The sequence below is a fragment of the Haliotis rubra genome, unplaced genomic scaffold (assembly GCF_003918875.1).
Source record: "Haliotis rubra isolate DU_JTF1 unplaced genomic scaffold, ASM391887v1 Scf549, whole genome shotgun sequence".
Classification (NCBI taxonomy): domain Eukaryota; kingdom Metazoa; phylum Mollusca; class Gastropoda; order Lepetellida; family Haliotidae; genus Haliotis; species Haliotis rubra.
In genome coordinates this window covers 485,198-629,376 of record NW_025767245.1, presented here as the reverse complement: position 1 = coordinate 629,376, position 144,179 = coordinate 485,198, and the positions used below count along the sequence as shown (strand labels likewise).

General features: G+C 40.0%; 2 protein-coding genes and 1 long non-coding RNA gene across 4 annotated transcripts; 1 reads left to right on the top strand and 2 right to left on the bottom strand.

Annotated features, from left to right (window-relative positions):
- The first annotated feature begins 70,379 nt into the window (after positions 1–70,379).
- LOC124253657 (VPS10 domain-containing receptor SorCS2-like) lies at positions 70,380–126,098 on the top strand. Its single transcript, XM_046687470.1, has 26 exons — positions 70,380–70,436; positions 71,422–71,486; positions 72,983–73,085; positions 84,033–84,188; positions 85,218–85,291; positions 85,555–85,616; positions 88,035–88,156; positions 89,045–89,134; positions 90,856–91,023; positions 91,145–91,279; positions 92,753–92,923; positions 93,088–93,188; positions 94,626–94,736; positions 101,944–102,061; positions 102,418–102,557; positions 109,115–109,225; positions 110,891–111,062; positions 111,399–111,582; positions 112,510–112,649; positions 114,613–114,751; positions 116,108–116,223; positions 117,060–117,173; positions 117,563–117,674; positions 119,685–119,802; positions 121,066–121,223; positions 124,570–126,098. The coding sequence occupies exons 1-26, from the start codon at positions 70,380–70,382 to the stop codon at positions 124,629–124,631; spliced, it is 3,099 nt and encodes a 1,032-aa protein (XP_046543426.1). The 3' UTR covers positions 124,632–126,098.
- Positions 126,099–132,755: 6,657 nt separating this feature from the next.
- Positions 132,756–142,937, bottom strand: LOC124253669 (60S ribosomal protein L26-like). Of its 2 annotated transcripts, none has more exons than XM_046687482.1 (4): positions 142,784–142,937; positions 141,856–142,043; positions 141,475–141,615; positions 132,756–132,901 (listed from the first exon to the last, which is right to left on the bottom strand). In XM_046687482.1, the coding sequence occupies exons 1-4, from the start codon at positions 142,845–142,847 to the stop codon at positions 132,776–132,778; spliced, it is 519 nt and encodes a 172-aa protein (XP_046543438.1). In that variant the 5' UTR covers positions 142,848–142,937; the 3' UTR covers positions 132,756–132,775. The 2 variants fall into 2 exon arrangements, with proteins under 2 accessions (XP_046543438.1, XP_046543440.1); XM_046687484.1 differs by lacking the exon at positions 142,784–142,937 and adding an exon at positions 142,355–142,400.
- LOC124253670 lies at positions 137,892–140,122 on the bottom strand. The gene is made up of 2 exons (XR_006892258.1): positions 139,788–140,122; positions 137,892–139,725 (listed from the first exon to the last, which is right to left on the bottom strand). It is a non-coding gene; the product is annotated as an uncharacterized LOC124253670 (long non-coding RNA).
- Positions 142,938–144,179: the final 1,242 nt, after the last annotated feature.

The following is a 144,179-nucleotide window of genomic DNA, read 5'->3' as shown; positions in this document are numbered from 1 at the left end:
ACACAAAGGCTAAAAGATATGTACAAAGTTATGTATTTTCAAAAGTGGCACTTTTCACTATGTTTACACAATAAGTTAAACCATTACTCGTGTTTTAAATCATTCATTCTCACAGAAAAATATCTTCTAGACATTAATGTTAAGAAATTCAGAACAGTACTAGCCCGTTTCAGATGTAGTTCCCATGATCTTCTAATAGAGAAAAGTAAGCATTTAGGGATACCACGGGAAAAACGATTGTGTAAATATTGTACTTATCAGGAGTTAGAAGATGAATATCATTTCTTGCTTGTTTGTCCATTGTATGCAAATTTCAGAAAAGAATACATAAAGAAATATTTCTACTTGAACCCCCGAATACACAAATGCTATACCCTCATGGCATCCCAAAATCAAACAGCCACAAAATACCTTGCAATGTATATATACCATGCCATGAATATGAGATCCTCTGCATTACAGATGTGATATTATTTACTATATATTCATTTATATTGCACCCTCTGCTACTGTATGTTAAATGTACTATAGGCCTACGGCCTCTTCAGTACTGTAAATAAAGATTGATTGATTGAACTGAGTAAGTTGTGATTTTTCTATCGTTTTAAGCAAGCTTCGAGCACAGGGTTTGTGTGGAAGCCTTGAGGTGTTTCACAAGAAATTGCATCAATCTTGGGATTCGAATACAAGTCTCAAAACTGCTGTCTCGCCAAGGTATGCGTGGTCAGATATATATGTCTGATCTGTATGTGTCTTCGTTGAACAAACTCAAATGACGGATTGGTCATACACGGTCAGCATCGGTCAGTGACACTGGACGTTGGCGGTAATGGTACCATCGGGTTCAGAGATGGTAAGACACTTTTATGGATGAGACATTCTTTATTCTGTTATGGTGCGACGCGCCGTTTAGGTATAGATTCTTATAACGTGGTGTATAATATTTCGAGACGTGGCATCATGACAGAATCAAGAATTCCTCATACGTTAGTATCTTGCCTATATTGTTACTTACAGACTTCTAACATGACAATCAGGGTTTTATGACGTCGCAAAAAAAAATTACAACCAATGTCACGTTAGAATTTCACGTGAAACCGAAACACCAGTGGGATTTGGCATTTGTCTTCTCGAACGCCAAGTGACACTGCTTATTAACAGTGACTGATTATTGCAACGCCCCCATAACAACCAAACTACTCCTGTGTCTTGCATGGCTCCTTCATAAAATCTCACAACACAAACCTCCGCGTTTGCCTAAAATAACTAAATATCTGCTCACACATATCGAAATAGAAAGAAATACATCCTTTGCACGCATTTTGTTATTACTGTATATGGATTGTCTGAAGGCGAATCGACCTAAAAAAATATGTGCATGCGATGGAAATGATTCAACGACCCAAATACATTAAGACGCCTATCATTATATCAGACTAAAAGGTCACTTTAATATAGGGTTTTATCGACCAAACAGGTGATAAAAGACGCTCTGACCTTTTAAATTGATATAATTGTCTTCAACTATTCAGTGGGTTTGTGAGCGATATGTATATTGGCACGTCCATCTTCTTAAGGCATATTGTGTGATGAGATCCTCTTTTGTGTCCATAGGATACGTATTATTGTATCGTTGAGGAGAGATTTAAGAAATAGTTGTCATTTATTGTTATCACTCATTTTAGCAATGTTTATTTATGTGATCATAAGGGGCATAGTTGTCAGCCATTTGTACATTTTTTATACATTTTATTCAAATATTCTGCAGCTTTAACATTTGACATTTCTAGCCCTGTGATGATCAGGGTTAGAAATAGTTTTCAACAATCCATGCTTGTCGGGTGGTCAGGCTCGTTGACGTGGTTGAAACATGTCATCGTATCCCAATTGCGTAGATCGATGCTCATGATGTTGATCACTGGATTATCTTGTCCACATTCGATTATTTACAGCTGGAATATTGCTGAGTGCGGCGTTAAACAACAAACCCCATGCTGTAATCGAGCGAGTGTTCCAGCTCTATTTCAGCTATTCGACGGCGTGACTTATATCGGATTCACACAATGACCTTTACCAGAGTGCCATTTTTAGGGCTCCTTACCTCTAGGCAGGAGACCTATTGTAATCTTTCGGATTATTATTATTATCTATTATTATTCCGCCGATTTTTGTACCAAACATAACTCCTAAACCAATGGACCGCCTCCGTGGTGTAGTGGTTAGAGCGTCCGCCCGGAGAGCGGAAGGTCACGGGTTCAATTCCCGACTGCGTCATACCAAAAGACGTTAAAATATGGTACTTGTTGGTCCCTGCCTGGCGCTCGGCATTAATGGGTACAACAAGCACTGGTCGGCTTGGAGTGAGTATAATGTGTCTGAGTGGGGTATTCATGCTTCACTGCGGCATAGTGTCTCAGTGGGCTAGCACTATAAAACCAGCTTCAGTCTGGGCTAGTACAAGCAGCCGCACATACACATTCACACGCATGCACATCCTCATATGAGCGAAATATTCTCCAGCGCGACGTTAAACCCAATTTCACCTCACCTCACCTCACCTAAACCAATGCTCCGAATCGCTTACAAAAAATCACACAGATGCGCACCGGGGTATAGATATTCCCCTTAAAAATCTCTAGGCTCTAAGCCCAATAGCAAAGGGGAGATAAATCAAAATTAATTCCAAAATTTCAAAGTTTGACATCAAATATCTCAAGAACTAATTGTTCCAACACTTCCAAATCTCTTGTACAGATGCACAATCGAATTCCCAACAATTTTGCCTGACGGGTCAAGTCGCTAAAACGTACCGTTTGGCAGTTATTTTTGTTTTCAGTTTTTGGCCATGTTTTTCAGCAGTTTTCTGAGTAGTTTGCTCCCAAAATGTGCATCTTCTGCACAGAAAGTGCTAGTATGATAGATGAAGTCTTGGCGATTCCAGAACACTGATTGTTTTGACCGTAGACCCAAGAACAACTGAGATACAGTCTATTAAAGAGGGAACTATTTCTTCTCCGGAACTTCTTAAAGGTACATGACCCCCGCGACCCCGGCTGTATTTGGAAGATCCGCTCGCCTGGCGAAAACGTGTTCTGGCTCCATTTTGGACGATGATTTCAAGCCCTCAAATACAATACATAGAACTAAAACCAAGGAGCCCTCATCGTTACCTGCAACTATATTCATTCTTTTAAAATTCTTTCTAAATTAACCTCTATCTTTACTTTCTGGCTAATGTAAAGGATAAAGAGCTGTATAGAAACATTCCCATGGGTATCAGAGGTAGAACAGGCCTTCAGCAACCAGGGCTTGTTTTAAGAGGCGACATATACGTGATACTTGGTATGAAGCAGGCCATCCAATGCCGTCTTAACAACATGATAGGCAAAGCAGTGCAGTATGGTATGGTTTTACTTATTGACAGCAGGTCTCAACATATGTACATAGATAAGCATGGATTCCATGGGTCCCATTGCAACTGCCGAGCGTGCCCATGCGATAAGACGGATCGTATCCCAATACGCAGATCTTACTCATGATGTAACGCAGATCTTACGCAGAATGTGGCGTTGACCAACATACAAACAGAGGCAGAAAGTATAGCAGTGTCTGTGATTCTCGCCCACCTTTCTCGCCCATCAACAGCTGTGAGCCGTGATGCAGCTGAACTACTGTTCAAAGATGCGTTACACCTAGTCATCCTCACAGCCCCTGAACCATATTGTATTCTCTGTCCAACCCTTACTGTAAAGGTAGTAAAGCTACAGCCCTAATTGAAGGAAGGTAATTTTCATAGCTTCAGGCTCGGTCTCCTGTCTCAGTGAAACTAACCCGTGAACATCCGGGTTAGAATTGATCTTCGGTGACCTATGATTGCCGCAAGAGGCGACTAACGGGATCGGGTGGTCAGGCTCGCTGACTTGGTTGACACATGTCATCGTATCCCATGCATCGATGCTCATGATGTTGATCACTGGATTATCTTGTCCACATTCGATTATTTACAGCTGGAATATTGCTGAGTGCGGCGTTAAACAACAAACCCCATGCTGTAATCGAGCGAGTGTTCCAGCTCTATTTCAGCTATTCGACGGCGTGACTTATATCGGATTCACACAATGACCTTTACCAGAGTGCCATTTTTAGGGCTCCTTACCTCTAGGCAGGAGACCTATTGTAATCTTTCGGATTATTATTATTATCTATTATTATTCCGCCGATTTTTGTACCAAACATAACTCCTAAACCAATGGACCGCCTCCGTGGTGTAGTGGTTAGAGCGTCCGCCCGGAGAGCGGAAGGTCACGGGTTCAATTCCCGACTGCGTCATACCAAAAAGACGTTAAAATATGGTACTTGTTGGTCCCTGCCTGGCGCTCGGCATTAATGGGTACAACAAGCACTGGTCGGCTTGGAGTGAGTATAATGTGTCTGAGTGGGGTATTCATGCTTCACTGCGGCATAGTGTCTCAGTGGGCTAGCACTATAAAACCAGCTTCAGTCTGGGCTAGTACAAGCAGCCGCACATACACATTCACACGCATGCACATCCTCATATGAGCGAAATATTCTCCAGCGCGACGTTAAACCCAATTTCACCTCACCTCACCTCACCTAAACCAATGCTCCGAATCGCTTACAAAAAATCACACAGATGCGCACCGGGGTATAGATATTCCCCTTAAAAATCTCTAGGCTCTAAGCCCAATAGCAAAGGGGAGATAAATCAAAATTAATTCCAAAATTTCAAAGTTTGACATCAAATATCTCAAGAACTAATTGTTCCAACACTTCCAAATCTCTTGTACAGATGCACAATCGAATTCCCAACAATTTTGCCTGACGGGTCAAGTCGCTAAAACGTACCGTTTGGCAGTTATTTTTTGTTTTCAGTTTTTGGCCATGTTTTTCAGCAGTTTTCTGAGTAGTTTGCTCCCAAAATGTGCATCTTCTGCACAGAAAGTGCTAGTATGATAGATGAAGTCTTGGCGATTCCAGAACACTGATTGTTTTGACCGTAGACCCAAGAACAACTGAGATACAGTCTATTAAAGAGGGAACTATTTCTTCTCCGGAACTTCTTAAAGGTACATGACCCCCGCGACCCCGGCTGTATTTGGAAGATCCGCTCGCCTGGCGAAAACGTGTTCTGGCTCCATTTTGGACGATGATTTCAAGCCCTCAAATACAATACATAGAACTAAAACCAAGGAGCCCTCATCGTTACCTGCAACTATATTCATTCTTTTAAAATTCTTTCTAAATTAACCTCTATCTTTACTTTCTGGCTAATGTAAAGGATAAAGAGCTGTATAGAAACATTCCCATGGGTATCAGAGGTAGAACAGGCCTTCAGCAACCAGGGCTTGTTTTAAGAGGCGACATATACGTGATACTTGGTATGAAGCAGGCCATCCAATGCCGTCTTAACAACATGATAGGCAAAGCAGTGCAGTATGGTATGGTTTTACTTATTGACAGCAGGTCTCAACATATGTACATAGATAAGCATGGATTCCATGGGTCCCATTGCAACTGCCGAGCGTGCCCATGCGATAAGACGGATCGTATCCCAATACGCAGATCTTACTCATGATGTAACGCAGATCTTACGCAGAATGTGGCGTTGACCAACATACAAACAGAGGCAGAAAGTATAGCAGTGTCTGTGATTCTCGCCCACCTTTCTCGCCCATCAACAGCTGTGAGCCGTGATGCAGCTGAACTACTGTTCAAAGATGCGTTACACCTAGTCATCCTCACAGCCCCTGAACCATATTGTATTCTCTGTCCAACCCTTACTGTAAAGGTAGTAAAGCTACAGCCCTAATTGAAGGAAGGTAATTTTCATAGCTTCAGGCTCGGTCTCCTGTCTCAGTGAAACTAACCCGTGAACATCCGGGTTAGAATTGATCTTCGGTGACCTATGATTGCCGCAAGAGGCGACTAACGGGATCGGGTGGTCAGGCTCGCTGACTTGGTTGACACATGTCATCGTATCCCATGCATCGATGCTCATGATGTTGATCACTGGATTGTGTGGTCCAGACTCGATTATTTACAGACCACCGCCATATAGCTGGAATACTGCTGAGTACGGCGTTAAACTAAACTCACTCACTCACACTCACTCAGTGAGGCTTGTTCAGTTTAGATGGAGTTGATTCTTTCTATAAATGAAACTAAACATTAGCCGAGATTAAATCATTCTCAATCAGTGACTCCGCCATTATCAATAGGCCAATGAGAAGACGAGCTGTTGAAATACAAACCTTCATATATCTGACATTTACAAACTATGTCCGTCTGTCCAAGTACAGGTTTAATTGTGGACCATTCAGCGTACTGTAACCTTACCGGCATCGTAGAATATGACCCTTTGAAATGACCATTGCGATTCCACGACATTTAAACATGATAATTAGGTCCAAGTTTAGAAGAAGGTCATCAATGGCCTTTGTATTATACATCACACAGTTCAAGGTAAAGTGTGCCTCTTGGACCCAAGAGAATACCATACAAGGAATCCAACGCAAGAATATTTAGCAAGTCTGAGCTAAAAGCCTAAGTAAGAACTGTTCTGGGTTTCATTTGGATTTTACCTTTTATTTTGTCGATGTGTATTTTATAAGTGATAACCTACTTGGAGTCAAGTCAAAGCACTTATTAACACGTTGTTAGTGTGTGAATGAATGCAGTAGTACATCGCAACTAGCAACTAGCACTATCTAATCTATTCATATTATCCTTTGATGTAACAGTATTTCAAACCGGCGTTCACCAGCATCAAGCTACACCAAGCTCTGAGAATCGCTTCTGGACCTAGTTCGCGTAGGTCTTGCATTCCGAGCATCGGCAATACATGTGATAGCCAACAAGTACATACACATATAGTGTCGCTTAAACCCTGCGGCATTTGATTCACTGAAGAGAGAGATAATGTGTCAAGGATAAAGAAAGGCCATATATTCGTAACTCGAGGTATAAATAAATCTCATGAATAAATTGCTATACTGTATGTAGTATGTATTGATGAATTATATATTAATCCGTAATAGGATCCGGCTTGAAGACATCAAAGGGTAATAGTTATTCTGCTTCAACGTAAATGGTTATCATTGTCTCAAAAGTGATTGTGTTACTCAGTGTGACATTCTCGTCATAAATAGTTTCAAGGTTGGAAGGAGAAATGTCTCCTGGTGTCAAGGTAATATCGTGATCGGATATAGTTTGAGTTGCATAGCTGTTGTTGACGCTGCACTCGGGAATATTGCAGGTTTATGACAGATCTCTGTGAATAGCTAAGTGATAGCATACTTTTACATGTACTCCTATACTTCCACATGTACTCTCATACTGCAACATACTCTCCCATATTGTAACGTGGACTCTCACACTCTTACGTGGACTCTATACTCTATGACAGAGCTCTGCGAAAAGCTTAGTGATCGCATACATTTACGTGTACTCACATACTTTAACATTTACTCCGAAACTTCAACATGCACCCCCATAGTGTAACACACTCCCCCACACTTTAACATGGACTGTTCTACTGTAGTAGACGCTCCTATACTTCAACATGGCCTGTCCTACTGTAGCAGACGCTCTCAAACTTCAACATGGCCTGTCCTACTGTAGTAGACACTCTCATACCTCAACAAGTCCTGTCCCACTGTAGTATACACTCTCATACTTCAACATGGACTGTCCTACTGTAGTAGACACTCTCATACCTCAACAAGTCCTGTCCTACTGTAGTAGACACTATCATACTTCAACATGGACTGTCCTACTGTAGTGACACTACCATACTTTAACGTGGACTGTCCTACTGTAGTAGACACTCTCATACTTCAAAATGCTCTGTCCCACTGTAGTATACACTCTCATACTTCAACATGGACTGTCCTACCGTAGTAGACACTACCATACTTCAACATGGCCTGTCCTACTGAAGTATACACCCTCATACTTCAACATGGACTGTCCTACTGAAGTATACACCCTCATACTTCAACATGGCCTGTCCTACTGTAGTATACACTCTCATACTTCAACATGGACTGTCCTACTGAAGTATTCACTACCATACTTCAACATGGCCTGTCCTACTGTAGTATACACTCTCATACTTCAAGATGGCCTGTCCTACTGAAGTATACACCCTCATACTTCAACATGGCCTGTCCTACTGTACTATATACTCTCATACTTCAACATGGAATGTCCTACCCTAGTATACACTCTCATACTTCAAGATGGAATGTCCTACTGTAGTATATACTCTCATACTTCAACATGGCCTGTCCTACTGTAGTATATACTCTCATACTTCAACATGGCCTGTCCTACTGTAGTATATACTCTCATACTTCAACATGGAATGTCCTACCCTAGTATACACTCTCATACTTCAAGATGGAATGTCCTACTGTAGTATATACATGTACTCTCATACTTCAACATGGCCTGTCCTACTGTAGTATATACTCTCATACTTCAACATTGCCTGTCCTACTGTAGTATACACTCTCATACTTCAACATGGCCTGTCCTACTGTTGTTCACACTCTCATTTTTCAACATGGACTGTCCTACTGTAGTATACACTCTAATACTTCAACATGGCCTGTCCTACTATAGTAGACACTCTCAAACTTCAACATGAAGTGTCCTGCTGTAGTTCACACTCTCATTTTTCAACATGGCCTGTCCTACTGTAGTATATACTCTCATACTTCAACATGGCCTGTCCTACTGTAGTATACACTGGCCTGTCCTGTAGTAGACACTACCATACTTCAACATGGCCTGTCCTACTGTAGTGCACACTCTCATACTTCAACATGGCCTGTCCTACTGTAGTTCACACTCTCATTTTTCAACATGGCCTGTCCTACTGTAGTATACAGTACCATACTTCAACATGGCCTGTCCTTCTGTAGTTCACACCCTCATACTTCAACATGGCCTGTCCTACTGTAGTATATACTCTCATACTTCAACATGGACTGTCCTACTGTAGTATATATTCTCATACTTCAACATGGCCTGTCCTACTCTAGTATACACTACCATACTTCAACATGGACTGTCCTACTGTAGTGTACACACTCATACTTCAACATGGACTGTTCTACTGTAGTAGACACTCTCATACTTCAACATGAACTGTCCTACTGTAGTATACACTCTCATACTTCAAAATCTTAAACTGTTATCAAAAGGTACATTGCAGGGGTTATTGATGGTTGTTTTCTAAAGTTAGATAATTTCAAAGCATCAAAAACTTTATGTATCAACCATCCGCAAACCATCATCCTTACATAACCCTTTTAACTTTTTTATATTTGTATCATTCCAAGTAAATTTAAAAACATATCGTTTGCAGGGACGTATTAAATGCTTTAGGACGAATTTCTGTACTGAAAGATAAACTCTCTGACGCCACACAAACAATAGGTGAATGTTTCTTTCCTCTTTGCTATGTGCGGACGAACGCAGCACATTGAAATGTGTCACTACATTTGCTTAAGATTGATCACACTGAAGAGAGTTCCTCGACAAACGGGTTCCAGAATTTAGATCGGAACGTGTTATCATTAAAGGATGAAAACCATTAAAACTCACCATCGCTCTGGTTTTCCGGGCTTATACGGCATGTTCAAAAGATTAACAGCTCAATAGGTCACATTCATCCGCGTAATCCAGCTTTTAAACATCGATTTTTCTTAAATGAAATGTTCAAACCCTTGCTTTTATAATTTATAACAGTTTCTTTTTCGTTTTTATCATACTGTTGAAATCCAGAACTACCAGAATCATTTTAATAAAAATAGTAAAATAACGTTTCTTCCACTTGTATATGCCTATAGACGACTGTTTTGAACATATTTTTTCACACTTTATTGCTGAAGATAAACATGTTATTTTCAAAAGGCGCTCTTTAGGATACATCAAGCTACAGAGATATAGCTGCATGATGTATGAATACATGTTTATTTTCAGGCAGGGAGGCAGGTCTTTAGTTTGATTTGATCTTGTCAAATAATGTCTTTTGTTGTTGTTTTTGCAAAATGATTAACAACAAACATAACTGGACTCATCTTGAACTCGGTTTATTCATACAATGTCAGTTTTATGGATGACGGATCGTGAGTATGATAGCTTGGTATGTCTATTATTGACAATGGAAATGACTGATGTCTTTGAGATAACGTCTATACTCCAGTGTGACGTTTTTTCACACAATCTTCCTGAGAAAAGGATGTCCACTAACCAGTATTAAAACCTCATCAAATCTAGACTGTGGTAGAGGCTTCTGGACAATCTTCCATCGGGGAAATGACTTATTCCGTCCTGCATAATTTCATTCCTCCTTAAAAAAGATAAAATGTTCATTATTAATAGTTGACTTGGTTGACATTTGAATGGTCTGACCGTTGATTCTAGATATATAGTATGACCAGACATTATTGAGAATTTTAGGAATATGTTTAATTGGATTTCTAATTTAGTTTTAACAACCTTGACCAGCTATGAAGTGTTTGGTTTCATTCAAGAGAGACAACTCCGCTTATCCTTTTTCATTAGTTTGTGAAGAGTTATCCCTCTTTGTTTACTTGCTAGCAGACGACATTTTCAGTGATCCTCAGTATGGATGATTTAGAGAAGAGGAAGTTGATTTTAGAGTATTATAACAAGGAAATCAGATCAGATATAGTGATTTCAAGTAGAACAGGCATCCCTTTGTCCACTGTTTATCGTGTTTTGAAAATATTGCAAATGGATATGGCATTGAGCACCAGGGAGGCGCAGGTAGGCCCAGAAAATTGACTGTCGGTGACAAGAGGCGGCTTGGTATTCTTGTTTCTAAAAACGAACGAAGGAGTTTAGAAAACTTAAGGCTGGATATGATTGATAGAGGAACTGTGGCTGTCTGTAAGGAGCCAATTAGAACTGAGCTGCATGCAATGGGTTGGAAGAAAAGTCGAGGAATTCCATCACCGATCATGAAACCTGAACAAAAGGAGCGAAGGTTGAACTGGTGCTTACAGCATAGAAATTTTAACTGGGACAATGTGATTTTCTCAGATGAAAGTTCTGGGTGGCTGTTTCCTAATACACTGAAATTCTGGACCAAACAAACTGAAAAACCTTTGTATCAGCGACCAAAGTACAGTCCGAAATTTAACGTGTGGGGTGGCATATCTGTGTTAGGGGCAACGCACCTCTGTGTATTTGAAGGGAATATGAACAGTGAGCGGTACACAGATATTCTCGAGGGACATTTACTTCCATCTGCTCACGTGTTCTATGCAAATTTTTGGATTTTCCAGCAGGACAACGACCCAAAACATCGTTGAAAGAATTCACAGGCCTGCTTTCGGACCCAAAATATGACATTATTAGATTGGCCAAGCTATAGCCCTGACCTAAATCCAAAAGAAAATGTTTGGGGACTTATGAAGGAAAGTGTCAATAAGAAAATCTGACAAATATTGCTGAAATGAAAGAAGAGGTGGTCCGATATGGGGACAGCATTGACCACGACTTTCTAACTTCTTTGATCAGTAGTATGCCCCGCCGCATTGAAGCCTGCATTACTGCCCATGGTGACTTGACAAAATGCTAACTGTTCACCTGTCTTTGAATCTGGAGTTATATTCTGCTAATATTCACATTTAATACGTGAGTAATGAGTGAAAACAATAAAAAAATTACAATCTTTAAATTCTCAATAATTTCTGGTTGTACTGTACATGTCCTGAGTAAGTGAGTGAGTTATTCCAATATTCCAGCAATATCAAGGCGGGGGACACCAGAAATGGACTTCACACATAGTAACTATGCGGGGAATCGAACCCGGATCTCTGACGAAAGAACGCTTTAACCACTGGGCTACCCCACGTCCCCTGAGTTTCAGTTTCAGTTTCATTATGATCCACAGATGTGTGAATATTTGTCAATATACAAGCAAGTGACTCTCTGTCATTTGATGGGATAACAAAGCAACTATTGGTTTTGTCTATGCATTCATAAAGCTAAAAAGCAAAACAAAACAAGAAAATAGGCTGTGAAGTTATTATTTAAAGAAATTTTCTCTCTATATTTTTTTAGTTTATGGTAAAATTAGCATAGCATCAATTTGCACACTTCGCGTAATCCCATTGCGCTTTGTATCAATTCGTTTCGCTTTGCATGATCATCCCTTTTGACGAAAATAATATTTAAAGGAGATTTTTTATGTTCATCACAAAAGAATAGCTACATAATACATGGTGAGCTGACCTCCTACTGACATACACCTCTAAGTACCTCGTATGAGAAAATCAAGTGATCGGTCCCCAAGACAATATCCTCTGCTTCTTCTAACACAGTTCTTATAACTCCGTCATACGTTCTTCAAACAAACCTCATCACTTCAAAGGTTTTCCTGATTTCAATAGGTCTTCCGCTCTTCACCTCTTGATCAATAATGTGTATTTTCATAAGACTCAATTTGTTGAAATTGTCTCATTTGCTGTGGTTACACCTAGTTAAAAAGCAAAAACATAAATTCAACAAATCAGAGTTTGGCTATACCATGTAAAAATAAAATTGTACGTAATGAGCCTATTTTCACGAAAAAAATATACAGTTTCGTCAAAGACAAATAAAAGTTATTTTAATAATCAAATACATCTTTTGCCAACTGATTGCTGACAATCAAAATGTTTTGTGCAAACTTTAGATTGCTGATGATTGTTACACTGGATTGCGAGGACATCTTGACTTCCTAAATTGAATGAACTTCTAGCTGATGATGGGCATCTGCCACAGCGTTTGATGTAGTGGTAGTCGTGGTGATTGATAAACGACTTGAATCCTAACGAATAGTACAGGGAACATTATTTTTCTTTGTAGATGTGTAACATGAAACGGCTTCCAGGAGATCAAGGAAGCCACTGAAAACAACATATTGAATAGGTAATGTTTTAAGTGCTAGAGAAATAATCTTTTGTTCTTTCGAGTACCTGTCTATTTAACACTACTAGTATGAAGTTGGTCTAGTGGGATTGAGGCAGGTAGTGATGGGTTTTGTTGTTGTTGTTTTGTTTTGTTGTGTGTGTGTGTGTGTGTGTGTGTGTGTGTGTGTGTGTGTGTGTGTGTCTGTGTGTGTGTGTGTGTCTATGTCTGTAAAAGTGTGTCTGTATGTGTATCTCTGTCCGCGACTATGCGTCTGTAGGTGGTTGTCTGTCTGTAAAAGTGTGTCTGTTTGTCTCGCTGTCTGTATGTGTGCCTTTGTATGCCATCCCGTGTCTATGCGTCTGTGTATGTGTCTATCTGTCTGTGTCGGTATGTGTCTGTGACTCTGTGTGTCGGTATCTGTCTGCGTCTGTATCTGTGTGTGTTTACTGGGGGTAAGTCGGTGTGGATGGGAAATTGATTATAGAACAGGGGCGGGGGGATAGGGTGAACTTGGTTATTTTGTAGTAGATGGTGTGTGTCAGTGAGGAGAGTTTGTGTTGTGTTATTTCCCTCTACGTGTGTAGTTTATAATACAGCGTCACATAACACATTATACCCATGGAATGTGTTATCTAGCTGTCTGGCTTATATTCATTGACATGTAATCTGTATACATGTATTCACATGTACCGGGAGAAATAATTGCTATCGCTTATAAATATATTCTTTCTAAGTGACCAGTTTTACCTGTACTGTTGTCTGGTCCTGAATCGTTGTTGATTGTTAATAGCTAGTCTGTTTAATGAATGAAGTGAGATGGGTGTGCTTGCGTGGGTCTCCAAATATGTTATCACCTGTTGATATATTTATATGATCCACAATATTTCTTGGTACGTCAGGTACTTACTTAAAAAAATGTTATGAAGGATTATTTTCTCAAAATAATTTGTAGTTGCTTTCTTCGAAGCAGTGGGTAGCCTAGTGGTACAACCATTGCTCGTCACGCCTTAGACCAGGGTTCGATTACTCCCTGGGTACGGAATATTGAGGCATAATATACTCTCCCAAAAAAGAAACGCATCATGAAAATAGCAATTTCATGTAGCAATGAATTAAAACGTGATTCATTTTACAAAAGGTTTTGCTCTGTTTATGAGTCCTATATTGTTTATGTTTTGAAACATCACAACAAAACGAATCATCCGTAAAATACCCGTATTTAACAGCATGATTTTCAATTTCGGCGAGTAGTGTCACAGAATACACAATTCACATGCAATGCACGTGAAAGTTGGGGATCAGATAGTCTCAATGACGGGTATAAAAGGTTGATCGCTGTCTGTCGATTATTCACTGTATTTGGAATATTGTTGACGAACGCAAATGTCACGTCTAAGTGAAGCCAACCGTCATATCGCCATTGGTTTGCTTGAAGCTGGCCAGTCTTAACGTGCAGTTGCCCGACGCATGAATGTTAACCAAAGTACCATTTCACGGCTCTGGGAGAGATATCTCCGGCAGAATGCGGTAGCAGATGCCCCTCGTAGTGGGCGACCTCGAGCGACCACTGCGGCGCAGGATCGCTACATCCGGGTACATCATCTGCGTCATCGAACAGCTACGGCGACCAGTACCGCTCGACAAATACCCGGATTGAGGAGGCTTTCTGCACAGACCGTCAGGAACAGGTTGAGAGAGGTTGGTTTACGTGCCAGAAGACTTTATTTTGGCCCTAAGCTTCGACAACAACATCGTCGACATCGAGTTCAATGGTACACCAACGTTCAGGCCTGGAACCTACCGAATTGGCGTAGAATCTGGTTCAATGATGAATCACGATTTCTGTTGGAACGACGGGATGGAAGAATGCGGGTGTACAGACGTCGACGTGAACGTTTCGCCGACGCTTGCCTTCCCCAGGTGGACAGATTCGGTCGGGGCAGTGTTATGATGCGGGGAGAGATCACCTGCCGTAGGAGAAGTGATTTGGTGATGATCCAGGGCAATCTGACAGCTCAACGGTACTGTGACGAAATCCTATGCCCACATCTCCTTCCAATCTCCTTCCAGAGGGAGTTGTTTCAACAGGACAATGCCAGGCCCCACACAGCACGTCACACTAGAGACTTCCTCCAGAACGACAACATCAATGTGCTCCCCTGGCCCTCAAGATCACCGGACTTAAACCCGATCGAACATCTGTGGGAAGCCCTGGACAGACGGGTGTGATGCCGTAACCCTCAGCCCCAGACACTTCAGCAACTCGCACAGGCACTACAGGCAGAGTGGGCTGCGATTGGGCAACACGAGATTCTGAGACTTATTCGTTCGATGCCGAGGCGATGCCGTGCAGTTCTGGATGCCCACGCCGGTCACACGAGGTATTGACTTCAGCGCCACCACACGTCTCCATGTGACACTCAAACTGACTTTCCTCGAGTTGGTGCCAAAGACAGATAAGTCTGCATTCCCAGTGTGCAATTTCGCTATATTTCATTCACTCATAAAGCCTACAAGATGTTTCAAAATAAACATAAAAATACAGTTGAAATTCCCATATGCGTTTCTTTTTTGGGAGAGTATATAATACTCGCATTTATTTGGTTCATGACGACGAATACAATACACTGCTAAACCGCTTTGTTGAACATGAACACTTTAAAACTTGTTTCGTGTTCTAAAATGCTGCGAACTGTGTTATTTACACATAAACACAAATACCTAAAAAGGTTTTCCCACTTTTTCGAAAATACCGTTAGTTTACAGGTGTTTTACATGAGGCATAATCATCAAATAAAAAAAAGGAAAAAAATATGTTAACTACTTTATTTGCGTTGTTAACTTGACAAGTTAACAGGTCTCTTTTCCTTCCAGTCTTTCATGGTAAGGCCTTGAACTTAATCGGCACATTACCGTAGACACTGTCATCATGTACGGCGGAAGATCGAAGCCGGGTCTCCGAACATCTAATAATCCCTATAGCTAATCGTCCCAATGATCAAGGATTGGTGTTTAAGATGAAACGATATCAGTAATCAATGATAACCAGCGTTCACGCCGCGTAAGAGACTTGTAGACAGGGCGGAGGTAAATTGTACCTATACTATTTCATATACATAGCGTGTTCTAAATAAGAGGTGTGAACAACATGCTAAAGAAAAAAATACTTTTGGTTTCGACCGTGGTGAGGTGAGGTGAAATTGGGTTTAACGTCGTGCTTGAGAATATTTCGCTCATATGACGACGTGCATGCGTGTGTATGTGTAGGTGGGTTGCTTGTACTAGCCCAAACTTAAGTTGGTTTTATAGTGCTAGCCCACTGAGATACCATGCCGCAGTGAAGCATGAATACCCCACTCAGACACATTATACTAACTCCGAGCCAACCAGTCCCTGTTGTACCCATTACTGCCGAGCGCCAGGTACGGACCAACAAGTACCATATTTTAACGTCTTTTAGTATGACGCGGCCGGGGATCGAACCCGCGACCTTTCGCTCTCCGGGCGGACGCTCTAACCACTACACCATGGAGGCGGTCGTCGACCGTGGTAGTGCCCCTTGACATCAACACGCTTGTTAATTCAGCTATCGTTCCATGCACAAAAACATTATATGTATGTTCTTCAAAGAATGACACCAATGCATTGCTGAAGATTCTTTGACTTGATCATCAACCTACTGACACTGTACCCAATAACATGTTCCCTTTGTTCCCAACCAGAGCATAAATAATGGTCCTTAACATAGTAATACACACAGAACGTGATGATAAACCACCATCTCCTCAAACCTGAGTTGTGTCTGTTTGGAGGAACTGTGCAGGTTTATCCTGTATTTAGTCAATGTAGCATATAGAACGCCATTCAAAAGAATTCCGTCTTGACTATCCTCAGAAAAAATCCTTTTGAGGTGAATAGGCGGTACAAATATGACCTGACGAACTGGTTTTAAAAATAGGAAAACGCCATAATTACCATAAAGAAATATATATGTCAACAGTTCTTGCAAACATCACAGAGCAGAGAAAGACTATAAATTATAATATTTTCTTATAAAGATCGAGATATGACGTTGTATTTAGGTCTGCCTTCAAAGAGGAAGGGAAGCAGTACCGTCATGTTGAGGATACACAGATCTGTACTTTATAAGGTGTATGCTTCTCCCGAGGGTAATACGGATTGATGTACGCCTCTTTGTAGCAGTGTCACCCGAGCCGGTAGGTTGATAAAATCATCATAGAATGAAACGATGAAATGATATCAACCCAGTCACAACGCTTGTTAAAATACCCGACAGTCGTGTGGTCCAGGGCAGCGCGTCTGAGCCGAATCCATGCACACAATTTCAGCTGAATGCATCGAGAGGTAAAATCAATGTGAAAAGGACAACGGGCGATGACATAAGTATCCTCAGGTGCTGACCATTTGACTTATAGATGGAATGTGTTGGTAGGGTATATGTTGTGACCACTGCCGTATTATCTCGTGTGACGAGGGTAGCCTAGTGGTTAAAGCGTTCGCTCGTCACGCCGAAGACCAGAGTTCGATTCCCCACATGGGTACAATGTGTGTAACCCATTTCAGGTGTCCCCTGTCGTGATATTGCTGGAATATTGCTAAAAAAAACAAACATGTAAAAAACGTAAAATCCAGCTCACTCACTCATAATATCTCACAGAGAGCCACGAGCATGGTGGACAGTGTACACTTCTTTAGTTATAATCAGGTCGAATCTTCCATTTCAGTCCTTGTGTCATTGTATCTATTGTCTTGTTGTGATGTGATCAAAAAAGATTGGTTTCACAGAAAGTGATGAGAAATGCCCACACCCATAATTTATCCAGCGTCAACTAAGATACTTGCATTGTCTAAGAACACGAATGGACAACATCATTAGAATGATCAATGAGCAAAACAAATGGAAGTATTGTGTTCAAAGTTGTTAGGGACAGTTGTCAATAATCGATCAATAAAGACTGAAATCAGCGCATGAAGACTTTAATCCTTGAGAATGTCACACTTGTCTGTCAGTGTCGCGTTTACCCACAACGATACACTGCCCAGCTCGACGATTAGCAGAAGATGTTTGACGTGTGATCACAATACCACACTACTGAAGGTCTGCGCTGGCTGAGCCGTGTTACAAGGGCGACTCGGGGCGGTGGGGTAGCCTAGTGGTTAAAGCGTTGACTCGTCACGCCGAAGACCCGGGTTCGATTCCCCACATGGGCACAATGTGTTAAGCCCATTTCGTGTCCCCGCCGTGCGAATATTGCTAAAAGCGGCGTAAAACTAAACTCAGTCAGTCAGTACAAGGGCGACTCGGTCCTGCTAGACATTGACGCTAAAACTCATCCCCCAAGTGGTCGAGAGGAGATATGTTTGGTCATTATGCTGACCAAGGCAAGACGTTATACGGGTATTTGGTTGCAAGATAATACAACGGGTAGAAGGTTGACGTAACGCTGTCCAGCTATGTTACGTTCCAAAATAACCACAATCGTGTTGACTTGGCTACAGAACCTACGCTTCAGATGGTGCATTGACAAGGATAATGATTCCGAACCAAACCACCTTTAAACGGGGCAGCATCCTGAACCTGACAACCTGACTTATCCCCAGCGTCCAGGATATACACAACTATTTGCGCTGAAAGCTGAAATCTTCTACCTTCAGTAAGCATGACTCTTTGCAATTTCTTTTGTACGACCGTTTCAGTGAGTGAGCCAATCGATGTCCTTGTTCCGGTTTCTATGCCACATCTGGTAAATGTTCCACCGCACTGACGCTGTTGTCTGGACGACTGTCCACGACGGGCAGGATGGATGTTCCAGCTGATGACGTCACTGTCATATTTCAATTCCTCAGACGGAGGATACCACGAAGCATTTCCCTGTGTGATGAGGGAAAGGTCTGGCATTTCTACACCTAATTCCTGTCTCCCAATCTGCCTGTAACAGGTCCAGCGCCTGGTGACTGTCTCCCAATCTGCCTGTAACAGGTCCAACGCCTGGTGGCTGTCATTCGACGCCAATCAAAACACATTGGCAGGTGGTGGCTTCTTGATGTGTTCTGTCCCTTGTAGCTTAAAGGTGTGTTCACACGGTGCGACTTGTAGTAACAACTTGTAGCATGCAACACAGTTGCAACGGGAGAACACCCAAATCGTAACGATTTGAAATCGCATACAACTAGTCGCAGCCGAGTTGTAAGACATAACACTTGTCCTAATTACTACTACAAGTCGCAAGCTCTCGACCAGTCAAATCGCTTAGATCTGTGTTCACCTCAGAGTGACGTCCCTTTTGTTTATGTTGACATCTTGTCGGAGACGCGACCGAAAAACATCGACCGTACCAGAGAGAAAACCGACCCACGCCGCTTTAGGCTTTCCCTTCTTCTTTTTCAGTGACTGCGATATACATTAACGCTAGCGGTTTTTTCGCTCGACGATGTCATACGTGAGTATCTCGCGAGATACGAGTTGTTATTCGACTTACAAAATACACAAGTAACAAAGTGGTTACGATCTTTGTTGTTGCTGGAAGTCTTAATATTATACGTCATGTTGTCACTGTCCAATGGTTCTGGAATGAACGAACTGTACATCGTTCCTCACATACCGATATGTTTGTAGGGTGCATTGCTACATGTGCAGTAACAGTTTCACTTCACTGTCATTGTTACATGTATAACCAAACTTGACCTGATCTCTACCCTGCATGTTGGACCCCATGTGCAACTGTAAAAATGGTATGAAAAATAAACAAATTATTCTAAAAAAAGTTTCACTTCAAACTTCTATTCCAGTGATAGGATAACCCGTAGTACGAGCCATATTCAGCGCACTGTTTTGGTTGTGTTTGGGCGATAGATTCTCAACCATCTTGTATCAGTATTCAGCGGCGTAGCTACCATTATGAAAACAAGCCCGGGCTTACATACGATTGTTGTTAAAAAGTTTGGGCAAGTCCTCAATACTATCTGGATATAAAGCTTTGCATACTACCGGGCTTACACGAAAAGATTGGTTTACTACGCGCCTGGTATTCGGCGTGTTGACCCCGTATGTTTAATATGGATACGGAAACACGATCAGGACTCAGCTCATCTCAATTATTGCATTACTCCAGCACCCGTGAGTACAAACATGTGAAGTTAACCACATTTCTGTCAACTGAAGAAAGATTCATACTGGGCTTTTGCAACAGATGGTGGTGCTGGAAACCAGGTACCCTTCGGTTCCACCATCGGCATAGAAGAAACACGAGTGATAAAGTACTATTTTGCTGTGTCGCCATTCCATGGCTGTAACTGTATATCAACATGAGACGTAATTCTGATGTTACTCTCGAAACAACTTTTGCCTATAAGTGACTCCAAAAACCTGAAGGACCCATCTTTTATTGGTTCCTAATAAATGAACGTATTAAGCTCCGAATACCTTTCACAACATTTCTTTACTAGTTATTCTTTTCAGGTTTTTGTTTTTGTACTCATTTTGATAGAAAACCTGTATTGATTGACTATGATACGTTGTCAGACAATACAACCAGAACGCACGTGCGTGCCGCACGCTTTCCGCGGGAATGTGTTCTGCAACACGAACATGTGGCAAGTTACAAGGCAGTGACATGATATGTCGTGTGTTGTGAATTTGTGCTTATTCTGTTACTTTCTGTGGATATATTTGTTCATTTGGGAAATGCCATGGACCACAAACTGTGAGCATCTGAGTTTATTACAAGCTATGTTTATGATTTGACTACCCGCTAGAAAACCTATATTGATAATTAACTATGATGTAAGACAATACAACCATAACTCATGTGGGTGCCGCACGCTTTCTACGGGAATATGTTCTGCTACGCGAACATGAGGCAAGTTGTGCTACAAGGCAGTGAAATGATATATCGTGTGAAGTGGATTTGTGCCGATTCTGTTTCCTTCTATCTATATATTTGTTCATTTGGAAATGTCATGGACCACCAACTGTGAATATCTGAGTTGATTACAACCAACCTTTATAATTTGACTACTAGTACCCGAGGGTTGGGGTCAGTAGAATCCACAGGATGATATTTTATGCGCTCATTTGATTTATTGTTACCATTTTTACTATGTTGAATACCAAAACGTTCTTATTGCACTCCAGCTATGCTCCATCAACACTTTATACAGCTATTGTTTATAGATACCACTTTGAAACCTTGAAACGATCCAATAATTGTTACCACCTTCAGTATCTTTCACAATGATCGATAAACTAAAGGTTACATCTCTGAACTGTAGAGGTATAAATGATAAATTGAAAAAGGTAGAAACCGTTTCTTATTTGCTTCCCAGTTACGTATAATTGGTTTTGTCCGGCAGCGTATATTCTGTATATAATCGAAGCCAACAACCCTACCCATTTATTCGCGACCTATTCTAAAATAAAAGTAGGCGAGATGGTAGCTACGCAGTTTAAGCGATCGATAAACGTAGTGAAACCTTGGGTTCGAATCCATGAGAACATTGTCAGCAGTTAACCCATCAAAACAAACGCCAGTCATTTACGAATGACCTTTTTCATCTTTGCAAAGGACAGTTTTAAACAGAAATGTTGAGGGGAGATCTTACTTTTTTTCTTGAGTGTAAAATAAATTTTCCGCATGAAAATGAGCGAAGACGTGTTTTTTATTGAATAGTAAGCAGTGTAGCGACGCTGCGATAATCGCCTTCTTTGAATAAATGCCGAAACTAATTAAACCCCACCAAAATATATGCCTCCGTCGCTCATTCTGAGATTTTCGATAATCGTAGGGGTATCAATCACAAGCAACAAAATACAAAGACTAGAAGCAGCGGCCGTGTTCACGTAAAATCTCGAAGAGAAAATGCTAATCTAAGAACGGCGGCGAGAATATGTACTTCCTTTGATGTTTATACCACAAGCAGCTGGGCGACCTCATCCGCCTGCAGTGAATTCAGCCTTCATTACGATTGTTTTTAAACACCAACGAGGGAGTGACACTGATGTATTTCTAGTCAGTTTAACCAAATTAATTATACAAACATTGTGTGGGCAAACTCTTTTTCTCCTAAACAAGGCTTTAAGGAATTACTAGTTTTCCGACTGAAATCGCCAAACCTTTAAGCACACGCAAGTAAGAATTGACAGAAAAAAACAAACCCAAAATAATGCACCAGCGCCCAAAATAAACAAGGCTATGTCTGAGAAGGGACACGCGAGTCTGACCCCTAACCGTGGGTTTATTTCCGAACGTCTTTGTCGATCTACGGCGACCTCAGCAGAGTACGACTTGGTTTGACAGACTACCCATCGTTGTCTTCTACAGCCCGATTCATCACCGCCGTCCTCCGGGACGGTTGTGACGTCATCAACCTCGCTAGACAAACACTGGCTCTTTGATTAGCACAAAAATAGGCGTTCGAAAAACAACTCATGATCGTTGAAATTTGAAAAGTTGATTGAGCTACAGATAGTCTTGCGTCTCGAAGGCAGTGTGACAAGGTTTTCAGGAAAATAATACAATTCCTGTTTCGTTTACTCGGGTAAGCAATGTGACGTCATTACTCATCGATTTCCGAAGTTTTGCTTGAAAGCCAATTGTTTCAAAGAATAATTAAATTCAAACAGGAAACAGTCGTGGGCGATTTTTTTCTCAAATAGTTCAAATAGTAAATTGGGCCTCAATTTAATAGACATTTTTCTTCTAAATAATATTTAAAGTTTAAGGATACCAGATGTGACCATAGAGATCAGAATAAATCAGTTTACTTTGCGTGCACACAACAACTGTTCGATAAGCATATTGACGTGTAGGAAGAATACAGTCATTCACAAACGCGTATGACCACTTTCGTCTGCCCGGAAAGTGACGTTGGGTGGTCCTATCCGCTGGCTGTGCAATACTACAAGCCATTGAAATATAATACTAGCTATTCCGGTGCCTCAACATTAAGGCGATGAAAGAAGTTTGTGTACAGGTACCCTCGGTGTCAGCATATATTGTTTGCGTAGCATATTTTGGACACATTCAGTCAGTGTTGACAAACATCTAGTAATAATAATGAGAATATTTATAACGCGCCTTTTCCAGGCTAGATATCCTGCTCAAAACGCACAATCTGATCCTTATTACCCCTGGATAACCCAAGCTGCCTGCAGTGAGGCGCTAGAAGGTTATTGTCTCATGACTTAAGTTCCCAATAAAATCTATGCACAGGACCACACGCCGCCACAAGGTTATCTGTTGTAATCTGTAAAGTGCGCACGCACGCACGCACGCACGCACGCACGCACATACGTAAACCCCAGGTGGATGAACCAGTCGTTTAACATACCACTGGGCAGTAGATACCTCTAGATGGTAGGTACCAATAGATGGAAGATACCACTAGGTAGTAGATATTTCTAGATGGTGGGTATTGAAAGATGGAATATACTACTTTTAAATGTAACAGCCGTGGAAATCTCCCTACACAGGCCATTCTAGTGCATGTAAAATATAAGGGTTCGGTTTTTAATTTTGCTTTGACGTGAAACTACAGGGACATGCAAAATGTCTGGCGAAAAAAGAAGTCTTAATGTGGCAAGAACATTCCAAGCTCCCAGAGAGCAATGAAAGACGCGACTTTGGACAGCACGTGCAAAGGTGTGGTAAGCCACATTTATCTTCGTCACACGGATTCGGTTGTGAGCAAACAGATACAACTTCTTGAAACCACACGCTCAAAGAAACATAAATGCGTTTAACCAAGAGTATTGATCATGCGAGGTTTTCAAGGTGTAGAACATTTACGTGAGAATGGTGTACTGCAGTCGGACTCACCTCAGAATGCAGTTGCCCAAACGCTCTCAATCGGGAGATTTGGGGGCTGACACCAACAAGCACAAAACATCGACAACTGTCTCCACTGTGGACGCTCAAGGGCAACAGTGGACGCTCAAAGGCAACAACTCCCGCCCAGGACACATTAGTTAGATGGATTGTCTCAAGAAATATGTTGCAAACTGCCACTCAGATAAGGAACCGGTTGCAACAGGTGCGGTGCGAAATTATCTTTGAGTGCAAGACGTCCACTGTCATGCATGACATTTGAATCGGAGGCATCAGTGGTGTAGGGGACGTCGTCAACGGGGATAATCGTCGTTGGGTTAAGTAGTGGCATTTGCGCAACTCGTTGAGCAACGTTTCATCTATAAAAGTTATAATGCACGTACTGATACTGCTAGGATTGTGACCCAATTTCCAACAGTGAAAATGCCATGTCATGCCATGGTCAACATTAAATCTTGACCTTTCCCCCACTTAACACGTCTGGGACGTCAGTAGTAAACGTCTACGTTTGCGTCAAAATCCACCCACGACTCTCAATGAACTCGTACTCCTCTCACTGATGAGTAGGACACCATGAATAAAATGGCATTGGTCGGCTCATCAACAGCATGCCTCAAGCAATTCGCGCATGTCTGGCCAAAAGATGTGGTTTTAGTCGATATTAGTGACGTTTTCAATACGTAACTTTTGAAATATTTCCCTGAACCTCTTTAACAACCTAATGCGCTGGCATATCATCTCATCAACTGATAAAAAGCGACTGGATCTGATCGCCTACTCCCCAATCATTTCCATTTGCCCATACCTTATGGATCAGAAGTTATGTCTATGTAGTGAACTGAATTTTACCATTTGAAATTTCAAAACATAACAATAACAGGTTCATACTGAATTAAAGCACAAGAAGTCGTCCAAACACAGCCATGCTCCATTCAAAACGTGATACACTCCACTCCCGACGCCAAACGTAAAATTGAGGGACTATACCTGATTGCCACTTTTTATTGTTTCGTGTTTCTTTATGTTTCCGATCGTCTGATACCCGCTAATGGTTGCTTGTACTAGATGTCAGCAGATACAACTGGATGGTTCAGGGTTAATACAATTTAAAGGTGGATGTTAGGTACTACTAGATAGTAGACGGTAGACACAAACAGTAGAAGACTGAAACAACGTCAACCACATTCATACAAATAGACAAAGTGAAAATCTATAAATTCTATTTCATTCATGTTTTAGAAGAATCAACCTCGTTTCGTGAAAGTATTCCATGTGCCGTTTTGATGAATGGTATTAACTCGAAGTTCTCTAAGAGCTGAAAGAGCACCAATACGAAACCATGCAGATGGAGAACATCCTCCAGTTTAGCCACATGGGTCGATGTCGTCATTGTGATCTACGGAACACCGAGAGGGACACATCCGAGTGTTTACCTCACAGCACGACATCTCTCAGCGCGCCATTGATTTCATTGTGACGATGCGATGCGACGCGACGATGTCCTCTCCAGCCGACCAGATCACTGAAGAAGTTCGGGATGAGTCATAGAAATCTATGTGCGATTTAGTTGGGATATAAAGAAGGAATACCTACTCTGGCAGCACATAACGCCACCACCTCGTGTGTGCAAGTACCAGACATTAAGAGCATGTGCAAATATCTGTCTGTTGCCATGTGACTTGATGATATTTGCCACTTGTGGCGAAAGACTGTTCTCGGAGTAAAACCTACTAAAATTTAATGAGTCCATTGATCACTTCACAGCCGTCTCTCTGAGATGAGTTCCTGTGTGTCAGAGGCAACTTCACCGCTGTGCGGATGGTAGACCAGGACGACAATTCCCAATGAGCAGCAATACGTTTAATACACTTAATAGTCAACGTGACAGAATGGTATAAAGAATAGCCGATTCGCTTTGTCGGGGTATATGGCAGAGGCGTTTCATATTCAGGTCTGATAATCACAGGGATGTAGGTCTGGTTTCTTTCAAAATGAACAAGGGCAGTATGTCGTTTTGTGGTGTGTGGAGACGTTGAGTCAATGATAGGCCAACGGCCATTTGATATCCTTGGGATTGGGAAGGGTGGGCAGGGGTGGAGTGGCTTGGGGTGGGCAGGGGTGGACTTGCTTGGGGTGGGATGTTGCTAGTGTTGCGGGAAGGTGGATTGATTGAGATTTTATCAACAAAATATACAAATTATTTCATGAAATGCTTGAAAAACAATAATGCTTGGAACTGTTAAAAAGAAATAACACAGCCTGCCAAGAAAAATGCATTTTACAATTCACAAAATGCAAAGTGTTGGCTCAATCAAGAAATGTCTTGAACAATTTTAGTTTACAATAATAACTGTAGCTGTAAAAACTGTAGAAAATCGACTGGTCAGTCCCTAAATGGCAAACGTTTTATTGTGTTGTAAGCCTTATACAAATACTAAATGACATACATCTTATCAATGCACACATTAAAACACACGCCACGCCACGCCACGCCACGCCACGCCACGCCACGCCACGCCACGCCACGCCACGCCACGCCTCGTCACGCCACGCCACGTGCCAACACAAAGCAAACACAGCACACAGTGGCGTAGAAACGGTTTTCGGAGGGGGGGAATTAATGAAAAGTATTGAAAATCAAAATGAAATTGTAGTTATGGTAAGGTAGATATGGTTTCGTCTTATGGTTCCTACGCCCCTGGCACAAGCACTCACAGGGGTACAAGGTGTGAAGCCCATGTCTGATGTCCCCCGCCGTCATATTGCTGGAATATTCCTAAAAGTGGCGCAAAACCATACTCATTCACGCACATCTCTGACACATCACACCACACTACACTAACACACTCACACATCTCTCGCCACTACACCACACTACACTAACACTCACACCATTCACACATCTCTCGCCACTACACCACACTACACTAACACTCACACCATTCACACATCTCTCGCCACTATACCACACTACACTAACACTCACACCATTCACACATCTCTCGCCACTATACCACACTACACTAACACACTCACATCATTCACACATCTCTCGCCACTACACCACACTACACTAACACTCACACCATTCACACATCTCTCGCCACTACACCACACTACACTAACACTCACACCATTCACACATCTCTCGCCACTACACCACACTACACTAACACTCACACCATTCACACATCTCTCGCCACTACACCACACTTCACTAACACACTCACACCATTCACACATCTCTCGCCACTACACCACACTACACTAACACTCACACACTCACACCATTCACACATCTCTCGCCACTACACCACAACTACACATGGCGCTACACACGCTATTCCGAATTCTGACGGTAACAGCCGAGATGAGCCTGCTGTCCTCGAGAGCATCCGTACATCAACACTCACCTCGATCATCTTCGCGGGCTGTCAGTGCCACGCTACTCCAGCGAGACATCAAATCCATTAGAAATGCATCATTCAAACTCTTTTTTAACGGGTTGAGAAGCTTTGAGCTTTGGGTTTGAAGTCACTCTGATTAAAGGAAATCAAATTCAATGGATTCTGGGTTCATTCAGCCCCGTGTGTCACTTCATGTGATTGTAGATGAGGGTCCTTGCGACATTAAATTATTGAACGCCTGGCATGCACATGAAATGTACATCATCAATGGAACTAGGAGTGAGTGAGTGAGTTTGGTTTTACGCCGCTTTTAGCAATATTCCAGCAATATCACGGCAGGGGACACCAGAAATGGGCTTCTCACTTTGTATCCATGTGGGGAATCGAACCCGGGTCTTTGGCGTGACAAGCTAACACTTTAACCACAAGGCTACCCAACCGCCCCAAAAACTGTCTGAGAGCAAATCCAACTGAGTAAGTGGTACGTGCGAGCGTGCGTTCATAATTGAACGAGTGAGCAACGTTGCGGCGACCACATGTCAACTGTAGTATATATCTCCGGACACTGCAGTCGCCGCGTGGTTGAAACATTGACTCAACCCGAGATCAATCGTTTATCCATGCGATGGGGTAGCCTAATGGTTAAAGCGTCCGCTCGTCACGCCGAAGGCCTGGGTTCGATTCCCAAAATGGGTACAATGTGTGAAGCCCATTTCTGGTGTTCCCCGCCGTGATATTGCTAGAATATTGCTAAAAACGGCGTTAGACCATACTCACTCACTCACGTTTTCCCATATGGGTGACGTCATTGCATTCTCCCTCACCAAGGCATTTAACCATCCAGTTGTAACAAATATACTGGAGCTATTCGCTGCCGTATCTTCGTTTTGGAAGTGATCCCATATCAATCAATCAACCAATCTTTATTCAACACTCAAAGGCCACAGGCCTGTAGTACAATACATGTGTGTAGTAGGAAAATGTAGAACAGTTTCACATATGATATTGATATTATATTTTAATACAATTATGACGCTCAAACGATGCTCGATGGTGAGTATTCTTTTCTGAGTTTCATAGCGTGATATATAAACATCGCAAGATTCTGAATCATATCATGGTTGTTGCAGTTAATATGGAATAAAATGTATCTATAGATGCATGGAGGTAATAACATTCTTTAAGGTACTTTCTACGTAGTTTATAATATAATGGACATACAAGAAAAAAATGATATTCATTTTCTAAGATATTTATATTGCATGGTTTACATGATCTATCTTCTCTTTTTATCTTAATAAATCTACCTGTTTTCAATCCACAGATCATGTGATCAGCAGCGAAAACGTGCTAAACTTTCTCTATTGTTTATCGTGACACATGATAGATAATACTAATAATGTAATAGAATGAATGTATGATTTAAAAGATAAATAGTAATCACATTTCGTAGAAAAGAAATTGTTTTCAAGCCAGGTTTGTTGGTATATATCTTTCAATCTTTGCGTAAATAAACTAATAAACGTTGAGGGGAACTCAACATTCTGTTCGTACCACATGTGATTAAAACCTGTTGTAAATAAAAGATTCTTTACATTCGTTACCCATTTCTATTATATAAAATCATCACTTCATAACATTTCTTTGTAACGATAAGAGGACACACTTAAAAGTCTTAGCCAATATTTGATTACTTTAACTTGTGAATTTATACTTGGAGGAAAGTACTCACCATAAATCATTACATTAGGTGTGCTCATCTTTACCCCAAGAAATTTCTGACATGCAAATAAATGAAATCTTTCTATTTGGTCAAAATATTGAGATCCCCAAATTTCCGCCCCGTATAACACAATCGGACTAACTTTAACATCAAATATTTTGAAAAAGAATGCTAACTTTAGGTTTCCAAGTATCTAAAACAAAATTCAGTATACCTGGCAACGCCTTTTTTGTGCTTGAATAGCTGCGTACTTTGCATGAGTTGACCAGGAAAGATGATTAGTAAAATATACACCTAAGTATTGTTATGAGGTTTTTGACCAAAAGACGTTCAAATATGGTACTTGTTGGTCCCTGCCTGGCGCTCGGCATTAATGGGTACAACAAGGACTGGTCGGCTCGGAGTCTGTATAATGTGTCTGTGTGGGGTATTCATGCTTCACTGTGGCATGGCATCTCAGTGGGCTAGCACTATAAAAACAGCTTAAGTCTGGGCTGGTACAAGCAGCCGCACATACACATACACACGCATGCACGTCGTCATATGAGCGAAATATTCTCAAGCACGACGTTAAACCCAATTTCACCTCACCTAACCTATGAGGTTTTTGATTCAGTCTGATTGCCTTTATATTTATATCATTTTCCATGTTGAGACAATTTACCTCCTTTCTTGAAAGTAAATATATTTGTTTTGCTCACTTTCACATTCAGTTTAGACTGTTCACAATAACTTTCTAATTAAATAATTTGCTTCTGGATACCAACAACTGTACATACTTGAAATATGAGCAATGTCATCTGCAAACAATAAAAGAACAATTTGGGACAGATCTGGATGTAACTGAATACCATTTTCAATTTGCATTGCTAATTCATTGATAAAGAAGGAGAATACAAAAGGACTGAGAACACAGCCTTGCCCAACACCAATCTGTACATCAAAAGATTCTGAGGCTTCGTTTTTATTCCTAACACAAGCTTTCACATTCTCATAAATGTTGCTCAATAAGTTTGTCATTTTACTACTCAAATCACCTGTTTTAAATAAATCCGATAGCTTATGTCTTTGAGCTTTAGACAAATCAACAAATAGTGTATAGAATGTACCCCCTTGAGTAATAAGATATATTTGTACGACTCTCTGTAGTATGAACATGTTATAGTAGTATATCCCGGTCTAAAGCCTGCCTATAATTCATTTAATTTATCCACCCCCACCACCCACCCCAAAACATAATAATAATAAATACATAAAAAATTAAAAATAAATACAAAATCAAATCAGCAGATTGCTTGAAGAATTCGGGAATTGTCTTATCTATGCCTAGATTTCTTGAGTTTGGGTTGAAGTTATCTATGCTCTCTATTATTTCTTTTCTTGATATTGGGGAATCAAGAATCTCTTGTGTAAGTTCATGATTTGGATCTGGAACAAAATGTGATGGGTTGTTACGATTGTCATTCTCAGTATTGCATTCATCATCAACTGCAAACAAAGTTCTAAAATGTTCAAACCAGTCTCTGGAAGGGATAATATTTTTCATATCTTTCTATTATTCAAACATTTTAGTTCATACCAAAACGTTTTAGAATTATCGATGTGATTTTCAATATTCGTTGACACTAATCAGTTTCTTTTTACAAACAGCATTGTATCTATTTCTTGAAATATTATACTGATCTAATGATTGCTTATCCTTCCGTTTTCGAAAATTGTGCAATGCTCTGCAACCATCAGTCTTAATTTTTTTGCATTCATAATCATTCCAATTATTAACATCATATGTCACGTTACTACAACTCTTTCATATCTGATGCAGCGAGACAAACAGCCTCTGCAATAAAATCGATACTTGTACCGAGACACGTAAAAGCGCTGTCCACAGATTTATCTAATATTTCCTGTACTGAATCTGGTAAAATGTTCTGCCGGAAAGTTTCTAATTTATCATAGTACCAAACAAACTTGAAACTGTTGTTACAATAATTGTTACCTGCTGGGGGTTCACGTACATGAAGCGCTCGTAATTTAACTGTGACTGGGAGATGTGATGATACTGATCGAGATGGTATCGAAAAGTCAAACAAGGTGCGAATGAAATAACGTAGCCTACAACGCTTGCACCGTTATAACCTAAAAAAGTAAAATCCACAATTTGCGAATCAGACCCACATAGCCCATTCATAATATGAATACTGGAAATAGAACCAAAGGTGTTTATCACTCCGTCGACGGAAAATGTTTAAGATTTGTAAAGTCTAACAAGAAATCCCAACAGGAGTTATCACGATTGTTTGTGAATTCAAATAATCCCATATTCTCCCTCTCTCAAATCATGAATACTGATTACGTACATGAGTGTGATCTGATCTACTATTCCTAGAATCCACTCAAACGATTTTATGGTAGAGAATGCGTCTATGTTTTATACTTTATACCGTGCATCTCTCAGTTTTAAACGGTCTGCATGTATTAATAAAACATTGCATTGTTGGAATTATTCACCTGCTATTCACTGTTCATCAATGTATCTCTGCACAAGTAATAATAATTATGATAACAATTTCTATAAAAATTGAAAATGTCCATCTCCTTGCATGTAAAAGGTTTTAAACGTCAGTGTACAGACACCAAATGCCATTGCATACGGTGAATGTGCCCGATATCCACTGTACATAAATGCACAGTGTCGATTTGTAAAATACTGGTTAAAACTATGTGTCAACATATCAAAGAAAGCTTAAGACATATTACTTTATTTTGATAACTGTGGATATACAACTTATATTTCTTCGTAATTTTCTATTTTCGCATGTTTTGGGGGTATCTTTGGTTGTTTAAAGGTGTTGGAGATATTTCAGATTTTATTCATATGTTAAAGAAGTTGCAGTTTACATGTATTTACAGTCATGGAATGGTATTATACAAGAAAGTTCTCGTTATAGTGTATATAGACAATATAAAAGCCTATTAGAACCAGAAAAGTATCTCACTCTATTAACAAATTAAAAAAACAACGAAATAGAATGAAAAGACTTAGATGTTGAATTTTAAAATAAAAAGTTAACGAGGGAAGATGGTTGGGAATTTAATTAAGTCAGCGATTATGTCAATTGTGAACACCGGAACTGAAGATGAGTATCATTTTATTCTTGTATGTAAATACTATAGGAATTTAAGTCAGCGTTATCTACCATGTATGTATCACCACAAAAATAATATTAAAGAATTTAGACAGCTAATGAATTCAAAGTGTAGTGATGTATTAAATGATTTATATAGATATATTTGTCAAAGTTTAATCTTAAGAGAACAATATGTTTGAAATCTGTAGCATATAGAACAGCAATGTGCATTGTATGTAATTCATGTTCGGTGTAAACGTATTATACTATGCCTATGACCTTCATACAAATAAACAACTTGACTTGAAGTAAACAAAGAAGACAACTCAAGAACCACCATTGGAAGGATTTATGTCTTCTCAGATGTCGTGAATGTCTATTATACAGGATACGTTCTTGTGAGATATTAAATTCCCTGCAAATCTATCAACAATACATGTATTCATTCAACAATAATATTCATAGCAAAAAGTAATATATAGGTGATTATGTTCGGTTTCACTACGATCCGGTAAACATACCTACTTAATGTGATCGTGCAACATGGGATAGTAAATTCAACCTGTTGATAATCATCAAATAAAACAAACTCAAATCCACAATTATTGATGTCACAAAATTCAAAACCATTCAGTTCCACCGTGGACGCTGCTCGTGACCGGTGCTCATTTAACGGTGTAGCATCCAGTAAGTAGGAGAATCCCATAATACCAGGTTTAGTACATGCGCAGTCGAGTCCACGAGTTCAAGGACAAATTCCGGTATTTAGTAAACAAGTATTAGAGACTCAAACACACTACAGTCCGTTTGATTTCACGTGAGACCGATGAATTGCTCACTTACACAAAATCGAATAGTGGCAACAAAACCAAATTTTGCACAGTCACATGAAATCGACAGTCCAACTCTGGTGATTTGTCTAATAATTTTAGACACCCGAATAAAAAAAGTTGTTTAACAAACGATCATTATTTTGTTGTCACTTTTCGCTATTTCTTACGAGGGGGAACCACTTGCTGGTAGAACAGCCAGGTGTGCGAGTTGTACCTGTGAAATTGAAATTTTACTGCACACACTTGTTGATAACCTGGCTGTTCTACCAGCAAGTGGTCCCCCCACGTAAGAAATAGCGAAAAGTGACAACAAAATAATGATCGTTTGTTAAACACTTTTATTCGGGAGTCCGACATTATGAGACAAATCACCAGAGTTGGTCTGTCGATGTCATGTGACTGTGCAAAGTTTGATTTTGTTGCATTTATTAGATTTTGTGTTAGTGAGCAATTCATCGGTCTCAAATGAAATCAAACGGACTATAGGCGAGTCTCCCCTGTCCAGTATCAGTCCCCAACCTTATGTTTTGAAATAGCGCTGCGAACAGTTCTTGTTTTTCAGGTTATCACAATGTGTCATCTGAATTTAGTAAGAAAGCCCGAAGTCATGCAGTTCTTAAATGTTTTTTTTCCACTTAAGTTAAACACAATGCTGACAAACGTGGACGCATAATCAGTTGGAATCTGTCATTCGAACCTATGGCCATATGTATCTGTAGGATGTAAGGGACATAACTCTATCATTCCTTTTACGATCGGGTCTAAATTGGGGGAAAATATACCCCGATAAATTCAAAACGTGTAACAGCAGACATCCAAGATGCTCACAGGGGCGGTGGGGTAGCCTAGTGGTTAAAGCGTTGGCTCGTCACACCTAAGACTGGTTCAATTCCCCACATGGGTACAATATGTGAAGCCTTTTTCTGGTGTCCCCCGCAATAATATTGCTGGAAAATTGCTGAAAGCGGCGTAAAACCATTCTCACTCACTACTCATTCTCACAGCCACTAGTTTGTCTATCCAAAGTTCGACCATGAACTATGACATAGCGCTGACACAAAACATAACTCACTCACACTGATAAAGACGAAGAGGTGGAACTGCCGGACCCACACAGACGGAATGTTATGTGGACCTAATAGACCTAACCAGACAACATATCGACATCTGGACAATCAATACATTAAGAAAAAGTGATCGGCTTGGATCTGAGACAAGGCAAGGATAAAGGTCAATAGCCGGGAATGGATCTACTGACTCACAACATGTTTGTCACCGTATGCCATGCTTAATGAACCAACGGTTGTTGTGCAGACATGCCACTCTGTAAGCAATCTACAAAGGGTTGTTCTACAGACTAACTATCTCAAATTACACGGTTTTTACGAGCTGTCATTAACTAAAAGACCCAAGGACGTTCGCGTTACAAAACCGACATAAATCTGGACTGGTACAAACAGAAACGCACACACGTGCATGTACGTCCACGTCCATGGGGTGATCAAGACGTCTCAACGTAAGCCCGTTTCACCACACTCCATACGCAATTATTGACATTGACGTCATCGAGTTTTCCAGTAGCCCGGGTAACCATAGAAGAAAATAATGAAGTGTCAGATTGACTTGAATTTTTTGGTACTTGGAATTTTTTGGCATCTTGGAAGAGAGTAACAAAACACAAAGGTCATTTTGCCTTGAGGACTAGGTAGCATATTTCTGTTAAATTAATTCCAACGCCGTCGAATAACATGAACATGTTTTCCATTCGCTTGGTGCACAAGTGGCACTGTGGTCTAAAGTGAAGCATTTCGTCGTACTTTAGCGTGAGATTAACTGATGTACCTGAGTTCGAATCCAAGACTGTAGCTGACCAAGATACATGCGTGTGTTTACGAGTTTCACAAACGTGAAACCGTCAAGACCTGAATCGTTATGGTCTTAACGTTAATATTATCAGCCGTCACATTACAAAGATTACATCGGATCAGCACAGGTCATCGGATCAGCACAGGTCATCGGAAGATCCGGGTTAGAATTGATCTTCAGTAACCCATACATGTACTTGTCGTAAGAGGCGACTAACGGGATCGGGTGGTCACTGCCTTGGTTGACATATCTCATCGTATCCCAATTGCTTAGATCGATGATCATGCTGTTGATCAGCTGTAGTGCAAATCCAGTTGCGCATTTTTGAGTACACTTTGGCACAAGGAGTCCAAAGATCAGACTATGAATTTAACCGGCTATTGCTTTACACAATATTGCAAAAAATATGTAAATTACATGTTAACTACTTCTAAATTACCCTTTTAAATGATACAAAGCAGGAAAACGATGCACCTTTGGAAATAATTATGGGATCCCATGAATGGAATGACAAATCACATCTGTTACAAGGCAGTTAAATGCTAATACCAATTGCGCCCCAGTGGATTGATCTTCCTTATGGTGAGTACTCTGATGACAGACCATTGGAGTCACAGTTCTTAAAGAACTGCAAAGAGTTGTTCCAAAATTAAAGCGCGCAAGTCCATCCCATAGATTAGAGTTATAGCTGGCGAAGGTAGTTCCCTGGTGTCAAATTCTTTAAAACATCCATTGACACACGAGCTCAACTATCGGTGGGCGGCATTCCGTAGAACTAAAACTTACAAGCAAAGGGTACAATATACCTCTGGCCTCAAGGTTTCATCGCAATAACGACCCACTGTGAGTCTTTCATCTAATCGGACCCAATCACATTCACGGAGTCACCACCATATCGTACGTTCCGTGTCAAAACACACTTATGGAAGCTCTTATGAACATATTTCCAAACACAATTAGGACATTCGAGAACGATTAAGTGACACTTATGGCAATATTCCACCAATATCCCGTTCTGAGGGCAAGCAAAGGCTGCATGTACATTGTACACATAGGAAACCGATCCCGGGGTTTGCCGTGACGAACGAACGCTTTAACCACCAGGCCACCCCACCGCCCCCAGTCGTTGATCAACTTCGGTAGGACAGTCCACCTGAAAACAGTGCAGAACGTGAAGAGCGTGAAAAATTCCTAATGGTGATCTGTATCTAGCCCTTAAGGTTGTGTCTTATCTCACTGTTCATGGTCTGTCACAGATTGAGCCAACTATGAAAATAAATCAATTTCACATCCCGTGTTTCTCTGGGTAAATTCTATAACCAGACAGTCACACCAACTGATAGGTTGAGATCAGCAGCAACCTGTTGTGATTAATTCCAGGACATTTTCTGCTATTGCTTGCCATTTTTGTTTCGCTCTAATGTCAAGCATGGTCTGCATGCCTCTCGTTATAACAAAGGACGAATTTCCTATCATTCTGCTCCGTCACACAGCGATGTGTGGATGAAAGGCAAGCGAGTACGTTGCTCATTCAACTGAGAAATATTCCTTGGGGATATATATGGAAATGACCGTTATATGAACTGTTCTAAATCACATTTGGTGACGTCAGTACATATACGCTGCGTTTATTGTACCACCAAAGCTTCCATATGTCACGTACTGGTGTTCCTGGGATGTTTTAAGAAGTGAGTTCAGTTTTACGCCGCACTCAGCAATATTCCAGCTATATGGCGGCCGTCTGTAAATAATCGAATCTGGACCAGACAACCCAGTGATCAACATAATGAGCATCGATCAACGCAATTGGGATACGATGACATGTGTTAACCAAGTCAGCGAGCCTGACCACCCGATCCCGTCAGTCGCCTCTTACGACAAGCATGGGTTACTGAAGATCGATTCTAATCCAGGGCCCAGTTCCTCAAAGCGGTCGTAGCTCTACGTTACGATCACCTTAGCTCTACGACTATCGTAAGTCTATGTTAAAGTATGGGAGTTACGATCACCTTAGCGCTACGACTGTCGTAAGTCTATGTTAAAGTATGGGAGTTACGATCACCTTAGCGCTACGACTGTCGTAAGTCTATGTTAAAGTATGGGAGTTACGATCGTCTTAGGGTTACGATCGCTTCGAGGAACGAGGCCCTGATCTTCACGGGTAATGTTTTAAGAAAAGTCTGACACTGTATGTTTCAGTACTCACTGCTGACATGCCTGATTGCTTCCGATCATAGAAAAGATGTTTAAAACACACGAATCAATTACGCCATTGTTATCTACCCTGAGTGGATTCTGAGTCAAAGTTGTTCAACTACTGTAAGCTTGCTGGCTGTAAGAGACGTCCTCTGGATCGTGGGTCATCGTAAGTCTCGATAATTTGTACATATTTTTCTGTTTCGTTACCAAAATTGACCGTTTGGATATATGAAGTAAATTTTAAACTAGAAAATTTCGTTTTTTTGTGAAGATTGTTCGGAAACCTAGGTATTCGGATATCTGAAGTTCGGATATACGAAGTCTGACTGTATAGTATTGTCAGGTGTAAATGCATATCTGTGTAGTAGATGCCGAAGTAAGGGAAGAAGCATGTAAATTTGTTCTATGCTAGACATACGAATAAACAGGGAATGTTACAGTTATTATTACATGAATTATTTATTTCTTACTAAACAAAGCATTTGATTACATTAAGATACATGGCACTATATTATTCATGAACGGGGTTTTTATCAGTGATGGCAAACGTAACTGTTGCAATGTTATATAATTGTTTGTTTGGGTATTATTATTTGTTTTAAATAGCTATCTCTCTACATCCTTGAACTTACAAACAAAGAGCAAATATAAATGCAGCATTATATTTTGCATGCTGATTGTTAGTGAGTTTCATCAGCTCTCTATGCCTTCGAAAATCTTGACTTTCTGTCAGGTTATGTATGGGCAATTATGTATGGGCAATCTATTGGAATGTGACAGATTAGGGGAAACACATCACTGATAAGATATGCCCTCAGAAGACCCAATGCCAGAAAGCTAAACCAATGCTGCTGAGGATAGCCATGTAAACAGCTTCACACTCTCGATTACGTTGCTGACTACAACTGAAAGCATAATTGCATAGTTTTTGAATTTGTGACGATTTATTAATAAGTTGGTGAAAACTAACAAGCATTACCAAACATTTGTACGAGAGCTATAGGTATCTCCTGATCAAATCAAAGACATTTCAATAGTTGGCACATAACAGACATTCAATGTATTTGTAAAATCAAGTCCAATTTTACTAGTTCATCGTGCACTGCGCCCCGAACATAAATACATGGATGGCATTGACATAATACTTCCTATGCACTTCTAGCCTGCCCATCTTTTTTCTTATCCAGATCAGACGTTTCACAGTATAGATTTTGTAAACATGATTTGTTATTCAGTGTCCTCAATGACAATGAACATTACATTTAATTTCTCTTCGTGAACAAGAGTCAGTTGTTCCCTTATTTCATCATGTATTATAGTATTATAGATCTCAAACCGTGGATCCAATCGCCTGGTACAGTGAACATTGAGATGGAAATATGTGTTTTGGAGATTAGTTGTTGTTTTCTTTTGTTTACTCCCGATGATTGTGTAAATACGATGATCATATCTCCTCCGAAGTTATGTCTTTATTGAATGGCTGTCCACGCCCTAACAAGGCCAGGCATAAACTGGGGTGAAATGGCTGAATTTGAGTGGATGTCGATGAAGGAGTAAGAGAATGCACTGACCACTGTATTGAAGTAGTTCAGACGATATGGACGAAAGGATAACAGGAGTCCCATCAACAAAATGTAAACGTGTATACAGGTTTTCTTGTTTGGTTTTATGTTTTGCATAACACACAACACAATTACAAACATTAAACCATCTACTCTTTCATGATTTGTATACTTGTATTTAGGTATTATCAAAGTGTCTTACACAATTTATTCAATACCATTACATGATCTTCCAACCTTAGGGTGACGGCTCTGAGGAACTGAGAGTGGGAGCGAAAGTGTCAAACTAGCTGTTAACAAAATGTAAATTTAAGTTTAAGTCGGCACAACACTGTGTCAGTTAGGTTAGTACAGGATGAGTATAGTCCAATTATTCTCAATCCAAAACTCCATTCACTCCAGTATACAATCGCCTGTCCTGCTGGTATCTTCCAATGCAAGTTCTCGAGGAACCAGTTCGATTTGTGCCCAGAGAAACTCTTAACTTTATCAGAAGTCAACACTGAAACTTCAGTATCCCTTCGTACTGCTGTTGGGGACGAGTCTTTATCAGGAGGCCAGGGTTTCGTAAAGTGTAACTGTGCTGGTATCAAGAGATGTGGAAATGCAAATGCTTTAAGAACAATCTTCTGTGCAACAGCCGGTGTCATTCAAGTCTCACTTGTCAAAACAAGTAAAGTAAAACTCTGTTGAAACCGGATAAAGAAAGGGTTCACTTATTTTTTTGTGTGTTTCATTTTATAACTTAAACGATTTAGTTACTTGGCCAAATGACTGGTCAAAAAGTTTAGTCATTTGGTCAAATGACGGAGAATTTTAGTCTTTTGACCAAATGACTGATCGTTTCAGTCATTTGACAGATTGACTGTAACATATACCTGTCAAACTGTTAACCTTCCCTAAAGAAATTCATTGCACAGCAGCTCACATGCAGAAAGAAATTAGTATGCATTTAAAAGATTAAATAATGGTATCCTGATTTGGATGTTAGAGTTGTCTACAAACACCAGCGGAGGGGCTACAGCCACACTAAATGTTGCCCAGTGTTTCCATCCTTTGTTTCAGTAACCAAAACGCTTCAGATAACAGATGTAACAGATAAGCATCAGTTTACAGGAGTGTTCAAGGTTGTTTAAATTAATCCCAAAGCTTTAATTCGGTTGTGCATTAGGGGTGTTGTTTCATTACAAACCCAAATGCTTGAAATTGAAACCATACTGATTTAGGTTTTACAAAGTTTTGACAAAGCCAAAGCGAAACAAAACGTATCACGCTGGATATATACTATCCAAACCAAGTAGGGGATATTGCAAACATGCAAATGATGAAGCCAAGGGGGAAACAGATGATGAAGAGAAATTAAGGGAAAATGTGACAATTTATTCCTGTCCTTTGGAAATGTTTCATCTGTATCAATATATATTACTTTTTCTCCTATGCATTGGCATTGGCTAGAGGTATGCTAACAAAATGGAATATCCCCTACTTTCTTGAATGGTATATAACGTGATTAGTGAATACAACTTCAAACTGTTATAGTGGTAATTGAATGAACCATTACAGATGAAGGGGGCACAGAGGAAGGAGAAAGAAGATTGAGTGGAAGACGAAAATCTTTCTGCTAAGGAGGAACCCTGTCTTTCCTTCAACTGCGGAATGTGGATTTCTCATCAGGAATGGATTTGGTAAGGTTTATGACATCACAAATCTTCCGCCAATGTATAGTTGAAACGGTTGTAGCATATATTTATAGTGTAGGTAAAAGGACACAAAAGCTTTTCCGAGTTGCAAGGCGATAATGATTTGATCTTATCACCAGTTAATTATTGTTTAGGATAATGACTCAATTGACAGAAAACAGCACTAGAGAATTTACATGTTGGATGCACTAATTACAATATGTTCTCATTTTACATTCTGGTTTCTTTTTCATATTTGTGTGTCTTAACCGTACGTGTTCTGGAAATTCATTGAGGATATTAGCTGAAGAATTTCGGTATTTGAGCAGAGATGTTTGGATAATGATACATTGTATTAGACAATGAAAGTACGTTTGTTTCAGAATCCAACGTCATAAGACTCCCAAGGAGTTGGATTCTGTGAAGACTGGAGGCCCGCATAATGTCTGTTTTGAAGAGTCCCACAACTCGAAACACAGGACAATCGATGGACTATGGTGGGCACTCCCACGGTTCAGTTCCGGACAATAGGTAATCCGAAATCTGAAGAAAAATACAATATTATTACCTACACTGACCACATAATTAACTTATCAATTAAGGTCGGTTACAAAGGTATCATAAAAAAACAGTGGACACGGGTCATGTGATCGAGTGCGCTTAAATGCACGACTTCACAATTGGAGACATCTGACAACACAAGACTCATTCATCGAATATGCATTTGAAACGTCATTTCACTAGCATATGTATGATTATTTGTAAAATGTCCAACATTATTTATCTACGGTTTCAGAACTGAAAGTGAAAACGACAGTGCGGGATCTTCTCAAGTTGCTGCACATCTTGATCATGGTGAGTACGAAAAATATCTTCTGCTTACAACATTCCTGAATCCTTCATCCGACATCGTTCAAATTATCAAATGGTCGAACATGCGCGCTATAATACTATTACTCTGCCAGATGTGTATAGTTATAGCATTCACTATAATTATCACTCTGCCATAGATAGACAGGTAGATACGTAGGTAGGTAGATAGATAGATAGATCTGCCATTTGCAAATGACCCGTGCAGATCCGGGGTAGAATAGGTCTTTAGCAACCCATGCTTGCCACAAAAGGGGACAATGCTTGTCGTGAGAGGTGACTAACGGGATCGGGTGGTCAGGCTCGCTGTCTTGGTTGACACATGTCATCGGTTCCCATTGCACAGATCGATGCTCATGCTGTTGATCACTGGATTGTCTGGTCCAGACTCGAATATTTACAGACCGCCGCCATAAAGCTGGAATATTGCTGAGTGTGGCATAAAACTAAACTCCCTCACTCACCCATTTCCAAATGTTAAAGCATTCAATAGATTTATCAATCTGACATATATATATATATATATATATATATATAGTTATAGCATTTACTAGAATTATCACTCTGCCATATATATATAGTTATAGCATTTACTAGAATTATCACTCTGCCATATATATATAGTTATAGCATTTACTAGAATTATCACTCTGCCATATGTAACTTTTATGGCATTCACTAGAATTATCACTCTGACATATATATATAGTTATAGCATTTACTAGAATTATCACTCTGCCATATGTAACTTTTATGGCATTCACTAGAATTATCACTCTGCCATATGTAAATATTATGGCATTCACGAGAATTATCACTCTGCCATAAGTAACTTTTATGGCATTCACGAGAATTATCACTCGGCCATATGTCACTTTTATGGCATTCACGAGAATTATCACTCGGCCATATGTCACTTTTATGGCATTCACTAGAATTAACACTCTATCATATGTAAATATTATGGCATTCACGAGAATTATCACTCGGCCATATGTAAATGTTATGGCATTCACTAGAATTATCACTCGGCCATATGTAACTTTTATGGCATTCACTAGAATTAACACTCGGCCATGTGGAAATATTATGGCATTCACTAGAATTATCACTCTACCATATGTAAATGTTATGGCATTCAGTAGAATTATCACTCGGCCATATGTAAATGTTATGGCATTCACTAGAATTAACACTCGGCCTTATGTAACTTTTATGGCTTTCACTAGAATTAACACTCTGTGTAGGAGAATGTCCGAAAACTCGCGATTAGTTTCGCACGTGAAGCAGGTTCAAGGCCATAGGCTGCCCGAACCATCTCAGGACTTCGCCGTATCCACCCCAACACAGTTGGACAACGTTTACGTCATCACGGGATCAGACCATGACGTCCCGCCATACGGCCTATCCTGACACAACGTCATCGACAAGCTCGCCGAATGTGGTGCCGAAATCATGTCCGCAGACCCTTGGTTGGTGGAGAAATGTTGTTTTTACGGTGGTGTCCAGGTTTAACATTTCCTATAGTGATGGACGTCAACGTGCCTATAGACGCGTGGGAGAACGTTATGCACAGGCCTGTGTCTTGGAGAGGAATCGCTTTGGTGGTGGTTCCGTGATGATTTGGAGTGGAATAACAGCACGCCAAAGAACTCCTTTGGTGATTGTTCCGGGCAACTTAACTGGTGTGGGCTACAGGGATCAGATTCCTCGACCTGTGGCAATTCCTTTTCTGCAACGTCATGGCCCTGGGTTAACATTCCAACAGGACAATGCCCGCCCTCATACTACAAGGGTTGCTATGGATTTCTTGCAACATCACAACGTTGACTTACTGCCTTGGCCTGCAAATTCACCGGATCTCTCCCCGAAAGCGCATGTTTGGGACGAGATGGATCGACGTCTAGGCCGTCTTCCTCATCCGCCAGATAACGTCCTTGACCTTGCAACAGAACTTGAGAGAATCTGGCGTGACATCCAACAAGCCTTCCTTGCACGTTTGATAGGCTCTATGCGTCGTCGATGCACTGCTGTTCTCAATACCGATGGTGGACATACCCGTTATTGAGCTTGTGACAAGGTCGTGTGACCCCTGTCCCGCTTGTGGACTCGTGACGTCATTGTGATTGCCTTTTCAATTGAAATTTTCCCGACTTGTTATGGTCTCATGATCCCTCCATTAAAGTTTATATGTACCTTTGACATTGTTATCGTACTTATCAACTGGGATAATATTTTGACAATGCACAGTTTCTTTATGTGGCTAGTCTAGTTATAGCATTCACTAGAATTATCACTCGGCCATATGTAAGTGTTATGGCATTCACTAGAATTATCACTCTGACATATATATTTATAGTTATAGCATTCACTAGAATCATCACTCGGCCATATGTAACTTTTATGGCATTCACTAGAATCATCACTCTGCCATATGTAAATGTTTTGGCATTCACTAGAATTATCACTCTGACATATGTAAATGTTATGGCATTCACTAGAATTAACACTCGGCCATATGTAACTTTTATGGCATTCACTAGAATTATCACTCTGCCATATGTAAATGTTATGGCATTCAGTAGAATTATCACTCGGCCATATGTAAATGTTATGGCATTCACTAGAATTAACACTCGGCCTTATGTAACTTTTATGGCTTTCACTAGAATTAACACTCTGTGTAGGAGAATGTCCGAAAACTCGCGATTAGTTTCGCACGTGAAGCAGGTTCAAGGCCATAGGCTGCCCGAACCATCTCAGGACTTCGCCGTATCCACCCCAACACAGTTCGACAACGTTTACGTCATCACGGGATCAGACCATGACGTCCCGCCATACGGCCTATCCTGACACAACGTCATCGACAAGCTCGCCGAATGTGGTGCCGAAATCATGTCCGCAGACCCTTGGTTGGTGGAGAAATGTTGTTTTACGGTGGTGTCCAGGTTTAACATTTCCTATAGTGATGGACGTCAACGTGCCTATAGACGCGTGGGAGAACGTTATGCACAGGCCTGTGTCTTGGAGAGGAATCGCTTTGGTGGTGGTTCCGTGATGATTTGGAGTGGAATAACAGCACGCCAAAGAACTCCTTTGGTGATTGTTCCGGGCAACTTAACTGGTGTGGGCTACAGGGATCAGATTCCTCGACCTGTGGCAATTCCTTTTTCTGCAACGTCATGGCCCTGGGTTAACATTCCAACAGGACAATGCCCGCCCTCATACTACAAGGGTTGCTATGGATTTCTTGCAACATCACAACGTTGACTTACTGCCTTGGCCTGCAAATTCACCGGATCTCTCCCCGAAAGCGCATGTTTGGGACGAGATGGATCGACGTCTAGGCCGTCTTCCTCATCCGCCAGATAACGTCCTTGACCTTGCAACAGAACTTGAGAGAATCTGGCGTGACATCCAACAAGCCTTCCTTGCACGTTTGATAGGCTCTATGCGTCGTCGATGCACTGCTGTTCTCAATACCGATGGTGGACATACCCGTTATTGAGCTTGTGACAAGGTCGTGTGACCCCTGTCCCGCTTGTGGACTCGTGACGTCATTGTGATTGCCTTTTCAATTGAAATTTTCCCGACTTGTTATGGTCTCATGATCCCTCCATTAAAGTTTATATGTACCTTTGACATTGTTATCGTACTTATCAACTGGGATAATATTTTGACAATGCACAGTTTCTTTATGTGGCTAGTCTAGTTATAGCATTCACTAGAATTATCACTCGGCCATATGTAAGTGTTATGGCATTCACTAGAATTATCACTCTGACATATATATTTATAGTTATAGCATTCACTAGAATCATCACTCGGCCATATGTAACTTTTATGGCATTCACTAGAATCATCACTCTGCCATATGTAAATGTTTTGGCATTCACTAGAATTATCACTCTGACATATGTAAATGTTATGGCATTCACTAGAATTAACACTCGGCCATATGTAACTTTTATGGCATTCACTAGAATTATCACTCTGCCATATGTAAATGTTATGGCATTCAGTAGAATTATCACTCGGCCATATGTAAATGTTATGGCATTCACTAGAATTAACACTCGGCCTTATGTAACTTTTATGGCTTTCACTAGAATTAACACTCTGTGTAGGAGAATGTCCGAAAACTCGCGATTAGTTTCGCACGTGAAGCAGGTTCAAGGCCATAGGCTGCCCGAACCATCTCAGGACTTCGCCGTATCCACCCCAACACAGTTCGACAACGTTTACGTCATCACGGGATCAGACCATGACGTCCCGCCATACGGCCTATCCTGACACAACGTCATCGACAAGCTCGCCGAATGTGGTGCCGAAATCATGTCCGCAGACCCTTGGTTGGTGGAGAAATGTTGTTTTTACGGTGGTGTCCAGGTTTAACATTTCCTATAGTGATGGACGTCAACGTGCCTATAGACGCGTGGGAGAACGTTATGCACAGGCCTGTGTCTTGGAGAGGAATCGCTTTGGTGGTGGTTCCGTGATGATTTGGAGTGGAATAACAGCACGCCAAAGAACTCCTTTGGTGATTGTTCCGGGCAACTTAACTGGTGTGGGCTACAGGGATCAGATTCCTCGACCTGTGGCAATTCCTTTTCTGCAACGTCATGGCCCTGGGTTAACATTCCAACAGGACAATGCCCGCCCTCATACTACAAGGGTTGCTATGGATTTCTTGCAACATCACAACGTTGACTTACTGCCTTGGCCTGCAAATTCACCGGATCTCTCCCCGAAAGCGCATGTTTGGGACGAGATGGATCGACGTCTAGGCCGTCTTCCTCATCCGCCAGATAACGTCCTTGACCTTGCAACAGAACTTGAGAGAATCTGGCGTGACATCCAACAAGCCTTCCTTGCACGTTTGATAGGCTCTATGCGTCGTCGATGCACTGCTGTTCTCAATACCGATGGTGGACATACCCGTTATTGAGCTTGTGACAAGGTCGTGTGACCCCTGTCCCGCTTGTGGACTCGTGACGTCATTGTGATTGCCTTTTCAATTGAAATTTTCCCGACTTGTTATGGTCTCATGATCCCTCCATTAAAGTTTATATGTACCTTTGACATTGTTATCGTACTTATCAACTGGGATAATATTTTGACAATGCACAGTTTCTTTATGTGGCTAGTCTAGTTATAGCATTCACTAGAATTATCACTGGCCATATGTAAGTGTTATGGCATTCATTAGAATTATCACTGCCATATGTAAATGTTATGGCATTCACTAGAATTATCACTCTGACATATATATTTATAGTTATAGCATTCACTAGAATCATCACTCGGCCATATGTAACTTTTATGGCATTCACTAGAATTATCACTCGGCCATATGTAAATGTTATAGCATTCACTAGAATCATCACTCTGCATGTAAATGTTTTGGCATTCACTAGAATTCACTCTGACATATGTAAATGTTATGGCATTCACTAGAATTAACACTCGGCCATATGTAACTTTTATGGCTTTCACTAGAATTATCACTCTGCCATATGTAAATGTTATGGCATTCAGTAGAATTATCACTCGGCCATATGTAAATGTTATGGCATTCACTAGAATTAACACTCGGCCTTATGTAACTTTTATGGCTTTCACTAGAATTAACACTCTGTGTAGGAGAATGTCCGAAAACTCGCGATTAGTTTCGCACGTGAAGCAGGTTCAAGGCCATAGGCTGCCCGAACCATCTCAGGACTTCGCCGTATCCACCCCAACACAGTTGAACAACGTTTACGTCATCACGGGATCAGACCACGACGTCCCGCCATACGGCCTATCCTGACACAACGTCATCGACAAGCTCGCCGAATGTGGTGCCGAAATCATGTCCGCAGACCCTTGGTTGGTGGAGAAATGTTGTTTTACGGTGGTGTCCAGGTTTAACATTTCCTATAGTGATGGACGTCAACGTGCCTATAGACGCGTGGGAGAACGTTATGCACAGGCCTGTGTCTTGGAGAGGAATCGCTTTGGTGGTGGTTCCGTGATGATTTGGAGTGGAATAACAGCACGCCAAAGAACTCCTTTGGTGATTGTTCCGGGCAACTTAACTGGTGTGGGCTACAGGGATCAGATTCCTCGACCTGTGGCAATTCCTTTTCTGCAACGTCATGGCCCTGGGTTAACATTCCAACAGGACAATGCCCGCCCTCATACTACAAGGGTTGCTATGGATTTCTTGCAACATCACAACGTTGACTTACTGCCTTGGCCTGCAAATTCACCGGATCTCTCCCCGAAAGCGCATGTTTGGGACGAGATGGATCGACGTCTAGGCCGTCTTCCTCATCCGCCAGATAACGTCCTTGACCTTGCAACAGAACTTGAGAACTTGAGAGAATCTGGCGTGACATCCAACAAGCCTTCCTTGCACGTTTGATAGGCTCTATGCGTCGTCGATGCACTGCTGTTCTCAATACCGATGGTGGACATACCCGTTATTGAGCTTGTGACAAGGTCGTGTGACCCCTGTCCCGCTTGTGGACTCGTGACGTCATTGTGATTGCCTTTTCAATTGAAATTTTCCCGACTTGTTATGGTCTCATGATCCCTCCATTAAAGTTTATATGTACCTTTGACATTGTTATCGTACTTATCAACTGGGATAATATTTTGACAATGCACAGTTTCTTTATGTGGCTAGTCTAGTTATAGCATTCACTAGAATTATCACTCGGCCATATGTAAGTGTTATGGCATTCATTAGAATAATCACTGCCATATGTAAACGTTATGGCATTCACTAGAATTATCACTCTGACATATATATTTATAGTTATAGCATTCACTAGAATCATCACTCTGCCATATGTAACTTTTATGGCATTCACTAGAATTATCACTCGGCCATATGTAAATGTTATAGCATTCACTAGAATCATCACTCTGCCATATGTAAATGTTTTGGCATTCACTAGAATTATCACTCTGCCATATGTAGATGTTATGGCATTCACTAGAAATATCACTATGCCATATGTAGATGTTATGACATACATTAGAATTATCACTCTGCCATATGTAGATGTTATGGCATTCACTAGAATTATCACTCTGTCATATGTAAATGTTATGACATGCACCAGTTAGTTAGTAAGGCAGTTAGCTAGTACGTTAGTTAGTTAGGCAGTTAGTTATGCTGTTAGTTATGCTGTTAGTGAGTTGGGCAGTTAGGCAGTTAGGTTTTTATTTCAATTAGTTAGGCACTTAGTTAGTAATACAGTTAGTAAGTTAGTTAGGCAGTTAGGCAGTTAGCTAAGCATGTAGTTAGTTAGGCAGTCGGTTAGTCAGGCAGCTAGGCAGTTGTTTGTTTGGTAGTTTTGTTGTTTATTTGTTTGTTTGTTTGTTGCTTATTTGTTGTTTGTTTGTTTGTTGCTTGTTTGTTGGTTGGTTGATTGTTAGTTCATTTCTGGTGTCCCGCGCCGTGATGTTGCTGGAATATTGCTGAAAGCTGCGTAAACCAAACTCAGTCAGTGGTTGTTAGTTACTTAGTTGTCAGTTAGTTGTTATTTAGTTGTTACTTAGTAAGCTAGGCAGTTAGTTAGTAAGTTAGTTTGTTTGGTTGGTTGTTACGTTGTTTGTTTGGTTGGTTGTTGTTTTTGTTGTTGTCTGTTGTCTGTTGTTGTTTGTTTGTTTGTTTTATTTTGTTGTTGTTTGGTAGTTTGGTTGGTTGGTTGGTTGGTTGGTTGGTTGTTTGTTTGTTTGTTTGTTTGTTTGTTTGTTGTTTCCTTGTTGCTTGTTTGTTTGTTGATTGGTTGGTTGTTAGTTAGTTAGTTGTTAGTTGGGCAGTTAGTTAGTAAGCTAGTTAGTTTGTTTCGTTGTTTGTTTGGTTGATTGGTTGTTTCTTTAGTTGTTTGTTTGGTTGTTGTTTTTGTTGTCGTCTGTTGTTGTTTGTTTGTTAATTGTTTGTTAGTTGTTAGTTAGGCAGCTAGTTAGTTAGTAAGGGTGTTAGTTTGTAAGGTAGTTAGTTAGTTAGGCAGTTAGTTAGTAAGGTAGTTAGTTAGGTAGTTAAGTAGTTTGGTAGTTAGTTGGCTATAGAATTCACTAGTATCATGACTCAGCCATACGTAAATTTAAAGGCAGAGAGAGTTAGTTAGGCAGTTAGGCACTTTGTTAGTTAGGTAGGTAGTTAGTTAGTCAGGCAGTTAGGCAGTTGTCTGTTTGGTAGTTTGGTTGTTTGTTGCTTGATTGTTTGTTTGTTGCTTTTTTGTTGTTTGTTGATTGGTAGGTAGTTAGTTACTTAGATGTCAGTTAGTTGTTAGTTAGTTGTTACTTAGTAAGCTAGGCAGTTCATTAGTAAGTTAGATAGTTTGTTTGTTCTTTTTGTTTTTGTTGTCTGTTGTTGTTTGTTTGCTGTTTGTTTGTTTGTTTGTTTGTTTGTTGTTTTTGTTGTATGTTTGTTTTGTTTGGTTAGTTGTTTGTTAGTTGTTTATTAGTTAGTTAGTTGTTAGTTAGTTGTTTATTAGGCAGAAAGTTAGTAAGGTAGTTAGTTAGGCAGTTAGTTAGTAAGGTAGTTAAGTAGTTAGTTAGGCTTTTAGTTAGTTAGGCAGTTAGTTAGTTAGTACGGTAGTTAAGTAGTAAGTTAAAGTAGTTAGTTGGTTATAGCATTCACTAGTGTAATGACTCTGCCATGCGGAAATTGAAAGACAGAGAGAGAGTTAGTTAGGCAGTTTAGTAGTAAGTTAAAGTAGTTAGGTAGTTAGTTTGTTATAGCATTCACTAGAATAATTACTTTGCCATACGTAAATGGAGAGAGTTAGTTGGCTAGTTTGTTTGGTTGTTTGTTTGGTTGTTTGTTTGTTGTTTGTTTGTTTTTTGTTTCGTTGTTAGTTGTTTGTTAGTTAGGCAGTAGGTTAGTTAGGCAGTTAGTTAGTAAGGTAGTTAGGCAGTTAGTTAGTAAAGTATTTAGTTAGTAAGTTATTTAGTTCGTTTGGTTGTTTTTTTTATTGTTTGGTTGTTTGTTGTTGTTTGTTTGTTAGTTGGTTGGTTGGTTGGTTGGTAGCTGTTTGTTAGTTAATTGTTAGATAGTTGTTAGTTAGGCAGTTAGTTAGTTAGTAAGGGTGTTAGTTTGTAAGGTAGTTAAGTAGTTAGTTAAAGTAGTTAGGAAGTTGGTTAGTTCACTATAGCATTCACTAGTATTATGCCTCTGCCATACGTAAATTGAAAGACAGTGATAGTTAGTTAGGTATTTAAGTAGTTAGTTAGATAGGTACTTAGTTAGTTAGGTAGGAGTAAGGTAGTTAATTGGTTAGTTAGGCAGTTAGGTAGTTAGGCAGTTAAAAATTAGTAAGTTAGGTAGTTATTTAAGCAGTCAGTTAGTTAGGCAGTAAGTTAGTTGGTTGGTTGGTTAGGCAGTAAGGCAGTTAGTTAGTCAGGCAGTTTAAGTAGTTAGGTAGTTAGTTTGTTGTAGCATTCACTAAAATAATGCCAGCGTAATATGGAAATGGAGAGACAGAGTTAGTTAGGTAGTTTGTTTGGCTTTTTTTGGTTGTTTGGTTGTTTGTTTGGTTGATTGGTTGTTTGTTTGTTGTTTGCTTGTTGTTTGTTTGTTAGTTGTTTGTAAGGTAGTTGTGTGTTAGTTGTTTGTAAGGTAGTTGATTGTTAGTTAGTTGTTAGTTAGGCAGTTGTTAGTTAGGCAGTTAGTAAGGTAGTTAGTTAGTAAGGCAGTTAGTTAGGCAGCTAGTTAGGCAGTTAGTTGGTGAGGTAGTTAGTGAAGTAGTTAGTTAAAGTAGTTAGGTAGTTAGTTGTTATAGCATTCACTAGTATAATGGCTCTGCCATACGTAAATTGAAAGACAGAGAGAAGTAGTTAGGTAGTTAGGCAGTTAATTAGTAAGGTAGTTCGTTAGCTAGTTAGTTAGGCAGTTAGTAAGGCAGTTAGTAAGGCTGTTAGGCAGTTAGTTAGTAAGGTAGTTAGTTAGTTGGGCATTTAAGTAGTTATTTAAAGTAGTTAGGTAGTTAGTTAGTTGGTTATAGCATTCACTGGTATAATGACTTTGCCATACGTAAATTGAAGGACAGAGAGGGAGGTAGTTAGGTAGTTAGGCAGTTAATGAGTTAGTTAGTTAGTTAGTTAGTTAGTTAGTTAGTTAGTTAGTTAGTTAGTTAGTTAGTTAGTTAGTTAGTTAGTTAGTTAGTTAGTTAGTTAGTTAGTTAGTTAAATGTTATGGCATTCAATAGAATTATTACTCTGCCCAATATATACATAATTAAACCATTTACTTGAATAATCACTCTGCCATATGTAAATGTTATGGCATTCACATCTCATCGAATTAAGTGTGCTGTATTTCTCTTTCAGGAGTTCCGTCGTGAAGTGACACAGTGTTTCAGGAACGAGTTGGTTTCCAATTTCAATTATGTAAGCTGAGCAGAAGGTCGATATGAAATTTTAATGTTAAACTGAATTAACGTATGCTGCAAAGTAGATACAGTTTGGGTGGGGTTTGAGTTCAAGTTGAATGAACTGATATAGCATACTTCAATGTTCAAGTTGCATTTTCTGAAATCCATATATCTTCTCAAAATGTGTTACAATTGTTCCACCATCTTGTACCATCAATACCATCTTGTAAAGAGTAGTTATTTAGAGAATAACCAACGAGGTACGAGTGATTACGGGAAATATGCACGAGTTGAAATAGTGTTCACAGCCTTTGCCAGGCACTGAACATTATTTTAACGAGGGCATATTTCCCGTAATCACTCGTACCGCGCTGGTTATTCTATTTATTACCCATAATGTAATTTAAAAAGAAGAATCACGAAATAAAAACCACCCGGAGACAGAACTTTTGACCTCAAACAGCTAATTCGAATTCATGCGCGTATTAAACCTAACTTTTCCAGCGGTAATAACATAACTACGCTATGGAAAATAGTACCTCGCTTTAAGATACAACAAAAATATTTTTTATGGAATAGTTTATTAACATTTGTTAATATGACTGACTGACTGACTGAGTTTGGTTTTACGCCGCTTTTAGCAATATTCCAGCAACATCACGGCGGGGGACACCAGAAATGGGCTTCGCACATTGTACCCATGTGGGGATTCGAACCCGGGTCTTCGGCGTGACGAGCCAACGCTTTAACCACTAGGCTACCCCACCACCCCTTGTTAATATGATACAAATGATCTTTTAAATGCAATATCATTGAACTCAATAACAGCTAAAACGTTATTTGATCAAGTCAGTGCGCCGGAACATTCATTCACGACTGACGTCTGTCTAGTGACGGGTGACAGTGCAGTGTTGAAATACACTTTGGCAAAAACCTGTCAAATTTTCGGAAAGTCAAAGATTAAAAGATGGGAAATCTAAAAGACAACCATCCCACCAATAGATCTTGAAAAAGTTTTCTGTCAAGAAACTCAACAAGTCTGAAGATTAAACAACATTTTATTCTGTGGAAGGCGTAGTCTGAATTTGAGTCAATGAGAAGAATACGTCTCTTTGGAGCAGATGGTCGACTGACTGTGACGTCATGGTGGCAGTCTGAGGCTGAGGATGAGTGGGCAGAGTGGTGGAGTTACAAAGATTGGACAACAATTTATTGATGGACTGCTGTTGTTTCTCATTAATTGAAGAGTAACTGTTTATTGATTGAACATTTTTGTGCCCGGAATAGTGTCCCTGGTTCTATGGCATGAACGCCGTGACAGACTCACTTGTCACACTTTCAGGTAACACCTTTAGTCGGTATGTTGCTGCTTCTCTTCCCCGAATTCAGTTGTAACAACAAACAGGTTGTAGGAATTCAAGGGCTGTAAAATTCTTATCACTCTTCCTATTAGGTCACCGTCTACTTTAACTAGGTCATTGACCATGATCGGGATTAGCCTAATGGCGGCCATGTTTGTTTACAAACAATGCAAACATTTGTTTTGGTTCTTTAAGGTTATTTATATTAAACAGACTACTATTTATAGCGCAATTTTATTGCAAAATAATAATGTCTGATAAAAAGAGTATTCTTTTTTAAATCTCGGAATGTGTGAGCACGTTCTAATTATCAATGAAACGGTAAAAGTTGTCAATGAACTTGGATCATGAAAAGTAGTTCCGTCAACCAATCATATTTCTTCTCTGCTTAGCTGACCAATCATCGTTGAGAATCACTTAAAAGGACGTGCGATTATCACAAAAATAATCACCTGTGTATCCTAGCCCGTATGGGTAATAAAGTGAGTATACTTTCATGTGCAGTAATGTTGTGAAGAAAACAATATTTTGCACCCTTGACATTTGTCAATCAAGATCAAAATCGCGAATTTGTCAAGTCATGCATGGTATAGTACGTAGCACAACGTCAGTGGGAAGCTATCCTTAGTCGAATCATCAAAAGTATGCACAGTAGAATTCATGCATGCCGGGCAAACAGGTGGTTTCATGCGGTATTCAGTGACTTTGGCGGAAAAAATGCCAATTTGGATTTTGACCCACAAACTTTTTAACGACCTAGTAAACTATATAACTGACTCAAGTTGACGTCAAACGCAATTTTGGCTTAACTATAACATTAAGTACTTAACTTTTACATTACAGTTCGTTCTGTAATCTTATCATATGAACTCATTTTACGGTATCAATTATATGGTTAAATAAGCAATGGTGTTTTATTGTCAATGAAAAGATAATGTGAATAGCGAAAAATAGACAACAATTAGTCAAAGATAATGATAAAGCATTGTCCCATAATACGGACACTTAGTTTCACACGTATCCACGTAGCATCACTCCTTTGCAGCTCTGTAAAGTGGTTTTGAACAGTTATCAGACATTTCAAATATTATATAAACAGTCCTACTAATTATATGACTGTGACGTGTAAATATATCTTACTTAAATGATCAATTACAGTATTCCCAGAATTTATTGAGAAATGTATTCTCGGCAAATATCTAATACATGTAATACATAGAAGTTTTACTTAAATGAATATGTTGAGATATGATTCTCTTACGGTCTGAGTGCCTTTCCAGTACTTTGTGAGACCTCCTGGCCCTGCAATACCCGGACTGAATGCGCCTTGGTACACTGTAAATGCAAAATTGCATGTTTCATCATTCCATAAAATTCTATGCGTTAACAATGTTTAAAGTTTAACTTAAACTAAAAATTTCACATTAAAATCCCTTAATACATTAGTCTAATGGTTAAGGATGTGACTTTGTAATTCAAAGGTTACAGGTTCAAAACCAACTTCCGCCAACTAAACTTTTGTAACTAATTTAACTAAAATACATAATGTATTTAAATTAGCCTCATTTCTAGCACTTGTTTATCACATGACGTCTCTGAAAAGCACATGGTTTAAAAAGGCATGCACATCAGTCTGTACCTGACCGCCATGCTGGAGAGTTGCTCCCCTCACTGCATGTCAAGGAACAAATGTACGTTACTTTCATATCATTTCTAACTTTATTGCTTCATTATCATTTGTATTAACAATGAATTATTGGTAAACAAGTTGATAACGGTTTCAATACGTTTTGTAAAGTTTATTAATGCCAAAAGTAAATAAGTTTAAATTTCATTAATGAGAAAAGATTATGGAATTGTTTTTTGCTTAAATTGTGGGTGTTTTTAACCAGAGCTCATCAGATCTCATCAATGCTCATTAGTTGTGAAACAGTTTTCATCAGACCTGATTCGTTGTACAAGTGTTCATCAGTCTATGTCAACCTTTCAAGGATGTGATGTGTCCAATCGATAAATTGTAACCGGACACAGATGTAATAAACTCTGATGCGAGTATCGGATCTTTTTGTTCTTGCATCTACAAACACTACCGATCGAAGTTTACAAGTAGGACATCGTGTGAAAGCGTATCCCAATATTCGAGCACTTCTTTCTTCATATCCTCAATATTTCTAGGTCTTTTTTGGTTTATTCTGTCCTTCATTAGTCCCCACACATTCTCAGTAGGGTTAAGATCTAGGCTGTAGATGGGCCAGTCTAAAACTTAAACAGTTTCGTACCCCGCAGTGTGTTTGGGTCGTTATCATGCTTGACGGTCCAATTATCTAGATAGGAGGTGATCATTTAAGATGTCAACATATCGTTCCTTCGTCAAATTTCCAGTGAAAATACACAACGGCGTCACTCTATACGTGGTGATATTCCACCCAGCATGTTAAATTTCAGGCTATGTTTTGGGCGTTGGTAGATAGGTTTCGCGGTATCTTTTGTGCAATTTTCACAGTTTGGAAGAACTTCCTCTAGTATTCATCACATTTCTGATCTTCTCAACGATTTTCAAATTTCACCTCCTCACAATATGACCAAGTGCCCGGCGATCCGCAGTACTGATCGTCCCTGGACTCCCTGTCCCTCTCTAGTGCTCAATCCCAACACCTGACGGAATATTCTTCAAAGTAACTGTAGACAGAGGAATGTCTACCTACCTGCTTACTCTTTTGCAGTAGTCACACCCCTTTCAACAAAGGACGCCGTCTGCTACACCAGAAGAGATAACTCTTGATGTAGTAAGGTTCATTCTGAAGCCAACAAGAGTTGCCTCTCAAATTGAGTACCTTACTACATATAATGTAACGCCTTTTTCAAAACATTTTATTAGTATTAGGAAACAAAGATTTTCTCAATTTCTGGAGAAAATGTACTGAAAATTAGTCGAGGATACGAGTATTTTCTGACCCTAATTCGAGACAGGATTTATAAAATGAATAAACCGTCAAAATCTCTCATACAAGCAATCAATATTTCCTTGTGTGAAATTTATCCAGTTGTATACGTCCCTAAGGTGACGATTTATTCATCTGTCAATTGCAGAGATGATTGACCAACATGCTCCATGTTGGTTGTGTGTGACTCCATACCAGTATCAAATCCATAAGTCTGAACGGCATCGACAATGCGGGTCACAAAAGGTTCATTCTCCACTACACTTGCACATTTAAGATTAAAAATGAACACACAAAAATCTTGGAATATATCAGTATTTATTAGACAAACTCAAACTTTGATAGGTGATGGTCATAAAACTAAAAGAAATGATCGCTAGGTTTGATATGTTCAAAGTTACCACATTACAAAGATGACCTCTCCCATTTGAGACCAACCAGATACGTTACCTAGTGATTTTGAAACATACCTTCTTGAAAATGTGAAACATACATGAAGTTGCTGTTGTTAAGTTTTCTTTAAAACTGTATACTCTAGTTTGTATGCCTTGGGCGGTGGGGTAGCCTAGTGGTTAAAGCGTTGGCTCGTCACGCCGAAGACCGGGTTCGAATCCCCACATGGGTACAATGTGCGAAGCCCATTTCTGGTGTCCCCCGCCGTGATGTTGCTGGAATATTGCTAAAAGCGGCGTAAAACCAAAACTCAGTCAGTCAGTCAGTTTGTATGCCATATGTAAATGTTATGGCATTCATGACAATTATCAGTCGGCCATATGTAACTGTTATGGCATTCACTAGAATTATCACTCTCACATATATATAGTTAAAGCATTCACTTGAACCATCACTCGGCCCTATGTAAATGTTATGGCATTCACTAGAATTATCACTGCCATTTGTAAATGTTATGGCATTCAATAGAATTATCACTCTCACATATATATAGTTATAGCATTCACTAGAATTATCACTCTGCCATATTTACATACATATAGTTATAGCAATCACTAGGATTAGTGCTCTGTCATATGTAAATGTTATGGCATGCACCAGTTAGTAAGGCAGTTATTTAGTACGTTAGTTAGTTAGGCAGTTAGTTATGCTGTTAGGTTTTAATTCAATTAGTTAGGCACTTAGTTAGTTAGTAAGACAGTTAGTAAGTTAGTTAGGCAGTTAGTTAGCTAAGCATTTAGTTAGTTAGGCAGTCATTTTGTCAGGCAGTTAGGCAGTTGTTTGTTGTTTGTTTGGTTGTTTGTTGGTTGGTTGGTTGTTAGTTACTTAGTTGTCAATTAGTTGTTAGTTGTTGGTTAGTTGTTATTTAGTTAGCTAGGCAGTTAGTTAGTAACTTAGTTTGTTGTTTATTTGGTTGGTTGGTTTGTTGTTTCTTTTTTGTTTTTGTTGTTGTTGTCTATAGTTGTTTGTTTAATGTTTTTGTTGTTGTTGTCTATAGTTGCTTGTTTGTTTGTTTGTTTGTTGTTTTTGTTGTTGTATGTTGTTGTTTGTTTGTTTGTTGTTTGTTTGATTGGTTGGTTGGTTGTTGTAAAGTAAGGTAGTTAGTTATGTAGTTAAGTAGTAAGTTAAAGTAGTTAGGTGGTTAGTCTTTATAGTATTCACTAGCATAATTACTTTGCCATACGTAAAAGGAGAGAGTTAGTTAGCTAGTTTGTTTGGTTGGTTGTGTGTTTGTTGTTTATTTGTTAGTTAGGCAGTTAGTTAGTAAGGTATTTAGTAAGTTAGGTAGTTAGGCAGTGAGTAAGGTATTTAGTTAGTAAGTTAGTTAGTTTGTTTTGTTGTTTGCTTGGTTGTTTGTTTGTTAGTTAGTAAGGTAGTTAGTTAGGTAGTTAGTTAAAGTAGGTAGGTAGTTGGTTAGTTCGCTATAGCATTCACTAGTATTATGCCTCTGCCATACGTAAATTGAAAGACAGAGATAGTAGTTAGTTAGGTAGGTAGTAAGGTAATTAATTGGTTAGTTAGGCAGTTAGGTAGTTAGGCAGTTAAAATTAGTAGGGGAGTTAGTTATGTAGTTATTTAAGCAGTCAGTTAGTTAGTTAGTTAGTTGGTTGGTTGGTTAGGCAGTAAGACAGTTAGTTAGGCAGTTTAAGTAGTTAGGTAGTTTGTTGTAGCATTCATTACAATAATGACAGCGTAATATGTAAGTGGAGAGACAGAGTTAGTTAGGTAGTTTGTTTGGGGTTGTTTTGGTTGTTTGATTCTTTGTTTGGTTGATTGTTTGTTTGCTTGTTGTTTTTGTTTTTGTTGTTTGCTTGTTGTTTGTTTGTTAGTTAGTTTGTTAGTTAGTTAGTTTGTTTGTTAGTTAGTTGTTAGTTGTTTGTTAGTTAGTTGCTTGTTAGTTAGTTGTTTGTTAGTTAGTTGCTTGTTAGTTAGTTGATTGTTAGTTAGTTGTTTGTTAGTTAGTTGATTGTTAGTTAGTTGATTGTTAGTTAGTTGCTTGTTAGTTAGTTGATTGTTAGTTAGGTAGTTGTTAGTTAGTTTGGTTGATTGTTTGTTTGTTAGTTGTTTGTTAGTTAGTTGTTTGTAAGGTGTTTGTTAGTTGATAGTTAGTTGTTAGTTAGGCAGTTAGTAAGGCAGTAAGGTAGGTAGTTAGGCAGCTAGTTAGGCAGTTAGTTAGTGAGGTAGTTAGGTAGGTAGTTAGTTAAAGTAGCTAGGTAGTTAGTTAGTTGGTTATAGCATTCACTGGTATGAGGACTCTGCCATGCGTAAATTGAAGGACAGAGAGGGAGGTAGTTAGGTAGTTAGGCAGTTAATTAGTAAGGTAGTTAGTTAGTTAAATGTTATGGCATTCAATAGAATTATTACTCTGCCCAATATATACATAATTAAACCATTTACTTGAATAATCACTCTGCCATATGTAATTGTTATGGCATTCACATCTCATCGAATTAAGTGTGCTGTATTTGTCTTTTCATGAGTTCCGTCGTGAAATGACAGTGTTTGAGGAACGAGTTGGTTTTCCAATTTTCAATTATGTAAGCTGAGCAGAAGGTGGATATGAAATTTTAATGTTAAACTGAATTAACGTATGCTGCAAAGTAGATACAGTTTGGGTGGGGGAGGGGTTTGAGTTCAAGTTAAATGAACTGATATAGCATACTTCAATGTTCAAGTTGCATTTTCTGAAATCCATATATCTTTCCAAAATGTGTTACAATTGTTCCACCATCTTGTACCATCAATACCATCTTGTAAAGAGTAGTTATTTAGAGAATAACCAACGAGGTACGAGTGATAACGGAAATATGCCCGAGTTGAAATAATGTTAACAGCCTTTGCCAGGCACTGAACATTATTTTAACGAGGGCATATTTCCCGTAATCACTCGTACCGCGCTGGTTATTCTATTTATTACCCATAATGTAATTTAAGAAGAAGAATAACGAAATAAAAACCACCCGGAGACAGGACTTTTGACCTCAAACAGCTGATTCGAATTCATGCGCGTATTAAACCTAACTTTTCCAGCGGTAATAACATAACTACTCTATGGAAAATAGTACCTCGTACATTCGCATTAAGACACAACAAAAATATTGTTTATGGAATAGTTTATTAGCATTTGTTATTATGATACAATTGATCTTTTAAATGCAATATCATTGAACTCAATAACAGCTAAAACGTTATTTGATCAAGTCGGTGCGCTGGAACATTCATTCACGACTGACGTGTGTCTAGTGACGGGTAACAGTGTAGTGTATACACTTTGGCAAAAACCTGTCAATTTTTCGGAAAGTCAAAGATTATAAGTTGGGAAATCTAAAAGACAACCATCCCACGAATACATCTTGAAAAAGTTTTCTGTCAAGAAACTCAACAAGTTTAAAGATTAAACAACATTTTGTTCTGTGGAAGGCGTAGTCAGAATTCGAGTCAATGGGAAGAATACGTCTCTTTTGAGCAGATGGTCCACTGACTGTGACGTCATGGTGGCAGTCTGAGGCTGAGGATCAGAAGGGCAGAGTGGGGGAGTTACAAGGGTTTGACACCAATTTATTGATGGACTGCTGTTGTGTCTCATTAATTGAAGAGTAACTGTTCATTGATTGAACATATTTGTGCATTGCATGGATTGCATATAGCTTCATTGTTGCTTTCAAAGGCTTGGTTCACATGTTGTCAATGATAGCTGATGCTTTTTCATAATCCCGTTCAAGTGAGTAAAAGTGATACTTTATTGACTTCTCGTTTTCTGAAGCCCATTCATAAACGGCAAGATTTGTGTGCTCGACCCCTCCTTCTGATTTGTGGTATATCACAACTGGGTGAATCCTTGCAGCTGTAGCATTCCAATATGCAGACTGGTTTTCATCATTTGATTGGCACAGGAATATAATAATACAATAGATATTAAAATGTTTATTTAGTTCTGGCTGATTGATAGCCTTTCATTTGATTCAACCAATCATGCCATAAAAAGATGATAGGTTAATATAAAAACCAGATAGCTTACCATAAAAACCAGAGACAGTATGTCTAACTAATTTCTGCACGTTCAAAACGTAATTGTTCTTTATTGATAGTGAAATCATTTCGAATTATTAGAATGTTTACATTAAAGTTGAAAGTTTTATTTTGCCAGATACGTTACTGTGAAAAAACCAAATGCATTACCTTCAAATTTGTAATAACGATCATATATACCTATGTCAATGTGATTGAAATCCATAATGTGTCGTATTACATTAAGGTATTTATCATTTTGATATGAAACATTATACTTTTTACGTTATTCTAACTCAACCAAATACGTTACAATATTTACCAGATACGTGACCAATAAAACCAGATACGTTATCGTTAGATTCCTTTCAACCGACTGCTATCGATTGTTTACAAACAAAATACACTAAATTACATTCAGAATTAACACAAAAGGTTAAAAAAGGGGGCTTTGTTGACCCTACTTATGATAAAATTTAATGATTTATTGAAGTTTTTTGTGATTTAAGTGGACATATAACAAACGATGACAAGACGGGTTCCTCTGCTCTCATGACAGCCGGAAGTGGACTAGCAGACAATGTTATCATCCAATCAAAATGCTCCTGAAGTTAGGCAGGCGCAGTAGTTACTTTTTCAAACATGGTAACGTATCTGGTTGTAACTTATCTGGTTAACTTAATTTTATAATTTATTTCATTCCAACTATTCATCAGGGCTGTCACATTATATTTTGTGCTCTCAATTGAGCGAAGGTCTAATGGGAGTAACTCATGTTGTCTTCTCACCTGGAACAGTCAGTTGAGGGGACTTATAATCGGTTACTTGGTAACGTATCTGGTCAAAATCTAAAGTGGCAAACGATGTTTCAAAAGATCTTAGCATGATTGTTACTTTCGTAATAAAGTGAAGTAATTGTGTCTTTGCGAACATGTAGCTGTTGTTTTGGCCAACCAAGAGCTTCAGAATTAACTGTCCTATTGCTGTTAAGAGGAGTTCTATGAACGCTTGAATGTGTGTAACGTATCTGGTGACATTTGAAGACATATGAGTTGGTGTAAAATACACAATACAACACAAACTCTGATGTTCAGGGTTACACATAAATGTTTATTAGAATGTTGTGCCAAATTAGAGCATTTCAGGCAGTTGTAAATAGACAAATTGATCATCAAGAGGTGTACTGACTGAAATACACACTGCCGAAGACAAAAGAAATATCACATAACCGCATAGCTCGGATCAGCATACATTTCTTGTACCCATCCTACCAAGTGATTGTGATATGTTTTATCTATATCCACCTTTGTTGTAGTTCCAATGTAAAAAAATGTTAAAAGATCGTTGAAATATTCTTATAACTTCACAAAGACGTCAGATAAAGTTAATGTTTAGTGGAGAATGACCCAAAAGTAGGTACATCGCCAAATATTTCTTCAACAGACGTGTGTCCTCAATTCGCATTGTTTAGGATACCATCAATCAATATTTGTTCAGGCGAACGGTTTCCTTCTGTTCTCGTTCTTTGACAGTTCCAACCACATCGAAAATATGCCAGTCGACAGTTTATTTCCGGAACATAAACGAAATGCAAAGCATAAATGTGCTGCCTGTTTATTACATCATGGATACCGTCACCCTCAAAGACATAAAACTCCTTGTAAAATGTTTCAGTCACCTGTTTCTGAACGTCACGCCATAGTCTCACTATTCTGATTGTGAACCGATCTCCCAGTAATGGGACTAGCTCTTTGGTGTTCTCTGATCAAATTCATGGCATATCCGACTTTGTTTTTAATTCCATGATCGCTCCTAACCCTTGATGGAAGACCATACTTATCTGAGGCTTGAACAAATATTCTCAACATTTCAACAGCCAGTGCTGTCATGTACCGGGAAAAACATCAATGCATCCATGGGTTACCATCTGAAATGTGTATTAAAAGATATGTTCATATCATAAGTGTAATGTAATAATTCAAAGATTCCATATTGGTAATAGCGAGTTTCATGTTGTGGAATATAATTAGTGACTTGAAACAGTCTGAAACTAAAATGTTCGGTCTTAACGCAAACCACACACACATGTTGAGTTTCATATGAGCATCCATGTGTCATAAACTGTTTGGGGGTAGAACAGAATTAGTACGCCCAGCTACTGTCCTCCCCCCATCGTTTAGCCGTACCAACTGGGTCGACTGTCGTCAGGGCTGCCCGGACTCTGGTGCGTCGGACGGAGACTCCATCAGAACGGAGATACCCATTCATCATCTGTGAAATATATGAAGTATTCTGTTCGTCGTTAAAATGTGTCATTATTAAAGTCTCTCATCACATCAAACCAAACTTAAAGTATCCATAAACCTCTGATTAAAACTCAAAAAGTAGTTAAATAAGGGCGCGATGAACCACCATTATGTATCAATGTTACTTCCTATGGCCGCAGCAACACTAACAACTTAAGTGATTCTACCTTACAAATACAATTATAAAAATACAGTTTTTAAAATATATAATACCCTTCGGATTCAACCGCCTCCGTGGTGTAGTGGTTTGGGCAGTCCTTGTTGTACCCATTAATGCCGAGCGCCAGACAGAGATCAACAAGTACCATATGTTAACGTCTTTTGGTATGACGCGACCGGGGATCGAACCTGCGACCTTCCGCTCTCCGGGCGGACGCTCTAACCACTACACCACGGAGGCGGTCAGAGATGATCGAGCTGAGTTTGTATTATACGTGATGTAATAGGCGAATAAGATAACCGACATAAGTGTAACGTGATTTTATAAACGTGAGTGAGTGAGTTTAGTTTTACGCTGCACTCAGAAATATTCCAGCTATATGGCGGCGGTCTGTAAATAATCGAGTCTGGACCAGACAATCCAGTGATCAACATCATGAGCATCGATGTGCGCAATGGTAAACCGATGACATGTGTCAACCAAGCCAGCGAGCCTGACCACCCGATCCCGTTAGTAGCATGGGTTACTGAAGGTTCATTCTAAACGGACCTTCACGGGTATGAAACAAATATTAAGCCACGTCCATCAATGCGGGCTGCTTCCACAACAACGCAATGTCGATGGATCCGAATTGCAGTCGAGGCAATGTGACACAGCCAAATCTGTGCAAGTGTCCAATGTCTGCAATGTGCAACACGGGTTGTCCATTGCATGTGGACAGTGACGTGTATGAGTTTTAAAATATTATTCACTGAAGCCAAAGGACAATGTGATTTTTCAAAGATACAACTCCTGTAAAACACAAATAAAATATGCAAGCAATGTGCAGTTGTACAGATGCACTACTCCGATGAAGCTAAAACACCTAATATTTATATAAAAACATTCATTACAACTTCAAGTAGGACATAGTTGTGATTTGGTTCACTTTCATTAATTTTTTTTGCTATGTAAAGAGGTTTAACTGCATTTTTCTCCACATAAATTATCCAAATAGATATGCAACTTGGACACAAGTACAAATTTTTTGAGAACTTTCGTGTTGTTTCAGATACTTTTTGCAATTTTTTCCTTCTAACTTCTGAGTAACATTGTGGAAATTGAGCTTCGGAATATGCCAGGAAAAGAATACGTTACTGGAATGGGAGTGTCATACGTGGCCTGGTGAGGTGGAGACAGCTTGCAGCACTCTAGCTAGACGCCAGGGAGAGAGGATAGAGCTTGACAAGAGAACCGTCATTTAATCATTCACCTGATGGTAGTGGAATGTAATGTTTAGCTGATAATGGTCCCAGCATCAATAGCCCTGGGCTAACGCTTAGTCTCCGAATATATATTATTTTGATTGTAACAAATAAACCCATTGAAATTGAAAAGGAGCCCAAAGGAAGACCAGAGATTCAGAACCTGTGTACTCTAGATTTGCTTCATTTAGGGCGTTAGAATTGAAGGGAGGGCTAGGCTGTAGGGAAAATAATACGGTTCAGGGACTATGAGACAGACTAGGAGGGCTAGGCTGTAGGGAAAATAATACAGTTTAGGGAGTGTGAGACAGACTAGGAGGGCTAGGCTGTATGGAAAATACTACGGTTCAGGGACTGCTAGAATAGCCCGATGCCAGATGGTGTTAGTCTCTGAATCTCCCTTCTCACTGGGACTTCTTTTCAATTTAAAAGAATGTATTAAAGATATATATTCATATTCAGACACTTGGAGCTCGTCACGCCGAAGACCCGGGTTCGATTCCCCACATGGGTACAATGTATGAAGCTCATTTCTGGTGTACCCCGCCGTGATATTGCTGGAATATTGCTAAAAGCGACGTAAAACCAAACTCAGAGACTAGGTATAAGACTTGTGAAGGGCGTATGTAGGCCTGTGTTTCACAAATTTCATGTCTTTGATTTTTGTCGCTTTTTTTCAACTGTTCAGGTTCTCGGGAAATCTTCCCTGCCATATTTGTTCCGGTTTGTTACAGTCTGTGTGTTGTTTCTCATCGCATCGTGTCTTTAGTCACAGGTGACATGTCCCCGGATGGGACTCAAGCCAACAAAAGTACAAGAATTTGTACTTTACTAAGAAAGTGTAGATGTTTGATGGGCATTTAGAAGTTGGGTATTTGGTGCGGTGGATCCAGATGGTCTCCAGATGTACTCTGTACATCTCAATCAAAACACATGACTTAATCTTCTTTATCTCTGTACATCTCAATCTGTAATACTATCTCACGGGCTTCCTGTACATTCTATATATTTGTTTGTAATCATATTCTGTTATTCACCTGATGAAAGGGCAAGAAGTAACTCAGAAGCGTCGTGTTGTAAATATTAAGAAGTTGTAAATCCATACCATACGTTGTTATTTAAGAAAGTGTAATCCCAAATATAGCATATGTTACAGGTGACATGAACGTTGTTTTGATGCTGCTCCCCACTGATTGGCTTGTCTCGAAGAAGGGCATGCATTTTACTAAATATTAATTAATTCTTACACAAGATCGGGTTTCCTTTCCCATTAAACTGAGAAATACTATCCAGTGTATTCATACATTTTTTGACGACTATAATATGTGTAAAGGATGCAGAAACGTAATATATAAGCACATATATTTATTTTTCTAACAGATATACAAATAAATTTAGTGAAAAACTAGCAACAAACTCACGAATCACACTTTAGCTATATCCTAGTGCTCTCATGGAATTTAAGCACTGGACACGAATTCTTTGATTGTTGGTCATACTTGTTGCATTTGAAAGGGGATCCTCAACTTCTAATTTCTCGCCCAAAGTGAGCAGCTGCTAGGTTGGCTGTCTGACGGACAAGTACTTCGCATTACCACTTGAAGGCGATAAACCATGTAAATTGGATAAAGCAGTCTGGAGGAGTTGTTTAGCTGACGAAACATTGACACTTTCAGTCAACAAACGCTGTATGTCACCCATTGTGGAATGAATACGACCAAGAACCTAATCGTCAGCACCGCCCGCCATTTTATACTCAAAGTACTTTACAGAACCGGAAGCATTTACGGGAATGCAGCCGGAAGTGTTTGAAGATATCTTGAAATTGTATTTGAATATCTCTATTCAAGATATCTTTAATTCATTTCAAGATATCTCCAATTCAGTTAACGATATCTTTAAAACAAAATACGATATCAGTAATTTCTCAATACATTATCTCAGTTTGAGATATCATTAATTCATTTCATGACATCTCTAATTCATTTCAAGATACTTCTAATTCAATTCAAGATATCAGCAATTCTTTTCAAGATATCATTAATATGCTTCAACATATCCTGAATTGATTTTGCGATATCATGAATTTTATTGGAGATATCTATAATTGTCTCTATTCGCGACATCTTCAGTTCAGTTCAAGATATCTTTAATTTAGTTCAAGATATTTGTAAAACAATTGAAGATATCACTATTTCTTAATAAATATGAAACCGGCCTGCCATAATCGGGTTACGAAAATATATTTTAAGGTCATATTTTGTTTGTAAGTAGTGTGACAAATCGATCATTATATATATATATTCTGTGTGAACTGAATTTATGTTTCAGTACTAACTGCTATCTCAACATGCTGAAAGTGATATTTATAACAATGATCATGATTCTGAATCCGACAAGCCAGTGATCAATATTATGTGCTCTGTCCCATACTGCCGAGTAACTTGTATCATTGAAACTGACCAACCCATCCATATAAGCTGCTGTAGACATGTTCTCAGTGCAAAATATCCGTGCCACAGTTAGGTAACTGAATAATCCATGTAAATGATGACTATGAACCAGTGCTAATGAGGAAGTTGACATTTAAGAAGGAAATAGTTGGCTCTCAAGGTTTACTAGGATTATATTTCAAACATGTTTTGATAGCATGACTTGACCGGCTAGTGTATAGTAGATAATACTTTCAGTAATAAGAATTACACTTGCATATTTCCCATGACACGAACATGATAACAGTATATCATGTAATTTTTACTGTAGTAAAAAAAATGTTGAAAGTTTTCTCATAATTTCTGCACTTAGCTCTGTTGGCATTACAGCAGCTGAAAGTAACCATGTTGATGGTCATGATGATGGAGACAACTTCAGTTATGCTGAGCGGTATCTTTATAGAGGTCATGTATTATAAAACTGACACACAATAGAAAATGTCCAGTTACCATGGTTACCAGTTAATTGTTTGCGATGTGAAGGAAATTCCTGATGTAACACTTCTATGATAATGCCATGGTTTAAAATTATCATGTCTACTGGTCTGAGAAAAAATGATTTTAAAGCAAATATTTTGTTGAACCCAGATTTAGCATAAGCCATATGACTTTGATACTTGCAGGGTTTTACATGACGCGTGATTCCTGTGTATTTGACGCAACAATTTTGTTAACGACTCTCAAAATACTATCATACGAGTCAAGCTTGACGCAAGTTTTATAGGTGGCCCTCACAATTCAGTTCAATAAAATCGATTTGATAAGCAAAAAATGATATTGTTCGATGATAGTTTGACTTTTACAGAGCTGTCAGATTGTTCCAGAGAACTCAGAGGAGACCATAATCCTGGCTGTTTGAATTGAACAATGCTGTAGTTTCATTTGGTCGTGTGGCATACACAGTTACATACTGAGAATGATAAACACAAAGAAATATTAAATTTTCATGACTCTCAAATATTGAAAATGACTCCCAAAAATAAATATTGTGAATCACCATGATTCCCATTTTTAAAATCCCTAAGTTTGTCACTAAATACGTAATGACAATAAGAACACTTATATGGTGCTGAACTCCACGCCATACAGGGCATGCTTTGAAGCGCATACAAATATAAAGATGAAAAATTGTCAGTGATTATTAAACAGATGGGTCTTAAGGCCAGATTTAAAGATAGTCAGGGATTGACCGCATCTAACGTGAACATGGTGAAGGGGAAGAGAGACATAGATATTTCCTTTTGTTACAGGTTTTTTGATGCTGAAGAACATCTATGGTTTTCTTGATCATCACCTGAACAATTGTAAAACATGTCATTAACTTATGAACATAATCAAATACAACAAATCTTAATCACAAGCCTTCATCTAAGTATTTACAATGTCTGTGTGGTGCAACTCCATTTTATATTATAGTGAGAATAAATGATGCCGCAAATAACATGTGAACTCTGAAACCATATAATCTGGCGATACATTAATCATGACTGTGGCTAACCTGATTAAAATACTAAAATAGTGAATGCATGTGTCATGGTTTGCTCACGCAGTGTTTTCACTTTTCCTTTTGGCCATCTTGAACAACTTTCACACCTTTCCCCTCTCCAAAATCCTAATTTTATATTGCCAAAGTGCTTAAAAGGGGTGTCATGTCACGTTTTCTTTATCACTGTTTTTTCATATCAAACATTCAGTGTGCAAAATAGTTTCCAAATTTTGCTAGCCAGTCAGGCTAGCTATGCCTGAAAGTTACCAGCCCACAAAATCATTCACTAATTTGAATGTAGACACGGGTTTCATCATTAACATTATTAAGCTGTTAATAATATGATGAACATTTTTTTCAGGCCATAATCTTGCATGATTTAAAAATGTATTAACTTAACAAGTTTGAGAAATTGATGCATTTACAAAAATACACCATGACAATTCACTAGCCAGTCAGGCCTGTGACTGTGAAGATTTACTGGCCCGACTTGATTTTTACTAGCCACGGGCTAGCAGGCCAGTGGTTATTCACACACTTCAAACAATATGGTTATCAGTTTGTTTCATACCATGATGGGGCGGTGGGGTAGCCCAGTGGTTATCATAGCGTTCGTTCATCACGCCGATGACCCCAAATGGGTACAATGTGCGAAGTCCATTTCTGGTGTCCCCACTGAGATATTGCTGAAAGTGGTTTTAAACACATGTTAAACCAGACTCACTCACTCACTCACTTCATACCATGTCATAATCATTGCCACTCAAAACTTTCATAGAAATGTTTTTAAGGGGAGGTGATACATGGATTTTCCAGATATTTTGAAATTGTCACCACATAAAAGTTATTAAAACTGAACTTTGACCGGATTTTGACGACAAGCATTAGACAATGTTGAACTCCTTCTATCTCAAACCAGAAAGAATATACCCTTCAGGTACAAGATAACATGTGCTTTGACATACAGATAGAGAGCAAAACCAAATTTATTACTCTCACCTTTCTCCTGTGGCATCTTTACAGCACATAATGACAACTGAGCACCAATTTACATGTCATATGATCAATGATACTGTACATTTAAAAAAAAAATGGAGTTCAGAAATGGAAACGCCATTGATCAAAATCCTTTAAGACCTTCTAAAGCCTTTTTTCTTTCAGTCATATCCTTTGACTGTATTATACCATCACCATAGGTCTTGTAATGAGAGTCCTTGCATTCCATTAGATATGGTTCAGCCGACCTTGACAGCTTGCACTCTGTTTACCTTGGATTTGTCTTTTCTTAGAATCGACCTTTTGATAAACCCACGCCTGTCAATTGTGAAAACGTGGTTACATTTCACAAGGACAGATTATTTTGTTGAATTGTTGAAACTTATCATATACTGCTTGACCAGATATATCAAACAACAAAGACAGGTTGTTTTTTATGGTTAAAAATGTTTAGAGGTACAGATAAGCTACGTATCTGTGTAAATTACGCAGATATTTATGTGAAAACTCTAGTCTATTATGTACAAGAATTTTTGTTAATACTCTCTGTCAATATATTTGACCTTACATGCGTACACACAAAAATGTCAAAAAATCTCAGCTTGCGTACTTACAATTAATGGAAAATGGGAAAATACCCAATTGGGTTTGAGTGAGGTGTGTACAATTTAAAAAGTTAACTGTAGCTCTGAATGTTTGAATGTAAACTCATTATCAGTATGCTTTAACCAGGGTTTTACCTCGACTCACAAGCATGGGTGTCCAGGGGACCCCCAATTATTAGTCTTAAGGGTCCTTGCAGGGGCGCGGTGGGCGAACTGGCTAAAGCGTCAGGCTAGTGATCCAGCGAGCTAGAGGTGACGGGATCGAGCCCACCTGTGACCGGGTGTAAAAACCTTTGAGTCAACTAGTGTACAGTACACAACCCTGTGCACTTAAAAGAACCCTCGAATCCGTTGGTATATGACCAGATGGTGGCCCCATGAATATGTGCAAACACCTAGTTGCGGGTACAGCAACGTGCAGTAAACTTGGACACAGTATGTGACTATGTGTCCCAGTCCACCGAGCTGTGAATGGGTACCTCGTAAGGATGGGAAAGCCACACTATCTCGGCGCTCCTAGTGGCTGCAAGAGTTGTATGATCCCCAGGGAGTTGAGATTGATAATACGACGTGCCGTTGAGATTGACATCCAGTGATTGAGGGAACAAACTAAGCGCCTTTGAGCAGCTGAGCTGGATATCAGCGCTATACAAATGTTAGTATGTATGTATGTAATATGAGGGTCCTGTGAAGTAACAGTGTAGAGAGCTGTATGTTGTGATACAACCTTTAGAGCCTGGAATGAATCATTGATCATGTGGACTGAGGGATGAAATGATGCACGTAACTGCTCTGAAAGAAACAGCCAAACACTTAGCAAAATATATTTTGTGGGTACAGCGAAGAATATTGTGCCTCCCTCTTTTTGAGATAGGCATACCATCTGAGATGGAAAGGTTTGAAATATTCATGACATTTGGGAAGGAGAAGTTCAGGATTGAGCAAGTCTATTTTTTCTCTTTCATGATATTTTGGTATGTTTATGTCAGATTTAAGCCTTAGCTTTATGTTATCAGTATTTGTGTAAGTCTATATAATTGGAAGACAAGTATTTACCATGTTGAAAGTCACTTCTGTTGTACAAATGTTAAACATGTGCCTTTATTGATTTTTTTAATATGGTTGATTGGTTGGTTTGTTGTTTAACGCTGCATACAGCAATATTCCAGCTATATTGCGGCGGTCTGTAAATAATCAAGTCTGCAGAGGATCAATTCTAACCCGGATCTTCATGGGTTATTTTAATATGTGTAAACTGTAGGCTGTGTATCCTTGATCCAGGTGAGCTACTTGACCTTGCCACTATGATTTTGTTTTATTTGTGAGAAAAACATACTGAAACTTACTACCATTCTAGTCATGCTGATACTAGCCCTTGATCCTGGTACTATTAATCATCATTATATTTGTTGTCATCATGTTTTAACCTTTGACATGTTTTGGACTTGCGTCATTCAGTATTTACTAGTGTTGGGAATTGGTTAAAATCTCATAATTGATGATTGGTTCATTACTACCGATCAATCATCGAAAATAATTGGTTAGCGTCATTTATGAAATTTGTTAATGCACATTAAAATAAGGGGAAAAAATGTAGTTCTTCTGGTTTTTTTGTGTAAAATTTCACATCTTTAAAGGATGACTAGTATGTTAGGAACATAAATTTCTTGGAATCTTTAAGATAAATTAAATCATGACTTGAAACGAGCTTGTAGTGCTTACAAAATGTAACAGACAAAACCAACCATGTGAAAAATATTGTTAATGAAAACAAGTGTTCCAGAATTGTTTGTGTTTGATTATGAGAAAACATGATCGATTGCTTGGTCTTTGATTATTTCAATTAATCGGACAACCACTTGTATTTTTTCATCACAAGTCATGCTCAAACAGCTGAACATGCTCCACATTATTCAACTTTCTTTTTCAGGTAATTTTCATTCTCACTCGACAGAGAGCGCTATCAGGAGAGGTAGCCAGCAGTAAACTTTGGCAGTAGGTATTATTTTGTATTTTGAATTACCTTTTTGAATATATCCTAGCATTGTGTAATTTTAATTACAGTTTTTATGTAAAATATATATAATCAACACTAAGGTTATACGGACCCTCATGAACGTGGTAAGCAGAAGTTGTCGCACATGGAATGGGGTAAAATACGGAAGCCATTTAAATTCACACATTTTTACCGATGTTACTGTAAACTAGCAGTCAATGGAAAACGAGGCGGTAATCAGTTCGTGATTGTTGAATGGGGTAAAATAAGCAAGCCAGTTTGTTGCTACAATAAATATGATATTTAGAGAAGCAAAATATATTATGCATTTTCTGTCAACTGCACTTCGTTTCGATCCGTGAGTAGACACAATATAAATGACTGTGAATTCTTTGAATAATGTGGACCAAAGTTATAATTATTGGTAACTGCCAGTTGTCTGTGGTCTGTGTTTGCCGCGATTAGGACCCCATCGCGGGGGATCGACTTATGCACGAAACATACCATTTTGACACTGATTTTAAGGGTCAAGTTTGGGGGTCGTCTTATCCATGGGGTCGTCTTATAGACGTTCATATACGGTAAGTAAGTTTGATATCACTGGGAGTAAGTTGAGATTTAATGTCATTATTTTTTCATGTCCTGTTTCTATATTTCTCCATATGTTGTTATTTCTCTCATTATTATGGGGTCAGTGGGGTAGCCTCATGGTTGAAGCGTTCACTCATCACTCTGAAGACTCAGGTTCAATTCCCCACGTGGGTACAATGTGTGAAGCCCATTTCTGGTGTCCCCAACATCATATTATAGGAATATTGCTAAATGCAGTGTAAAACTAAGCTGGCTTGCTTGCTCACTCTCTCACTGTTATGTTAAAGAACAAATAAACTTTGTTTTTGTGTACTCTTTTAACTATTACATATGAAAGATTTGTGGTTAGTCTTATGCGGAACACCAAATTCATTCTTAAAATGCATGTTCATTGTCTCACCAGCATGGTGAACATCCCTGAACAACATTGTTTTGATCTTGCCTCCACAATATGCAGCACAAGCTGTCATGCCTTGATAGACAGATAATAGAGCTCTGGTTCCTCTCCCAGTGTCTCACAGCGATATAACACCAACCATCATTGCAAGTGAATCACGGAAATGAATCAAATAGCTAAGATCATGGATGAAAATGTGACCATATCGTATTGTTACACTGAGAACTGCTAATGTTACAAACACTTGGAGGTTGGTGCTTGCTATCGAACTCTATGAATGTAAGTATAGGATATGATCCAAAAGTCATATTTATATGTAGGACTGGTACAAGGCCATTTGACAGAGAATCGGCCCCCAAATGTAAAATTAATCGTGACTTTGAAGACCCTATCGGGATGGAGCATTGGAAGCAAAGTCCCAGACCTTAAAGGCAAAACTGTATTATTAGGTATCAAAGTTTTAAATACATCTGTGTAACATACTTTTCACAAGTGTTTGTACTCCAGGTCCCAGGACTATGGATCCACATACAAGAAAGTTTCTCTCGGCCACCCAGGAAAAGAGGCTCTCATTACCTTCTTCTATGTCTCCCCCGCCAACTCCAGCCGAGTAAGGAAACCACCACATTGTCAGAATTGTGAAACAAATCTGTGAAAATTTTGTTTGTATAATTATGAATGCTGGTATTTTTGAAAATAATAGTGGCAGAAATTGTGTTTGGGAGCTCAGTAATGTGTTAGCATATTAAATAGGGATATTTTGTGTATTGGGTTGTGATATTAATATTTTGTGCTATATTTTGTTAACACCAGAGTATAAGGAAACAATGTTATGACATGCAAATGTTTTACTATGGTGGGGATATATTGTCCTTTGTAGGATAGTCCTGTATTTATTCATGCTTTTACGATTCACTCGTGTATTCGGTTATGATGAGAACAAATTGAAATACTGACATTTTGCCATGAGGACATTTTGTGAGCACTGGCAATTGTTTTCTTTTAGTAACTCTTGTGATATTGAACTTTTTAAAGTCTGTTGATTCTGAAAGGAAGCCTTCACCTTCCATCCCTCCACATCACAGACACCTTCCCCTGCATGTCCCGGTTGCTAACCCGTTAACATTGGAATTAATATCTGATTTATTGCAGAGACAAATGGATTCGGTCCACTCCCTCGTGTCTGACGCGATGGCTGGTCTCCGTCAGGAGATTGGCGTCCGGCCAGGTAGGGGGGTGCCGGATCAATGGCGGGCAGTACTCCCAACCTTAGCTTAGGCTCTGGTGTGGGGGTTTCTGTCGGGGGGGTGTCGGCTCCGAGTCTCGTCTCGGTTGCTGGCCACCCCTCCGCTGTAGTAACTACTACCAGCCCAAGCCTTGGCTTTGGGACTGGGTCAGTAGTTCGGGCCAGTTTTGCAGGCTCAGTCCCTGTAGTTTCTGCTACATCGCATTTGGTCCCCCCGCTTGCGCCGGCTTTGCCGGGCCATTGGTGAGGATCATTTTGCTTGCTCTGCTCGAGCCTTTGTCCCTCTCTGTAGACCCCTCGGATGATCCCTCAGAGCTCTCTCTGGTAGATACAGAGACCTCACTCATTGAGGATCGATTCGAGGAGGCTATGGAGGAGGATGAGGGTCGGGGGGAGTTGGGTACGCCTTTGGTTTCACTCAGTCGTCCCACAGAGGCAGGATGCACGGGGCGTCTTGCCTCTGTCCTGCCCCAGGTAGTGGTCAGTTCTGGGCACCCGACCCTCAGGAGTTTAAGCCTCCCAGGGGAGGCTTTTGCTCCCACCAAGGTGGGGGACACAAGGCTGCGTATACCACCCTCAGTTTTGTCTGAGGTTATCAACCCCTCCTCTGTGGTACCAGGTCAAGGTTGATTTGCCAGAACTGGACCGTCGGGTACCTCATGGATGGGAGGCTTGCCTTTATAATCCCCAGTGGTTGGCGATTGTGTTTATGCATCCATCCAGCCCTGGGGGTTCGTCGAGTAATTCTATGGCCGGCCAAGCAAGGTCGTCGGCTTCGCCCGTTCCACGACTAGCGCCACAGCAGCTTATATCCGCCCTATCGTTCCTTTGAAGAGCAATACCGCAATGCGGTTCAGTGCCTTAAGGTTCACGATCCATTTCCGCCTACATCTACGGTGTTGCAGAGGCAACTACTGGATGTGGGTGGGGTGGAGAAGATTCGTCTCCCTCCACCTTGGCTAAGCAATTAGCGGAGGTACAGTCACATCTGGTCGCGATTCTATCAGGTAGTTGCCAAATGATAATGCGGTGATGGGCCTCCGTAAGCCTGTGGCTTTCGTGGCGAGGTATTTGCCTGCCGCGGAAACAGGCTCTGCTGGCGCTGCCATTCGGATGGGTTCTACCCTGTTCCCGGGGCAGCTACAGTAGTTCGGGAGGAGGCGGAGGCTGTCTCAACCTTCAAGGACTCTAAGCCCTTGCTGGAACAGCCTCACATGTCTCGTCGCGCGGCCCCGGCTCTCACCTCCATATCCTTCTGCTGCGGCGAAGGAATCTGTTAAATGGGCTCAGCCCTTGCAGTGTGGAGGGTAAGGGCAGAGGCAGGGGGCAAGGAGCAGAGGCAGCTCCACCAGCCTCTTCAGAGGAAGGGGAAGTCAGCCCGGCTTCCTAGCTATAATTCCTCCGGGCCCTTGTTGGTACCAGACCAAGCAGTGAATTACTGCGAAGTCCGGTATTCAATGTCTCATGCCACATATCCCTGTGGGTGGTGGAGCTTTCCCTCTTCCTGCCGGAATGGGAAAAAGTCACTTCAATCCCTGGGTCCTGTCCACGCTCAGGGGCGGCCACATGCCACGGTGGAAGCGAAACCCACCCCTTCTCGGGATCCGTTGCACTCCAGTGCGGCTGCCCTAGAGAAGGCGGAGGTGCTCCGTGCGAGGTCAGTCGTTGCTGGACAAGGCAGCCATAGAGATAGTTCCTGTGGGACAAAGAAATGGTGGGTTATTACTCAACTTATTTCCTTGTCACCCAAAAGATGGAGGTTCAGACCTATTCTAAACCTCAAAGGTCTGAGCGACATGTTAGAAGGTACCGTCCTGCAAGATGGAAACACTGCGTTCGGTGATTTCGTCTGTGGAGAAGGGAGATTGGCTCACGTCAATCGACCTCAAAGACGCGTACTTCCATGTCCCTATGCACCCCGAGTTCAGGAAATACCTACGGTTTTCCTTTGACGGGAGGTGCTATCAGTTTCGGGTACTCCCCTTTGGCATCTCCACAGCGCCACGGGTGTTCACCAAACTCATGCTAATTCCAGCGCAGGTAGCCAGGTCACAGGGCAGGTGCTGTCACCCGTACCTAGACGATTGGCTCCTTCGTGCGCTTGCCACTCACTTGAGTCGAGTTGCGACACTTTCTGTGATGAGTATACTCACCAAGTTGGGTTGGATTATCAACCTCAAGAAGTCAGAACTGGTTCCCACCCAGGATCTGGTGTTCTTGGGAGCGAGATTCGAGACAGTGGGAGGGATAGTCTCCCTGTCTCCGGACCGCGTCACCAAAGTCCAGAGAGTTGTGTTACAATTTCTCGAGTCCCCCAGGGCCTCAGCTCGGACTTGGCTCCAGTTGCTAGGCAACATGGCGGCAGCGGTGGACATCGTTTGGCGGTTGAGGATCGCGACCCATTCAGCAGGCTCTAGCTTCGAATGTGGGTCCACACCGGGGTTCTGAGTTGATTCTCCACACTCCAGGGTGGCTAATTCCTCATTCACGGTGGCTGGGCGCTGGCAGGGAATTTATCCAGGGGCTCCTTTGGACATCCCATCGCCAAATCTCTCAATTCAGACAGGCGCTTCACTCACAGGGTGAAGTGCTGGGCGCCCTGTCAGTCTCAGGCCTGTGGTCACAGAAGCGAGCAGCTGCACATCAATGTGCTAGAATTGAGAGCAGTCAGGTTGGTGTTCGAACGACTTCGGTAGCAGGTTTAAGGCCGTGTGGTCCGTCTCGAGACAACCAGGCGGCGATGACCTATATCCTGAAGCAGAGGCGGTACAGTCTCCCGTCTCTTCTGCAGGCGTGGCAGTTTCTGCTCTGAATGCGTCGGTTCGACATACGGGTAATGCCTGTTTATCTCCTGGGGGCGGACAGCGTTGAGCAGATGCACTCTCGTCATTATCCTGGCCCTTGCAGTGGATGCTCCATCGGGAGATATTCGGGGCTATCTCCCAGTTGTTCGGATCGTTCCAGGTGGATCTGTTTGCCTCTGGGGGCGAACCAGATTCGGTGTTTTGCTCTCGGATACGGATCCGAGAGCCATCGCCCAGGGCGCTTTCCAGCTCGATTGGACCGGACAGGGTTCTGTGGGCGTTCCGCCACTACCCTGATTCCCAAAGTCCTCTCGCAGCTTGCCACCCAACCAGCTCGACTTCTTGTGCTCCTTGCACCTTTGGTCGGCTCAAAGCTGGTTTCGGTACTACTCAGGTTTCTGGCTCTGCCTCCTGTACTATTACCCTTTCGACCCGGACCTACTATCCCAGAATGGGCGCCGCACCGAATCCAGGATTCAGTGGGTGGCCTGGCCTCTGTCGGAATCGCCTCCGCAGCGAGCGAATTCCTGCACCAGTTGCAGACACAATTCTGGCCGGCGGAGGATTCGACAAGCGTTCAGTATGAGGATAGATGGGCCTGTTATCTGGCTGCTGGTGTCGGCAGACAGAGGATTCTTGATCCCTTTTCTTCAACTGTAATTGAAGTACTGGAGTTCTTACACTCGGTTAGAAGCCCGGCTTAGCGTCTACTATCGGGGCTACTCCACGGCAATCTCTGCCTTCCATATCCCTGCGGCGGTGCTCTCTTGGGGCAGCACCCTCTAGTGCAGCGCTTTTTAGCGAAGGCGTGGACAGAATCCGTCCGACTGTCGGCGGATTAGTCCCCGTGGGACTTGTCAATCGTTCTTGATTGGATGTCGGTCCTCTCTTTCCACGATCTGTCGTCTCTTTCCTCCAGCTGTTAAGTTGGAAGGCTGCCTTTCTTGTGGCGGTAGCGTCTGGTAGGCGGGTGGCGATATCCATCGCGATGTCAGTGGATCCTGCTCTGACTGTCTTTCACAAAGACAGAGTCAGTATTCGGTTGCCAGACTCTTACCGTCCTAAGGTTCGTAAGCCTTTCATGTAGCGGCGCCTATTGAACTGCCAGCTTTCACTCAGCCTCCATCGTCCGGTACCTCTCTTGGCGTGCTCCCGTCTTAGATGTCCGTAAGACTCTCAAGGCTTATATCAAGCGGGACGGCTGCTATCAGGAAAGATAAGCAGCTGTTCTGTTGTTATGGCGGTGGTAAGGCTGGTCTTCAGCGAACAAGCAGACCATATCTAGGTGGCTTGTCTCTGCCATTTGTATGAGTTACTCTTACAAAGGGTTAACTATCCCAGGGTTAAAGGCTCATTCGATTAGGGCAGTGGCGACGCCGAAGGCATGCGCCGTGGCACTGCCCATTGAGGAGATCTGCTCAGCGGCTATCTGGAGCCGACCCGAATCACGTTCATCCGCCATTATCAGCTGGACAAACACTCGCGGGAGCGTGCTCGGTTTGGCCAGACAGTTCTCACCAGTGGGCAGTGTCGTGATTCTCTAGCCGAATGAGCCTTAGAAATCACGTTTGCTTTTCTCATGGTGTAGGTGTTATAAAATTCCTCAATTTTTATCGGTGGTGGTATCACATTGGTGGTGGTTTTTACCGTATGTAGCGATTATCACTCGCTATAGTCACTGTTTTCATCCCTGCACCACGCTTCGCTGGTTTGGGTTGCTGAGGGATATATATTGGACTTCGCCCATACATTTCCCTCCCATTTTGATGGTGGGGGTGGGACTTGCGTCCGTCTTTACAAATTCCACCAATAGCCTATCGGCTGGGCTCCTCCTTTCCCCGCCTTGCCCGCGCCCCGCCTGATTGACATCGGTCAGGTGACTAGGTGAGTGTACTTTCTCTCTCTGTCGGCGGCCGGCTGTGCCTTCGACTGAACTAGGGGATATGTTAGGCAGACAGAATGCAGCTCCCGACTCAACATCGTTGGGAGTCTGTCTTATGCTTATATGTACCCCAAGGAGGACTTCTTCTGAAAAGAATTATACAAACCTGTAGGGTTATGAATTCTTTGAAGAAAGTCCTCCAGAAGTCTGGTCCGCCCACCTCCCCTCATTCTGTCTGACCGTTCAGCATGAAAAGTGAGTCACGAGGTACACAGCCAGAGTTACCTGCTCTTGGCTGTAGGGGCCCTCTCGCGGGGGCCCTGTAGGGCTAGTCTCACCAGACTTAGCGAGTTTTGTTGGGTAAAATATTTTATTGAAATATTGTTACAACTGTTGTAGGCTTTTAAAATGGACATTTTAATGCTTATATGTACCCCAAGGAGGACTTTCTTCAAAGAATTCATAACCTCTACAGGTTTGTATAAATTTCATTGGTCAAAGACACTTTAACAAGACAGTGACAACTGGAAAAAATATTACCTGCTGCCATGGTAACCGCCAAACTCTCCGCCCAGAAGCTGTATTGCTAACAATCGTATGACATCATAATATGACACATGCAGTGCATGGAGTTCAAAAACCGTTTGATTAGCTGTTTTTGAGGTCACTATGTACACATTTATTTACTGACTTTCACTGCATTTTTTAAAAGTATTTTATACATTGCATCGTTTGCACACTCAACTAACCTATTTTTTAGCAGTTTTTAGCTCATCTGAATATGTTTCACTGATTTTTAAAATCCAGTCTAGAGGCAGACGTCATTTTTTTTACATGTCATATAGTCGGTAGCTAGCTTATCGATTTTCAAAATAAAAGAAAATGATATTTTGTACATTTAACATGGTGGTAAGATAAACACGTAAACTTCTCCCTCGGGTAATTAGGTCTGATGTCGCGCATCTTTGTAACAATGTTAACTCTAGCATACTGGCTCGGATGACACGGCTACAAAGAGGTACATCAGACCGTATTACCGAGGGAGAAGCATACACCTTATAATGGTATGTCAATTGACTTATACTATTAAAGAAAACACATTTGATTTTTGGGCTGTAAACTACTTGTTTACAGCCCATTATGTTTCATTTTGCTATTGCTATAATTGAAAATCTGCTTAGGCCAGACCAGTTTTATTTCTTGTTTCACGGATCTGCGGTCATATTTTTCAAGAGTAAAGAAAATTAATTTTCCTGCTCAAAAAATAAAATCCTAATGTCTTTATTGGCCAAAAATGTAAACTTACAAAAAAAACCATTTCTGATTGTTTTTAGCCCCATATACACTTCATAAATTGTCAAAAGTAAAACACTTTTAGTGTTTAAAAGGAATATTACGTCGACTGGCGATTTTATTTATTTATTTTTCCCTCCTGCCTTTAGGTTTTCTGAGGACAAAAATCTGTAAAACAAGAAATAACATTTGTCTGGCCTTAGATTAATATGTATATATAATTATTAACTTTAGCACACAGCAAATGTGTGCACATGTTATTCTGCAACAATAAAGTTCTGTTAGGTATCAGATTTCATCAAGCGACCTTTTAGGCAACTAAACTGCATACAATACAACAATTACTACTCCCTTGTCATCCCGCGTTTGTGGTGGTCTGGACCTACACCTGTTTTCTTGTCATCATTCACTTGATGCTCATGCTGTTGATCACTGGATTGTCTGGTCCAGACCTGATTATTTTCAGACCGCCGCCATATAGCTGGAATATTGCTGTGTGCAGCGTAAAACTAAACTCACTCACTCACTCATCCATGTTTGTGGTGGTCTGGACCTACATCTGTTTTCTTGTCATCATTCACTTGATGCTCAGTTAATGAATTTATAACAGGTACAATTAGCAGTAACTCCACTCAGATGACCTGACATTTCCCATTTGGCGTTTCTTGCATCTGATTTAATTATTCAAAATAAAAGTTGTCCGATGTAGCAAATGTGTTACATGTTATGTAATATGCATGTGGAAGCACACAGGGTCATCAGTCGATTGTGGAGCCGCCTCGTGCAGATGTTGGTGGTATCATCAGTTAAGTTTGATTAGCTGTTTTGAGGTCACTATGTACACATTTATTTACTGACTTTCACTGCATTTTTTAAAAGTATTTTATACATTGCATCGTTTGCACACTCAACTAACCTTTTTTTTTAGCAGTTTTAGCTCATCTGAATATGTTTCACTTATTTTTAAAATCCAGTCTAGAGGCAGACGTCATTTTTTTTACATGTCATATAGTCGGTAGCTAGCTCATCGATTTTCAAAATAAAAGAAAATGATATTTTGTACATTTAACATGGTGGTAAGATAAACACGTAAACTTCTCCCTCGGGTAATTCGGTCTGATGTACGCATCTTTGTAACAATGTTAACTCTCGCATACTGGCTCGGGTGACACTGCTACAAAGAGGCGTACATCAGACCGTATTACCCGAGGGAGAAGCATACACCTTATAATGGTATGTCAATTGACTTATACTATTAAGAAAACACATTTGATTTTTTTAGGCTGTAAACTACTTGTTTACAGCCCATTAACCCCATTTTGCTATTGCTATAATTGAAAATCTGCTTAGGCCAGACCAGTTTTATTTCTTGTTTTACGGATCTGCCGGTCATATTTTTTCAAGAGTAAGAAAATTAATTTTCCCTGCTCAAAAAATAAAATCCTAATGTCTTTATTGGCCAAAAATGTAAACTTACAAAAAAAACCATTTCTGATTGTTTTTAGCCCCATATACACTTCATAAATTGTCAAAAGTAAAACACTTTTAGTGTTTAAAAGGAATATTACTTCGACTGGCGATTTTATTTATTTATTTTTCCCTCCTGCCTTTAGGTTTTCTGAGGACAAAAATCTGTAAAACAAGAAATAACATTTGTCTGGCCTTAGATTAATATGTATATATAATTATTAACTTTAGCACACAGCAAATGTGTGCACATGTTATTTCTGCAACAATAAAGTTCTGTTCATATCAGATTTCATCAACGACCTTTTAGGCAACTAAACTGCATACAATACAACAATTACTACTCCCTTGTCATCCACGTTTGTTGTGGTCTGGACCTACACCTGTTTTCTTGTCATCATTCACTTGATGCTCATGCTGTTGATCACTGGATTGTCTGGTCCAGACCTGATTATTTTCAGACCGCCGCCATATAGCTGGAATATTGCTGTGTGCAGCGTAAAACTAAACTCACTCACTCACTCATCCATGTTTGTGGTGGTCTGGACCTACATCTGTTTTCTTGTCATCATTCACTTGATGCTCAGTTAATGAATTTATAACAGGTACAATTAGCAGTAACTCCACTCAGATGACCTGACATTTCCCATTTGGCGTTTCTTGCATCTGATTTAATTATTCAAAAATAAAAGTTGTCCGATGTAGCAAATGTGTTACATGTTATGTAATATGCATGTGGAAGCACAGGGTCATCGAGGGGAGTCGGTGTGGAGCCACCTCGTGCAGATGTTGGTGGTATCATCAGTTAAGTTAAAAAACAATACAGGTGAAACTGTAATATGTCGATTGATTAATCACTGCTGTCATACATATTGGACTTGCTGAAAATTAAGTTTATGTATGCATGTTTACTTACTCAGATGGAATATCTGAGGGAAACAAATAAAGGGACACCACTTCGTGGCAGTGATCCTGTATTTATTCTCAGATTTCCTTCCACAGCGCTATTCAATGCTGGAGATGAAAACTGGAAAACATAAAGGGAACGCTTGAATTTTCCAGTAATCCTTTATTTGTTTCTCTCAGTATATTATAATAAGTCATCTTCTATAGCGTAAACACCAAGCGATTGCTTGCGGTGCTTGTTGTAAAGTACTTGTGTTAAAACATCTTTTGTTCAAGAATTAACTGATAATGCTTTGATTGATTGTTCATTGTCTGAAACAGTGAATGTTTTTGTAAAGAGCCGTGGACATCATGATAATATCTTGTCTGACCAATGTAACTTTACACTAATGTGAGGCACCTGAAACACAGTTATGTCACCAGTTTAGAAACTATCACAAGTTATAATATTCCCAAATATAATATAGATTTTACAATATTACATTGCTAAAAGACACGTGACATGGAACAGCTGCAGCTGGGTGGAGTATTGTTCCTTTATGTATATATTGATGGATACATTCCTCAACACGGTTCTGCATCATATTATTGACGTAAGTTTGTCAGTTATAATTTACAATATTTGCATTTTTTTTCATACATTTGTTGTGGCATTGAACAGAATCATTCCACTTCAGTTACATTATGGTTGGGAAAATTTCTTGGAAGACAGACAATACTAAATCATCCTTTTAAAAAGTCTTTTCATTTAACCCATTTTCTAACTTGATATATATCTTATCTTACTTTCATGTAAAATACTTTAATTTCATTGGTCAAAGACACTTTTTTTTTTCTTTTTTAACAAGACAGTGACAACTGGAAAATATATTACCCGCTGCCATGGTAACCACCAAACTCCGCCGAGAAGCTGTATCGCTAACAACCGTATGACGTCATAATATGACGCATGGAATTTCTTTGATGAAGACAGACAATACTAAATCATCCTTTTAAAAAGTCTTTTCATTGTGGTGCTGTTAGTGTCAAATAACACTCACTTAGGCAATTTATGTACATTCACTGAAAAAACAGATTGACTGAAATATTTTTATGAAGTTCCAAACTGCATGAAAATGTAATAATAGAGTAAGTTATGCAAGGTTTATAAGCCAAAAATGTAAAGACAGAATGTCATACTGACTTGCATTTCTTTCAATCCTAACACTTTTAATCAACTGGAGATGACATTAAACTTCAAAATGTTTGGAATTGTAGCCATTAAAATACACATGTATATCTCAAATAATAAGGGGTCACTACATTTCCCAATTATTTCTGAGATGGAAACTGTGTGTCATCTTTGTTGATCAACATGAGAAAATAGACCTTATAGCTCTCATGGGCCATGCAACAGCAGTCATGAACCAGTCTCAAATTCTGGGATATCATCCAGATACTCACAAAAAAGCTATAACAAAAACAACAACCTGTCCTGGGGAATTGCTATAGATTAGTGATTAGTGTCCTCTGTAATGATGTTCAACGTCATGTTTCATGTTCTCTAGAGAAATGCGGCTGAGGTACAAACATATCGCTCTGTGTATCATGTTTATGTGTTTGGTCATTTAGATTCATACCCGTGAAGACATGGGTTAGAATTGATGTTCAGTAACCCATGCTTGTCATAAGAGGCGACTAACGGGATCGGGGGGTTGGGTGGTCAGTCTCACTGACTCGGTTGACACATGTCATCATGTCCCAATTGTGTAGAGGGATGCTTATGATGTTGATCACTGGATTGTCAAGTCCAGACTCGATTATTTATAGACTGCCGCCATATAGTTGGAATATTGCTGAGTGTGGCGAAAAAACTAAACTCTCTCCGTCCCCCACTCATTTGGATTCAAGTGACAGTTAAAAGGAAGTAGTAATACTAGTATGCACAACAATAACCTGATTGTTGCATTTTCTCAACAGCTGATCTTTGCCGACACAGCAAATAAGACGTTGTATATCACATATAATGAGCTGAGGAATGTGAAGACAGTGAGCACCCCCTTCGTCCCTGACAGACTGATGCCCCACCCCACCGTGGCTGACTATGTTCTGGGATACACGCTTGCACAGAGGAAGGTGAGTGACCAGTGTGTGCCATGACGCAGAAAACCTGCGTATTTGACATAAATTATCTCATATGCAGTGAATTTAGAAGCTTGCGTCATTGTTGACGCAATGCTTCTGGGCCCTTAGTTCAGATAATCTAAACTTCTAAAACTAAATGTTTGCCAGTTAACTGCTCAGTGCTGATTAAATACCTGACCTTCCTTACCTTGTTTTTTGTCATTATTATACAATCACAGTTGATGTCTTGATGAAAGTTCCAAACTGAAGTTGACTCCTAGACCTAAAAACATATCCATAACTCCCTCTCATGACACCAGCGAGTCATGATGACTCCTAAGTTTGTATGCCTTGGGCAAACACTGAGTGACACGGGTCGAACAGTGTATCTTTGCATAAGTCTGATACAGAACCTACTATTCTACAATACAGTTCCTATCCATCTGATTAATATGGAGATGATGTAGCTATAGTAATTCAAAAGTATGTCTCAGGAGTGATATGCTGCATTGATTATTTTCAAAAGTGTCTTCATCCCCGCTGTGATATTGCTGGAATATTGCTAAAAGCGGCATTAAACCATACTCAGTCAGTCAGTCAGTCAAAAGTGACTTCAAAGAGTAAAAATAGGTTTCAGAGTTAGATTATTTTAAGGAATACAGTATATGATAAAGAGTGAGTATTGTTTTATGCTGCTTGTAGCCAAATTTCAGCAATATCACTGGGGAGGGCATCAGAAATGGGCCTCACACATGGTACCCGCTTGGAGAATCAATCCCAGTATATTCGTATTGCAGGAGAACTCTCGAACAACTAGGCTACCTCCCCTCCCCAGATAAGGAATAGATTATTGTAGCATTCAAGTCATGCATTATATTTTCAACTCAATCAAGGATACAAAATATGTATTATGCTTGGCATATTTTCTTAAATGATAATTAATGATATTGTGTTAAGGAAAAACACATGGCTAAAAGTCTCAATTCATAGGTATTGTTGATACTTTGTCAGTGTTTTATGTTACTCTGAACCTCTTTACAGCTGTATGTGTCAATGGACTTTGGTGAAACCTGGCAAGACATGAAGCAGGAGGGTGTCACTCCACGAGTGTTTTGGTAAGTATTGTGTTCTTGTTGATGTTTACATGTTGCTCATGATATCGACCACTGGTTCCTTTGGCCAGGATTAGTTCATTCACAGGCTGCCGTGTTGTTGTTTGAATGTAACTGAATGTGACACAACATCACTCACTTAGCGTAGACTATTGAGCTATTTCCATGGCCACATGGATCATCACGGATATGGTAGTACAAGTACACTATTAAGTAGCCAGTTCCATGTGTTTGTTTAGTGCAGCATGGTCTGATGTTTGTTTCAGGGCTGATGCCAAGCATGACAAGAATGAGGTGTTTGTGCATATGGAAGTTCAGACCCCCAGTGGTAAGACTATTACATGTATGCTTCATAGCCCAGTTCACACATCTCCCACACTTGAGCAGGGATAGACTGAGTTGGTTCAAGTCCAATTTGAAGAGTATTTCTGTAATATTGTAGATTCTCAGTTTACTGCATCAGAAAATATGTTTGAACTAAAGCACCGTTAGATCGCAGGGAAACTTAATATATGCTTAATGATGGGTACATATTGCAGGTGATTGTGATTTTGATCATAGAACCACAGGCCGTCATGTCTTTGCGAGGATTAAAGATTAAATTAAATTTGGGGGGGGATGACTCCCGACTCAAAATGCTTCACAGCACAATAAATCATGACAAGGCTGGAAACTTCGGTGTACCCCACCCGCCTGTTTTGCCGATCGCTACGCTACCACAGCATGCAATTGCTTAAAATTCAATGTAAACATATTCATGGATGATTGGCCTATCGATCACCACTCATGACACCTACCAATTCTTTAGTGTTATTTCTGCAAGTCGATTGAAAGCTTATTTTGACCCTCAACTAAACGATCTGGTCTCAAATGGTTATTTGTATAACTAGGAATAAATACAAGGCAAGATTGTCCATGTTCAGAATTTAACATGATATTCACACTGAGCACAAAGCTAACAATACTAGCAAACAATACACTTGTTAGAGAAACCAGATTGGGGAAAGTAAGTCATGATTAATAGATTGTTATGTGTTAATTCCTAAGTTGAAACCAAAAAGTTAACTGGGAATCAGTCCATAAACAAACAAGGTTTGAACCTAACAATCAAGGAAATGTGATGTAATTAACAATTCTATTCTTCAATTGACAAAGTTCACAACTCATTCTACCATGACTTCAGTAAACACTGGATTGTGATTGGTTAATTAAAGTCATTCAGAGGTATATAATCACGTTATACAGGTCTCTGTTTTCCGTGCGCAATCATACATGGTTTACGGTAATGCACTATTTTTGTCTGCCCACTAACATGGCGGACACCAAACAACCTACCGATGCATCGATAAATTACGGCGATTTTACTGTCGGAAATTACACATTTGTCTTTAAAGATGGATTTAGCGATGGCGGGCTCGACTCACTACTTTGCGTAAATCACAGCAATAGGTGTTTATACATACAAAAGTACTTGAAAGCATGGAAACAAATATTCAGTCGAACAAGATCAAAACATCGTCTGCTTTCGAATAAAATTCAGCAAAAACAAATATGTTTCACGTTTATTCTATGTTATGTCAGAATAGATCCAGCAATAGACTGCTACATAATTTCCGTGTTAAATTTATTATCAGCTTTCGTAAACGATATCGCCACTGATCTTGATCCCGTAACGGAGGATGCATTAACATCGAAGCGCCCGAAGAAATTTTAATGCCTTCCGTCCACATAAATAAACAGTTGGGTTATCAATTCAAACAAAATGATATTTTGAAATTTGTACTGTTTCAAATTTAGAGGTAGTAAAACACAATAACAGAATCTGCAAACCCGTTCTGTTTAGCCCAACATATTTTTTTCTAAAAGTATATAATATCGTTGAAAAGTTATTTAGCTTAGTCATGATCCTCTTATCCATTACATTGCTTGATCTAAAGTAGTCTATTAAAGTATAATTAATTACCTTACCGTGTTTATGCCAGAGGTACACCCTCATGTCCTGATCCATCCTTTCGGAAATATCACCACAAAAGTCACTACAAAGGTATCTGTATGGCTGTACAAAATAGTGGCAGTATGAAAAATGACAGTATGTGACAAATTCAGAGGTAGGATGATACAAGAGTAGTGATTATGGTGAGTAAGTGGGTTTAGTTTTACGCCACACTCAGCAATATTCCAGCTATATGGCGGCGGTCTGTAAATAATCGAGTCTGTGATTGTACAAGAGATATGGTTTAAGAGTCACGCAAATGCAATTATATGACCAGTACACTTATCAAAACTATTAATATGTAATAAAAAGAAGGAGATACAAATGTTATTAGTATTTTTTAGTACATCACGAAAATTACCGATCATGGTCACGGAAACTGCCGATCGTATTGGGCGAACCGGCTCTCAAAACATATACCGCTATATATCGTATTGTGAAGTTCGAATTGCAATATACTAGTTAACCGGTTTTATCGCCCACCCCTAATGATCACCACACACAATACTAGTCTTCTTGTTCATTGAGGGCGGTGGGGTTAGCCTGGAGGTTAAAGTGTTCGCTCGTCACGCCGAAGACCCGGGTTCGATTCCCCACATGGGTACAATGTGTGAAGCCCATTTCATGTACAGTGTATTACACTTGGAACATAGTTACATAATGAATAACACTGCCATATGACAAAATAATCTCAAAACTTTGTGTCAGTAAAATTACCTTTTTAAACCACTATATTTTGTATGTTTTCAACAGGTTTAGCTCGTTACAAGAAATGCAGCATTGTCAGCAAGTGTGATGCTGTGAAGTTTGAGAGCAGCGTTGGAAGCTTTGATGCATTCAGTATGCTGGTCATCAACGAGTACATCTTTGTACAGGTAGGATACTTGTTCATCAACGAGTACACCTTTGTGCAGGTAGGATGCTTGTCATCAACGAGTACACCTTTGTGCAGGTAACATGCTTGTTCACCAACTGGTACACCTTTGTACAGATTGGGTGCGGGTCATGAACGAGTACACCTTTGTACAGGTAGGATACTTATTCATCAACGAGTACATCTTTGTACAGATAGGATACTTGTTCATCAACGAGTACATCTTTGTGCAGGTAGGATACTTGTTTATCAACGAGTACACCTTTGTACAGGTAGGATACTTGTTCATCAACGAGTACACCTTTGTACAGGTAGGATACTTGTTCATCAAATAGTACACCTTTGTGCAGGTAGGATACTTGTTCATCAGCGAGTACACCTTTGTACAGGTAGGATACTTGTTCATCGAGTACACCTTTGTACATGTAGGATATATTTGTTCATCGAGTACACCTTTGTACAGATAAGATACTTGTTCATCAACGAGTACATCTTTGTGCAGGTAGGATACTTGTTCATCAACGAGTACACCTTTGTACAGGTAGGATACTTGTTCATCAACAAGTACATCTTTGTGCAGGTTGGATACTTGTTCACCAACAGGTACACCTTTGTGCAGGTAGTAAACTTGTTCATCAACGAGTACAACTTTGTACATGTAGGATACTTGTTCATCAACAAGTACATCTTTGTACAGATAGGATACTTGTTCACCAACAGGTACACCTTTGTACAGATTGGGTGCGGGTCATGAAAGGGTATACCTTTATTTAGAGGGGATTCTTGTAATCAAAGAAACCATGTTTGTGCAGGTAGGATACTTGTCATCAATGAGAACATCTTTGTGCAGGTAGGAGTGAGTGAGGTACATGTACCTGTCTTGTTTCAGAAAAACGATATTGATGAGAGCGTCATGCATGTTTCCTACAAGGGTGGAGACTTCAAGAGAGCCTACTTTCCCCCTGAGGCCAACTCTAAGGTAATCACATAGTCACTTCTACATGATTGTTTGTTCAAATCTTATGTCCCCCTGATTGTGTTTGTCAGCAACATACCCTTGCTTTTGGGTTCAACGACAATAATAAACATCTAATGCTCATATTTTTATCCCATGTTAAAATGCTGTTCAAATCAAACTTTAAACACATTTACTCTAACGAGTGATCTCATCTGCTACTGTATTTCAACAAGGAAAACATTAGGCCAGACCAATTTTATTTCTTGTTTTACTGATTTTTGTCCTGAGAAAACCTAAAGACAGGAGGGGAAAAAATTAAAATTAAAAAAGTAATATTCCTTTTAAATCCTAAAGGTATTTTACTGTTGGCAATTTATGAAGTGTATATGGGACAAAAAAAAACAATCTAAAAAACTTTTTTTCAAAGTTTATATTTTTGGCCAATAAAACATTAGGATTTTATTTTTTGAGCTGGGAAAATTAATTTTTATTTTTTTCTCTTAGTCTTGAAAAAACACGACCGGCGGATCTGTAAAACAAGAAATAGTGTTGGTCTGGCCTTACTAAGGGATTCTGTTATATTGACATGAAAAACATCAAATCTAACAATCCTTTTTATCTCACTTTTTATGATTGAACAGAACCATACCATAAAATATAGTTCTAGAAATACCATGTCTACAAACATGCAGTTAATTATTCCACTTACTATGTTAATATTTTATTCCAAAACATGTGGTATCTGCAGTCTTAGCATTTTAATCTATTCTGCTCATTGTATTAATAATTTCATATATTATTGGACTTTATTTCATAAGATCACATTTGTTTCTGAAACAGTACTGACTATTATATTCAAGTATACATTATATTCCATAGCATGTATAGAGTATAAAATGAGACGTTGCCATTTTTCATATTCAGTTTTCTAAAAAGTCTTTTCGAAATATAGTATTACTTGTCAGCTAACTGGTAATAGTACCTGCACTATTATCAAAAACGATCTGTTTCCCCTGGGATGGCATAAACTGATTGATCCGGGTTAGAATTCAGTAAGATCAATTGATCATCAAGATTGTAAGAGGCGACTAGCAGGATCGGGTGGACTTGTTGACACATCATCGTATCCCAACTGCAGAGGTACAGATAAGCTGCGTATCTGCGTAAATTACGCAAACATTTATGTGAAAACTCAATTCTTACCAAGCCTGTTGCGTACAAGTACGCTTGATTTTTTGTAAATACTCAATATATTTGATCTTACATGCGTACACACAAAAATGTCAAATCTTTGTTTGCGTACAGGTGCATAGATAAAATAACTGAGGTACATTGAGAGGTTCTATTTCAACACATGAACTTGGCAACTTGCAGTCTTTCTTATAGTTTCTCATATTACAGATCCAATATAAATAACATTTAAACGTCATTATATTTTTACAATTAATGGAAAATGACGAAATACCCAATTGAGTTTGAATGAGGTGGGTACAATTTATTTGGTTACTCAAATTAAAATTAGGATACCCAATTGAGATGAGCACAAGCGAGTACATAACTCAATGACCCAAAATGTTATCTGTAGCTCTGCAACTGTGTAGATCAATGCTGATCCTGTTGATCACTGGATTGTCTGGTCCAGACTTGATTATTTACAGACCACCGCCATATAGATGGAATATTCCTGAGTGTGGCGTAAAACTAAACTCACTCACTCACTCATAAACTGATTGGTCTTCCAGGACTTCCTAATCGTGAATGCAGACGAGGGACAGGTATTCATTGCTGTTAATCACCTGACCAACGCAAACCTCTACCTGTCTGATGCCACTGGACAGTACTATGTATTGACCATCGCTAACTGTGTATTCAAACCTCAAGCAAGCTGGTTCAGCGTTGACATATACGAGGTGAGTTAGATTTACAAACAGTAGCGATTTGATAGTTGGCCTGTTTATTTTATCATTGCATAATCAGTATTATACAATAAAACATTGAATATTGTATTTCTGCTCTGTTTTTTCTCAATAGGTGAAAGGCATATCCGGGACTTACATCGTCAACCAGGTGGCTGAGGATGGCAGTTTCCATACCAAAATCTCTTTTGACAAGGGAGGTAACTGGAATGACATTCCAACTCCCAAATCAGCAAAGACAAAATGTAATGTGAGTTGCCTAAGAATTAATCTTGCTTTGATTTGTTTCATGTACTGTGTTATGTATTCTTTAATCATGTGATCATATTATTGAATATTAGTTACCAACCATTTCATTTTCTACTGGGGCCAGGGCCAAGGACTTTTGTTCCATGTTTGTTTGTGATCACTGCTTCAAGCAATGTATGTATTTCTTTGACAAAAGCAAATGAACGAATGTTTTTCACGGTACTATTTTAGGGGGACACCTGGAGTGTTCAGCGAACAATGTTCAGAGTAGAAAACCTAAGGTGAAAGTTATTTTCAGTATGTTCTTTTTCAAACGTTGTTTTTGAAAAACATCCCAGATCTTCCCCACGGAATATGACGAGATTAGTGCACATGATGTTATTGTTCATTTTATTCATATATGAGAGCTGAGGTGAGGTTAGGTGAAATGGAGTTTAGCACAGCAGATTGTTTGATTGTTAATTATTGGAGGATAATTCAATATGGATTTGTTGACACTATTCCCAATGACTGATCTCGACGAAAAGATGAGCGACGGTTTGGGGTCAGCTTATCTATGGTACATACCACTTTGATACTGATTTGAAGGGTCAAGTTAGGGGGTGTGCTTATCTGTGAGATCAGATTATCTACGGTAATGTATCATACTGTATGGTATGTCATAAAAATGACAAAGTTATCTTGAAATATTTGTGTCTGAAATTAACCAAAAATAAATTATAGTATCCTTTTGACATTTATGATATTGAGTCTCTAGACATTGGTAAGATTAATATTCACACAATGTTTCCTATTTCAACATACTAATGCCATTGTTATACTGACATATTATTCAGTAAGAAATTAAACAGACAGTATTTGAGCAGCAGTGATTTCCTTAACAAAGAGGTTTAGTAAGGATACCTTGCAAGAGTTGTGTCCCCAAGCATCATCAGGATCTGCTGATAATAGGTTCCACGACAGATTCATGCTATGATACCTGGTTGCACCCCACCCCAGGGTTCCTTGCACAATGTGCAGCCTGTGTTACACTGGTCTGTGTTAGGCTGTGATATAAGGAAATACCTGTTCAAAGTGGGGTAGCCTAGTGGTTAAAGGGGGCAGTGGGGTAGCCTAATGGTTAAAGCGTTGGCTCGTCACGCCGAAGACCCGGGTTCGAATCCCCACATGGGTACAATGTGTGAAGCCCATTTCTGGTGTCCCCCGCCGTGATGTTGCTGGAATATTGCTAAAAGCGGCCTAAAACCAAACTCAGTCAGTCAGTCAGTAGTGGTTAAAGAGCCTGCTCTTCACGCCACATGGGTACAATGTGTGAAGCCCATTTCTGGTGTCCCCCGCATGATATTGCTAAAAGGGGCGTAAAACCATACTCACTCACTCACTGTTCTAAGTACTTTTGAGCATAGCTTACCCTGTGTCATTTCTTCAGTAGCATCTGTTTAACATTAACACCATCCATGACTCTCTGTCTCAGACCAGCGACTGCTCAATCCACTTGATGGTCCACAGTCTCTTTGTGATCAGCATCCTGGCAGAGGCCAAGGCACCAGGCATCCTGATGGCTCACGGCAACATTGGCACCAGGCTCCAGGATGGACCAAAATCCGTCTTTGTCAGTCGTGATGGGGGCTGGACCTGGATGCTGGTAAGTGTGGCATGGACAACATTAACTTCACTCTGTATGGGGGGTATTGGCGAGCCTTACTAACATTTTTTGGCTTGTTTTGTATAATGTTAATATTTTCAAGACAGTTGAAAATCACTAATAGTAATAATCATGATGATGATGTCTGTTTCCCTTTGATCCAGACTACACTGGATGCAGGTCAGTACAAGTTCAACATCCTTGACCAGGGCAGTGTACTGACTGCCATAGAAGATGCGTCCATCAACCAGACAGACAACGTGCAGTAAGTCTAAGACATGCTTGTTGCTTTTGGAAGTTTTACATCAGTATTTAGTGTGGTCTGCATCTGCCCAATAATCGGCATGCAAATTTAGCAAGACACATTCTCATAACCACCTGCGGATTGTAAGAGTTAATTAAGAGTTCATTGGGTGGTCAAGATGGCTGCTGAGTAATAATAGTGGAAGGATGGCCATATACTATGGATGATTTTTGTTATCATGGTTATTGTGTGCCTTTGTTTATTCTATCAACTGCTGGGTTATTGGCTATGTCTTCATTACTTAGTCCTTTGTAATAATGATGAACATTGCTGTAACATTGTTGAACATTGTGTAACATTGCTGAATATGGTTTAACATTGCTGTGATATTGCTGCACATTGCTGTAACTTTGTTGAACATGGTGCACATGAAAATGATTTAACATTGCTGAACATCACAGTAGCATTGTGTAACATTGCTGAGCATCGCAGTAACATTGTTTAACATTGTGTAACATTGCTGAGCATCGAGTAACATTGTGTAACATTGCTGTAACTTTGCTGAACATGATTTAACATTGCTGCACATCACAGTAACATTGTGTAACATTGCTGAGCATCGCAGTAACATTGTTTAACATTGTGTAACATTGCTGTAGCTTTGCTGAACATGATTTAACATTGCTGCACATTACAGTAACATTGTGTAACATTGCTGAGCATCGCAGTAACATTGAGTAACATTGTGTAACATTGCTGAGCATCGCAGTAACATTGTTTAACATTGTGTAACATTGCTGTAGCTTTGCTGAACATGATTTAACATTGCTGAACATCGCAGTAACATTGTTTAACATTGTGTAACATTGCTGAGCATCGCAGTAACATTGTGTAACATTGCTGAATATGGTTTAACATTGCTGAACATCGCAGTAGCATTGTTTAACATTGTGTAACATTGCTGAGCATCGCAGTAACATTGCTGTAACATTGCTGAATATGGTTTAACATTGCTGAACACCACAGTAGCATTGATTAACATTGTGTAACATTGCTGAGCATCGCAGTAACATTGTTTAACATTGTGTAACATTGCTGAGCATCGCAGTAACATTGTTTATCATTGTGTAACATTGCTGTAACTTTGCTGAACATGATTTAACATTGCTGCACATTGCAGTAACATTGTTTAACATTGTGTAACATTGCTGAGCATCGCTGTAACATTGCTGTAACATTGCTGAATTATATGTATATATATACATATGGTTTAACGTTGCTGAACATCGAACAGTAACATTGTTGAACATGGTGTAACATTGCTGTGACATTGCTGAACATGGTGTAACATTGCTGTGCCATTGCTGAACATGGTGTAACATTGCTGTGCCATTACTGAACATTGCTGTGATAACTGATGTTGCTGAAATAGTGTAAAGCCTCATTCAATGGTTGCAGCTACTCTCTTGATGAGGGCAAGACATGGCAGACTGAGAAGTTCCTGTCGGGGAAGAAGATCCGAGTTGATGGGGTTCTTAATGAGCCAGGCATCACCTCTCTCATTGCAAGGTTGGGAGACATAGGAATCATAATCATGTACTTAAAATTCCAATAGAAGTGACACTGGAATTTGCTTTGTATTCAATGCCCTATCTATATTCATATTCAATCTAAATATTCCTCATAATTAGATAACATTGTGGAAAATAATCACACACATATACAGTTTCCATTGTTTCAGTCTTGTGATGTTATTTAAGACATACAGTTCGCTCTACCACCATGAAGTACCATGTAATAAAGCACACATTTCTTCTTATTCTGACTCATGATCTTCTGCTTATCTCCCTTTCCCTTGCGAATGGTAGTGGAACACTTGAATCCCTTGAAGTTCCCGAAGCGGACATAAAAATACACTCACCAACGAGTTACCTCCCTTTTCCCGCATAAACAGTCATGTGACCAGCCTTACTTGTCTCTCTCTCCCTTTTGGCCCAAGTGGATGGTTGGGCGAGCACTGGAGTCCCGTATACGGCATTATATCCTTTTTATTTAGGTCCTATTCTTCAAAATTACGCTGTGTATGGATTTGGCAATAACTACTATGTATTATATGTAAAAAAATTGTAAAAATTATTTGTATTTGTGTCATAATTTCATCGTTATGTAACTTTGTTTACATTTCATGAAATCTTGCAGCGTTTGCAGTGTTATCAAATCTACAATTTAATCAGTATTCGTCTTATATCTATAGACGTGCCATGGATTGGGTGAGGAAGTCATCTCAAGTCACGGCTGATAAAACAGGAGATCAGCCTGCAAACCGTATGTTGCTTGCTACTGCTGAAATTCATAATACTGGTGCTATGTTGAGTACGTTGCAGGGGCAGTCTGCTGGTACAGTTGTTGCTGATAAAAGTCGGTATGAGTACCTGTCCCTTGCGATGCTACACTGGAGCCAGCCTTGCTATAAATAGACAACGCTTAGATGTATGCTGATCAACACAGATCATCTGCGTATATAAGGGGAAGAATGATGTATCATCACTGCAATCAGAGGTTAGCACTTCCAATGAAACGTCCTATCGTTTGGAATATCGTCGGCTCTATGATTATTCATACGAATAACCAAGCGTATCGGCACCTATCTGCAGCATCGAGGTCTACGCAGAGCCGGTTATCTGGACGACAGCATACAGGTTCTTCAAAGTGCCAATCAACTCAGACAGCAGCTGAACTTCACAATTAAGTTGCTCACGCAACTAGGATGGCTAGTGAACCTGATGAAGTTGGAGTTAGAATCAAACAAGATCTTCAATTGCTGGGAATAAGAATTATCACAACACAGAATCGAATTGTGGTCCCAGAAGATCATTGGGTCAAGATACAAGCCATGATTCCACAAGCAGTAATCTCTCCGTTAACACTACGAACAAGGCAATGTCTACTCGGTCTACTAACCTTGGCGCAGGACTTGACTCGCACAGGAAGGTTACAACTAAGGCCACTGCAACGGTTCCTGACAAAACATCTGGACAGCGTCGACCCTATCTTGCTGCCAGACAATCTTAAGAGGTACCTACTTTGGTGGACCCACAGGTCGAACGTCTGCGGAGGGACCTATTTACAAGAGCCGGCCTTCGACACACATCTCTACGTAGACGCATCGATACAAGGTTGGGGTGCACATCTCAACAATCAAGTTGCATCAAGGAAGTGGTCCAAAACAGAGCAGCATCTTCACATCAATCTGCTGGAGATAAAAAAGCTGTGATCAGCGACTTACAACTATGGTCGAGCTTGCTGATCAACAGAATGCTGATGGTCCACACGGACAACTCTACAGTGGCATTCTCCATATATTGGCAAGGATCTACAAGATCACCAAGCCTACTACAGCTCACATTCCAGTTGTTTGACATCACGGAGGAGGCAAACATCTGGATAAAGGCGTGTCACATACCTGGAGCCAAGAACGTGCTTGCAGATGCTCTCTCCCGACCACTGCACCCGTCACCTATGGAATGGATGCTCCATCCAGAAGCATTTCGGCTCATCATAAGGGAAATAGGATCCCCATGCTTAGACCTGTTTACCACAAGGTTCAACAAACAACTACAGACGTTTGTCTTACCAGTTCCAGATCCTCAAGCCTGGGCAACAGATGCACTGAACATATCCTGGGAAGGACTAAACGCTTATGCGTTTCCACCACTGATAATTACTACCGAAAGTACTGTTGAAGATCAAACAGACACAGGCACTACAACTGACCTTGGTCGCGCCATACTGGCCAGCGAGAGTATGGTTCCTAGACCTAATAGAAGATCTCGGAAGTCCAACAATCAAGTTACCAGATTGGCCGAACCTACTCATACATCCGCACACCAAGCAAGTCCACTGGAATTCAACACTGTTCCAGTTACACATGTGGACCGTATCAAAACATGTTTGAAGAATATAGTTGCAGGCAACGATGAGGTCTCCTTGGCTTTACTTTCTAGCTATTGTATCTGAGGGCTAGATATCATCGTCCAAACCGGAGCCAGAACACGTGTTTTGACAGGCGAACGGATCTTCCAAATACAGCCGGTGTCACGGGGGTCATGTACCTTTTAAGAAGTTCCGGAGAAGAAATAGTTCCCTCTTTAAAAGGCTGTATCTCAGTTGTGCTTGGGTCTACGTTCAAAACAATTAGTGTTCTGGAATCACCAGGACATCATCTACCTTACTGGCACTTTTTGGTGCAGAATTTGCACATTTTGGGAGCAAACTACTCAGAAAAGTGCCGAAAAACATGGCCAAAAACTGAAAACAAAAATAATCGCCAAACGGTACGTTTTAGCGACTTGACCGGTCCAGGCAAAATTGTTGGGAATTCGATTGTGCATCTGTACAAGAAATTTGGAAGTGTTGGAACAATTAGTTCTTGAGATATTTGCTGTCAAAGGTTGAAATTTTGGAATTAATTTTGAATTATCTCCCCTTTGCTATTGGGCCAAGAGCCTAGAGATTTTTAAGAGGAATATCTGCACCTCGGTGCTGATCTGTATGATTTTATGTAAGCGATTCGGAGCATTGGTTTAGGAGTTATGTTTGGTACAAAAATCGGCGGAATAATAAATAATAATAATAATAATCCGAACGATTAAAATAGGTCTCCTGCCTAGAGACAAGGAGCCCTAAAAGAGGATACTCCGCCAGATCTACTCGTAACCTGTATGATGACAAGTGGCTGAAGTTTGAGACTTATGCAAGGTGGAAAGGCTTCATTGCTATGAAAGCTACTCATCCTCAAGTGGCGGAATACCTGTGTCATCTCAGACAGACTAGACATCTGAAAGGTTCGACATTATCTACATACCTCGCTGCCATCATTACAGTGATTGCCATGAAAACAGGCATCAAGTTGACGAAAGTACCAGAATTACTTGCTCTGCTGAGATCTTTTAAACTGGAGGACCAGCAAAAGAAGTTCTGAGCTCCGGCCTGGGATCTGAATGTAATTCTATGTATCTTACAAGTGATGCCTACGAACCTCTAGATCAGACTACCTTCGAGCTGCTGACACAGAAGACTCTGTTCCTGCTTGAGCTAGCCATGGCAGCTCGGATATCAGAGATACATACGCTGGACTTTGGTTGAACCAGATTTGACACGGGGCAACATGCTGCAGTTCATCTAGGACTTAGGTGGGACTTCATTGCCAAGAACCAACTACCTGGTCAGCCAGATACAGTTCCATGTACCAGCGCTATCTACAATCCTCGGACTAGAGGATATAGAGAACCTATCCTTGTGTCCGGTCAGAGCCCTGAAGATATATCTTCAAAAGACTAAGACAAGGAGACGAAAATTCAAGCGCCTGTTCATCCCATTATCCACAGAGACATCAGTAGAAGTCTCAAGAACGACCATATCGTTCTGGATGAGAGCCGTCATATTGAGAGCCTATAAAGCAGCAGGACTAAAACCTCCTAGAGCTTCCAACCCACACGAAGTCAGAGCACTGGCGTCAACATTGGCTTTGCACGGAAATTGCTCAGCAATTATGGAGGGCTGCTTTTGGAAGTCTGATACTGAGTTGGAAAATCTCACCCTTTATCACGTTGACTTGTTGATAACTTTTACTAAGGAAAAGTATTAGTTTGAAAGTCCATGCACACAGTCTAGGACAGACTAGCATGAGTACGGGTAAAGATCTTACCTGTACGTGAAGGGGTAGCAACTCATTTATGATAAAGATCTTATCATAATCTATGGGTTGTTATAAGATATCTAGTAATAAGAAGATACTAGTTTATCTGAAGCCATATGAATCAAGATGATTCAACTTGTCTGAGATGGAAGTAAGACAAGAAGTGGTCCCCCCGAGTTATAATGGAAGTTGGAAGAATAGGATCTCAGAAATGCCGCTACGCAGTTCCCATGGGGGGGATACAGGGCGCATCGAAGGACAGCTGATGAATCCAGGAAGTGGCCTGACCCACCACCAATCTGCAGGATTCTATAAGCAAAAGATCGTGAGTCAGGATAAGAAAAAATATGTAATTCTTCAAGTAAAATTGATATTTTGATACTTATCCTGACTCATGAGGTCAAGCCCTCCCGACCTCCCCGCTGGATACACTTCGGATTGCACAGCAGATCCAAGTGCTTGGGCAGAAAAATCAGGAGAGAGTGACAAGTAATGCTGGTCACATGACTGTTTACGCGGGAAAAGGGAGGTAACTTGTGGGTGAGTGTATTTTTACATCCGCTTCGGGAACTTCAAGGGATTCAAGTGTTCCACTACCATTCGCAAGGGAAAGGAAGATAAGCAAAACATCATGGGTCAGGATAAGTATAAAAATATCAGTTTTACTTGAAAAATTACATTTTCGCCCTGAACATTATAATAGTTCAGGGAGAAAGTGTGCTTTCTTACACTATACATGGTGGCAGAGCGATCTGTATTTCTTTTCTAAGATTCCAAGTTTAATACTTTCTAAGGATAATTACAATTAATCTAAGGCAGAAAACAAACGACAGTGTTGGTGACCTAAATTAAGAATCCTTGCACAGGGCTAACTGACGCGCTGTTCTATTGGCATGTCTGCCCCCTATGTTAAGACGAACGTTACCAGCAAAACAAATGATAAACAGTTTGATGACGGTTTACGTCAGGGTAAATATATTTTCTAAATTATTATAATAATGTATATAGCGTTCATTCTGTCCGTCCGTCCCGAAACTTTGTCCGGACCATATCTCTTAAAGTTTACATGCTAGGTTCACCAAACTTCACACACATAGTAATCATTACCCATTTATGTGCCTTTTGCTATTTTAATTTTTTTTCAGAATTTAGTTTTTTTGCTGTTTCCATGGAAACATGATTTAGGCTGTGACTATGAGGATGTCATCTTGTCCGAGCAGATCTTCCAAACTATACATGCTAGCTTCATCAAACTTGGTACACATATCAAGCATGATCCCTAGATGTGCCTTTTGGGGTAGATCCAGATATGAATTGTATTTTTGCTGTTTCCATGGAAACACCGACTTAGTGCCAAATATGTTCGATTATTTTGTCCAGAGCATATCTCTTAAAGTTTACATGCTAGGTTCACCAAACTTCACACACATGTTAATCATTACCCATTGATGTGCCTTTTGCTATTTCAAAGTTTTTCAGAATTTAGTTTTTGCTGTTTCCATGGAAACACGACTTAGGCTGTGACTATGAAGATGTCATCTTGTCCGAGCAGATCTTCCAAACCATACATGCTAGCTTCATCAAACTTGTACATATATCAAGCATGATCCCTAGATGTGCCTTTGGGGTTTACATCCAGATATGAATTGTATTTTTGCTGTTTCCATGGAAACACTAATTTTAGTGCCAAATGTGTTTGATTATTTTGTCCAGAGCATATCTCTTAAAGTTTACATGCTAGGTTCATGCTAGGTACATGCAAAATGTATTTGATGGTGACCTGACCACGGCATATCATCGCAACTATACATGCTAGGTTCACCAAACTTAATACACAAGTTAATCATGACCCACAGATATGCCATGTGCTAAAAAATAGCAATCTTCATCTACGTCCATTGTGTGCAACATGACACACTCAAGTTCAATTACATGTCAGGTTTCCACAGAAAACACAAAAAAATCTAGTTTCCATAAATTATTACCGTAATCAGTACATGCCAAAACTATTATCTAACATTTATATAAAGTTTAGTAGAGTCAAAGAGAAAGTCTTGTGAGCTGCTGATCCTTGTCACATTATATATATCAATATCAGTCATTTCCATGTCCCAAAGTGGGAAGCGGGGGTATGTGAGCTTTGCTCACTTCTACACTTGTTTTATTTGCATCTGTGATTAACGTAAACCATATGGGGCAATATGAACGTTGCATTTCTACTACCAACGTAAGTTTAGATCAGTACATCCAGATGAAGCTGACTTGTCAGGCGACATTCCACGATTGCATTGTGGGAATGTAAACATTGCGAACTTTACCATGTCACTGTAAATTGTGAGTCAAACTGAGTCATACTGACATGTATCGTGACGTCGGTTACATTGTGAGGTAATGGAAATCTGTTTGTTTACGAGGGGGCAGACTAGAATGGGGCAGTGACGCCAATTCATTGTGACGTAGTTCACAAAGTGCACATTATCGTCTGATAAAGTACTGTCGGTGCCTTTGATCTTTCACCGAAGCATCTTAGAATGTCTATTATTTAAATTTAAGATGATGTAAATCACCGATCTGTAACTAATCTCACACGTCGGGTACTCAGTATTCAAATTTGTACTTATTATCAGTTGTATGTATGCATGTGAACTTATATCTAAGATGAAATTATTCATTGATCCGTACCAGAAGTTGTCCCTGTTTCCATCCACATTAGGTACGGTGAGGTAGCCTAGTGGTTTAAGTGTTCGCTCGTCACGCCGAAGGCCCGGGTTCAGTTCCCCACATGGGTACAATGTGTGAAGCCCATTTCTGGTGTCCTATATTGCTGAATATTGCTAAAAGTGGTGTAAAGCTAAACTCACTCACTCCGTCTCCCTTATGACTAGCTTAGCACACAATTTCTGCACTTCTTGAAAACAGAATTGTGGTGCCAGTTTTTGCTGTTGTTACATTAATAGTGTTGCTATGGTTACATATTTGTTGTTGTAATTGTTACAGTGTTATGTTGCAATTTTAATGATATACAGTGGCGGAGATTTTGATGTTGTGGCTACTGTTTATCTGTTGCTATGGTTACAGTGTATATGGCCATGAGAACAGAAGCAGTGTCTGGACAGTGGTCAAGCTCAACTTCTCATCGGTGTTGACCCAAAAATGTGTGAAGGATAACTACACAACCTGGAGCCCGGCTGACCAGGTGAGGAGGTCATCAAACGGAGTGGCATTCTGAAGGATAGTCAGCTAACCATTCCAGCACTATTGAGCATACAATAGAATGAGAATTGGTTTTCTATGAGTTGTTCATTGGCCAACTTATAGAGAGAGTAGTGTATTCGATGATGTATCATGTTCATATTAAGGTCAAATGACTGCATGCACACTATAGTATTTTTTAATCATTTGCTTGAGTTGTTTAAATGAGGATAGTATAAAACAGATTGTCCACTACTTATTTGCTGGTACAAGGTTCTAGTCAATGATACATTATTGCGATGCAATTTACTATTGACATTATCACTTGAAAATTTACCAAAAATTACTTCTATTTCACAGATGGATACTCAAAAGTGCACTTTGGGGCGCAAAATTGTCTATGAGCGCAGAAAGCAAGATTCTCTGTGTTACAATGGAGCTGATTACAGAAGACCCACAAACACTACGATTTGTCGATGTGAAGATGAGGACTTTGAATGGTAGGTTTCCAATCAGATATCTCACTGCTGTGATGTGATTGACAGTAATTGACAAATAGTATGTATTTTTCCTTATCCTGACTCATGCTAAATGCTCTCTCCTTCTTCATGCGAATGATGGTGGAACACTTGAAATCCCTTGAAGTTCCCTTCCAAATCATCCCTTACCCACGAGTAGTCTCCCTTGCCTCCTTTGGCGCCCGTTTTTGGTCACACGACCAGCTATGTTTGTCACTCTCTCCTTCGCCCTTGAGGGCAGTTGTGAGAGCACCTGGGTCCCTATACGTCACATATCCTTTTCTATTTTGGACCTTTTACATCTAAATGGCAGCTGTATACGGTTTTTGGATTGTATATTATCAAATGTTTTGATATTATGTCTAAATTATACGTTGTTTGCCATGTTTTTCATCTGGTTTACAATTGATGAAAACTTGTATTCGTTGTAGGTACCGGCTGTCTGTGGCTGACCCGCATATATTATGTCCTGATTGCACGACTACATGTTCTTCCAGCTCTCGCTGTAAACATTGTCAGAAACTAACTACTTTTGAATTTAATAACTACCTTTTATCTCTTCATAGACGTGCAAAGGACTGGGTAAGAAGGTATTCACAAGTCAGGTCTGGTAAATCGAGTGATTGCGCTGATAACCGTGTGTTAACTACTGCTGCCGATGTTCATAATTCCAGTGAATTGCTGAGCGTTTTATGAGGGCAGGTTGCTGTTCCAGTGATGAACTCCGTCTCGAATAAGTAGAGATTGTCGTCAACGGAGCTGTCCTCATCAGAAGAAGAGTCTACAGCTCCTATGACTTTGTCGAAGTCTCTTCACAGCTCAACGCAGAAGATGAGATCCTTCACTGCCTATATTGTACCACCGGAAGAAGCAGACGTGTATGATGATCCCCCCGTCAGCAAGAAGACGAAGCCTGCTTCAACAGCTACATCGGCAACTATATCAGCGCAGACATTGACAGAAGACCTTTTATCAACGCAGACATCGGCTACCAGAGATAGCAGCAGCGTCAACTCTTCACAAGTGCAGCGTACCTTAGAAGAGGCCTCAGAAGCATCATCAACCCTGCAGCAGTCTCAACATATGTCGCAGAACTTCAACCCGGGGCTGTTTATGCAACAGTTTACAGATCAGATGATGTCGATGATGGAATGTCGCTTCACGCAGGATGAAGCTGCTACGAAGACCACTACGACGACTACAAGCCTGCGCGAAGGTTCAGCTGCCTCTCCAACGCACCTGGATGAAGAGGAAAGCCTGCGCGAAGGCCCACGCACCTGACGATCTTCAACGTCTGAAGCTAGAAGTCTGGACAACGCTACCAACATCAGCTCAGCCTTAGACGTCCCCAAAGGAGCCTCTAACATTCTCCACACAGAAGCAGATTGAAGCGATCTCCAGAACCCTACAGACGCCGCAGATATGGATCGTAATCACCGTCGGACTTAGACTCACATCGGGAACCTGCGCGCAGGCACTCCACATCACACAGAGGGGAGATTACGTCAATCAGCCTTCATGGAGGCCTAGAGAGATATCGCAAGACTCCAGGAGGAATACATGGTCACACCGGGACCGTTCACCTGCACGCAGATCTACATACAGATCTACATACAGAGACTCACGTCATTATGGATCTTCAGATAGGGAAATGTCCAACTTCACTGTCTGAAGTTAGAAGTCTGGAGAACTCTACTAACGTCAGCTCAGCATAGAAGACCCCTGCGATGACAGTCGCCTTGCGTGAAGGAATATTAGTTATGCAAGCTCTCTTGGATGAAGGCCTGCACGAACGGTTACGTTCGCGAAGATCTTTACCGTCAGAAGTATAAGCAGTTAGAAGCCTGGAGGATTCAACGAATGCCAGCTTAGCGTTAGCAGTTCACGATGGAGCCTCCACGCAGTTTCAGCGTCTCAGCAGGAAAGATTCTAACACAGAAGTAGATCCAGTCGTTCTCCAGGATTCTACAGACTACGCAGATATGGATCTTCCAACTTGGACCTTCATCAACCTGCGCGCAGGCACTCACGGGGAGGATTCTAATCAGAGTCAGCATGTCCCACCGTTCAATGATAGCAGATTTCATACGGAGCCCTTCATGATACATCAGGGTTTGAGATTACAAGATCATCAGTGAATCCCGTAATAGATCTTCAAGATGGAAGATAAGAAGATAACGCAACTGGACACTACAACTAGATGTTGGCTATGTTGGATCAATGCGTGGCTGAAGGAATAGACGCACACCTGAACTAATGATGTCAAATAACATCCGATGAAACACTGAAGATGAATTTTCATCACATGGGCTTACAAGATATCAAGGGGACTGTTAACAGCATTGTCGCAGTTCCTCAGCGAGACATCGGTTACAGTCAACTTTACAGAACACCTGTATAAGATGACAACTGCAGTAAAGTTGAAGAATACAGTCATAACAGACAGGGAACAGTCTGCTTACATCAGTACTACGTGGCGAAGTTTTCTCGCGCTTCCACTCAGCCATCTAGACACGTGTTCACTCGTGTAACTCCAGCACAAGCCGAACAGAGAGGTTACGGACAAGGCCGAGTGTTGAAGAAGAAATCAACGACAGCTGAAGATTCTACGAGGATCATTTACCTGCAACACCGGTGACGTCACATCTGAAATCTGATTGGTCCATGAGAGATAACGCCCTGCGCAGAACTCGGTCACAGTCACATGCCAGGAAGTCGTCTACAGTTGTAAACAACTCTTTCAACGTGGGAAAGGCTCCATTTACAGTCCAGTTACAGCGTGGTTCGACTATCTTCACGGATCATAGAGGACTTCCCCTGTCAGCAGATTTAATATTGGTTATCTGGGGACTTGCAGCGACAAGCATGAGACGGTTTCTGTTCACTGCAGCCAGTCGACTATAAATAGACTTCACATCGATGGCAGTCCCAGTACATCATAGATTTTTGCTGATCTTGAGATGACGTATTATGCATCATCGCTGCACATTGTTCGGATTTTGGTGACAACATCTTCATTACATATTACCGGAAGATTGATGAGACAAGCTTCAAGCCATGATTCCAGAATCAATCATCTCTCTGCTTCCATGACGGAACCAAAACAGGATCTTCAATTCAGGGAATATGGCTCATCACATCACAGGATCACACGGTCGTCCCAGAGGATCGTTGGGTCAAGATACAACATATGATATCTCAAGCAATGCTCTCTCCGTTGACACTACGTGCTTGGCAGCAAAGCATGCTCAGTCTACTCACCTCAGCTCAAGACATGACTCTCCGAGGGAGATTACAGCTGCACCCACTACAAATATTTGTGAACGCCCATCTCGACAGTCTGGATCCGCTACCGGGCAGCCTGAAACCATACCTCCTATGGTGGATTCAGAAGTCGAATATTTGCAGAGGAACCTTTTTGTCAGAGCCGGTTTGCAACACTCATCTCTATGTGGATGCATCACTACAAGGATGGGGTGATCACCTCGACAACGAAGTGGCAGCAGGGAAGTGGTCAAGTCGGGATCAGAGTCTGCACATCAACCTGTTGGAGATGAAAGCAGTGATCAACGCTTTACAACACTGGTCCAGCGTACTAAGGAAAGCAAGGCTCACGGTCAACACGGACAACTCCACAGTAGCGTTCTACATCAACAAACAAGGATCAACAAGATCAACAAGTCTGCTACAACTCAGCTTTCTCCTGTTCAGCATCGTCGACGACCTGAACATCTACATGAAGGCAGGCCACATTCCAGGAGCAAAGAATGTCATAGCAGATGCCCTATCTCGTCCACTACAACCATCCCCGACAGAATGGATGTTACATCCAGAAGTGTTCCGGTTCGTCATACAGACAATAGGATCTCCACTGATAGACCTGTTTGCAACAAAGTTCAACAAACAACTACCAACATTCGTCTCACCGATTCCGGATCCTCAGGCATGGGCAACAGATGCTTTAAGCTTCTCATGGGAAGGACTAAACGCTTATGCGTTTCCACCTTCAGCACTATTACCACAAGTAATACAGAAAATCAAGTAGACGACAACGCTGCAACTGATTTGGGTCGCGCCCTATTGGCCAGCATGGGTATGGTTTCTCTTCCTCATACAAGAACTCGGAAGTCCAACCCTGAAACTACCAGAGTGGTCGAACCTGCTCATCCATCCACACACCAAACAAGCTCACGGGAATCTGGCATTGTTCCAGCTACACGCATGGAGCGTATCCAAGCTTGCCTGAAGACAAGAGGGTACTCCGCCAGAGCAGCGAAAGCAGTAACAGTAGCTCTACGCAGATCAACTCACAACTTGTACGACGACAAGTGGCAGAGATTTGAACAGTATGCAACGAGTAAAGGCTTTACAGCGGTGAAAGCAACCCATCCTTAAGTGGCGGAATACTTGTGTCATTTGCGACAGACACTTAAAAGGTTCAACACTCCCAACGTACCTGGCTGCTTTCAGCACAGTTATACACCATGAAGACGGGTGTCAAGTTGACCAAAGTACCAGAGATACTGGCACTACTACGCTCGTTCAAGTTGGAAGACCAACAAAAGAAATTCAAGGCTCTGCCTGGGATCTCAACGTAGTTCTACAACGTCTCACCAGTGATGCATACGAGCCTCTAGAACGGACATCCTTTGAACTACTGACACAGGAAATGCTGTTTCTGATCGCCCTAGCAACAGCAGCACGGATGTCAGAAATACATGCTCTGGACTTTGAACGAACACAAATTGAAGCAAGACATCGTGACATTGTACACCTTGTACTGAGATGGGACTTTATTGCCAAGAACCAACTGCCCAGCCAGCCTGACAGACAGTTCCACATCCCAGCACTTTCTACAGTCCTTGGGCCACAGGATACACAGGATTTATCCTTATGCCATGTCAGAGCACTGAAAGTCTACCTACAAAGGACAAAAATAAGGAAAATATGAAAAAAAGCTCCCATTCATCCCCTTATCCAATGAGACGCCCATGGAAGTGTCACGGACAACTATATCAGTTTGGATGAGAGCCGTCATACTAAGGGCCTACAAAGCAGCAGGACTTGAGCCTCCACGAGCCTCCAATCCCCACGAAGTCAGAGCCTTGGCATCAACACTTGCTCTGCATGGAATCTGCTCGATTACAACAATAACCGAGGGCTGCTTTTGGAAATCAGACACAGTGTTTGCCAAGCACTACCTCAGAGACATTGCCACCGAAGACTTTCCAACCACTACCTCAGAGACATTGCCACCGAAGACGTCTCAGGCATTCACCAGTTTGGGCCACTTGTTGTAGCACAACAACTAATGGTTCCACAAAGGCGCTGAGAAAAATCTCACCCTTTTATCACGTGACTTGTGAAAACCAACGCTCTGGAGAGCAAATGGTTAAAGTCCATGCACACGTCTAGGACAGACTAGCATGAGTGATAGACCCTGTACTTGTATAGGACTTACTCGTACATGAAGAAGGGTCGCATCTCCACTTGATGCGCTCATCCAGAGATGGAGTTGCAATAGATAAATAATGGAATATTAGTATATCTAAAATCCACACGAAAATGTCAGGAGAAGTTTCGGAAGAAATCTGACAAGTTGTGGTTCCCCCCAGACTCATCAGATGGAAGTTGGCCTGACCCACCACCGATTCCGACGGATTCTGCAAGCATTTAGCATGAGTCAGGATAAGGAAAAATGTGTAATTTTCTGACTAAAATTGATACTTATCCTGACTCATGAGGTCAGCCCTCCCAACCTCCCCTCTCAGGGCACTCTGGATTTCCCTGTAAATCCGGGTTTCGGGCGTACAAACGGAGAGAGTGACAAACATTGCTGGTCATGTGACCAAAAAGGGAGCCAAAGGAGGCAAGGGAGACTACTCGTGGGTGAGTGATGATTTTACGTCCGCTTTTTAGAAGGGAACTTCAAGGAATTTCAAGTGTTCCACTATCATTCGCAAGAAGAAGGAGACAATCATTTAGCATGAGTCAGGATAAGTATAAAATATCAGTTTTAGTCAGAAAGTTCAGGTCATACTGCTGAGGATTTTGAAAGTTTCTAAGTGCTAGACAAACTACTATTATTATTCAGGGAGTCTTTTCAAAGGTGGAAGGACCCTGTATTCTTGTAGGCATATAGAATAGGTTCCCAGTAAGGAGATAACTCCAGTCCTGGTGGTCTAACTTTGTTGATTGTGTTACATCAGACCCAAAAGCAGGGGATTTTGCTTACAACATCAACCACCAGTTTGTCTTGTCCACAATTGGTTGTTTACCTGGAATATCTTATCCATAAAGGAATGCTCTGCATAGAATTTCACACAAATGTAATCCGCAAGACAACCATGTCTGTCTAACCTTATGCTGCCTTGTCATGCCTGTTGCTATACAATGGTCATTGATGTGCTCATTTTTTACACCACCTTGTTAATATTTTTGTTTGTCAAGATCCAAATCGAATCTAACGTGAGGTAATACATAGATGACTCTGTGAGGAGAGGTTTGAAGTGAGTAAGCATGTGGTGTTTGTTCTCCAGTGACTATGGATACACCCGAAGCAAAGGCAACTGCATTAAGGCGGGATGGTTTACCGAGGAAAGCATCATCAACGAGTGCGAGGAAGGAAAGAAGTTTGACCGCAGTAAAGGGTAAACATTGTGCAGTCCTTACTTAGTGTCACTGCCTCTGTGGTGTAGTGGTTAGAGCGTCCGCCTGGAGAGCGGAAGGTCGCAGGTTCCATCCCTGGCTGCGTCATACCAAAAAACGTTAAAATATGGTACTTGTTGTGCCCTGCCTTGCGCTCGGCATTAATTTGTAAAACAAGGACTGGTCGGCTCGGAGTCAGTACAATGTGTCTGAGTGGGATATTCATGCTTCACTGCGGCATGGTATCTCAGTGAGCTAGCACTGACTAGTACAAGCAGCCACACATACACACGCATGCACGTTGTCATATAAGCAAAATATTCTCAAGTACGACATTACACCCAGTTTCACCTCACCTCACCTTACTTTGCGTCATGACATTGTGTCTTGTAGAACAATGTGAATACTCAAGACTTTGAATTGTTGTGGGTGAGGTTATAAGCATAGCTTTGACGCCTGGGAACACTAGCAGTCATCTACCATTTAGGACAACACAGTTTATAGTGCAAACGTTTTTGTCATGGACGAATTACCAGCACAGATGGGAGGGTCATATTTTATAACTGTATGATTGTAATGCTTTAGTCCCTAGCCCTATATCTGTGCTCTTTTGTTTGCTAGGCTTGTATATATCTGACCTAGGCTGTCCTTTCACATTAAGCCGTCATTTAGTTGCAATACATTGCATATTTCTGGCATAAATTTTTAGATACTTCATTCTGACTGGTCAGAGGTTTCAAATCACATTCACTACCTCAGATTGATACAGATATAATTGATAGAAAAATACATCTATTTGAAGAATTGTTCACATTCATTTTGAAATACTATTTGTACAATTACAACTGATTTACCCATATTTATACACAAGAATTGGATTTTGCCAGGTTTGATTCGCCCTCTCCCTTACAGGGTAGGTACAGAATGTAGTTTGCCAGGTTTGATTCGCCCTCTCACAGGGTACTACCCTTACAGGGGTAGGTACAGAATGTAGTTTGCCAGGTTTGATTGAAGCCCTCTCCCTTACCCTTACAGGGTAGGTACAGAATGTAGTTTGCCAGGTTTGATTCGCCCTCTCCCTTACAGGGTAGGTACAGAATGTAGTTTGCCAGGTTTGATTCGCCCTCTCCCTTACAGGGTAGGTACAGAATGTAGTTTGCCAGGTTTGATTCGCCCTCTCCCTTACAGGGTAGGTACAGAATGTAGTTTGCCAGGTTTGATTCGCCCTCTCCCTTACAGGGTAGGTACAGAATGTAGTTTGCCAGGTTTGATTCGCCCTCTCCCTTACAGGGTAGGTACAGAATGTAGTTTGCCAGGTTTGATTCGCCCTCTCCCTTACAGGGTAGGTACAGAATGTAGTTTGCCAGGTTTGATTCGCCCTCTCCCTTACAGGGTAGGTACAGAATGTAGTTTGCCAGGTTTGATTCGCCCTCTCCCTTACAGGGTAGGTACAGAATGTAGTGTTGTGGTTGCTTGTTCACAATATTCAAGATACAAATGGCAACACATTTTGGCAGAAAACAAATAGATTGGTTACTGTTTTTGGAGACTTTAGAGACCACAGAGAGCTCTGAATATCATGCCTTCATAATACTGACATGTATCATCGCCTCACTCACTAATACATCTGGGATAATGCTTAACCCTTTCTCTTTTCACTGGCACAGATACCGCAAGATTGCTTCGGATGCATGTACAGGTGGCAAGGCTGATGATGACAAGTACAAGTCTAAGACAGATATATGTCCAACTATTAAACCAGGGGATCTGGAGATTCAGACAGATGAGGCCATCGCAGCCACAAACACAGATGTAGAGTTCAGGCTGATACAACCGAAGGTGAGTGGTGGCATCAGCTCTTAAAATGCTGCCACCTGTGAAGATCCGGGGTAGAATAGATCTTCAGCAACCCATGCTTGCCACAAAATACGATTATGCTTGTCGTAAGAGGCAACTAACAGGATTGGGTGGTCAGGCTCGCTGTCACCACTGTCACCAAATTCAAACGGCACATAACCAAAACAAAACCAACATTATTTTCAACTAAATTAAAACCTCATCCTCCTTTCTTTATGTTCAGCGTCACCCAAAACAATATTTTATGTGTTTGCCGACTGGAAGTGCAGACAAGATTTGCTTAGAAATCCGTTCGTGATCGTTTGTTGGCATCCTCAGGGGTCTAAGGTGTCGACGAAGTATGCGTGGACGCTCAATGATGGATCCCAACCGGTCAACAGGACAAGTCTCAAGAACAGCTCTGTGACACACAGGTTCTCTAAACAAGGAGTTAAAAACATCACAGTCACAGCCACCAATGTTAAGGGCAGTGTCACCGCATCACTGGAGTTCAGAGTTGAAGGTTAGTAAACATTTCTTGATAAGACAAGTGAACCGCAGTATGTCAGTATTTGCTTTCCTTGCAGTTTTCAGCTGAGGATGACAGTATAGTTAAGCAGAGATTCCAACCATTACGATTTTGGTGTAATACAGGTACTTAACATTTTCAGTTCACACCTGAGGATAAATCTGCTGATTTGTTTCACAGAGTATTCACTAGAAATATCTAGAAACAGAGGGAAATACAACAAACGGATGATGATCAACTGTTTTTAAGTCAATAATCCCTAAAGGTTTAATTGATAAGCCCACAACGCTGTTACCAAGTTTATCATATTTTTATTATGTTGTCGACCCAAAGGACAGGAGTTCTCTACAAAATGGAAAATGGTGACGGGGAATAACATTAACATCACACGTAACCTTGTACTTGTTCATTTATCGTAAAATTTACCATTGCAGTAACAGTTTAATACAGACTGTAATTGATAATATGTCTTTTGTGTGCACAGCTTGTTATTTATGTTTGTGACCCGTGAAGATCAGGGTTAGAATTGATCTTCAGTAACCCATGCCAGGTGACTAATGGGATCGGGTGGTCAGACTTACTGACTTGGTTGACACATGTCATTGTATCCCAATTGTGTAGATCGATGCTCATGCTGTTGATCACTGGATTGTCTGGTCCAGGCTCGATAATTACAGACTGCCGCCATATAGCTGGAAAATTGCGTAGTGTGGCGTAAAGCTAAACTCACTAACTATTTATGTTTGCACACTCTTTTTCCCCCATTTATTATACATAAACATGTTGCAATTATTGTAAAATAGTTGAGATATGTTTGTTTACCTCTGTGGCTCTAGACATGCAGATATACTACTGTGAAAAGCCATGATATTGCTGATTTCAGCCGGAGAGAGTAGTAATTAATTTGTTCTCTTTCAACAGATAAGATCAGCACCACAAATGTTGAAGTTCCAACAGCAACAAAGGTGAATCACTTGACTCACTTTGAAATTGATATTTCTGGACCTCTGGTAACCAACAAGCAGACACATATCCACTTCCTGTGGACTTTTGGTGATGAGGTGAGTCATCCCTTTTTCGCTTCGCATGGTGACAACTGCTCCCCAAAATCAGGGGTTCAAAAATCCCATCGCCCGACGCCCGGGACAAGTCAGTTTTCATTTCGGGCAATCAAATAATGGTATCTTACTTGTCCATGGGCTACTAGATAATTTCCACTTATGGTTTCAAACTGCAAATAAACTTGGATTTAATTTCATATCTGCTCAAAATGTAGCTATTAAATTTTGCAATGATAATAAAGTAGAGTTATCTTTCTTTGCTATTTATCACTTTTCAATAAATAGTTCAGTAAACATTAACATCAAATACCATGTTGATTTATTCTTTCATAATTACATCATCATGATTATGTCATAAAATCAGGGCAAGTGGAAAATTAGTCAGGACAAGTTACTTTCTTAAAGTCAAGAACGTGGCAAGTGGCAAGTGGCTTTTTTAAACAAATTTTGAACCCCTGAAAATATGAAAACACATGATGGATCAGGTCATTGACTTCCTTGAAAGAGTGTCATTGTAGTAGGGCCTGTAAGTCTCGCTTCTGAGGCGTTACTTCCGGTACTAAGCTTGTTCCCTTTGCGCACACCAACTTGCAATGTGCGAGACGGTACCAGATTTCCGGTGACAAGTGTACATTCACAAACCAGTTCTGGAGCGACTGCCAATTATGACTTTACTAGACCGGACCAAGTGTACAACCATGTCTGGCTGTCACAGCTGTTGACAGTCGTAATAGTTGGCTAATTTGGGGATGGTTGAACAGGGGAAAGAAACCTTTCCAAATTTCCCACTAGACCACAGGACCAGTAAGTGGACAATAATTACTGGTCCTGTCTGTACTTCACTGGTCCAAAATAACATTCGTACATTTACCTGACTATCAATACAAAATTCACTTCCCACCAGGACCACTGCAAACATTTAAGGTCCTGATGAATTTTTTACTGGCCAGGGACCACAGGACCAGCGTAAATATTGTGCACTGGTGGTTAGATCGGAAATTTGTTATTCCTGCAAGGATTAGTGGTTCCTTACTGTCAAATGACAACCATGAAACCATTCAAAAAGGTGTGATACGCTGTATGTCACCGGAAGTATTAAGGTCTCACGTAATGTTTATAGATGTATTGTTGACTGGATTGTTTAGGTGCTGCTGATACACAGCTGGAATATTGCTAATTCTAGCACGACATTGTGTGATACTCGATTCTGATTGGCTAATAGCTCATCAAAACCGTACTTAAATGGCTGTTTAAGACCGCTAATTAAAGTGACCGATTCACCGTGTATGAATACAACGAACTCGTTGACCCTATTGTTTGTAAACAAACATGTCGGACATCGGCAATTTCTATCTCGGCAGCATCTTTGGTGTTTTTGAAGTAAAAAGCAAATGGTTTGAAGAAGAATTTCTTGACCCTAATCCCAGTGAAGAAACTACGAAGCTGGAAAATCCGTCAGCAGCGCAGCAAAAGCGACAGTATATTCAAACTGGGTCCAGATCTACGTGTGTTGACGTTGACAACACACGTCGGCCCACACGTCCTAACCTGACCGCTTCCGTCCCGGCCATAATGCCCAGTCCTTCCACTTCCAATGTCCATGCTAACGCATTCGGTTTTTAAATTACATTTAGCGGTCTTAAATCAACGATAAAGGACCGCAAAATTGAAAACAGAGTAGCTTTATCTTCTAATTCTGACACCAGCAAGTCCTACCCATAACATAGATGTAGATTGTGAGGATGGTTACAGTGAAGTTCAAGCCTGACAGCACACCACTTCTGTACTTTCTATCAAAGACTAGTTAGTCAATATTTCCTGCTGTGATAACAATAAAAGTACATTCATTTCTTTCTCAGCATTTCTTTCAACTTTCCTGTATAAAGAACTGATAACATCTAAATGTCAGCAATTTATAAACCATTAACGATGTTGAGCACCTCATGCTACATGACTACTGTAGGTTGGAGATGCAAGGCCACTCTTGTCATGGGACAAACGTGTCCAGCATTCGTACAGCAGACGTGGAAACTACACTGTGACCGTGGAAGCCATCAACTCAGTGGGCACTGTGTACAAGCGCTTCAACGTACAGGTGTTCGGTAAGTCAACACTTTCCACAGATTTGCAGGAACATTTTAGACCACAGACACAGATATTTGGCCCCAATTGTCTCAAGCTGAAATTACATGTTTCCCAAATGATGTTGTTGTATTTAAATGTAGCACCTTTTTAGAGGTGACTATTGCTTTACTGATAACAGGATCAATGAGATCGATGAGGCTTTGTACTGAGATTACAGTAAAGCATTTGATGTATTAGTTTATACAGCTCAGTGAAGGAAAGAAGAGCATAAACTAAAGAATTCATCCCCAGTTTGGCTACCAATTACTTTTGAATCCAGGACATGTGTGAGTGAGTTTAGTTTTACTCAACTCTAAGCAATATGCCAGCTGTATGGTGGTTGTCTGTAAATCCAGCACATGAGATGATCTGTTTGATAGTAAAATAAATGTAAGTTTTGTCAACATCACTGTGTCAGACTTCAGTTGGACTTAAGGTTGTCTCATAGTCAAGAACCCATGAAGGTCCGGGTTAGAATTGATCTTCAGTAACCCATGCTTGTCGTAAGAGGCCACTAACGGGATCGGGTGGTCAGGCTCTCTGACTTGGTTGACACATATCATCAGTTCCCCATTGCGCATATCAGTGCTCATGCTGTTGATCACTGGATTGTCTGGTCCAGACTTCGATTATTTACAGACCGCCGCCATATAGCTGGAATATTGCTGTGTGCAGCGTAAAACTAAACTCACACACTCACTCACTCACTCACTCTCAAGTCAAGTCAAGGCTTGGTCCATGCATATTCCTCATGTAATCATCCTTTGTGTTGAACCTCTGATAACTGTGACAAGCGAGACACCCTTGCAAAGAACGCTAAGACATCAGTAATGCATGATGTAACTTGAATGTGACGATTTAACATCCCGATTCAGTAATTGGGACTGAAAAAAAGTACCTAAAAATGTCTTGATAAAATCCCTGGCATATTTGTAACTTTTATGTTCCAGCTGATGTCATCAATGGAATATTTGTAAATATTTTTGTAGGCAAACGCTTAGTCGCTGAAAATATATGATTTTGAAAGAAACAAACAATTCATTTTAAGTTAAAGTTTAGAGGAAAGTCTAGACTTGTTTCATTTGGGGCTTGCATTGCAGAGAGGGCTGGGTTGAGGGAACATAATGTAGTCACGGGACAGAGTAACACTTTTTACTGAAAGCGCTGAAACTAAACTTCACTTTGCACTTAAACCTTTGCCCAATAAATGAAAACATAGATTTGTTTAGCATTTTCAGATTTGACAGCCTGATTAGGCTGCCATGCCCCCAAAATCATGATGAAATCTAAACGAGATTCGTAGTATACAGGTATTTGACGTATTGTTTTTACAGACAAGGCTACCATCGTCCGTCTCAGTTTCTCACCAAATGCAGAAAGGTTGCAGTTTGACAAAAATGTCCACAGCAAGATATTGTTTGTACAGTTGCTCAGGCATGTTCTGTCTAGGGTAAGTAGTGGAAGCTGGCATTTCAACTGTTTGTTTGTTTGGTGTTATGCACTGCACTCAGCAATGTTCCACTTACGTGGCGGCAGACTGTTGATAATCAAGTCTGGACCAGACAATCCAGTGATCAACGTATAACATTTAGTGCTAATGTTCCTCAGCAAATTTTAAATGTTGCCACATCAGCTCTAAATCTTAGATATATTATTATTTATTCATCATTTATCTTTACCTCATATATTGGGCATTGTTGTGGTCTTATGTTCTGTTGTTCTACTTTTGTTCTATTGTATGTGTTTTCAATGTAAAGCAAATTGAATGGTGTTTCGAAGTAGCAGGACATTGGGTCCAATAAGTTTCAGATGTCTGTCTGACCCATTGAAAATTCACAGGACACACAGAATAAACTTAGACACACATTTCAGATTTAACATTTCTTATAACTGGCATTGAATTTATTAACAAACACATGATTTATAAACAGCAAACAAGTGTCACATGTGACATGTAACAACTTCAGTCAAAGTCATTGTGAAATATACAGTCAGACAATGGGGAGGGCGGACCATTGGCAAATCTGCCGGATTTGTCAGAGGGTCAGATGCTATTCGTGAACACTGGCTTTTAAGGGCCAAGTTAAAATCTCATCTTACCTATCTTACCTCGGCTTATCTATGGTAGTATACAGTAACTTTGGTCATAGGATGTTAATAAAAGTGTTTTTCAAGATTCTGGCATACAGTCCTCCAATCTCGACATCAGGTGCAACCACCACCGACTGCAATAACACGTCGTTACAGCTCTCTTACCACTGACTGTGTCTTATCATCCTATTTCAGACATGCGGTCAAGGTGCCAACCGACTGGTTGTCCAGATCCACAGCACCAACCCAGTGCTTGCCGATGTCCTCCTTGTCCCCTCTCAGGACCCAGGGGACATGTCCACAGCTGATGTGAGAACCAGTAACTCACTGTATATCTTCATAGAAAAATGCCCTTTTTAGAGAATCATGCTCTGACATTTTGTAGGGATGAATGTAAATAACTTTCATTTTACATCCTGTTATTTTTTTTATTTTTTTTTAGGGAAGTTAACATGATATACTGATTTTTCACGGGAAAGAGTTCTGTGGATATACAACTTCTTTACTAGTAGTGTAAGCAACGTGTGGGTGTATGGTTCACATGAATTGTAAGTCATGTCTTACACACAGTATGTGGCATCCCATGGGTGCAGTATAATGCAGGGATTAAGGAGGCAACACACCGATCCAGCATAAGTCCTGGTAATAAGGCCAGTATAGAGTTTGCGCACTACTGGGAGCTATTGATTGTGTTTCAGTTTGTGTCAAGGATACAGATGGCTGCTAGCAGCAAGACCATTATCCTCCAGATGGATGGAAAATCTGACAGGAGTAAATTCATCTATGTCCTAGGAGCCCAGGTTGTCAATGGTAGGTAGAAGCAACATGGTTGGTTTACGTGGCTGCTGACATTTTACATGAACTTCATTTGGAATCTTTTTTTTGTGTTGTGTGGGTTCTTGGTAAATACTGTTCCTTAGACTAAAGTCTTGACCTTATGTAGACCCTGTCCTCACACAGAATCTATTTTCGCAGACCCTGTCCTCAAACAGACCCAAACATAACAGACCATGTCCTCAAAAACAGACACTGACATCACAGACCCTGCCTTCACACAGACCCTGTCCTCACACAGACCCTGTCGTCACAGACCGTCCTCACACAGACCCTATCGTCGCAGACCCTGTCCTCACACAGACCCTATCGTCGCAGACCCTGTCCTCACGCATATCCTATCATCACAGACTTTGTCCTCAAACAGACCCAAACATAACAGACTGTCCTCACACAGACCCTATCATCGCAGACTCTGTGCTCACACTCTCTGTATTGATAAAAACACACACACCCTGTTTCCACGAACACTTTATGTTAAATTCTTTGTCTCCACACACACCCAAATCTCACACACCTTCTCCTCATGAACAGCCAGATCTCACACACCCTGTCATCATGAACACCCAGATCTCACACACACCCTGTCATCATGAACACCCAGATCTTGCCCACCCAGTCATCATGAACACCCAGATCTCACCCACCCTGTCATCATGAATACACAGATCTCACACACACTTTCTCCTCATGAACACCCAGATCTCACACACCTCCTCATGAACACCCAGATCACACACCCTGTCATCATGAACACCCAGATCTCACCCACCCTGTCATCATGAACACCCAGATCTTATCTACACCCTGTCCTCATGAACACCCAGATCTCACACATCATGAACACCCAGATCTCACACACCCTGTCATATGAACACCCAGATGTCACCCTGTCATCATGAACACCCAGATCTTATATACATCTCATGAACACCCAGATCTCACACACCTCCTCATGAACACCCAGATCTCACACACCCTGTCATCATGAACACCCAGATCTCACACCCAGTCATCATGAACACCCAGATCTCACCCACCCTGTCATCATGAACACCCAGATCTCACCCAGATCTCACACCCAGACTTTCTCCTCATGAACACCCAGATCTCACACATCCTCCTCATGAACACATTGTGAACACCCAGATCTCACCCACCCTGTCATCATGAACACCCAGATCTCACCCACCCTGTCATCTGAACACCCAGATCTCACACACCTTGTCATCATGAACACCCACACCTTGATCTCACCCACCCTGTCATCATCATGAACACCCAGATCTCACCCACCCTGTCATCATGAACACCCAGATCTCACTCACCCTGTCATCATGAACACCCAGATCTCACACACACCCTGTCATCGTGAACACCCAGATCACACACACCCTGTCATCATGAACACCCAGATCTCACACACACCTTGTCATCATGAACACCCAGATCTCACACACACCTTGTCATCGTGAACACCCAGATCACACACACCCTGTCATTGTGAACACCCAGATCTCACACACCCTGATGCACTCTGTCCATGTCTTGATGGGACCACCTCCGTGGTGTAGTGGTTAGAGCGTCCCCGACCGCGTCATACCAAAAGACGTTAAAATATGGTACTTGTTGGTCCCTGCCTGGCGCTCGGCATTAATGAGTACAACAAGGACTGGTCGGCTCAGAGTCAGTATAATGTGTCTGAGTGGGATATTCATGCTTCACTGCGGCGTGGTATCCCAGTGGGCTAGCACTATAAAACCAGCTTAAGTCTGGGCTAGTACAAGCATCCGCACATACACATACACACGCATGCACGTCATCATATGAGCGAAATATTCTCAAGCACGACGTTAAACCCAATTTCACCTCACCTCACCTCACAATGTCTTGATGTAGACTCCCACAACAAACACCCTCTTCTTATTGGATGTAAATACAGTTTTACAACAAATCACTGCAGACTGTCACAATGTCTGCCTACAGACAGCAGCCCAGCAGCGCCAGACAACAAGGGCCCCAATATGCGAGCTGTCTACATTGCCGTGCCTGTATTGCTGGGAGCAGCCCTCGTCACCATCCTTGTCATCGTGTACTACCGAAGGTACCAAAGACATACTTGCTTGAGTTTTGCTTGAGTTGCCAAGCGAAAACAAACTTGTGATGAGTTTGAGATTTACATTCATGTATGCACAGACATGTTAAATATTAGTGAGCGGTCTAGAATGATCACTGCACCACCAATCACTGGCAGTGGTGTCCTGCAGCCATGCCAAGATACATGATTGGTGGTTCCAGTCCGTAATTCTACTAGATTAGGATCCTTAGTTTGTCAACACCATACCTAACATGCTGTGCCAGTAACGCCTGTTGCAGTCACCACAGACAGCAGGACAACCACAGATCTTGACGATCATTAGTTGGTGCCCACAATAAAGGTCTATCGCTGATGACAAATATTTGGTTTTCTGGTTTTCTGGGTACTCTGCCGTATGAACTGTTGCTAGTCATGTGTTATAAGAGATTCCTTCTAGCAACAGAACCAGCAACCTATCTAGTGCTTGACTGTCTTTTGTTGAATCTCTTGTCAATAAGCAGCGGACAATGACAGGACGCAAACTTTGTATGTTTATGAAGATGTAAAAAAAATGGAACTGCCAGTACACAAACATATCAGACTACTTGTCAATGATTGACAGTAGCTATTTGTCCTTCAGCGTGTCATGTAGACATCATAGGATGTGAAAATGCAGATGTAATACTTGAGAGTAGATGAAATTATCAATCCTTCATGTAGTGTTTTATTATCAGTTTCAGTGCCACTCACTTGTTATATGGGGCAGTGGGGTAGCCCAGTGGTTAAAGCGTTAAACGCCGAAGACCCGGGTTCGATTCCCCACATGGGTACAATGTGTGAAGCCCATATCTGGTGTCCCCTGTCGTGATATTCCTGGAATATTGCTAAAAGTGGCATGAGGCCCGTGAAGATCCGGGGTAGAATTGGTCTTCAGCAACCCATGCTTGCCACAAAAGGCGACTATGCTTGTCATAAGAGGCGACTAACGGGATCGGGTGGTCAGGCTCGCTCACTTGTTTGACACATGTCATCGGTTCCCAATTGCGCAGATCAATGCTCATGCTGTTGATCACTGGATTGTCTGGTCCAGACTCGATTATTTACAGACCGCCGCCATATAGCTGAAATATTGCTGAGTGTGGCGAAAACTAAACTCACTCGCTCACTAAAAGTGGCATGAAACCATACACATTCACTCACTCACTTGTTATATACCACTGTGAAACTCAAAAACATGAAGGTGAGCTTCTAAACTGTGGTAATCTGTTTTATGGTATTATGGTCCTACAGAAAGTTCAGTGAAGTACGCCGCTACTCTATCCTGAGACATAGGTCGGACTCAGATGCCTTGTTGGGAGCTGATGAAGATGATGACCCACCACTGGATTTGAACCCAGACTTTGGAAGCAATGACCGTGCTGATGATGAACAGTTGGACCTCGGGACAGGTCAGGGCTTCACTGTAGTTTCCTGAAGTTAGATACTTATGGTATAATCTGTTGCGCAGCCTGTGTGACTTGGTTGATTTGATGTCATTGTTCAACAATGGGGTAGATCTTTGGTTTTCTGTTTACTCTGTCTCCATTGATCACAGGCTGCTGAGATGTTGCCACCTGAAGCATTACACATCCTGCACATGTGGTAACCATGCGAAAACACTCATCACTATTTCCTGGAATGTTCTTTGTACCATCATCATAGAAAGATCATGCTTAAAGCTATTCAAGATGTATGTGCTAGTAATTCTTTGATTCTGTTATTTTAAACAGCATTGCAGATCTGACAAATCATAAAAATGAAATTTTATTCAAAAATGTACATCAGTATATATTCAAATCTAAACGATTCCAGTAGTCTTCTTTCTATACACCTTTTGTATTATTACATTTCCCCTGAACTGTCAATGTTTCTCTGTCTCTATTTCTAATAATTGCTTGTGATGTAATTAGTTATTGTAAATATCTTGGAGAGGGTTTTATAAGTTGTAAGAACTTGTCCCCGATCCTTTTCACATTGTGAATAAAATATTTTTAAACTAAAAAAAGCATTAAACAACATTCAGTCACAACTTGCTTTCATTGAATATGATCAAAATTGTGGAACCGTTTATTGTATTCATTATCATGCTTATATTTCCTTAAAGGTAAACTATTTTGTTCTTATTTCCCCATTTACTCTCTTTATCTATGTCTTGTGATCTGAACCTAGTAAAATGCACTATTTATCTTAAATAAGTCTTGTGCTGCTATTGCAAAACCCAATTGGTATATTGTAACATTCAATCCTGATGTCTTTCTTTTGATTTGGCATAGATTGATTTACTAACTGAATTTCACGAACAGAAATTTAATAATAAAATAATAATAATAATTGGCCTGTATAGTGCCTAGTTTCCATCACAAATGCTAAACGGCACTGCATACAATCTGTGAATCATTTTGTTTAGTGCTAACAATATCTTGAAAATAATAGAATGTTAGACTTTTGGATGCCTTTAGATGTGTGTTTTGGACCGACAGACTGCGGAGGATATTAGATATAATTGTTTAATGAAAATCAAGGGCTAATAAATTGTGATTGTGAGAATGACAGGAATGGAACCATGGGTTAAAGTAGGTAGACTGAAATGAAACACCGGAGACACAGAGGAAATTGGAAACCATCAACATTCCAATCAAACTTGAGTAGTATACACTATGGGGCTACGGGACCAGGTCCCCTCCCAAGGGCTCAAGTTTAAAAATTGAGCCTTTGGGAAGTCCCTAATCCCATAGCCCAATAGTGTATACTACTACTGAAGTGCATGCAAAAGTTGATGAAAATCGGTCAAATAGTTTCTGAAATATTGACTTTTAAGTGAGCATGGGGTCGGTTGGGAAAAAGGCTTGGGTCGCCTCGGGGGTGGTTGCTCCTGCGAGCGCTGTGGGCGGACGAGTCGCAGTGCGTGTGCGTGTGTCTCTCTCGGCTTGGTGTATGGGTGGCTGGCTGGCTACATTTAGCAGAAAAATAGGCATGCAAGACCGATAAAAAATCATGATGAGAAACTATCATCACACAGTGGGTGATGTGTAAGGAACTGTGTCATGAGGTACAATCATCAACTCCTCTCGGACGAATGCTCTCGGCGGCCCGTCTTTCAAGTAGTACAAGTTCGGTTCGCCGTCTTTGATGTCGACCAGCATGTTCATTTGGTGTTTGGACGTTTTATTCTTGAACAGGGCTTCCTTGAATCTGGCGTGCTTGATGTGGTGTTTCACCACGTGTTTTTTCACGCCTTCGTCTTTCGGATTTCGTCGTTGTCGGCTTTCTTGATGGAATACATCTTGGGTCTCAAGCCGACGTACTCGGCGATCGGCGTGCCCGCGCATTCGTCCTTCATCTTGCCGAGCACTTTTTTGTTGACTTGGCTGTGCATAGGGTGATCTTTAGAGTAGTCGCTGGTGTCGTAAAGGTGCATGTGTTTCTTCATGTCCTCGTACACGTCCTCGGTGCGAATTTCCATCATGCCCCAGCGCGCCAAAGAAGCGTCGGACGAAATCGAAAAAAATATTGGTCATGTACTCGAACGAACCCTTGCCCGGTTTTGAATTTCCTCTTAGGGAACTTCGGGAACTTCGGGGTCTAGACAAAGCCTTGAAAAACCTGCGCGGAGAACTAAGAACAACATGGGTAAACTGAATGAAATCGATGAGCAAATTGCTCGCGAGAAAAGAAAACATCATCAAGAAAAGATTATGCAACCTGGAAGACGAGAGACGGACCAGATTGGAAGCCGCCTCCTCCAACCGGGATGCCCCGATCACAAATCAGCCGCGTGCGCGAAACCAACGACCGAGTCTTGAATGAGGACACCACGTTGGCCGACAGGATCCGAATTCTGTTCCGGGAACAAGGGATCACCATCGCCAGCGTTCTCACGGCTTTGGGCTTCATCAGACGGTAGCGAGGTGATGACTGCCTAGACCTGCGTTTCATTCACCTTCAGACAGCTCACACATCGCTACAAGTACGTCCTAACGAGATGGTAGCAAGGCAGCTCGGGGGAACTGCTGAGAGCTGCGTTTCATTTGGCTGAAAACACCTCTCGCCTCGATAACATATAAATAGAACAAGTATACGTTGGACTGTTACTTTTGGACTGTTAGCTTTTTGCTCACTAAAAGTGATTATATCCTAAACAATATGACCGATTTTCGTGAAATTTTGCATGCATCTCGGTAGATGGTTATGCTATAGCAAAACGGCATTGGGAACACTCTCGATGACTTCATTAGATTAATTAAGACTTAATTACGTCAAAAGTTGGACATTTTGCCTTTTCCCGACCGACTCAATGCTCACTTAAAAGTCAATATTTCAGAAACTATTCGACCGATTTTCATCAAATTGTGCATGCACCTCAGTAGTAGTATACACAATGGGGCTATGGGATTAGGGACTTCCCAAGGGCTCAATTTAAAAATTGAGCCCTTGGGGGGACCTGGTCCCGTAGCACCATTGTGTATACTACTAACTTGACTGACCAATCAGAAATCCCTAAGTGACACAGAATCTGTTATTGTGTATAACCAATTCACACCAGTCAAACCTTCATGAAAGTTTCAAATATGTTGTTCAAGTCAACTCTGGCTACTTGTAATTAGAAACTTGTTCTATATTCTCCAATCCAATGAGCTGCAGGAAATATGTATATTCTTTTTTCTTCCCAACTATCATATGTCTGATATCACTCTGCAAAGAGATGATGTCAGTTTTTTATATATCCCTTTGATGATATGGATTGTATCTTTTAAGGCAGCCACCTGGTGATGGTTACTGGCCGTGGAGATGGGGGAGACAACTCTATCAACTGCTGAAGAAGAGATTAATGGGCGATGATGAAGGACATTCCAAAATGATCTGTGATGAAGTAGTTGCATAGATGAAGAACGTCAGGAGGATGAGAGGGCGAATGTGTTGTGTGTGACTGATAGTAATTACTGGATAACCAAACATAGTCCGAATTGTTAAATTGCTTGTTATTTTGAATCCAGGAAGAATGACATCTGATTGTTGCCATGATCACTTAGAAAATGTTTCAATTACTTGTTTACTGCTTAATGTCACACCACTGTCTTGTTAAGAAAAGTGCATAAGATTATTCCCAAGGCTTCTGAAACAAATTGGTTGTTGTATTAAGAAATATAATTAATGGTTGCTATGGTTACATTACAAAGATGTGACAGTTGTATCACTTGATGAATTGAAACAATTGAATTCTAAGATATATTTTGGTCCTGATATGGTAGTTTGGATGTTGAGATTCTGTTGCTTTTTGATACAGTGCTTGTATACCCGAGGGTAATCGTAAGGACTAACACTTATCAGATTTTAGATGTTTCAGCTTTGTTGAAATGTGAATTACCTCCCTTAGATGGCCATGTTTGTATTTCTTCAGTCATGATAAAGGTTGAATGAAACATTAATTGTTTACAGTTTGTTTGTGCAGATGAATATTTTCTGTACAATTACATTTACATTTTCTAGAAACAGGTTGACCTGCAGATTGGGATATTGTCCTTAATGGCCACACACTACTTTGTTTGACACCCACATTGATTAGAAAGCGTATTCCAAAAGTCAAAAGCAATGTGATATCTCAAATAATGTGAAGAGGTCAAGTTAAGATGTTGAATCATTTTAACTGAATCTGGTCCAGATTTTCTGCAAATTTTGAAGTTTAAATCTGTTTAAAGTTTAAAATAATTTACTGAACTTTTTAAAGCATGGTTTTTAAAAAATGTGTCTGAATATTTTGGGAATTTGAAATTTAAGTGATAAATATGACATAAAGTAAAGAAGATGATTTGTAACCTGATGATTTTGATCTTCGCTATTCTACATTACTTCCAATGTGATATTTGTTTGACCATAGGTAATTGGATATTCCATTTCTTAAGAAGAGTATCAGGATATTTTCTGCTTAATAATCTTGTCACAGTCAATCACGTACCTCAAAATTTTCTATTGGGATGAAGAATACCATAACATATGAACATATTTTCTTACAGTTGTACCTATGTGTCACAAATACTATTGTCCATCTGTCATTATTTCTTTGAAGTCAGTTTTGTGTGTAGTGTAGTCTTCGTCAGTACCTATATGAATTCTGTACAACATAACCAAATAATACATACGGTTGTTTTGTTATGTAACAGTGTGTCTGTGTCAAGTCACTTCAATTACATTTGTGACATCATTCTATTGCTTTAGGAGTCCATTATTTATAAGGAATGTATAATTGCTGAAGCAATGGAGTGTAGTTATTTCTGAGCATGTGTTATGTCTTGTGTACATGAAATGCTCAGTGGGGGTGGAGTGTGTTTCTAACCGAATATCCTTATAAAATGTGATTGGTTTTGTGATAATTTTGAAATTTCTGTATCATGGTGTAGGAAATGTATTGTATCTTGTTTTGGTAAACTCACACAAAATGAAATGTATGTAGATGAATATCCTCGTAATGAGGAACAGTGGATACAGACCTGTTTTTATGAAAGACCAGACACGGGGTTGATAGGCCATGATTTAGGGGTTGTTACAACAGGTCACTGAATATATAAGAAATTGATTGTTATACTTGTGTTTCCGTAATGTCTTCTTGTCCACGTGATCAAGACAAACTCTTGATGCACTTTTTGGATGACAACTTCTTTATGTTGCGACATTTCGGTATAGAGTGAAGAAATTTAAACAAGAGTGAAGTACTATCTCAATGCACTTCATCTGTCTAATTAAACCTCAACCGAACATAATCTGACGGTATACAATGTTGCGTTTTCAGAGCATAACTCGTAAACAGTTCAGTATTTCTTAGTGGTATGACATGTGAACGGCAGGTTTATTCCAACTGGATCCCTATGCTGTTTTAAATTTATAAAATTTGTATTTCATTGAGATTCAAATAAAGGTAATTTTTTTCTGAAACAACTTTAAAATTTACATTCTGTACAAATAAACTAAACAATCTTGAAAAGGAGTAAGCACTTGCCAGATGTGTATACAATGTTATCTATATCTGACAGATTTAAATAGGTTCACAAAATCATAAACAATATGTAGTTATATCCCTGTGATAAATTCAGATCTATCATATATAGGTAACATTGTTTTTCTCTTGTATCTACAAATTTCTAGTTGTTTGGATAGCCAGTAGTTGAAGACTTTATTGACAAAATCCTTTAAATTCCACCACTGACTCTAGCACATTCTTGTGCTTTGTTTCTATTGAGTTGAATACTGCATTGGTGCAGTGAGACTGTTCAAATAGACTGGCTCTCAGCTGTCTTGATGCTCCAGGACCTTATGTAAAGATATTGTATATGTATTCTGTTCCAAGAATCTATTTTTAGATGATACTTGTGCTGGTGAGACGCTTTTGTTGACAACTTATATACAGGTACAACACATATGTGAATGTAATATACAGGTAATTTTTAATAACATAAGTACATCTGAAAGGTTAAGATATTATCTCCAGTTAAAATCGTCTTTTGATACAGAATATTCAAAACTGGGAGTTTAGGAGATATTTATGTTTGGTTAGATTAGACGAGTTACCTATTCAAACAACTATTGGTCGTAGGCATGATATAGATAAATGTTTGTGTTTCGATAAGAATTGTAATGATAATGTAGTTGAAGATGGTATACACTTTTTGTTTGTCTGCCCAATGTATAACTGGATAAGGAGTATATATATACCATCTAGATTTTCTGATAAACCTACTTCTTATTGTTATAAGTTACTAGTATGCCGTAAAGATCATGAAATTATTCTAAATGTAGCAAAATATGTTAAATTTGTTTGTGTCTCCACAGTGTATAATCATTGTCACTTTCACTATATCATTGTATCTATGTTCAATGATGTACATGGGCCAATGGCCTAAAAAATGAATAAACCAATACAGAACAGAAATTGTTTTCTTAAGTAAATGAAATATAAATACTGTGTAACTCTAAGCGTTTGCAGAAGGATAGGTTAGTGGTATGTTGTGATGGTAATTAGTGTCGGAGTCAAAGTGAAGGCAGAAAAATTGTGTACTTCCTAACTGTATTACTCACCTTTTTGTGATATTATCATCTTTGTTTTGTGGGATGTTAAATTGTGCAATATGTGAACTATTTACCAAGTAACCAGTGTACCTGTATAACATATATACCTGTGTGTCAACGATCTACCAACCTAACCAGCGTACCTGTATAAAATATATGTCAATTATTTACCAACTAACCAGCCTACCTGTATAAAATATATGTCAATTATTTACCAACTAACCAGCCTACCTGTATAACAGGTCAGTCTCTAGTGTGAAGTTTTGTTTCCTTGTTTAATCTGTATATAAGACAACACTAATTGTTTCGGTTCATGGATTACCTATTATTGCTGGCAGATTGGGATAATCTACTGATAGAAAAATACTTATAAATACATATATGACCATAGATAAGTCGATCTCGTAGATAAGCTGACGTCCTAACTTGACCCATAAAATCAGCATTAAATTGGAACAGGGGTATGTTCCCTACAGAAGCCGAACCACCAACCTTCGTTCAACTCCTCGTCGTGATCAGGCTTCTGAAATAGGGTGTCAACAATCCTTTTTGAATTACACAAGTAAATCCTGTTGTTACACTATCCAGTGATAAACAATGTTGTTATCTGTTCGGCTTATCTACAGTAGTTAATAAAATAATTATATCTGTTATTCAGGAATTGCTTGTTACAGATTACATTTTGGGTGATGGTATGTTTTGTCACTTTCATCAACTGTACAGCTGAATAATTTGAAAACAGTGAAATGAAACAAATAAAATCATGTGTTTTGTTTGTTTTGTTCATGTATGAAGTCTTGTTGACCTCTTGTTTTTACATATCCTTGTCCCTGCACAGGCAATTACATCATTTCCACACGATGCATGCACACACTCTTGTACACACAAACACATTTATTTGCATCCAGTTTCATTTTGTTTTCGTTTTCTTTTGTTTTGCTCATTATTCAGTCTCAAGGAAGCTTTGGACCAATTTTGCCACGTTATCCAAATCACATTCTGCAGTACTTACCAATAAACTACAGGTGAATCTGTTGCAGTTAATTTTTCTTGATTTTTTTTTTCATTATTCACATAGAAAGAATATGTTCTGTTCCTACAGAGATTCCTATTTATTGCTTGTGATGTTAGCATTGTCATATTTTCATTCATACCAATTGGCTATGTGCTGAAATATTTCTGTTCCCATGTAAAATTTAACTCGCTCAATCACTAAGAGAATTTTAAAGCAATTTGTTCAATACTTCTTATTGAAAAGTATTCATACTGACAGACAACCAAACGTCTTATTAGAAATTACAAAGCCATCCGATGATGATGATGATGATGATGATGATGATGATGGTCACTAATGCCGCTACCCTGTTGCCATTCCCAAAGCTCCATTACCTTTGTCATTGAATTGGTTACAGTTTCAAATTTCATTCTCCGTGCCCATAGAATAGGATAATAATTACTGTAATATTTTACACATTGTAATGCTCCACCTGGTTGTGCCATGCGTTCCTTCCATCCATGTAATGGTAGACATTGTCTGTATATTCTCCTGTACATAGTGGCATACTTTCTGTGGATACAACGCTTTGCTATTGATGTTTATTTGGAAAATGGTTTCAAAGTGATGTATCACCTACATTTGACTGCAATTTCTGTTTCATTATTGTGTTATGTTGGTGTGTTTATTTGTTCAGAATGATTTGTTAAATATTTTAATACAATACAGAGATTCCTATCATTTTTCATCCAAAAATTATTAGTAGCTTTCAACTTGATCTGATGTAAAAAAATCTGTACATTTTTATTTGATTGTAATGTCAGCAATCCATGTTTGAGGAAGGTAGCACTAATAGATTGCGATTGCGAGTTTCAAACTGAGACGTTGACATGTTTTAAGATCTGACAACTGTTGTTTCGTACTGTAACTTATAGTGGTATTCTGTAGCCACCTTTATACACGTTGTTGGTAGTAATGAAACTACGATGAAAAGAACATGAGCACCACTAACCCTGGTTCTTCTGCTTCAGTAAGTCAATATTATTATTCAGCCTTTTCCTTAGAGAAAAAAAAATAAAAGTGGGCCTGAGCTTGAAGCCAAGACCTGCATCGTTGTGATACTAGGGTTGGCAGGTCCAAGATTTACCAGTTTTGAACTCGGACCTTGCTCATTGTGGCTGTCGTATAACTGAAACATTAGCATGACCACAGAGTTCAGTCTGTTACAAGTATTTCTATGACTTTACCAGGTTTGTACACATTTACTTACAAGTTTTAACACGGAGATAATGTCACCATTCATTCTGCAAATGTACTATTTTGTTGCCAGTGGAGTTATGACTAGTCATATCTTCCAGCATATCAAAAGATGCTGCATTTTGAAATCTTGCGTAAATAGTTGTTATTAAGTAATGTAAAGAGCTTGTATGTATTGGGTTCCTATAATCCTTAGTTTCATTTCATAATGTTCATGTGCAGTTGACTGAAGTCACATTAACTAGAAGTACATGTACATATATGAAGCAAAATGTTTGGTCATGTCTGTTTTGATTCAGTCTAAAAATTATTCTTATAAACTTTCAGTGAATTTTTAAAAAATCCCATTTTCAGATTTTATAACTGTAGATCGATTGTTGCATTTTCTTTGAATGTAAATTGGAAGTTATCCCAGCTTTTGTTTAAAGAACCTTGTATCATGAACTCAGTCATGTTCATTATTTCATGAACACAATAATCCTCCTATTATCCAAAGGTTCATTGTTTCTGCTCTTAAGCAACATGCAGTATAGAACACAGTATTTGGCATGGCAGTTGAGCATCCTCTTGTGAAGCTAAAGAGCACTGCTGTCACTTTCCGGTCTTCCCCAGAAATGTCAACTTCCTGCAAGTTCTGGACCAGTGTTTCTTTATTCTATTGGATCTGTCAGTGATTCTGCATCGTGTCATTTTTACTGAGGGTGATGAAACACCCTTCTGATTAACCATTTTTTCACGGACACCCTAGGTTTGATGACCAATGTGGCTACAGTGTTTGAAGACCATTGGTGTGTTCTGCTTTGCGATCGCTAGAACAATGCTAAGGGGCACAAAAACATATTCTGTGCAGAGTTGCATCCCTTGGCCTTGCCTGAAACCCATGATTATTGGTTCAAATCATGGTTCGGCCCGATTGTATTTGTGGGTTTCATCAATTGGTAAAGGTCCGAGACCTGCAGCACTTTAAGCTCTGCTCCAGCATGAAGCTAACATGTTGTGATAGAACTGTAACACCTTTCTAAGCAGTTATGCCCATGAGTTGTCCATGTTATTTTGCACACCTTGAAACTGTGGTATTGGTAAAAAATATTGTTTACGTTTTGTGGTCTACTCTTAGCTATTTTGTTTTCTCAGTTTTAAACATTGTGTTATGTAAAACAGTTCAGTATTCTACCTGACCAAATAACATGTATTCCAGCTCTCATTTTTATATTATATATACATATAGCTGCTATTTGTAGAATAACTGTAATTGTCTGAATTGGAACCACAAAGTTACATGGTCTTCTGAAGAAAACTGATTGTTTGAAATTATTCTCCAGCACAATCATGCATGTCCTCCTTGATATAAACTACGATATATCGACTTGGCAGAGGGAAAAGATTTACTCCATAATTGTACCTTAATAATGGACAGGCAGAGGACATTTCACTGTAATGCATGTGACAGAACTTTTGTTGAATCTGTGTCCTTGGTAACTTTTGCTGTACATAATCACAGTTCTTGTAAATAAACAAATAAAATACAATGCATCTTTGTGTGGGGTATAAATGACTGGTCCTCAAAATGGCTATCTATTCTGACATAGTAATGTTTCTTCTTTTTAGAGATTGCATTCACAAGCTAGCTGATGGTGGTGTTTTTGTCCCCAGAAAAGAATCCTTGTCTGTCTTGCACAGGGTTTCCAAATATGTTTGACCTGGTTGAAATATATCATTTCATAAACTGAAATGACTTTGATAATCTTTAATTCTGGCTTCAACTAAGTCAATAACATCCAGACATGACTATTACAGTTATCAACTGTAAGAGTGAAATAGCAGACATTTATGTGCTGCTCATGTTAAGACTTAATACTGGATCATCTGGTCTGGTCTGGCTAAACTACTGACTGTGGTTGATCCCGCCGAGACTACAAATTACAGTGATGTAACTAACATTTCTTTTGAAGAAAAGAAACAAGCCCCATATTTGGGACTGTTTTTAAGTCAACATGCCACATCCACCAGCTGGCAATACAAACCTTTGCATGGTGCTGGGGCAAGGATGACCCACAGTGTTACACCCCAGAAATGATCGTGGGTTTGAATCCCATTTCAGCCTGAAGAAGAATGGTCATAGGTTTGTCGTCCCAATACCCATGCTTATGGGTTTCCCCCATAGTGTCAAACAAATCTATCACTTCAGGATTCCCCATACAGCATGATGACGTGTTGAACATGTACAGTGTTCACGAATAGCATCTGACCCTCTGACAAATCCAGTAGATTCGCCAACAGTCCGATAGAAGTCTACAATCGCCAGCCCCAGTGTCCGACTGTATATTTCACGACGACTTTGAAGTTGTTATATGTGACACTTGTTTGTTAATCATTTCAATGCCAATTATGAGAAATGTTAAATCTGATTCTATGGGTCCTGTGAATTTTCAATGGGTCAGACAGACATCTGAAACTTACAGGACGGGTCCTGTTACTTTGTAACACCATTCATGAACACTGCATATATGGCTTGAATACTGTTCAAAATTGAGTTAACCCATATTACTCCCTCATTATTATGAAGTACAAAGAAACCATTTCAGACAGATTTTGAATTTATGTAGTTGGACATGAGAACAAACATTACAAGTACACATCAAGCATTTATTTTTAAGATTCCATGATGGTTTCTTCTGTGTGCTTGCCTTTGTCGGCCATAGCTTGTTGCCGAGAGCGAGCCTTGCGCTCCAGAATGCGTTTCCTATCCTTGTCCATCTTCAGCTTGACCAGCACCACCTGGAACAGACAGTATTGAAATAAATAAACCATATGTTTACACAACCAAAGGAACAGTCCATTTACATTAGAGTTGTGTCGTTAGGTTGGTAATGGACCTATCCTATGGGTAAGGATGATCTCCAGCTACACAAACTTATTTTCTTCCCTTTCTTGGAGGCCACTCGCCACATGAGAGACAAGACACCAGATATAAAGAAATGGGTTCCATCTAAAGCAAAATTAGAAATCACTGCTAAACCGGGCACACTGTGTGGGATTCACAATAGAGTTCCTCTGATCTCATTATCAGATGACTTGAAATTCAGAGATATATACTAGACAAAATAAGTTGGGATATTGGTATTTTTATGATTGATATTTTATCATTGTGTCAACGAATAAATAGATCATTCATAATTTAAAAATTTACATATATCCCTAACTATTTTTGTCCAGTATATATAAAACGTGTGCAAGGAATGGTGGGAATGTTAACAACGAAAACTTTTTACTGTATATTACTGTGTACAAGGTTACCTGGAATTTTAGGGAATGTTTTATTACAAATATAGGGATCCTGTATGCTCTGATGTGCTTCATTCTGGGTTGTATTATCGATGACTGCGGATGTCAATTGGTTGGTAATGCACCTATCCTAGTTGAGGATGATCTCCATGGCAAACAACTACAATTTCCTATACGCTATTGTTCATTCAATGCCATACAACATTACACTCTTATGACCACCAATCAGGATTTGCACAAAGTTAGAACAGAGCATAGAATAGAGCTCATTTGACTTCATTATCACCAGCTGCCTTGTGATTCTCACACATCACTACAACACTCAAGATGGAGGAACCTATTCAGGGATTTACCTATGGAGGGAATAGCAGGAACATGGACAATGAAACTATTATTGGGGATGTCGTTAGGTTGGTAATGGACCTATCCTATGGGTAAGGATGATCTCCAGCTATACAAACTTATTATCTTCCCTTTCTTTGAGGCCACTCGCCAGAAGAGACGAGAAACAATAAAAGAGAAAGGGCTTCAACAATTATGCATTTCATATTACACATTCCTACACCATGGTCATACAGAGCAGATCCTGGGGGCCAAAATGCTAAAAACAGCTTACATCTATTTTGTCTGATGTGACACAAAATGAAACATCACTGAAACAAATGACGCATTATACATTCCTGCACTTCATTTAATGAATTTATTCTCAATTGAAAAAGCAAATGCAAGATCCTCACATCTTATCCAGCAACTAACATGAACATGTTAAATCACCTTAAATAAAAATAACAGTGCACCAGCAGAATTGACAGAAAACAACTTTATCCACGTTCCTGTCACAGAGAAGTGAAAAGACATACATGAAGATACATCCATACAACACGCAAGACAGTTGAATGTATTCACAGATATATGCAAAACCTATGGACGGAATATTAGTAATACAGACAATAAAATCTTCAATCACTGGGGATGTCGTTCGGTTGGTAATGGACCTATCCTATGGGTAAGGATGATCTCCAGCTACACAAACTTATTATCTCCCCTTTCTTTGAGGCCACTCGCCATAAGAGATGAGCAACAATAAAAGAGAAAGGGTTTCAGCAAAAACTGCATTTCACATCATACTTTACTTCAGAACAGTGGAGATCCCGGAAGGCCCAAAATGCTCAAAACACGATGTCTACATGAGACAGAGTTTTGTCTGATATGTCAAGATCCACTCACAAGATCAACATATATCTTTCAAAATAGTCATCTAAATGGAACTGTCTGCCAGATATCAAAACAGTTTCTCCTGAAATCACAGCCAAACACTTGTTTAATCAATCCTACAACTCCCAGCCTCAAACTCTGCTAGAACACCCAGCATATCGTGATTGTGAATTGCTGTGCTCTATAAATGCATGTATTATTATTCGTTGATGAGAAAGCTTGTCACCATTATACATGAAGCATAACGAGTAAACTCAAAGTGTTTGAAGCTAAGCCCAGCTTGTTGCCCAAGAAACATGTATATTTCAAAATACCATGCTATGCTCCGAAAATTAATCACAACAGACAACAAACATTCAATATTCCCATTTCCTCTTCAAGGTGCAGGTATAAAGTAATGAAACACCTGTAGTATGGTTGGTAAAGTGAACATCACAACAAGCGAGACAGTTGAATGTATTCAGGGATTTACACAAAACCTATGGAAGGAATGGTAGGAATAATGACAATGAAAACTTCAATCATTGGGGATGTCGTTAGGTTGGTAATGGACCTATCCTATGGGTAAGGATGATCTCCAGCTACACAAACTTATTATCTCCCCTTTCTTTGAGGCCACTCGCCATGAGAGATGAGCAACAATAAAAGAGAAAGGGTTCAGCAAATCCTGCATTTCACATTACTACACCATGTTCACAACAAAGCATATCCATCAGGGCCCAAAATGCTCAGTCTACATCACCTTTGTGTCCGTCACAAATGAAACCTCACTGAGCAACTTACATTGTACATCTGTGTTTCATTTAATGAATTTATTCTCAATTGAATAAATTTATGCATGAACCTCACATCTTATCCAAAACTAACATGAACAGTGCACTAGCAGAATTAGCAGAATTGACAGAAAACAACTTTATCAATGTTCCCCTGCCATTGGGAATATTAGAATTGTGTTTTTCATAGAGAAGTGAAATGATATACAAGGAGAAGGAGAAGCAAATCCAGGGAGAAAAAAACAACAAGTATCTCTTTGATACACATGCTTAGGATTTTTTTCATGAAACTTCAGGAGATTCACAAAAAAACCAGCAGAATCAGAATGTATTCAGATTATAGAAAACCTATTGAGGGAATATTGACAATGAAAACTTCAATCATTGGGATGTCGTTAGGTTGGTAATGGACCTATCCTATGGGTAAGGATGATCTCCAGCTACACAAACTTATTTTCTTCCCTTTCTTTGAGGCCACTCGCCATGAGACGAGAAACACAATAAAAGAGAAAGGGTTCAGCAAATCCTGCATTTCACATTACTACACCATGTTCACAACAAAGCATACCCAGGAGGGCCAACAATGTTAAAAAACACATCGTCTTCAACACCTTAGTGTCTGATGTGTCAAGATCAACTCACAAGATCAACATTTCTTCTGTTCACAGATTTAAATCTCCTACTTTTGGAAAAACATGTCTTTCTTTCACAGCAGCATCTAAAATTAAATATCAAAACTGCTACCACTGTCTTCTTTTCAAACCACAGCTAAAGACTCACTTGTTTGATCAATCTTACAACTTCCAGCCTCAAACTCTCTGCTAGCACATCATGACTGAATTGCTAGGCTCTTTAAATGCATGTATTATTTGTCTGAGAAAACTCCAGCTTGTTGCCAAAGAAACATTTATTTAGAAATACTATGTTATGCTCTGAAAAATTATTATGGCAGACAGCACACATTCAATATTCACCTTCCTCATAAGGTGCAGATATAAAGTATTGAAACACCTGTAGTATGGTTGGTAAAGTGAACCTGTCTAGGAAAACAGTTCTCTGCTTACCAAACATTTATTTTCCCACGTCCATGTGCTACAGCATGCTGACTTGTAATGTCAGCAAGAAAGCAGCTGAATATGGGTTAAAACTCACGGTTCAGAAGTAACTAGGCTAACATCAAGAACGCTATTTCCATTGGATGACTGACACAAAAACATACTTCAGTCCCATTTAGTTATCCCCTCTCATGTCTTCCACATCGGGATTATTTTGAATTGTTGATATTTATCTTAAAGAAATTTAAGAAACCTCATCTTTGAAGTTGTATTCAAAGTAACTGAGCAAAAGGTTATGTGCCAGTGGATGACAATCATTTGAACACTTACAGCATGGTTGGTCTGAGCTTGTTTATATTTAGGACCTTCACTTGTTCCTATATACATTTACCAATAAAACAATATTAACTGATGTCCACCGACTGTATAATGATCAAGGTTTGTGGTTAGGTTGGTAATGGACCAATCCTGGGGGTGCGGATGATCTCCAGCTACACCACCTTATTATCTACCCTTTCTTTCAGGCCCCTTTTCACATGTGACACATAGTCAGATAAAAAGAAAGGTTTTAAACACCTGAATCATGGACTCGGCCATAAAGTATAGATAAACCTTCTGCAAAGCCTGGCATGCCATACATACAGTTTAACCATAATGCCATCTGATGACCTACCAATCAGAAAAACAAAGTTCTGATAGAGAAAAAAGTGAATACAAACTGTAAAACTTGATGTTTGAGAAGACCAAACCTGACAACTGTAACCATTGTGACAAATAATCAATACAATTTCCTATATCTAGTACATGACATTGTTCATGTCAGACCTGACATTACACTGTCGAGACACCAATCAGGCACACGGTACGGCACAGGGTATGAATCATTGTTCATGTCAGACCAGTATGTCAAGAGTATGAATCACACTTCATGCACAGAGTAGAGATCATTATCACCAGCTGACTAGTGAATCTCTCACATCACAACACGCGAGACAGTTGAATGTATTCAGGGATTTACACAAAACCTATGGAAGGAATGGTAGGTATATTGACAATAAAAACTTCAATCATTGTGGATGTCGTTAGGTTGGTAATGGACCTATCCTATGGGTAAGGATGATCTCCAGCTACACAAACTTATTATCTCCCCTTTCTTTGAGGCCACTCGCCATGAGAGATGAGCAACAATAAAAGAGAAAGGGTTCAGCAAATACTGCATTTCACATTACTACACCATGTTCACAACAAAGCATATCCATGAAGGCCCAAAATGCTCAGTTTATATCACCTTTTTGTCTGTCACAAATGAAACCTCACTGAGCAACTTACATTGTACATCTGTGTTGCATTTAATGAATTTATTCTCAATTGAATAAATTTATGCATGAACCTCACATCTTATCCAGAAACTAACATGAACACGTTAAATCACCAAAAATAAGCATAACAGTGCACTAGCATAATTGACAGAAAACAACTTTATCAATGTTCCCCTGCCATTGGGAATGTTAGAATTGTGTTTTTTTCATAGAGAAGTGAAATGATATACAAGGAGAAGGGAGAGGAAAATCCCAGGGGGAAAAAAACAAGTATCTCTTTGATACACATGCTTAGGATTTTTTTCATGAAACTTCAGGAGATTCACACATATAACAGCACAAAAATCAGTTGAATCAGAATGTATTCAGATTATAGAAAACCTATTGAGGGAATACTGACAATGAAAACTTCAATCATTTGGGATGTCGTTAGGTTGGTAATGGACCTATCCTATGGGTAAGGATGATCTCCAGCTACACAAACTTATTACCTTCCCTTTCTTTGAGGCCACTCGCCATGAGAGACGAGAAACACAATAAAAGAGAAAGGGCTTCAACAATTATGCATTTCACATTACACATTCCTACACCATGGTCATACAGAGCAGATACTGGGGGCCAAAACGCAAAAAAACTGCTTACATCCATTTTGTCTGATGTGACAAAATGAAACATCACTGAAACAAATGACGCATTATACATTCCTGCACTTCATTTAATGAATTATTCTCAATTGAAAAAGCAAATGCAAGATCCTCACATCTTATCCAGCAACTAACATGAACATGTTAAATCACCTTAAATAACAGTGCACCAGCAGAATTGACAGAAAACAACTTTATCAATGTTCCTGCCACAGAGAAGTGAAAAGACATACATGAAGATACATCCATACAACACTCAAGACAGTTGAATGTATTCACAGATATATGCAAAACCTATGGACGGAATATTAGTAATACAGACAATAAAATCTTCAATCATTGGGGATGTCGTTCGGTTGGTAATGGACCTATCCTATGGGTAAGGATGATCTCCAGCTACACAAACTTATTATCTTCCCTTTCTTTGAGGCCACTCGCCATGAGAGATGAGCAACAATAAAAGAGAAAGGGTTTCAGCAAAAACTGCATTTCACATCATACTTTACTTCAGAACAGTGGAGATCCAGGAAGGCCCAAAATGCTCAAAACACACTGTCTACATGAGACTGAGACTTTTGTCTCATATGTCAAGATCCACTCACAAGATCAACATATATCTTTCAAAATAGTCATCTAAATGGAACTGTCTGCCAGATATCAAAACAGTTTCTCCTGAAATCAAAGCCAAACACTTGTTTAATCAATCCTACAACTCCCAGCCTCCCATCTAAGAAACCTCATCTTTGAAGTTGTATTCAAAGTAACTGAGCAAAAGGTTATGTGCCAGTGGATGACAATCATTTGAACACTTACAGCATGGTTGGTCTGAGCTTGTTTATATTTAGGACCTTCACTTGTTCCTATATACATTTACCAATAAAACAATATTAACTGATGTCCACCGACTGTATAATGATCAAGGTTTGTGGTTAGGTTGGTAATGGACCAATCCTGGGGGTGCGGATGATCTCCAGCTACACCACCTTATTATCTACCCTTTCTTTCAGGCCCCTTTTCACACGTGACACATAGTCAGATAAAAAGAAAGGTTTTAAACACCTGAATCATGGACTCGGCCATAAAGTATAGATAAACCTTCGGCAAAGCCTGGCATGCCATACATACAGTTTAACCATAATGCCATCTGATGACTACTACCAATCAGAAAAACAAAGTTCTGATAGAGAAAAAAAGTGAATACAAACTGTAAAACTTGATGTTTGAGAAGACCAAACCTGACAACTGTAACCATTGTGACAAATAATCAATACAATTTCCTATATCTAGTACATGACATTGTTCATGTCAGACCTGACATTACACTGTCGAGACACCAATCAGGCACACGGTATGAATCATTGTTCATGTCAGACCTGACATTACACTGTCAAGACACCAATCCGGCACACAGTATGAATCACACTTCATGCACAGAGTAGAGATCATTATCACCAGCTGACTAGTGAATCTCTCATATCAAAACACACGAGACAGTTGAATGTATTTAGGGATTTACACAAAACCTATGGAAGGAATGGTAGGAATATTGACAATAAAAACTTCAATCATTAGGGATGTCGTTAGGTTGGTAATGGACCTATCCTATGGGTAAGGATGATCTCCAGCTACACAAACTTATTATCTCCCCTTTCTTTGAGGCCACTCGCCATGAGAGATGAGCAACAATAAAAGAGAAAGGGTTCAGCAAATACTGCATTTCACATTACTACACCTATTCACAACAAAGCATATCCATCAGGGCCCAAAATGCTCAGTTTATATCACCTTTTTGTCTGTCACAAATGAAACCTCACTGAGCAACTTACATTGTACATCTGTGTTGCATTTAATGAATTTATTCTCAATTGAATAAATTTATGCATGAACCTCACATCTTATCCAGAAACTAACATGAACACGTTAAATCACCAAAAATAAGCATAACAGTGCACTAGCATAATTGACAGAAAACAACTTTATCAATGTTCCCCTGCCATTGGGAATATTAGAATTGTGTTTTCATAGAGAAGTGAAATGATATACAAGGAGAAGGGAGAAGCAAATCCCAGGGGAAAAACAACAAGTATCTCTTTGATACACATGCTTAGGAATTTTTTCATGAAACTTCAGGAGATTCACACATAACAGCACAAAAAGCAGTTGAATCAGAATGTATTCAGATTATAGAAAACCTATTGAGGGAATATTGACAATGAAAACTTCAATCATTGGGGATGTCGTTAGGTTGGTAATGGACCTATCCTATGGGTAAGGATGATCTCCAGCTACACAAACTTATTATCTCCCCTTTCTTTGAGGCCACTCGCCATGAGACGAGAAACAATAAAAGAGAAAGGGTTCAGCAAATCCTGCATTTCACATTACTACACCATGTTCACAACACAGCATATCCTCAAAGCATATCTTCAACACCTGAGTGTCCGATGTGTCAAGATCAACTCACAAGATCAACATTTCTTCTGTTCACAGATTTAAATCTCCTACTTTTGGAAAAACATGTCTTTCTTTCACAGCAGCATCTAAAATTAAATATCAAAACTGCTACCACTGTCTTCTTTTCAAACCACAGCTAAAGACTCACTTGTTTGATCAATCTTGCAACTTCCAGCCTCAAACTTTCTGCTAGCACATCATGATTGTGAATTGCTAGGCTCTTTAAATGCATGTATTATTTGTCTCTGAGTAAACACCAGCTTGTTGCCAAAGAAACATTTATTTAGAAATACTATGTTATGCTCTGAAAATTAATTATGGCAGACAGCACACATTCAATATTCACCTTCCTCTTCAAGTTGCAGAAATAAAGTATTGAAACACCTGTAGTATGGTTGGTAAAGTGAACCTGTCTAGGAAAACAGTTCTCTGCTTACCAAACATTTATTTTCCCATGTCCATGTGCTACAGCATGCTGACTTGTAATGTCAACAAGAAAGCAGCTGAATATGGGGCTATTCTCACAATTTTAGAACTTAGGACTAAGTGACGATCATGTTTCGGCTAATTCTGCAAAAGTTATTGAGTGTTTGTTTGATTACAAACCTTTGAAGGATGGATGCCAACGTGAACAGTGGCACCATTGGCCTTCTCTCTTTGTATCCTCTCAATGTAGATAACATATTTCTTTCTGTACACCTGGACAACTTTTCCAACCTGCTGGCCTTTATAATGGCCTCGGACAACCTGAAAAGATGAAACAGCTTGTCAATATTTGGAAAACCTGGTATAACATCAAGTAGTTTGGACACAACAAAATTACCTTAAATCAGCAAGGAGCTACCTCAAAATCATTCCCTATATCATTTGCAATTCACCACTATAAACACATTTGAGATATAAAAGAAAGACACTATTCCCTAAATTATTCATAATTCACCCATACTTCCATATATATATATTAAAAATATATTCAACAATCCACACCTGCACTTCATCATCCTTCCTAATGGGCATACTTCTAACATTGTATTTTTGACGCAGTTCCTTTGAAAGAGCAGAACTCATGATCTTGCGCCTGATGTGTGAGGGGGCATTGAAGTGCCTCTTGCGGTTCTTCCTCCGTGAGGAGGTTACCATCTTGTTGAACTTCATGGTGAAGTCAGAGGAGCGTCCTGAAACGACAGATGCAGATTTACTTGAGATACATAACTGTAAACAAGGTAAATGTGGTCGCTTCCTATCGAAAGGTAATGTTTCTGAAATTTGATGGAAAAGGACTGACTGAGTTTGGTTTTATGCCGCTTTTAGCAATATTCCAGCAATATCAGAACGGGGACACCAGAAATGGGCTTCACACATTGTACCCATTTTGGGATTCGAACCCGGGTCTTTGGCGTGACGAACCAACGCTTTAACCACTAGGCTACACAGTTCCTGATGGAAAAGGTAACAAAACTGTAAAATACAAATTGACAAAACATACGCTGAAGCAATGACAAATGTTGTTTGTTCATTTTCCGCTAGAATGAGGAATCGTTGATGGAAACGGCTTGTGCATCACAATACTAACGAATGCAAAACGTACTGCGGAAGGAAAAGAGTAGCCCTTGACGGCCATTTGAAAACAACAAACATCCATGGGTCTAACATCAGTAGAGTTGTCTGTCGCAACGAAACAAGTCAAAGAAAGAACATCAACTAATTTTCACCGGCCTGGCCAATGTGAAGAAGACGTGTGTACCATGCGATGTTTACATGCCAATTGTGATATATAAACAGTTCATCCTTTCAAAAATAGACACCTAAATGAATAAATGGATGCCTTTGGGAAAGTATGGTTAGTTTATTTGAGTAAATGAATAAATACACGTGACGATGTGCATCGATGCTGATGAAGACTCAAATGACTAACCTCGCGTCAATGGCCGCTCGGCTGAAAGGGAACATCCGGGGGATAGACATGAGTGATGTCCCATGCAAAAAAAAGTTGCTTGTATTTGTATTATTACTGAATGAAAACAAATAACATTTATTTCTATTAATTGTAATACTTATAATATAACATTCCGATTCAAGCACATGCACAAAATACTACACAAGCGCATTTCAAAGCCCGCAACAAAAATATATTGCTAGACTATTACGTCCAAGGGAAGTCACTCTATCTCAAAACCTTAAAATCCAAGACAGTCACATGTAAACTAAATTCTAAGTGAGGTGAGGTGAAATTTACGGAAGCGCTGAAGGGACCTCATGAAATATAATTTATCTTGAGCGCACAAGTTAGTATCTTGAGCGCACAAGTTAATATCTTGAGCGCACAAGTTAGTTATCTTGAGTGCACAGGTTAATATATTGAGCGCTCAAGTTAGTATCTTGAGCACACAAATTAGTTATCTTGAGTGCACAAGTTAGTATCTTGAGCGCACAAGTTAGTATCTTGAGCGCACACGTTAGTATGTTGAGCGCTCAACTTAGTATATATTGAGATACACTGCTTCATAAGCAGTTCATGTGGAAGCAAGGAGGAGCGGAAACGCGAACTGATTCATGCTTATTTCAGTCTTTGGGTTCCAATACAAACACATAACACATCTTCTTGTCAAAACTCAGGGTATAGTATAGTACGCCACTTGAAGCGTATTCTGAGGTGTATGTCCCTCTCTCGTACCAGATTTGCTGATGTTACAGTGAGTGAGTGAATACGGTTTACACCGTTTTTAGCAATATTCCAGCAATATCACGGTGGGGAACACGAGAAATGGGCTGCACACATTGTACCCAGGTTGGGGAATCGAAACCAGGCGTGACGAGCGGACGCTTTAACCACGAGGCTACCCCACCGCCGCGCTGATGTTACATACTTTATTGCGGACGACTTCGACGATCTTAACAAAGACATGGTTATCGTTGATGCATCAAAAATGTATTCAATGCGGTTTAATTGTGAAACAGGATACTGTACGGTCGTTGTTGGACCCGAATGGTGTTGAATTTCGCTCAGGACACTGTCTTCATCGACGTCTTTATTCTTCAACTTCCTGTGTTGTTAAAACATGTTAAATAAACTACAACACACATACGTATACATAAGGGGTTGATACGGAAGAAGTGAAACGGGGAACACGGTATTTTAGTAAGAAATAAAGTCGGTATATATGCTATACGTGCACATACTAATGGATCAAATAAATCAGGCGGGTTTTAAATGATATTGTACAGAGTTAAACTGCCATTGTACCCACGTAAGGAAACATTACTGATACATGCAAACCAAGACTACAGACTATAGTTCCCCTGAAAGTGGT

Bases quoted from the DNA above. Each gene is read 5' to 3' on its own strand.
- LOC124253657 (XM_046687470.1), top strand. From the start codon at position 70,380: ATGGAAAGGTTTGAAATATTCATGACATTTGGGAAGGAGAAGTTCAGG. The intron at 88,157-89,044 runs GTAGGATACTTG...GTCTTGTTTCAG, and splicing joins ACGAGTACATCTTTGTACAG to AAAAACGATATTGATGAGAG. The intron at 114,752-116,107 runs GTAAGTCAACAC...TTGTTTTTACAG, and splicing joins CTTCAACGTACAGGTGTTCG to ACAAGGCTACCATCGTCCGT.
- LOC124253669 (XM_046687482.1), bottom strand. From the start codon at position 142,847: ATGGGACATCACTCATGTCTATCCCCCGGATGTTCCCTTTCAGCCGAG. The intron at 141,616-141,855 runs GTGTGGATTGTT...TCATCTTTTCAG, and splicing joins GGAAGGATGATGAAGTGCAG to GTTGTCCGAGGCCATTATAA. The intron at 132,902-141,474 runs GTTTGTAATCAA...TGTCTGTTCCAG, and splicing joins TTGGCATCCATCCTTCAAAG to GTGGTGCTGGTCAAGCTGAA.